We start from the raw sequence: 139,541 nt of genomic DNA, 5'->3' as shown, positions 1-139,541 counted from the left end.
GCGCACCGACAGGCAGGCAGGGTGGACATGGGTCAGTCTGGACGTGGGCGGGTTCGCCTTTCTCTTCTCTCAGAGGCCCTCCTGCCTCGTCCAGCCTCACTGCAGCACCCCCCCCCCCCCACCTAGACCCTGCTCCCCTCAGGATCCCACAGTCATTAGCACCTTGCGTGGGTGGCGTTAATCCAGTAAGGCTCCGTGGAGTAAAGGAAGGCTCATCCAAAGGAATGAGTGTCTAATTGTGAAAACCTAGGTCCAGAGGCACAATGACAGGAAGTTATTTGGGATGGGGGAAGGATTTCTCCCTGTCCCTACACTCAAACTGCTGGAGGACAAGCGCGATAACCGCTGTGTCTGAGGACAGGCCCACCCAGAAACGGCCTGTGGTCAGAGAACGGTCGCTCTGGGTTGGTGCCGACTGCGGCGGGCAGAGGGAGCTTCTGAGAACAACCACATCTTTGTGCGTGGCCGTTCCGTGGCCGCCCTGCCCAAGCCTATCCCCTATGGACTCAGAGTTTGTTCAGGGGACTGTGCCCCGCCAGCCCTCTCGGCGGGCCTGACTGGACAGCGGGGCACTCAGCACCTAACCAGGGCACCCGGCGCAGAGCAGGAATCGGACGCCCGAGAGCACAGGGGCTGCGTCTGAGAAGACAGAGAAAGGCCCCCAGGCCTCCCCGGAGGCCCGCGGGGCCGGAGCTCCTGCTCAGATGTCCTGGCGGCTCAGGGTCTGAGCGGGTGTCCGGTGGCGGAATGTGTGAGTGTGTCTGTGTGTAGGAGCTTGTGCACGCGGCCGTGTGGGTGAGTCTTTGTTTCCAGAACAGCCTCCTCGAACAAGGGCCCCCCCCCACCCCCGCCGGAGACTCTGACAAAGCCCATGCTGCTGGGGCCGGTCTTTTGGAGAAACGGGAGGCTCTGTGGGTGCCGGGAGGATCCTGGTGGCCCTGGAGATTTGCTCCGCTCTGCCGGTCTCCCGGGCCCCAGATCTCGCTGCATCTCAGAACGGCTTCAGGGCATATCGGGCTCCTGTGGCTCGGCCCCACTTTCGGATGCCCTCCCCTCGCCTCACCGGCCTAGTCTAGACCCAGAGACAGGGCTGCCGCATCCAGACTCCACCCACCACCCTGCAGACGCCCTGGGGAATCCCGTCGCTGCCCCTGGCCTGCCCCTGGGCCTCCCTCCAAGTGAGGTCAGGGTGCCGGTCCCGTTCTGGAGACCCAGGCAGAAGGCACAACCTGCCAGGAGCACAGAGCACCGAGGGTCACGTGCCCCTTCACCTGGCCGGCGTCCCAGCGCGGCGCGTGCGGAGGAAACTGCTCAGACAGTGTGTCCATGGTGGACTCCAGGAACGAGGGTCTGGAGAGACCTGAGCGGGTCATCCGCGCCCCTGTCTCCCCAGTTCCGGAGGAAGGCTAGGCATTGTTCCACGTCATGTTGCCTTAGGAGAGACCAACTTTCTCACCCGATTCCCTCCTCTGTAATCACAGTGAATCGTGACGCAAGCCTTCTCCGAGCTCTGCACCCTGCAGGGAGACAGCGGAGCCATTCTGGGCTTTCGGTTCTGTTCTCTGTTCTGCTAGAGCCTTGTGCTGGCTGCAGGCAACTCAGGTTTGTTGTCTCATCGTTCTCAGGTCAGAAGGCTGACATGGGTCTCACTGGGCTAAAGTCAAGTGCCTGTAAGGCTGGCTTCTCCTGGAGACTCTGGGAGAGACCATTTCCTTATTCTCCAGCTCCCAGAGGTGCCCACACTCCGGCTGGTGGCCCTTCCTCCTCCTTCCAAGCCAGCGACATTGCATGCATCAGACCTTCTTCCACCTTCTGACGGCAGCTGGGGAAGCCTCTGCACTTTCAAGGACACTTGGGACCAGTGGCGCCTTGAATGACCTGTGGCACTCTCCCATCCAGGGTCCTACCCACATCTGCCAAGTCCCCTCTGCCACAGAGGGCACCCTATCCACAGGTTTGGGGGCTCCGACCATGGACATCTTGGAGGGCACTCCTCCGAATCACAGAGAGCCCAGAGACACCCCCCACCCCCACCCCCGTCACCCCCCCGTCACCCCCCACCCCCACCCCCGTCACCCCCCCACCCCCACCCCCGTCACCCCCGTCACCCACCCCCGTCACCCCCGTCCCCACCCCCGTCACCCCCGTCACCCACCCCCGTCACCCCCGTCCCCACCCCCGTCCCCCCCGTCACCCACCCCCGTCACCCCCGTCCCCACCCCCGTCCCCCCCCGTCCCCACCCCCGTCACCCCCGTCACCCCCACCCCCGTCACCCCCGTCACCCCCGTCACCCCCGTCACCCCCCACCCCCACCCCCGTCACCCCCCACGTCACCCCCCACCCCCACCCCCGTCACCCCCACCCACGTCACCCCCACCCACGTCACCCCCACCCACGTCACCCCCCACCCACGTCACCCCCCACCCCCACCCACGTCACCCCCCACCCCCCACCCACGTCACCCCCCACCCCCACCCACGTCACCCCCCACCCCCACCCACGTCACCCCCCACCCCCACCCACGTCACCCCCCACCCCCACCCACGTCACCTGGTCACCTTGTGACCAGCCAGGAGTCCTCATTAGCCCTGGGTCCCTTCAATCATGAGCACGTGGTTGGTCCAGGGTCCTGGACCTGCACCTGCTCCCCACCAGAGCTGCCTTGGGCCCCCCACTGCTCAGTGTCTCCCTGGGTCATGGCCCCATCTGGGCTCCACAGTGACCCTTACTCCCTACAGCCCCTCTCTCAGAAACTCGGATGACCTTCCCCAAGGGGGGAAGTGAAGGAGGACTTCAGGGACCCCACACAGCATTTGGCCCCAAAGGGGGTCCACCCCCTGCTGCTGAGAGCCCTCTGTGTGCCCCACCACAGGTGCAAGGCTTTGGTCCTTTCCCTGCATGGGACAGTATTCAACACATCCCCAGGACCGCCCTGCCCATCAAACCACACACCACAACCAGGCAGCAGCCGAGGACATGAGGACAGTGTGACAGCAGGAGCTGCTGGGTCCTGTGAAGCCTCTGTTTGCCTATCTGTGATTGGGGGCAGGTCGTAACAGTATCAAGCCCACCAGGCTGCTGTCAGGATGAAATGGAATCACACGAGTGTTGGGTCTAGCTACAATACAAGTGCCCAGTACAAGTTAGCCGCCATCATCACCGTCCGTCATCGGCATGGCCACAAGAATGCCGTCGACCTCACGAGGGAACCTTGCAGAGAGCAGAAGCACCCGGTGAGGACGGACAGTGGAGATCTGAGTCCAGATCCGATTCTGCCACCAAGTGCTGGAGCTCCACTGAGCCACTTGTCCCTTCTGGACCATCCTTGCCCATCAAGCAGGGTGTTACTCCTTGCCAGTGTGGCAGGAGTCGGGCAAGAAGCAGACGTGCGGAGACCCCCAACAAGAGCACTTCCTGGCTCAGGGTAGGGCAAAGGCAGATGGAGGCATTCACCCCTCCTGGGTCTGCACCACCTGAAAGCCCTCTGGGCATCCTCTGTGGATGCTTGGAGTCGCTCATCACATGGCCCCGGGGAGACTGAGGCATGGCGCGGCAGAGTGCATGCCCCGGGTCTCTGTGCCCGATTCAGTCCTTACTCACCCCTACCTTGTACCAGGAAGATGTCCCCAGGCTGCAGAGAGGACAGGCTCAGAAGAGGAAGTCTCCACCCCATGCATGAAAGTGCTGGGTGTGAGGGCCGGGGTCCCAGCTGGCTCGTCCCTGTTCCTGAGCCCCAGACCTCTGTGTGCAGGAAGCCGTCAGGGCAGGGGCATCTGAGTCACACTGGAGGAAGTGAGACAGGGCATTTGGGGCAAACGGTGGTCCCCATGTGAAGTCCCAGAGGGTGAGAGATGTGGGCGCTCAGGACCTGATCTGCCTCCCAGAGGAGCCTCTTCTTGGGCTGGGGTGTAGGAAAGAAGCCCAGGTCCCCCGTGTTCACTGCAGCATCACTTATAAGAGCCAAGATATGGGAGCCGCCCAAGCGTCTGTCGAGAGTCGAATGGGCAAAGAAGATGAGTGTACACAGCGGAATATCAGTCAGCCGTCAAGAAGAACGAGCTCGCCGTTTTCAACCACACGGGTGGACCCAGAGGCTAGTGTGCGACGTGAAGTAAGTCCGACAGAGAAAGAGTCCACGTGATTTTACTTCTATGCAGACTCTACAAAGAACCAAACGCACAAACAGAAAGCAGACGCAGACCCGTAAGCGCAGAGAGCACAGCGACGGCTGCCCGAGGGAAGGGTTGGAGGGACGGGCACAGTGGGGGAAGGGCTGTGGGAGAGACCTGCTTCCCGTTACGGACAGACGCGTCACGGGGATGAAAGGCGCAGCAGAGGGAATCTGGTCAGTGGTGGTGTGACAGGGCCACGTGGGGACAGACAGATGGGCGCGACGCCTGCGGTGAGCACAGCTGGACAGGCTCAGGCGTCTCTGCCGCAGAAATCAGTGTAACATCGCGTGCCAATTCCTCTTCAGCAAAAGCAAATCAGTAATAAACTAACAAATAACCAAAGAACCCAATTTAGAAGAAGAAACAGCAGCAGCAGCCCCAGGTGTGGCCCTGGAGGGCGTGTCCCTCTGTGTCTTCTTCTGGGTGTTAGGGACGCCCACCGGGGTAGGAGCCAGTTACGGTCAAGAATCCCAACGTGGACTCACGGTGTTTGCCCATCCAGCAGGTGTTGCGAGTGCTCCCCGCCCCCTGTCAGCCCTGCGAGGGGCCCTGGGGGGGCCGTTTCCCCCCTCACTGGCTGAGTGAGTGCATGGACAGACAGCACGGCGTTGTAGGCCTTTAAAGAACGCAGTCTTGTTGACGTGCTTATTGCTCATTCATTCATTCATTCACACACCAGGTGTCTCCCGGGACCGCTGTTCTGGGCATGGTGAATACAGCAGTGAAGGAGACGCAGAACATCTGCCCTAGAGTTTCAGTCCCTTGATTACAACGAGTCAGGATAAGGGGAATTCTCCTGGCATCTCTTTTTCGTGGCAACCGCGGGTAGTAATCCATGCCTGATTTCGAAATGCAAACACCGAGACCAAATTCATTGCCGAATTACTCCTGGAGAATAACCAACCAGCCGTGGGTGGAGCTGAGTGGAACACTGGGTATAAATGCTTAGAAATAAATGAAAATATAGCCTCGTCCCCCCCCCGCCCACCTAACATGTCTGTGTTTCTAAAGACACTGAAATGTTTTGAATTATAAAATTTTGGTTTCATTGTTAAGCATGCGGTGGCTCTAGACTGCGTCTGGGTCTTTATTCTTGGAAAGTGATTTCAAAACATTATGCACAGGAGGAGGCTGGAATGAAGCTCACGGTGTCTCATTACAGCGCGTGAACAAAGAGGGAAGCCGGGCGGGCGGCAGGTGTCAGAGCAGGACGCTTCCGGTCTGCCCCTGGGCCCTGTCACTCCTCCCAGGGAAGGGAGCGTGCTCAGCCCTCCTCGGCCTGGGGGCCGCTTCTGGACGAAGCTGGAGCGTGGCTTGAGGATTCACTCTATCAGGAGAGGGAACTGGAGATTTCTAGACTTGGCGGGTGCGCGGGGCTCCAGGGTCAATGAGATCTGTCCCTGCGTCCAAGGCTAGAGCTCCATCCCCTCAGGTCCGTGACCTTGGACTCCCTATGGAACTACCAGAAAATGTCCTTTTCTACTGAAAGAGAAAAATACGACAATTCTGTAGGGAAACCTACTTACAAATAGAACAGTGTCGTGGTCCCAGACAGTGAACATGGACTCACTTTATGTCTGAAAGAAACCTCAGCAGAAGATCTCGACTTTTCCCCTAGATTCCCATTTTCTATTGTTACGAAATGAAGACAGTTTTATGCAGGATTTCTGGAACTGCCTGGAAATTTACAATCTCCATTGAACCCAGTCTCCTGATACATGGTCCAGAATCTTTTTCTTTCATGTCTCTCTCTCTCTCTTTTCTTTGAGAGTCTCGGGCGACTTCTGCCTGTCTTTCGTGCTCAGTGTGAGGCCAGGCATAGGCAGGAAGGTAAGTGGGCATTTCTGCCTGTGAGCCTCCAACTATGTCCCGGTGACCATGGTAGGCAGCAGATCCAAGCCGGCCACTCGCTCTCCACCAGCCCACGCGTGTGTCTGCACACGTGCGGAGGGGATTTTTGCTGTTACTTATTTTTATTAAAATGGGGTTGGGGCGCCCGGGTGGCCCCGTTGGTGAAACGTCTGCCTTCGACTCAAGTCATGATCTCAGGGTCCTGGGATCGAGCCCCGCATCGGGCTCTCTGCTCAGCGGGGAGCCTGCTTCTCCCTCTCCCTCTGCCTGCCGCTCCCCCTGCTTGTGATCTCTCTCTCTCCAATAAACAAAAGCTTTTAACAGATGGGTTAGTGTATCTATTTGCTGCAACAGATGTAACAAGGTACCACTACTCCAGAGGGGTGAACAGACTGTGTTTGCTCACGTCCCAGAGGCTGGGTGTCCAAGACCCCGGCATGGAGAGGGCTGGTTCCTCCCGAGGCCGCGCTCCTTCCCTTGGGGATGGCCGTCTTCTCTGTGCGTCCTTACCTGGTCTTCCCTCTGTGTGGGTCTGTGTCCTGATCTCTTTGCATAAAGACACATATCAGATTAGAGCCCGCCTTAAAGAGCGCATTGTGACTTAATTATGTCTTTAAAGGCCCTACCTTCAGATATAATCACATTCTCAGGTGCTGAGGGTTAGGGCTCTAACACAGAGACTCCGGGGGGACAATCCAGCCCACAATGGTTGAGTATTGGCACCACAGCTTGCCATCGGACCGAGCTGCACACCACACAAGCCTTGTCTGTCCCCGGCAATGCCCATCTCTGCCTGGGCCACCCTCCCCTCTAACCCTCCTCGAGCGCATGTCCCGAGGTCCTCTCTTTCTACAGGACAAGTTACCTGTAGTGGGATTCTGTCCTAAAGCATCCTTGCGTTTTCACCTGTGTGCTAGATCCGTCTCACCAAAACCGTGAGTCCGTGTCCCACACCGTCCGAGGGAACCCCGTCCCCACATCCTCACCAGACATGCATAAGCTGTTCTTTTTTCATTTTTAAACTCATATTAAGGAAAATCTCAAACATACACCAAAGTCCAGGGGAGAGAACAATAAACCAAAATACGCTCACGATCGTCGACTTTTTACGGATCATCTCTCGTCGAGCTCTGCCGTCTAGCTGGGAACAAATCCCAGACGGGGAGGCATGTTACCCGTCCGTGACCACATGCATTTCTAGTAGGCCGTGGCCTTCTAGGAACGTGACTCCTACGTGTCACCGGCATCTCAAGCCAGCACAGCCTCCCTCCTTCTGGCAGACGCAGGCCGGGCGCGGTCAGTCCGGGGCCAGCTTCCCTGTGCCAGCTTCGGCCTCCCTTCCTTTCTGTGACGTCACCTTGCATTTCCTTTCCTTGGATTTTCTGGGGGTTCTTTGTTTTCCTCTTACCAATACTGAGGCTCTCCTTGTAACAAAGCTGCGCTGAGATGCTCGCGGTCATGCTCAGGGAAGTTGGCTCCTGGGGGTTCTCCTCCCTGCTGCAAGGCACCCGCCTTCTCCCAGGAACCAGTGTGGGGCTTCACAGGGCGTCCATCGTTCCATGCTGGGGGGTTTACGGGGGCGTCCGTCCTTCAATGTTGGGGACAGGAGCCCCGGCGGGCGGAAGGATGCTCTTCTTACAGCCCGCTTGTCTGGCCTATGGCAAGGTTGCTTTTCTCACGGCTGCAAAGTCCTCTCCTAAGTTCCTCGGCAGCCAGCACTGGGTCCACTCCGTGCTGCCTGGGAGCAAGGCGGTGACGGCTCCCGCTGCCTCGGGTCCCTCCGTGATGTCCTCGTCCTGCTCGGGAACCCACCCCCGGTCTGCCCAGGGTCCCCAGGCACCGACCCACCCTGCTCCTTGCCTTCCCCCTGCACCCCTGGGCATTTTCCCACCTGTCTCTGCTCTGTGCCATGCACCCCCCCCTTCAGTACTTGACCTTATCAGTGGAGCCTCCTCTCTACAGCCCGAGCCCTGGCCCCCCGGCTGTGCTGCTGAAATGGCTTGCAGGGTCCAGCCCGAGGACAGACTGGCCGGTGCAGGAGTGTCTGGGCTGCTGCGCCCTGCGGGGAGAGCCACAGCCAGTCACCTGGGGATGGGCAGCCGCAGAGCCCACGCTGGAGGAGGGGCGGGGGAGGGGCCTGCCCGCAGCCCTCACAGCAGCCCTGCCTGGAGGGGGACCTGGACAGGATACCTCGTTGCCCCACAGACCCAGGAGGCCTGACCGGGCCCTCAACTCCATGTTGAGCTCCGACTATGGTAACCAAAAATAACTAACGGCTCGAGGCTTTGTTCCTCTCCAAACTCTGCCACTGGGTCTCAGGCCTCAGCAAGTCCTTTGACTTATCTTGGTTTGGATTTGCCTCTGAACGGGGCTGGACAGGGTGGAGGGGGTCAGGAGGGCATTCAGTTGTCCCGAGAGTCATTTACGACTCTCCGTCCGCAGAAGAGAAGGAAGCCCTTATCCTCCGAAGCCCTTATCCTCCAAATCCCCGAGTCCCCGCTTGGATCATCTCTCTCGTTCTGCACCTGTCTGGTGGGGCAGGGGAGGGAGGTCTGTAGAGGGTCACGCACAAAACCCCGGGTTATCTGACGAGTGACTGCCCCTCCCCCAGCACCAGAGGCCCACTCTGGGGCACAACAGACAGAACCCAAACTGAGGCGGGGCTCCAGCTCCCGGGCGTGAAGCCCCTCCCGCCATTGCCCAGTGCCCCGTCCCCATCATGGCGGAAGCCGGGTGGCAGCATCGCCTCCCCCGGGGCCACATGGAGATGTCCCTCTGGACACCGTGAGCGCTCATCACAGCTGTGACCCCCCAGCAACCGCACAGCCGTGCTCCCGGGCCCCTGAGTGCATGCTCAGCGCACACGCACACACCCACAGGCAACAGTGTGCACACACACGCCCGCGCACATGCACACACAGGCAGAAAGCTCCAGGCTCCACACGAGCAAAATAACTCAACAAAAAGTGTGAGGCACGTTTCCGAGGGGCCAGAATGCCCGCGCCCGCTAAGCCCCTGCCGCGGGACGGAGCCCGGAAGGCAGACGGGAGACTTACCGTCTCAGGGTGCCTGAGCTGGGTCTCTAGGAACTCAGCAAACCGGGACAGGAGATATTTTTAAAGACATTTTATTGCATTTTTTTAAAAAAGAGATACCTTTTCCTGCAAGGCCTCCAGTTTAATAAGTATCCAGGGCTTACCCTTAAATTCACCGGGGCTCAGCGCTAAGGACTTTATGACAGATTTGCCACTCGTCTGAGAAGTGGCCTGAATCCCAGCTGTTAAAACTGATAGATTTATCAAAGCTGCTCTCGTGGGCTTCCGGGCAGGAGGGGAACGCCAGGGAGCCGGGAGAAGAGCCAGGAGAGGCTTCGGGGAGAATTAGCGACTGAGACCATAACCGCCCTGCCTGAGAATGGGCCGTGCACGGGTTTAGAGGCGAAATCTTCGGGATGAAAGCCTGTCTAGTTCCGGGGAGATGCACAAAGCTGGGGCTCTGCCTCCACAGGCCGGGCTGCCCAGAGACTCACAGGCGCATGGACGTGGATGGGGCCCCCGGCCCACGGCCTCACACTGGCCTCAGGGAAGAGCAGTGTGAATTCTGGCTCCAGAATCACTCACGAAAGGGTGTCCCCAAGGGCCCTGAGCCCAGGCAGGCAGAGCGGCGTCTCTGATGGCCTGTTCACACTGCAAGGAGCCGGCCACACCGTTCATCCCCATGAACCAGGGACGGCTGTGTTTCCTTTCCTGGGGGTATGGGCATTCCACTAGGGGTAGTGCCGTGGCACCTGGCCTCCGTGGCTCTGTGACCAAGGGTGTCCTCCATGGCCACCCAGCACCTCGCCCTACTGCCAACACCCCCGGAAACCCATTCTCTTGGGGTGAAACCGTGGCATTCTTGGTATCGCTTGCTCCCCCCATCCCGCTCCGGCCCCCCCCCGTGGGAGGACCAGGGACCTGCGTCATACAAAGCCTTCAAGACTTCGAACACGGAGCTCCCCGAGCCCTCAGAAAATGGCAGGGACATCTGCGGAACCGCTGGGCCCTCTGGAGCCCCCAGAGCCCCACCCGAGCGGGACTCTCTTCTCTGAGGAGTGCGTGTTCACAGTCCTGGGACACAGTGTGCCTGATTCTGGGTTCCAGGCTCGGGAGGAGGGAGAGCAACCCCGGGAGGCAGAGGTGAGAAGACCGTGCTGGAGCCCGGGGTCTGCCTGCAGGGGGGAGGCCTGGTGTCTGCGGGGCACGCCGCGCTGGGCTCACGGAGCGCCTCTGTCCACTCCAGCCCCGCTGCCTCCCCAGGCTCCTGGGTCACGGCGAGTCTGGGACGTCGGCTGCGCTCCCTGTCCCATGGGGTCCAGCGGCTACTGCTGCTTGCCTGCACGGTGCGGCGGCCGCTCCCAGTCCAGCCCGACCCCCTGTCCACTGTGACGCAGACACCGTGTTAGGAAACTAAGGGGTCAAACCTGGTACATGTCAACATCCGTGGTGATCTACGGTCCCGCTCGGCGGACAGAGGCTCAAGGCTGGTCCCGCACCACCCAGATCCGTGGCCCCGAAGGTGTCCGGTCCAGTGGCGCACCAGCCCGGCCCACCTCCACCAGCCCTGGGCACTCCGACCCGACAGCAGCGTGGTTTTCGTACCGCTGTCCTGGGACACACCCACCGTGGGGTCCGGAGAACACGGAAGGGCCTGGTTACCCACAGGAGGAAACTTTGCTGTGAGTCTTCAGGAAGGCGGTCACATCGGGGACCCGCTGCCCTGGGCCACTCATGGGGTAGAGGGCGGGGATGGAGGGAAGCCGGGTGCAGACCCGAGCTTGGCTCCGGGCCGGGCTGCCTCCGAGCTCCGTGACCCTGCACTGTACTTCTTCACTCCGTGCTTGCCTTAGCTGGAGCAGGAGTCCGCTGAGGCCTGCAGAAGCAGGTGACGCAGTCAAGGACGACCCCACGGGACGCCGGTTGGCTCAGTCGGAACACGCCGCTCTTGATCTTGGAGTTGTGAGTCCAAGCCCCGTGCTGGAGATAGAAATTACTTAAAAACTCAAATCTTGGGATGTCTGGGTGGCTCAGTTGGTTAGCGGTTGCCTTCGGCTCAGGTCATGATCTCAGGGTCCTGGGATCGAGCCCCGCATCGGGCTCTCTGCTCAGCGGGGAGCCTGCTTCCCCCTCTCTCTCTGCCTGCCTCTCTGTCTGCCTGTGCTCACTCTCTCTGACAAATAAATAAAATCTTTAAAACAACAACAACAACAACAACAACTAAAATCTCTGGGGCACCCGGGTGGCTCAGTCGGTTAAGTGTCTGCTTTCAGCTCAGGTCATGATCCCGGGGTCCTGGGATCGAGTCAAGTCCCCCATCGGGCTCCGTGCTCAGCGGGGAATCTGCGTCTCCTTTCCCTTCTGCCCCTCCCCCAGCTCATGCTTGCACGTGCTCTCTCTCTCAAATAAATAAATAAAATGCTTAAAAAATAAAAATAAATAAAATCCAAAAGGAAAAAAAGAGAAGTGACTGCAGACGTGATAAGCCAGAGGGAGGGGGAAACAGGCAGGGGAGCCCCCAGGAGCCTCCAGCGGACACGGCTGGGCTGCCGCCTCGGAGCAAAGGGGATGCACGTTCACTCCAGACCGTCAGTGGTGGAGGGCGGCTGCATGTGGAGGAGGGAAGTCAGCTCCCAGGGGAACACTTTCTGGTGCCTGCAGGTCAGTGATTCCAAAGAGCTGTCCCTGTACTGGAGATTAGAAAGGAAGGAGGCGGGGGGCCCGCCAGACGGGGAAGGCCGCTGATGGGGTCAGGGGGAGCATGGACATGGCTTGCTTCGTGGGGGACTGTGCTCGACATCGAGGACTGATGGGGGATGGGGGCAGGGCTTGCACCCAGGGCCAGGCTTGGGTCCCTGCTTGCCCCACCCCCGGCCCTCTTCCACGTCCACCCTTGTGCTCAGGTAAGCAGGACTCACGTCCACATGGTCCGACGGCGCGCTGGTTGCCTGGGGATTACTGTGGCTGCCCGATTCAGCCTGTACCCGGAGCTGGGCAGCCCCTCAACCCACGCTGCTGGAAAAGCCACAAAACACTTGCTGACCGCTGGCTTGCTGGAGGGCCAGTTACAGGACGGGCCTCCGTTAAACTCCCAATGGGCACAGTGCATCCGAGACGCCCATCAGCCCCTGGACAGCCTTGCCCGGGGTTGCCGGGTGGGCCACAGGACGCTGGGGGTCTAGTTCCAGCTTCCCCGAATCCTCTGATCGCGAGTGGAAAACAAGAGAAAGGCCAAGAGAAGCAGACAGTTCACCACTCTGGGTCCTGCGTCCTCACTGGTAAAGGGGACAGGTCAGCCCCAGTCGCCTCCAGCACCCTCAGAGCCCTGCCGTTCGCTGGCTCTGGCTCCCTTTGCCATCGGGGGTCGATTCAGACCCGAGACGGTGTTATCCCACAGACGACGTTGAACCGAGCAGAAAGTCCGAAACGACGAGGCTGTAGGGTAGACGGGCTTGCCACTCCGCACGAGACCTGATGGTGGCTTGTCTGCATCTCCGAGTCCAGAGGAGGGACCTGGCCCGTTGGGGGATGAGCTGCCTGCGCTCCTGACCACCCCGCCCTCCACGGGTGCAGCTGGGAGAGAGAGCGGATGTGTCTCTTCGACACACAACTTGCCTCGGAGCCCGTCCGCCCGCTCCCGAAGGCTGAGACAACCACGGATCCACGTTGACGCACCTGCCGCGCCCTCTCTCCTGCATTGCCACACGCCTGGCGATAGTGTCAGTGGTCTAGCCCCACGGCCCGGGGCTGAGAACCCACGTGGGGTAAAGTCAGCATCGCTAACGGTGTGGGCCTGAATGAATCACTTTCCTGTCAGCACGTCGGGCTCCCCCAGCTTAAAATGACAATAATTGCAGGCCGTGCCAGATCAAAGCTGAGGAAGGGAATGCGGGTCAGACAGGCAGGGATCGTTCACAACACGCTACAAGGACAGCAGTGACACTTTGGGACAGTGAAACCACGTGTGGTCCCCGTCCCCCTCAGGTGCCCCTGACCCTCAGCTCCTCCTGATTCTCGGGTCAATAACAAGCAAGTCTGGGATCCAGGGGTGTTTCTCCCACTGGGTAGAGAAAACATCTGACTACAAGAGGAGTCTCGCCATGTCCCTTCCTCTGGAACATGGCCTCTCTGGGCCCCGGCAGTGAGGCAAGGCCGTGAGCCTCAGGGCGCACTCCAGGAAGGCACCCGTGGAAACAGGCAGGTAGGTGTGGGGGAGCCCGAGAACCTGGTCCCAGGAGCTCTGGCATTGGGCGGAAGCTTCCAGGCTCCAGGAATCCTGTGGACATTCATGTCCAACGTGGCGGTTGGGCAGCAAGGGGGAGGGATGGCCCCACAGAGCCGCCTGAGCCGACCCCTGGCTTCCCGTGGCCTCCAGGGTGAACAGCAGATGGGAAGTTCCTGGGAGCACAGTGAGAGGACCTCCCTCCCCAGAACGTTCTCAACAGAGACGCCCACCAGAGGACCGTGGCCAAGCCCCGGATGCTGAGCATCCCCAGCGATCGCCACGAGCTGGTAGTGAGGCCTGGACCGGAGTCTCCCTCGGGGGCCGCGAAGAACCAGCTCTTTGATTCCGGGGCCTCCAGAGCGGTGTGTCCGCAGAGCTGTCCTTTGTGCTGCCTTGTCCCAGCAGCCCTGGCAGGCGGAGACACGTACCGAACCTGGGGTCACCAGGGCTCCCGGAGCCTTCAGAGGGGCAGGGAAGCTGAAGACGCAGCTCACGGGAGAGTTAACAGCTATTTCCCTGAAGAGCCAGCTTGGAGGAAGGCAGCTGTAGACTCGAGATGGTGGGGGTACGGATGTTCATTGTGAAATTCAACTTTGAAAAACTGATAAGAGAATGTCGGGGTGTTGTTCATGGCACACACGATAGGTGGGGTGACCTAACCCCTTTCTCCTTTGCTTGCTTTTATTACGAAGCCTAGAAAACCCCACTGTTCGCTTTCTCAGCTTCCCTTGGAGCTTAGGGTGTCCACGGGGACGTAGCAGAAAACCCGGGGTTCTGGGAGAGCTGTGGGTTTCCCATAAGAAGGGATAGACGCGCTCAGCAGCACCCTCCTGTCCCTCCTTTCTCTGCCCGGGATTGTGGGCGGAAAATGACAGAAAGGCCAAGAGAAGCACAGGACACGGCCTGGACGGGGTCAGGCTCCAAAGACACACTATGCCTTGGCGAGGGAGAGGGGGGTGGTTTCCGCCATTGTAGTTCAGTGTCCTGTTACTTGCAGACAAACGCCTTCCCATCTGATCAAAACATTCCAACTGTGAAGACTGGAAATGCCATCCTGGATGGTCGAGGGCACCACGCTCTCACGGGCTGGGATGACGCCTGCGATAACGAGGCGTCCACACCCAGGAGGGCGTCGGGTCCAGGCCCCCGCATGCAGCTCCTGCGTGGTACCACCTGCTGCTCCAAGGGAGACGCAAGCAAACGTGCACGGAGTTTTCTTGGGCAGATGCCTCCCTCCCTCGCTCGCCAGCCCCCCACACTGGGCCAGACGTTTATCAAAAGCACCCAAGGGGCACCTGGGTGGCTCAGTGGGTTAAAGCCTCTGCCTTCGGCTCAGGTCATGATCTCAGGGTCCTGGGATCGAGCCCCGCATTGGGCTCTCTGCTCAGCGGGGAGCCTGCTTCCCCCTCTCTCTCTGCCTGCCTCTCCGCCTACCTGTGATCTCTGTCTGTCAAATAAATAAAATCTTTTTTTTTTAAAGCACCCCCAAAGCCCAGGACACTGGCCACAGCACGCATCGCAGTCGCCCTGTCCGTCGTCCTGTCCGTTGCCCCGGCCCCACCCTGGGAGCGCTCCGTATCCCACGGTCTTTCCGCCCCGGAAACCTGACACTAACGAACGCGGGACCCAGCTGAGCAGTTCCCGTGTGTGGTTAGCGGACCCAGCGGCAGAAGCGCTCTGAGCTCCTCTTAGGGACGAGTGAGTATCTCTCAGGCTGACAGAGGTCCCTACCCAGTGCGGTCACCGCCGGAGCCGTGGACTCCAACAGACACATCCGAGCGCTCACCCCCGGGGCCTGCGACCCTCACCCCATCGGGAGATAAGGTCGTGGCCGAGGCAGTTAGGTAAGCTGAGGTCACACCGGAGTGTGGAGGGCCCTAATCCATGGTGCTTAGTGCCCTATGGAGAACGGCCACGGGAAGGCGCAGACGCAGGGAGACGGCCGTGCGGGAACGGAGGCAGTGGCTGGAGGCGGCAGCCAGTCAGCCCCGGAGCACCAAGGACCATCTGCCTTGGCTGGAAGCTGGAAGAGGGGAGGAAGGACCCTCCCCTGGAGGGCCCAGAGAAAGCACATTCCCGCCGACACCTGGGTTTCAGACCTCCGCCTCCGGAGCGGCGAGACAAGTCATTTCCGTTGCGTTCAGTCTCCGAGTTTGCGGTCCTTTGCCTCAGCCGCCGGCGGGCAGTGCTGAGGGAGAACGCGCAGGGACCGCGTTACCCTAGGACGCCCGACGCTCAGCCCAGAAATTCAGCTCCGCACCTTTCGGGCTGGGGCCTGCGTCTCTGATTCCGCAGCCCGAGAGCCCCGAGTTATGGACTAGAAGCTTCCCAGCCCCGTGACGATCAGCCTCCGTGTACTGCCTGGAGGCTCCGGGGCACGCGCTCAGCCCCCGACAGCAGCCCCCGCCGGCCCCGCACGGTCACCTACGGTCCTCTCTCAGCTCAGACACCCCGCCGTGGCGGCCGCGGCTCCCGGAGGTCATCCCGAGTGGCCGGGTCTCTGCGTCTCCTCCTGTCTGTGTTTACCTGCCTGCTTGGCCCGATCACAGGGAGCCGGTAGGTGCGTCTGTGCCCAAGACGGAAAATTAATTAAATTTAAGGCTCCAGGTGATGTAAAATAAATTAGGTCTCTGTTTCATCAATTTAAGTCCCCAAACCTTGACAGTAAGTTTACTTCGGATGTGCTATCTCCCAGTAAAAGAACATACACCTTACGAAACGGAAACCGAGCGTGTGCAGAGACTACACCAACAGATTCAACTTTAGGAACTAGGTCACAAATGAGGTTTTTACCCTGTGCGCGGGAGAACTTAGTGCCGGTTGAATTATTCATGCAACGTGCACTCGCTGTTTGAAACCAGACAATTGAACACTGGTTTGGAAGGTCATTAACACCCAGGAAAAATGCAAATGGTTTCTCCATCTTTTTAATTGTCGTAGCCTGAGAATCACCACCACATGGAAATGGGATGAAAGCAGGTCCCCTCCCTGGGGGGGGGAGGCGGCTCCCACCTGCCAGACTCTTCTTGGATGTAGACCAGGGAAGGCTCCCGTGGGCGCCTGCTTCCCCACAGGGACCCGGGCTTGCTGGGCGAGGAAGAAGTGACGTGCTATTTAAAGCCTTCTTCTCATACGTGAATAATCAAGGGCCTTTTTTCCTTTTTTTTTTTTGGATAGGGTGGAATTGGGGGCGATGCTCAATTAGCCTAGAAAATATCCCCGCGCCTGGCCACCTGTGGAAGGGAGCAGCCCCAGGCGGCATCCGGGAGTCAGCCGGGACTCTGCCCAAACCTTCGTCTTAGAAGCAGCAGGGGTGTGGGGATTTGCCCGGAGATGCTCAGCCGCTTAATGATGGTCAGAACTAGAACCTGCTCCGGGCCCCAGCCCTGAGCCCTGCTCACTGCGCCTCTGTCCCCCAGGGGCGGATCTGAAGGGCTTCAGAGTGCAGCAGGAACAGAATGAGCAGGTGTCTAACCCTGAAGCCCGGTCTCGAGTTGGTTCTGAACACAGATCCCGGCCAGGTTCTACTTCCTGAATTCCCTTAGGTCGGCAAGGGGGTGTTGAGACTGCCCCAGGCTGGCCAGGTTATGGGGGGCATCTGGGGGGCGGGGGACTCCTTCATGGGGCACTGCCGGGCACCGCAGAGGGAAGGCGCTTCGGCTTCTGGGATGCCAGTGGGGAGGGGAGACGCGCACACACGGGGATGGGGCAAGGAAGTGGGGCGAGCTCACTGAGGCCTGGAGAGCACACACAGGGGGGCAAGGGGAGGTCTCGCCTTTGCCCATTCCTGGTTTGTTCACCAAAGGCTCATTCTGTCGGGAAGAGAGATGATGGAATCTCGGCGTGCATGGAAATGATCCCAGGGGCTTATGAAAAACACAGATTCCCCGACTCACGCCCGGGACTCGGAGTGGAGCTTCTGACTCTGGAGATGGTGATGAGGCCGACCGCCGGCCTTGCAACGTGAATGGAGAGAATTCCGCATGCTGTCCGGACCCTGGTTCCTGGGTGCAAACTTGTTGCCAAAACGGTGGGATGGTGCGAAGGTCTTAGAACGTGCCCGCCGGATCCCCGCAGACCGGCTGTGTCAGACAGGACGGTCCCCCAGGGGTGTCCCCGCTCCAGTCCCCAGAACCTGGGCATGAGTTCCTGGCATCGTCCGAGTGCTTCGTCCCCTGACATCACACACTGAGACCCCCCCGCAGTACGACGGTGTTGGGAGGTGGGGCCTTTGGGAGCCGACCAGCTCACGAGGGTGGGACCCCCAGGAGGAGCTCAGGGACCCCACAGAGCTCCCTCTCCCTCTCCCCGTGGGAGGACACAGAGAGGCGCTGCCGGAATGCCGGTCCCCTCCAGATGCCTGCTCTGCCGCACCTCGGTCTCGGACTTCCAGCCTCCGGGGCGGCGAAGACGAGACTGTGTGGTTTCTGCTCCATGGCCTGGGGTGTCCTGCCGCGGCGGCCCGAGCTTACGCGGCAGACGGGATGAAGCAGATGTAACAGTCTTGAGATGGGAGATGATCCCGATTCCCCGTGTGGTCCGCTGTGCTCGTGAGGATCTTTATAAAGGGACGCAAGGCGGGCAGAGCGGGAAGGGGCCGTTAGACACAAGCAGAGGGTAAGTGCTGGCTCTGGGCAGCGAGGGGGGGCCCCAAGCCTCCCAGCGAGTGAAGCCCAACGGGTCGGTTCGGTTCTATCGGCAAACCTGCAGAGCCCACGGGCTCCAGCCTGAGCTCACCCTGCTCTGCCCGTCCCTGAGAAGTCGTCTGGCTTCCCCCAGGGCACACCCGCCTCGCCGGCCCGCGCCGCCTCCTTGCACAGCGCGGGAAGAGAGGCTGCCGTGCGCGCTGCGTCGCACAATTCCTCGGCAGGCGGACCCAGTCCCCAAGCAGGACAGGTGCGCTTCCAAGGACGCTGAAGCCCCCATCTGAGGGTCACGGCTGGAGTGGAATCAATGACCTCAGGAGCCCCTTACAGCGGGGCTGCTCCCTGGGGACGGAACACAGGGTCACGGTGCTTCCTGGCTCGTGCTGCGAGGAGCTGGAGCCGTGCGGTGAGGGCCGGCCAGGGGAGGCACTGGTTGGCAATGGGCCGGCCTCCTGGGGCGTGGGGTCCCTGAACCCACCTGCCCTCCAACACGGACGCGGCCGCAGAGGGGCGCTGTCCCCACCCCCCAGGCAGTTTGGTGACCTCCGGGGCTCCCGTGAAGGAAGCCAGGAGAAGATGGGAGGAGGCCCCAGGGCCAAGCCTGTGCACAAGGGACACGGACACGAGACCTCGGCTGTCCTGACGCAGACGAGCGCCCACTGGACAGGGACGGACGCCACATACACGCGGGCTCCGGAGTCCCACAGCGAGTGCCCACAGCACGTCATTTACCCTCGGGGACAGTTTTATCTGTTTCTCAGATGGGTCCCAAGGCTGGTGTCACGGGTAGAAACCACAGCTGAGGGCCCACGTGGCCGAGGTGAGCTGCTGGCGGCGCCCTGAGGCCCGGCTCCCTGTCGGCGTCACCACAGGGGGAGCTCCTTTCCAGCCCCCGCAGGTTCGGGGCGCTCAGGACCCTCCTTCACGAGGGAAACTCACAAAAGCGTGGGTCTGTGCCTGTGCGCAGAGAAGCTGGGGAGAGGAAGGCAGGCGTGGCTCTGAGCTTGTCTGTCAAATACACACACACCCCCGGCTGGGGCGCCCTTCCCAGGTCAAGGGCTCTCTGTCCTCTTAGGACAGCAGACACGGAGGGCCAAGGAGAGGTGGGTTTGGGGACAGAGCCAGGGGATCTCCTCACGATCCCCAGATTCACGAGCCCCCAGCTGCCCCTCCTCCTAAAACCAGCCTGACTCTCCAGCCAATCCTCCCGATCGAGCTGTTAACTTTTCCCTGAGTACCTGGAGGGACCGGACGTGACCATCAGGCCCGTCTGATCTCAGCACGGGGTCACTTCTTAGGTGGAAAGGAGGAAGGGCAGCAGAAGGCGTGGGGCTGGGAGCTCAGGGGCAGAGCACCGGGGGCAGTGCTCTGTGGCCGCAGACGTCGTCACCATCGACCCCTTCTCATTCTGTCTCCGGCCGGCCTGACCAGCCGCAGTCTCAAGACCAGCGTCCCGGGGGAGGAGAGAGAAAGTGTTGGCGTGTCTGGAAACCGCCAGGCCACCATGGGGTGCCGTGCGTGTGCGCTTGGCCATCAAGCCACACAGTCCACTGGGAGGAGTCACCAGCTTCTCTGTGAAAAAACAACATGGAATGAAACCAAATAGGACAGCGGTGCCCGGGAGGACTTAGGTCATCGTCTGGCAAGTGACGCTGTTTGGGGAGCCCCTGGGAACACTGTGCCATACCCTCGGCCTCCAGCCTGTGGGAGTCAGAGTGTGACAGGTCCCGGGGAAGTTTCTAGAAAATACGTCATCATTTCTGTAAATAAACCTCCTGGCGTTAAAAACAAATCCAGAGCCTCTTGCTGACTGTGTAAGTGTGGAGAAGAAAACCCCTCGGGGGCGCAGTGAGACGGCTAAGCCAGCATCAGAAGCCGGGCCCGGCGTGCTCCCGACACCGGCTCAGCAACGTGCCCGCCCAGCAGGGTGGGAGCCCAGGCACCGCGTCCTTTCTCTTCAGCCCCCACGAGGCTCCCCGATGAGGACCGGCGTCAGAGTCAGAGCCACTCTGGAGAGAAATCTAGCGTTTGGGCCTCTGCCGGACACCACTGGGCGTTATGGCCCTTCCCCAGGGAGACCCCAGCAGGGACAAGCTCTCAGCCACGGATCGCCAGCCCCGGCTTGCTGGGGGCGACAGTGGCTGCCCGGTCTGGTCCTGCTTCCATGTAAAGACCTGGTCGAGCTTCCTTAATCCCACAAGGAGCCCGGGATCAGCCTCCTCCCCACCCCGGAGGATGACAATGCAGCAACACATGGACCTTCTCATCTCTCGGGCCGGGCTCCACACCCGTGCAGCCCCCATGCCGCTACCGGAGAAGTGTCCGTGGCTGACGACAGCAGGTGCGCTGGACAGAGGGGATATTCCGAAGGCTCATCCCTGCACCGGAGGCTTCGTGCCCCGGGGCGCTTCCATCACCGGGGCTGCTCGTTCCAGCGAAGGTTTCCAGGCCTCTTGCTCGAGCTAGCGAGGCAGATCTGGGGAAGGACCCAGGCGCGAGCACTCCAGTTCCTTCCTTTGGATCTGATCACAGCTCGAGCCTGAGTGATGGGGTTTCTGGGTCACTTGATGAGGCTCCTGCCCCAGACTGGAAACCCTGCTCGAGGGTCCTGCGGAGGCATTTTGCTGAGGGGAGTGGTCACTATCTATAGCAGTTCGCTGTAAGGAGACCACCCTCCACAATCAGGGGGGCCACGTTCAATCAGTGAAGGACTTAGGAGCAAAAATGGAAGTTTCCGGAAAGGAAGGACTCGTGTGGGAGCCTGCCCCAGCCAGCCGGCCCGGAGGACTTTACGTCTCCCCCTGCAGTCTCGAGAGCCCGCCCTATAGAGCCGGTCTCCTGTTGATCTGCTGACGAACGCTGGCTGGCCCAAGAGCCCATGGGGCCGCTGTGCCTTCGGAGGGATCATTCTGTATGAAGGTTCTAGACCAGTGCCCGAGACACAGCAGTCATTCCATAGATGGGACCGTGTTGCTGCTCTGTGCCAGGGATAGGACATCATGCTCTCTGTCCTTGGGGACTCTCCCCACGTGCCCCGTACTCTGTCCAGAGGCTCCGGGAAGGTGAGTGAACGTGCGTGGGGGACAGGGATGGGGGGATCAGGAAACAGTGGTGTAGGGGAGGAATGGGAGGCCCCGGCTGTCTGGGGCACAGGGCCAGGGGCCCACGGAGAGGGCAAGGACAGGGTCTGACCACCAGGCTGCCCCCAGCCCTCCTCCTGCCACCCATGCCCCTGTATCCCCACCTCACCCTGACCTGGGCTACCACTGCTCTGGCCATTTGTCCTCCTGTCGGCTCAGCTCCACGAATTTCCCAGTGCACTGTGGCTCTCTGTCCTGCCCCGGGTCCCAGCCACTGCCACCACGGAGGGCAGCTCTAGACCCACTGAGATGTGACCATCCCCAGAGCGGCCCTCACCCCAGGCTCTCACAGCCCTCCGCCCATAAAGGGACCTGGACGGAAGCACGAGGCACAGCCCACCTGCCACACGGCTCGGTTGGGGCCACAGCTCTCCCTCCCCAGGAAATCCCAAGTCTGGCGCCGGCGAGGAGGCACCAGAACCCCGTGTGCCGCTGGTGGGAACGCACCGGGCGCACCTGCTGTGGAAGGCGGTGGGGCGATGGCTCAGAACATTCCAGACAGAACCGCCCCATGACCCGGCAACCCCACGTCTGGGCGCACAGCCAAGAGAACGGAAATCGAAGTCCCAGGGACTCCCGTTTCCATGCGGCATCCCTGACAGCAGCCCAGGGCGGGCAGCAAGCCTCCCCCTCGCTGGGTGACTGGAAGTGCCCTGTGTGCACTGTTCCCACAGCGCGCTGTTCCCCAGCCTCCCGAGGAGGCCGTCCTGCCATAGGACACCACACGGTCGGACCTGGAGGACGCGACGCTCCGTGGGCTAAGCCAGTCACAGACGGAAATGTTCTAGGGCCCCCACCCCCCGGCACGAGGCACCCAGAGGGCTCGGATTCACAGATGGGGGCGCTGCGACAGGAGCTTCATGGGGACAGGCTCTCAGTCTGGGGAGACGTGAGCCGGGGGACAACCGAGCTGGCGGTCTGGACAGGCTCCGTTCCTAAACTTCCTTTCACGAGGGTTGGGATCGTGAATCTCGTTATTTGTTTCACAGTTTAAAAAAAGACCATGTTTGGGACGCCTGGGTGGCTCAGTGGGGTAAGCCGCTGCCTTCGGCTCAGGTCATGATCTCAGGGTCCCGCATCGGGCTCTCTGCTCAGCAGCGAGCCTGCTTCCCTCTCTCTCTCTCTCTGCCTGCCTCTCTGTCTACTTGTGATCTCTCTCTGTCAAATAAATAAATTAAATAAAAAATTTAAAAAAATTAAAAAAAAAAAACCACGTTCGAATAACGTGTGAAATCAAAGTGGAGATGAGACAGCCAGTCTCACCACTGAATATTTTCCTTGGAGCCTTATTCGAGAGAATATACACTTCTTAACATTTTGAAAAGAAGAGCCACTTTCCCAACAATATTAGCCACCCAGGACTTAAGTTTGCCCAAAGGCAAAAATGTCCTTTTCAGTCTTAGATTTTACCATTTTCAGCGCAGCCGGGGCCGCAGGGGACCTTGGGTTCTCACGAGTGATACGGAAAGGGACACGTTGGGAAGCTGGAAAGTGCCTGGTGGGCTCAGAGATCCAAAACGGAAAGTCACTTCCCAAACTCATTTCGTGCCAAAACCTGATCTGAATGGCTGTGGGCCTTCTTCTGCTAGCCCTGTCGAGTAGCGCGACTTTCCTCCCTCACTGCAGAAACAGCAACGTGTTTCCTTGCAGGGCGCTGTGGGCACCTACCGGGACACACAGGTCACACAGAGGACGTGCACCGTGTTACCTTTCCAAAATCAAAGAAGTTCTGATCTGAAACGCCTTAAGTGTCCACCTCAGAAAACTGTAGTAAAATTAATTCATGCTTCAAATACGCATTTAGCACAGCAGATCTCAAAATGTGGTCTGCGGATCCCTGGGGGTCCCCCGGCCCTTTCTGGGGGGTCCACACACGGCTTTGTCCATTGATACTGAGCCACTATCTACCCCAGCCCCAGGAGACACGGGCTCCGACGTGCAAGCATCCAGGTGCGGCCAAGGGCTGGTCCTCCCCAGAACCCCCACCCCGGCCCCGGCTGTGCCCGTGGGCACCGTGCCTTTCATGGCCTCACACTCTCAGTTTTGTAAAAGAAAAAAACAAGCCAGTTTCTCCGAAGGATGTCCGTGAAGAAATACAGGAAAGTGGTTTTATTAAACCTTGGCCCTTGAATAAGCATTTTTTCACCACCCTGGGTGAAGACAGGGACAGTGGGCACTCAGAAGCGTGGTGGCTGTCCAGGCGAGAAGCACTTGTCCACCGAGCTGTGAGCCACGCGAGCCTCTTGCGTGGAACTCCAAGTACCGGAAACAGCATGTGATGGACAGACCGTGGTTGTTCAGACTTGGGTATCTGACGGAAATTTTTTCAAAAATAAGTGAACGGAGTGGCCAGGGAAACAGGAACGGTTGCCAATGATCAAATTTGAGTTTTCAAGGGGAAAACAAAATTTTGGAAACCTTGTATGCAATGCCATGAGCCAGACAACTGCCCAGTACTTACCGACTTCTCTGATGACAAACGTGATTTTGCGGTATCATGTAATGAAATTGTCACCGTTTGGAAGAAGTGCCCAACCCAGACAACCAGTATTTTCCAAACGACCGGGATGGGTAAAAGATCCTTTCAAATTCAAGATGGCCCCAGGGATTTGGATGTATTGGAGTATGAAATGTTCTTCGATGTGGTTTCAGATTCCATGCTGCAATGAACCTTCCAGAAAATACCACTCATTGAATTTTGGTGTAGTATTAAGGAAACATGTCCACAATTATCTGACCAAAAACAAAACCTAGTAAAACACTCCTCCCTCTTCTAACTACCTATCTGTGAAAGGCTGGACTTTCTTCATAGATTTGAACCAAAGTCATGAACTGCACAGCAGAAATGAGAACCCAGCTACCTTCTATTAAGCCAGACATTAAAGTGTGTAAAAATGTAAAACACCACTTTGCTGACTCATTTTGTTTTATCTGGGGATACACGGTAAACGTTTATTGAAATATATTAAGCAAACACCAAGAAGGTTTTTATTTTCATTGCACGTGAATCAACAAATATGTTTACAGCCTTTATTCCAATTTCTTGTTTTAACCACAATTTTAAAAATTTTTATTAAAGATTCTATCTACTTATTTGAGAGAGAGTGAGAGAGCAGAGAGGGAAAGGAGAGGGAGAAGCAGACTCCCCGTGGAGCCGAGAGCCTGAGGCGGCGCCGGACTCGATCCCAGGACCCTGATCCCGACCTGAGCCAAAGGCAGAGGCTTCACGGACTGAGCCGCCCAGGCACTTCCTTTGTTTCAATTTCTAGTACGGTAAATAGCAAAGCTCTGATGCAAACAAAGAAAGGTCTTTCAGGCCCTCCATAATTTTTAAGAAGATAAAGGGGCTTCGAGCCCAAACCCCGAGAGCACCGGCTGGGTGCCGCCGTGGACCAGCCGCTCCGGCTGCACGGGGGCTGATGCCGCAGGAGGCAGGGGCCCCCCTAGCACAGCCCGGCAGTCCACCCGGGGACGCTTATAACCTCATGCAGCCACAAGTGCCAGGGAGGATGCAAGACAGGGCCAGGCCCTGTTGTAGACACATGGCCTCGCTCTGGGCTATCTGTATGGAAGGATGTTCCAGCTGGAGGGGCGAGAACCCCCTGGTGGTGGTGGGTAGCAGAATTAGCAGGGCGTGTGGGCTGGCAGAGGGAGGCCAGCGGCCTAACTTGGGGTGAGGGCGGGAGCCTGGGCAATCACAGGGGGCCCTGAAGGAGGGTTACCGGGTTGTGTCTCATTCTCAGCATTCCTGGAAACCGCTGGTGTAGATTCAAGAGCATCTGGTTGGCACTTACTGAGGTTTCTTCTGACTGCCAGGGACCAGCAGAGGTCGAAAGCGGGTCAGGAGGCTGCAGAAGAGGGAGAAGGACGTGGGTGCTGGCGGGACGGGCCCAGGCAGCAAGGTCCACCCCTGAGAGATGGGGGAGCCGGAACGGCCTCCTGGAGGCTTAGCCTGAGAAACTGACCAAGTCAGGGACCCAAGGTGAGGAGGAGCAGATGGGGGGGCATACCACGACAAGGGAGGCAGGACCCAACCACCCATTTGGACTGATAAATTTGAAAAGCCTCCTAGACCCGGGAGTGGAGGCGGCCAGGAGGCGGCCCAGCGTGTGTCATCTCAGAGCTGGACAGCGACCTGAATTATCATCCGGGCAGTGACACGGATCAAGGCACCTCCCTTGAGAGCTGCTGGGATGAGGGGTGTGTGTACGGGGAAGGGGGATTGTGCCCAGCATGGCAGCAGAGGAGACTTTACCTATAGAAGGACTATCAGACTCATGTTTCCTTTTTCTATGGGCTGCCACAGCTTTGGGAGTCTCCAAAAGTCCGAGCCCCTCTAGTGCCTGGGGCAGTTCATCCCCCTGGGGGGTTCATCCTGGGATGATCTAGGGAGCCCAAAGCCTGAAGGGGCCTCCCAGCAGGCCAGAGGGAGGCGCTAGGCTGAGCCCGTCCCCTGGGACATCAGGCGGCTGGAACCTCTTGGGGGCGAGGGCCTGCCTTGGGTCACCACGGGACAGAGCAGCTCCGGAGGCCGAGCCGTGGGCACTGTCGCTCCTGGAAACAGGCCTTGTTCATGTGGCCCCGTGGAGACGCAGGTGACGCTTCCTTCTCTGCACGCTTACTGCGGAGACCACGGCGACACTGTCATGTTTTCTGCCAGGCTCATGGAGTAGACAGGAATGAGCACAAGACTTCAATGGTAGGAACAATGAAGGAGTCATAATTTTAGATTATTTGCCCAAAAAGGGATGGATGTCCTTCCTAGGACTTGACTTAGAAGGCCCTACAGTGGAGAAAGGGGACCCCGAACGCTATGCGTGGAGCCATTTTGAAGTCCGTCTACACTCACATGGAGATCACAGAAACCCAAGGAAAGCAATGGGGCCTGACTTGAGTGTGGACGGAAAAAAAAGTTCTTTTGAAGAGGGCTGGTTGATTTGGACTTGGGAGGAGCTACGGTGATGGGCAGTGGAAGGGATCACTTGCGGAATTCCTTAAATAAAAATCTATTGACTTAAAAACAAAGACGGGTCCAATGAATCCCTGCCCTCTCTTCTCCTAGGTCCCTGTGCCCCTGAGCTCACACCCCCAGGGCCTATCAACTTCTGTTTCCTTCCCCCATGACCTTAGATCTGGTCTTCCCCGGGCCAACGTGCTGCCCCCAAACTCGGTTTTTTACAAGACGTGGGGGGGACGTCTGCTTCACCGGTTCCCTCCCTGCGCCACCGAGGATGAGAGGGTCGCGGAGCCCTAATCCTTCCTCACCTCTGACCTCTCCCGCCTTCCCGACCCCACCCCCCTGCCTCCCCTCCCCCCTGCCTCCCCTCCCCCCTGCCTCCCCTCCCCCCTGCCTCCCCTCCTCCCCCCTGCCTCCCCTCCTCCCCCCTGCCTCCCCTCCTCCCCCCTGCCTCCCCTCCCCCCTGCCTCCCCTCCCCCCTGCCTCCCCTCCCCCCTCTGCTGGGCTCCCTCCTTTAAAGGTAGGTGGGGGACGACTTGGGAGGCCGGGGCTGCGGCCTTCTTGAGGGCGTCGCCCGGCAGAAACGCGGGGAGACCCTCCTGGCGGAGTAGGGGAGCGTGGCGGCCGCCACCGCGGGTCTCCCTCCCCGGGGCGGGGCGCTGTCTGGGGCACCCGGAGCAGAGAGGCCGTGACCCTCCGCGGGGCGCCCACCCATAGCAACGGGAGCACCGTGGAGGCAACGACAGGCTTTGATTTAAGGGGGGGCGGAAGTGGGGGAGCCTTTCTGCAAACACAGCTGCTTAGGGAAGCGGGTCTGAGGAGACTCGCGGGGATGTAAGGGGGCGAGGATTAGGTGAGCGCGCCCAGGGTCCCCGGGGTCCTCCAAGGATGCGCGCGGGGTGGGTCAGAGGCGGCCGCCAGCTGGGGGTCACCGCGGGCAGGACGCCTGTGGGCGTTGGGGGTAGGGACGGGGGTGGGGGTAGGGACGGGGGTGGGGGTGGGGGTAGGGACGGGGGTGGGGGTGGGGACGGGGGTGGGGACGGGGGTGGGGACGGGGGTGGGGACGGGGGTGGGGACGGGGGTGGGGACGGGGGTGGGGGTGGGGACCCGCCGCTCCAGGCCGCGCCCCCGCCTCCAGCGCCACCCTTTCGCCGAGTCCGCCTGAGCGGCTTGGAAGTCGCTGCGGCGGCTCGCCCGCGCCCCCGCGCCCCCGCGCCCCCGCCCCGCGGAACCGCTGAGTCCGGGCCGTGCCCGCTTTGTCGCTAAGCGCTCATTGCGGCGACTCATTGGACCACGTCGGTGGGGCGATCGCAGGCCTCTGATCTGTGAGCTGCGGAGAGCTCGGCGGCTCGTTCGCAAATCCGCGCCCGGGGCCGCCCTCGTTGCGCCCGAGCCCGGGGCCCCGCGCTCCTGCTCCCGCCGCGCCCTCGCCTCCCCGCGGGCGCCCGCGCCTCGCCAGCCTCGAACTGGGGCGTTGGGGGGACCGGCTTGCGCCTCGACGGAAAAGCCCGAAGCTGAGAAGTCCGCCCCGGGGATCCGGCCTCTGACTCCCGAGCCCTCGCTGTCGAGCCAAGGGTCTCAACTGGGCTCGGGTCCCCTCCTCGCCCGAAGGCGGGAGCGCTGCTGGGGCGCGTCCCCAAGGGCCTCCTCTGAGTCCGGGGCGCGAGGGTAGCCCTCTCCGCCGCGGGGGCCGGGCCGGCGTCCGAGCCGCAGCAACACCCTCCCTCCCTCTCCGGGCGCCGCGGGGCACCTGGCAGTTCACAGGGAATCACCCCTAAAACCACGCCTGCCCGGGGCTTCGCCGGGGGGTCGGGGGGGGTGGGGAGAAAGGGACCCTGGAGCGAAAACTGCGCGGGGGCCTCCCGGGGGCCTCGCACTCGAAGCTCCAGCCGAGGAGCCCTCACCCCTCCTTACGCTGCAGCGGGTGCGGAGGGCGATGCGGGGGGAGGGAGAGGAGCCCCCGCCCTAGGCTGCCGTCTCTGGAAGGAGAGCCCGGGTCAGAAGCCGGCGACCAAAGGCCCGCGCCCCCGCCCTCCCCCGCGCGCGCACCGCCGGCGCCCGGCCCGCGTGCCCGCTGCGCCCGGCCCGCGCACTACGGGAGGCTGCGGCGCTGGGCGCCCTCACCCCCGCCGCGGAGACCACGGCCCCCGGGCGCGGAGTCCTGCACTGGCCGGCCGCCCGAGACCCCTCCAGGCCCTCCCGGGGTGCTGGGGTGCGCGCCCCCCCCACCCCCACCGGAGCGCGGCGGGCGCGGGTGGAAGGCCCGGGACCCCCGCGCAGACCCGAGGCGGCCCAGCCACCCGCGCCGGCCCTCGCGCCCGCGAGTGCGAGGCGTCCTGACTGCCGGAGAGGGAGCTCTCCTCGCGCCCGGGCCGCCGGCCGGCATCGCGCTTTCCTGCTCGCTCGGTTTTTGTTTTCCAGGAGTTGTTTCACCGCGGCCTGGAGATTCCCGCCCCGGCGGAAAGGCTGCGAGCCTGCCTTCCGCCCCGTCCCGCCCCTGGCGGACCTTTGCCTCCGCGGATCTCCCGAGTCCCAAATCCGTTCTGGTCGCTGGCTGCCGAGGCTGGCCCCTCCGGAGTGAGGTTCCCAACGCGTCCGCGCTTGGGTTCACATCGTGTTTTCGGGGCTGAGCTTTCTTCGTGGCTGCTTTGCTCAAGGAGCGGCTGGACTTGTATCTGCAAATAAGATAGAAAACCTGTCACCCGAAGTGTGTCGTTTGTTTGGGGAAACCCGCGCTGTGCCCTCCGAGCGCCTGTGCCAAGGCCGTTGCACCGAACCTTCTAGTCCGGGCAGGCCACCCCGGACCACTGGCCCCCAGGCGCCGGGCCCCACACGTCTGTAGCCAGAGTTAGCCCTGGCAGCGCCCACTGAGAGCGAAAGCAGGTAGTTAATTAGAACAGCTCTCATTTCCCGCTCCCGGTGCAAGGGGGAGGTGTAAATCCCGAGGAATTTAAGGGCATTAGCTGCATATGTGGGAAATCCTCGCGCATATCCCATTTCTCTCTCCCAGCCTGTGCTAATACTCCAAATGGCACAGTCTCTAGGCTTCGCCGGCATCACAGGGGCTGTTGTGTCTTAAGGGATTAACTGATATGAGACACACAAAACCCTGAAACTCCGTAACATAAAACACAACACAAAGAGGCTGCCAGCCTGCCAAGGAAAGGAATTTTTTATTTTATTTTTCTTTTTAGAGGAACTGAAGAAAGGGGAGAGTTTTGGAGGAGAAAGAGAACCCTTCTGTCCTGTGCCCTTACTTGCAAACATTGCTTTGTGGACTTTTTCTTAAGTGGAGGAGACTGGGATGAGGGAAGAGAGGCAGAGGACAGTGCGAGAGGGAGGTTTGGAGAGGGTCCCCAGCCCCACAGGAGCCAGCGGAGGGGCCCAGGGAAGGGCAGCTCCTAAGGGCAAGCACCCACTGTTCAGGGTGACCGGGGCCGTCCCAGCTTGCAGGGTCGGCAGGAGCCTTCGTGCTGGTAAAGGGCCACCAGTCCTCCCATGAGTGCTCTTCAGTACTGAGCCCAGGAATCTATCAGGGTGGGACCTACCCCCCAATACCATACGCTGAAGAATGTTCACCCATTAGATACTGATGCTAGAGAGGTGGCCCGCGTTGTTAAAGTCCCTGAAATTGATCAATGATTTAGTCACGTGGAGAGAATGTTTGATTTAAATCATGAGGTGGTTTTACCTTTTTATATCAAACTATAGAGTTCCATTTGATAAAGGGAAAAAGAAATCAACTTGAACACAGGTTTTGTTTGTGTGTTTAATCCCCCCTCCCCCAACTGAACCAGTGCTTAGCTCTACGTGAGCCCCCCCACCAAGCCAGGCGCTGTTCTGTCCGGATATCTGAGAGCGGTGATGTAGCTGTGTTCTTCCTGATGTGAAACCAGACTAATGAGCTATTTGTCTGGTGAGCTGTACGGGGAACGGCTGGGCTGGACCCAAGCACCCTAAGTTAAGCCTGAACTTGCCTGAAGTTCGGACAGTCTCCAGCTACTCAAATCACATCTCCAAAAACAGTATAGGGTCAGCAAGCGCCGGATGCTGCGCGAGCTTCTGGGAGACGACCTGTGGCTTTCAGGGAAAGAAAGAGAAGGAAAAAACCCTCGCCCTCCATGAGGGGAAGCAGGTGTCCCAGGAGTCCCTTCTGAAGCTCTTGTTTTCCTTCCCAAGGTCAAAAGGAAGACAGTGGAGAGTCTGTCTTGAAGTTCTTCCATTGTTTGTAAGTCACCAGAACATTGCGGATGGTGGCTGGTTTTCGCCACAACTCCACTATCCCATCACAGGGTTTCTTGTTTGGGGGCGTGTTTAGCTCAGGGGGTGTCGCGCCCCCAACTCCTTTGCCAAACCAATGTTTCCCATTTTCTTCACAGTAGAGCCGCTAGGTCGTGGGACGGTCTGTCTGACCACCCAGCCATGACTCTACTCTGCCCAGGCTGTTCTAGAAAAATGTCCACGCCAGACCCCAGAGCTGAGCTTGATCTGGAGTGCGAGTGGGCCCAACTTCTGGAAGGGTCTGGATTTGGCTGGGATTAAGGACAGCAGTGAAATAGGGTGAGAGAGTGGGAAAGCAGCTCCCAGGGTGCAAAGGGGTTCCCGAAGAATCCCAAGTCAGGTCACTTAAGCCAAGAGTCACCTGGGCTGGGAGAAAGTCAAGGGAGGGTGGGCATGGGGCCAAGACCGAGTCTGGGTGTGAGTCCTGGAGCACGGGTGTGGCCAGCCTACAGGGCCCCCTTGAGAAGCTTGTTTTCGAGAGAAACCAGGTTGAGGATGCTTCCTGTGTGGTGGCCTCTAGTTCTGGAAATCCCCCCCCCCCCACATCTCCCCAGCTCTTCCAGGCTAGCTCTCGAGCTAGGGTCGAAATGAGGACCTCTTCCTGTGGTCTGGACAGGAGAGAGGTCTCCGGCTTGGTGCCCCCTGACCGGAGTCACAGGGAGCTTCTGCTGTGCACAAACTGCTGCCTCCCCAGCTCTCCCCAAGACCCCGGACAGACAGTGCTGCTTGGTGGCCTGTTGCCCTCCCCAGCTGAGCCTCCCTGGGCACCCACCTGCCCACCAGGCTCTCCGGGACACCTGGCAGTGCCTCTGGGGACCTGTGTGACCCTTGCAGGCCTGGGACAGGGAGAGGGGTGTGGCCTGGAGGGGGGGGAGCCAGGAGCTGGGGCCCCTCTGCTAGCCACCAGCTTCAGGCTCTCCCAGGCTTGCCACTACCATGTTTAACTCCTTCCTTCCTGGGGTTAACGCGCTGAGGCCCCAGACCTCAGGCCCAGCCTCCACCATCCTGGGCCCCAAGTTCCCTGGTTGGGTTTGCAGGCCCGGGCTTTCCTTGGAAGTGAGCACAGACGTGCTCCCAACCCCGCTGCCCGTCCCCCATCCCTGCGGCCTTTGTCTGCAGCCCGGGGAGCAGCGGCAGCACCCGGGGTGGCTCTCTGTCAGGCCCTGCAGAGCCAGCTCCGGGCTGGGGGCACACGGCTCCCGGCCTGATTTGATCGGGGCGGAGGTCTCACTCTCTGGAATTGTTGGGCGTCTCTACCAGCCGAGGGGCTCTGACCCCCGCGAGCAAACGCCACTCTCGCTGCGTTCTTTTTCTCCCCGGGTGTCCCCACACCCACCTGGACAAGTGTGGGAAGTGAGGAGCTACCGGGAAAGTCACGCCCCTCCAGCTTTGTCTTAGAGAAAAAGACAGAACAGGGAGGCTGAACCAGCAGCCAGGCAGCGACCGTGCACAGGAGCGCTCCTGCCCTCCACAGCCCTGCCGGAGGCTTTATTGGCAATTGTGTTGCTGCTGTAAATCCACGAGTCTAGAAGCCGTCTTTCCTTCCGATACTCATCCAGCTCCCTCTTTGTGCAGACAGCCCGGGAAGTCTGGAGCTCGTTCCCCGAACGCGGGTGGTTTGCCGGGGCTCTCCGGCACCTGCCAGGCTGGGATGTTCCAGGTTCCTGGGTCTCGGCCTCACTTGACGCTAAGGGGAAGCAAACGTCCAGCGGTGGCTCGCCGGCTCCCGCACGGAGAAGCCGACCTTGAGTTCGGTGGCGGTGGCAGCGGCCGTTAGGGTCGGGCAGGAAGGGGAGCGCGGCTGAGCGGCTGCAGAGCTGGCTAGCATCTCGGGGACCACAGGAGAGAGCTGCGAATGCCCACTCCCCCGCAACCCCCAAAAAGCACAGCCAGGGCGGTGTCCCGGGTCTGCAGGGGGCGGGGGCTGGGCCTCAAGCGAGTTTCCCGAGCTTCCTGAAACAGCTTGTCGTGGTGCCCCTGCTGTGAGATTTGGAATTCCCTCAACTTGGGCAGCTTCCGCCCTGATTCTCCTGCCCTCCTGGCTGGCCCTTTCTATGGTGCTCACTCTCAAGGGGCACTCTTTGGGGGAATTAACGTCATGTTTGGGTTGGCTTTGGGTGGCCTGATACTTTAATTCTTTCTCTCCATAATTTTTTCTTTTTGCCCTCGTCTTCCTCCTGCCCCCCCCCGCCCGCCCCCAGCACGCAGGCCGGTAACTTGGAAATCGCCTTCTCCCTCGGACCCACCTGACCCTGCAGGCTGGAGACCTGGTGACCCCAGGCTGCTGCCAACAAACAGGCTCGGTTTGCCTGGAGATAACGTGCTGCTTGGCAGGGCTCCTGTTGCAGCCACGAATATGGGTCTGGGTTGCTGGAAAGAACACAGCAGAGGCCCACCGCCCACTGTGGGCTTACTTAAGGCTAAGGCGATCAGGGGCAAAGTTTCCCAAGAAACTAGAAAATATTTTCCAGGAGACAGCCTAATTGATTTTTTAATGGGATAGGTGGAGAAATTAACCTGGGGTGGTTTTACAGGAAGCAAAGCAGCCCTGGGCCTTCCCACCGCTCCCTCTGAGTTCTGGAGACCCAAAGTCATTCGGACATTCCCTAGCTGGTGATGATTTGGGTTCTCAGAGTTGCAGGAAGGTGTCCCAGAAAACCATAAACAGAAGTCAATAGGCCGTTCCCCCAAACCTCACCAGCTCCATTTTCCTAGGGACCCACCAACTGTGAGGTTTGATTTTTTGAGACCCAGGGAGGAACACTGGCCCGTACGAACCTGGCAAGGTAATTTGGCAAGGACCCCTCCAGTAGGAGGAAAACCTGGGAGTGGGCAGTAGATATGAGTCTCCCCAAGTGAGAATCGCTTTCAATTTCCCCATCTGCCTGCTGAGCCTAGCCACCTTCTGTCCCCTTTTGGTGGCCAGGGGACCCAGCCCAGCACCTCCTCCTCTGCCCCGTCTGGGTCCCCCTCTTAACTTCCCTGGGAGCAGAACCTTGTAATTGCTGTTCCTTGCATCCCCGTCCCGTCCCCCCCCCCCCCACACCGCCGGCCTGAACCCTGGAAGCTGTAGTGAGCAGACAGAGCTGGGTTGGGAGAGGAGAGAACGCGGGCGCAATGGCTGGAGAGCTGAGCCAGGCCAGGGGAAGGCTTCAACCCTCACGGTGGCTTGGCCATCACACTGCCGGGAGGGCTGCTTGCCCAGACCTTATCCGGCCTTGCCTGGCTGTGTCTCGCTGACACTCCCCGACCTTGAGCTGCTCCGCAGTAGGCCTCCGCTGCTGAGCACCCTGGAGCCGCCCGGCCAGCCAGAGCTGGGGTGCCCTGGCTCTCCCTCTTCTCCTCCTCCCCATCTGAGGGTGGTTTCTTGTGTCAGTGCTCCCAAACCCTTGGAGCAGTCCCTTCGGAGACTTCCGGAAGTTTGCCAATTTCCATAAAAATGCATTTTAAATGACAGGCAAGCTTAGGGGAACAAGGGTATTGGGTGGGTGTCTGCTGGTAGGGGAAGGAGAGAAGAGCAAATAGGAAGGAGCCTAAGGGAGGAAGGGGAGGAGAAGAGGAAACAGCAGTTCAAGTTGGATATCTGACAGCCACTGGAAAGGAAGTTTAGAAGGAGATGGGGGAAAGGGGAGGAGTGGGGAGAAGCAAACTGGGGCCCTCACCCTTCCACCCCCTTCCACATGGCCCCTGCGCTCCGGGGGAACTAGTTTAAAGGATTCTAGGACAAAGAAAATGTGGTGAATGGCCTCGTAGCCCCTCAGTGGGGGTAGAGGTGGGGGGGTTGGAGGGTTATCTGAGAAACGGGGGTGGGGTGGGGGAGGGGTCGCTCTGGGGTGTTTTCTCTCCGGAGGGATTTGAAGGTTTGGCCGAACCGTCAGCCTCTCCTTCCCCAGACAGAAGACGCGTTATCACCTACACGTTCCTTTATTTCTCTTTCCCCGCACGGAGCCCCCGTCTCGCTCCCGCGCGCCGTGGCACCTACACGCGTGTCGCACGAGGATCTGTGCTCCCGCTGGAATCCGCCGTATGCACGCGCCTCCCTGCTCACGCACACGCGCACACGCACACTTACAAGGAGCGTCCGCAGGAGGAGGGTCCCGCGCGCCAGCCCTGCGGTTAAGACAGGAATCTGCCAGGCTAGCAAAGTCAAGCGTAAGTGACAATTTCCCTCTCCACCGGCAAGGAAGGGAGACTGCGAAAGTCCCTTTGTACCTCGGCAGCTCATTTAATATTATTTATGCATTTTTGTGCAAGGAATTGTGGGATTTTTCCCCACGGTAAACAATATGGAAATGTCAAAAATCGCCGTCCTCCGGCGCGTGTCCACGGACGCACACCGGGGTGACCTGACGGGGCTGCGGCGGCGGCTCCTCGGGTCCCCGAGCCGAGGCGGCGGCGAGCGCGCGAGCGAGCGCAGGAAACGCGGTCGCGGGCTCGCCGGGGCCGGGGCTGCCGCACGCGGAGCCGGAGGACGCGGCCGCTTTAAGGGGGGGAGGGGCGGCGGCGGCTCCTGTCACCAGCGGCCCCGGCGCGTCACGTGGGCGCCCCGCGCCGCGGCCATTGGCCCGAGGCACGTGTCCAGGAGCGCGGCCCGCGACGTCACGCGAGGGCTCTGTTAAAAATAAGAACAAAAATCCAGAGTGAAAGTGTCTCAGGTCGCGCCAAGTGGCCTGCAGAGCGCCCGAGCCCGCGCGGAGGCCGAGGCGGCGAGGGCGCGCAGACCGCCCGGCCCGGCCCGCGCCTCCCGCCGCTCACCCATGCGCCTCGGGCCGCGGGGCTCGGCGGGGCTCGGCGGGGGCGCGGCCGCACGCCGGTGGGGCGCCCGGGCCCGCAGCGGGGCGGCGGCCGAGCGCAGCGCGGGCCCGCGGGCCTCCATGTGCGTGCTGGCGGCGGCGGCGGGCGCGCTGACCGCTCGCGCCCCGCACCCTCGAGGGCCGGCCGGGGCGCGCGGGCGGGGGCGGCCGGGAGGCGGCGGCGGCGGCGGCCCGAGCGGGCCGGGGCGGGCGTGAGCGCGGGGGAGCGCGCTGCCTGCATGCGCGCAGCTCCGGCCCCGGGTGGCCGCGGCGGCAGCGCGGGAGCCGGAGGCAGCCGGACGCGGAGCGGAGCGCGGGAGGAGCCCCGGGTCCCCGCCGGACCGTTGTGACTGCGTAGCGCCCGGGGAGGGGCGCGGCGACGACGAGGACCCGGCTCTTCGGAACCTCCCGGCGTCGGGGCGGGGGACACTGGTATTTCCGAACTCAGCTCGTGGATCGGAACGTGGCTCCCCTCCAAACGCGGCCGGTGCTTGTGGGACCCAGCCCTGGCCTCGGCCGCCGCGCACGCCCTCGGAAGCCTCGGCGGGGCAGGAGCGCGAGCCGGCCGCGAGGGTCTCGGTGCGCGCCACGGGCGGGCCGAGGGCTGATTGGCGGGGAGGGTCCCGGGAGAGCCAGTTTGGGATTTGCCGTGAACAGCATGGAGGAGAATGACCCGAAGCCCAGCGAAGCGGCGGCGGCGGCGGAGGGGCAGCGGCAGCCGGAATCCAGCCCCAGCGGCGGCTCGGGCGGCGGCGGCAGCCCGGGCGACGCGGACACTGGCCGCCGGCGGGCTCTGATGCTGCCCGCGGTCCTGCAGGCGCCGGGCAACCACCAGCACCCGCACCGCATCACCAACTTCTTCATCGACAACATCCTGCGGCCCGAGTTCGGCCGGAGGAAGGACACGGGGACGTGCTGTGCCGGCGCGGGAGGAGGACGAGGCGGTGGAGCCGGCGGGGAAGGCGGCGCGGAAGGAGGCGGCGGCGCGGGCGGCGCCGAGCCCCTCCTGGGGTCTGGCCGAGAGGCCCGGCAGAACGCGCCCAGTGCGCCCGCACCGCTGCCCGGCGGCGGCGGCGGCGACTCTCCCGGAGACGGGGAAGGCGGCTCCAAGGCGCTCTCGCTGCACGGCGGCGCCAAGAAAGGCGGCGACGCCGGGGCCCCCCTGGACGGGGCGCTCAAGGCCCGCGCCTTGGGCAGCGGCGACCTGTCGGTGAGCTCGGACTCGGACAGCTCGCAGGCCAGCGCCAACCTGGGCGCGCAGCCCATGCTTTGGCCGGCCTGGGTCTACTGCACGCGCTACTCGGACCGGCCTTCTTCAGGTGAGCCCGCCGTAGGGAGGCCCGCGGGGTTGCGGGGCGGCACTGGCGGGGGAACTTGCGCGGAGGAAGAAGACAACAGGACACCCCCACCCCCAACACACACAAAGACGCACAAACAGGGACATTGTGTGCGGCTGACGCTGGCCAGGGCCGTGGCCGAGGAGGAGAGGGAGCTGGACTGATTCGCAGGGAGGGTACAGATTGATTGGAAAAACAGAAGCGACAGGACCTTCCCTCTTGTCTTGCTTTTGGGGCCACTATCCGAAGTCCCTAATCTGCCGCTCCCCTGGCTGGAGTTTATTTGGAGACACCGCGGGTGGCTGGAAGACTGGCCCAGAAGCTAGCACTCTTTAACCCTTGCTCCGCTCTTCCGACTCAGTCCAGACCCAGGACCCATGCCGGGGTCCCCCACAGACCTAGACTCCTCCTACGACCCAGTTATCCCAGATGAAGCCAGGGAAGAAAGCGCTAGGTTCCAGGCACTTCCTTAGACCCCTGGGCCCGTGCTGAGGAGGGAGGAGCAGGGGATAGAGATAGGGAAGGGGTGGCAATAGAGGGGCCCTTCGCTCCGATTCCGCTGCCTGATTGCACCGTAGGGGAGCTCAGCACCCATGTCGTACACTGCTGGGAGGAGGGAGGCCTGCAGTCCCCAAAGAAAGGACCTTCTCCTGGAGGTTTGCTGGGGCAGCTCCCAGGGTGGAAAGAAGCCGATTTCTGCGGGAGGGGTGGAGGGGCCGGCGGGTGTGTGCATGGGTTCCGGGTGTATTTTTCATAGATCTGGATTTTTAAAAGCTAAATGCACATCCATGTAGAAATCATCGGTTACAGGAAATGGGGGTCCGCGGCTGCAAACCGCCATTAGGAACCGACTCCATTTGTCCCGGAGCTGGTAATTCAGACCCGACCCCGCTGCCCCCCCCAACCTTCAACTGTTTTGTGGGGTTTGTTTACCCAAATCCCAGCACAACTGAGTCTCCCCTTGGCCGCCTTCCCGCAGAAATGTGTATATTTCTGATGAAATCCACATTTCTCCAGCCAGATCTGAAATTTGCTCCATTGTTCTCGCCTCCCTCCTTTGTTAATATTTAATTAACATATAGACTCACAATGCGGCCAGCGAGGAGCCTCGGCGCGGCTTTGTGCGGTGGCAGAGTTCCGGCCGCGCCAGGCCCGGGTGGCCCGAGGGAGCCCCACAGCCCGGCCGGGCCGCAGTCGCTGCTCTTCCTGGACTTAAAAAACAAAACAAAACAAAACAAAAAACACCAAACAAAACAAAACAACAGCAACAACAAAAACAAGCAACAACAACAAAAAAGAAACCCATAAGGTAACATTTGTGTTTCTTGGCCTTTTAGAAAGAAGAGAGGCAGAGAGTTTTCTTTGCCGATGTTTGCTTCTGTTTCTCAAGTGTGTACGTTTTGAAAGAAAAAGAAAGAGAACTAAAAATTCTGATTTTAGGAAGATTAACTTTCCGCAAAATGGTGTGCATCGTTTTGCGGGCTGGTTCGTGTGTGCAGGAGGAGTCTGGAGGGTAGGGAGCGTGCTTCCCCGGGACAGTGGAGGCGCAGAACCGGCTCCCAGGGAGGACGAGGCCACGGTCGGGTCCGCGCGGGTGCGGGCCTCGCGGGGCCTCCCGGAGCCACCGCTAACCCTTCGCTCTCGATCAAAGCCCGCCCGCTGGCGCGGAACCCGCGCCCTTGGCGTGTGCGCGGCGGTAGCGGTGGGTGTGCGCGCGCGGGGCGGCTGTGTGCGCGGGGCCGCGGCTGTGAGTGTGGGTTTGCCCCCAAATCCAAAAGGCCAGAGTTTAAGCCGAACGGCCCTTGGAGCCCCCTCGCCGGCGCCCACAGCCCCTCTTCCCGAGTTTGCCTCCGGGAGAGCGCAGGGCTGGGTCCGCCGACCAGGAGTTCTCCGCGTCCACTGGGTCTCGGGACCAGCCGGACCCCGCGCCCCCTGCTTTCTTCACTCCGGGTTCAGGTCTGGTGCAGCCGGAGGCGTCCAGCGAGATCCCTCCGCCGCTGCTGTGCAGGGTGGCGCGGCTGTCCCCTGGCCCTGCAGGGTGGGCTCTGGGTCCTGGGCTGAGACCACGGGGGTTCTGGCAGCTTGAGGGAGCAGGCAGGGGTCCAGCCTCCCCGCTGCGGGCCGGCTGGGAAGGAGCTGGGGCTGGAGCTCCCCCAAAGTTGGTTCACTTCCCGGAGTAAGAAACCCACACGTGCGGCCCAGCCTCCCTCCCCTAACTGCCTTTGCCGGCTCTTCCCTCAAAGACACTCTTGTGGGGCTGAATTTCTTGATAACCAACAAAAAGAAAGCGCGTGGCCCTCCTTTCTGCTCCCCTCACTCAGGCCTTCTCAGGTGGCGGGGTCCTAGAAGCCTTACCACTGCTGTCCCACAGCAATCTCGAGTGGTGCAGGGCGTGTCCCGGCGGGAGGAGACCCGGGTGGGGGTCAGAATCCTCTGCACAGGGTCAGCTGGGTTCCTCCACGGCCTCCAGGGAGGCGGCTCCAGTCTGGGGGAACCGGGTCCCCTCTCCTGCCTGGGAGACTTGGTGGGAGGTGAAGGGGGAAGCTCTGAGCGGCTCAGTGATCCTTCCCCATCCCGGAAAGGGTCCGTGTGCTCCCTCCCCTCCAGGAAGGAAACACTGAACTTGGGCCTGCAATGCTGTTTAGGGGAGGCGGAAAGGGGGCTGGGGGGTGAGGGCAGAGCCAGGGCCTCTCCCCTGCTCTGGATGCACCTGCCCCCCGACTCCCACCACCCCTGGCACCTGGGGGTATCCCCTGTGGGCAGCCAGTGGGCATCCTGTCTCCATTCTCTCGGCTGCTGCCGCTGCTCTGGCTGCCCCTCCCCTCCCCCAACCTTTCCTCTGGCTGCCCCTGGGCCTCCCTCCCTTTACTCCAGGACAGAGAGGGATAGCAAAGGCCTTGCTAGGAAGTTTTGGGTGTTTTTCTTTCCTGCAGGAGTTTCCCTTTTATCTGGAGAACTTTCTTCTTTTTTTTAAATCTTAAGTAAACTCTGCCCATGTGTGGCTGGAACTCAGACCCCCAAGATCAAGCCTCCATGCTCCACCCACCCCAGCCAGCCTGGTGCCCTTGGAGACCTTTCCACTAAGCCTGCCCCTACTCACCCCCTTACACCCCATGATGTCCTGGGCCTGGCTTTCCAGGGGTGGGTCCTGGAGGCGGTGGGCGGGGACCGGAGTCTGCAGACAGGCCTGGAGCCCTCCTAACCCAGTTCTCTGTGCACCGTGCCGCCCAGGTCCCAGGTCCCGCAAACCAAAGAAGAAGAACCCCAACAAAGAGGACAAGCGGCCCCGCACGGCCTTCACAGCGGAGCAGCTGCAGCGGCTCAAGGCCGAGTTCCAGACCAACAGGTACCTGACCGAGCAGCGGCGCCAGAGCCTGGCCCAGGAGCTCAGCCTCAACGAGTCGCAGATCAAGATCTGGTTCCAGAACAAGCGGGCCAAGATCAAGAAGGCAACGGGCAGCAAGAACACGCTGGCTGTGCACCTCATGGCCCAGGGCCTGTACAACCACTCGACGACCGCCAAGGAGGGCAAGTCGGACAGCGAGTAGGGCGGGCGGGCGCCGGGGCCGGCCTCCGTCGGCGCTAAGCAATGCAATAATTTAAAATCGTAAAGGGCCAGTGTATAAAGATGATACCAGCATTAATAGTGAAGATGTCGTGTATTAGCTACGGTTCTGCAATATTCTATGTATATATAATTTACAGGTGTGTAAAATCCAAAATATCTGACTATAAAATATTTTTGAGTTTTCCAGTGTTTATGAGATTATGCTAATTTTATGATTTTTTTTTTTTTTTTTTTTGCGGAGGGGGCTGCTTAGGGTTTCATCTTTTCTAATCCCCTAGGTTCCATAGTGGGACTTGGGACACTTTTATTTTTTAATTTCAAAAGAAGAAAAAAATTAAAACAACTTGCTGAAGTCCAAAGATTTTTATTGCTGCATTTCACGGGACTGTGAACCGAATAAATAGCTCCTACTTGGTGTCTGAGTTCTGCCCCTTTGTCTGTGTGGGCTGGGTGAGGACAGCAGGCGGGTCTGCACCCCCGCCCAGCCGGAGGGACTCTGGGGTCCGGGAGCGGTGTGCAGCTTCCTGGCGGTGGGCAGGAGCACTCTGGGCTGGGCCACCAGGCCTTCCAGACCCCCAGCCTTGCCTGGCTGCTCTCCTCCCGCCTTCTCTCCTCTTCCTCTTCCCCCTCCTCCTCCTCCTCCCCCTCCTCCTCCTCATCAAGGCCTGGCCAGCACCTCCCTGTGCTTCAGTCCGCGTCTGTCTTGCTGTCCCCTGTCCAGCCAGCTCTCTCGCCTCTGGGCACCACTTCAGGGATCCCAGGCCCATAGGCCCAGCATATGGCCGGTGGTGGCGGAGCCGCCCCCTCATCCTGTCCCTCCAGGCCCCAGGACTCCTCTGCCGCCCATCAGCTCCCCCAGGCGCTCCATGGGCCCCAGAAATGGTGGAGGTCTGCTGCCTCCGGGCAGGGAGAGGGCTCTCCAGACGGAGCTGGTGTTTTCTTCCTTTCTTGTTTTTCTTCCCTTCCTTTTTTCCTTTTCCTTTTTTTTCTTTTTTTAAGTGGCTGCTTCTGCTTTGGAGAGCATTCTTTCAAGGTACATGTGTGTGTGTGTGTGCGTGTCTATGTACCGCGTGCACACAGGCACAGAAGTGTACGAGTCCACAGGTCCCCAGCATGTGGCTCCCTTGACTTTTAGAGGAACTCAGAATCCTCCAGGATCGAGAGGAAGGAGGAAAATGTGTAAATAATCATTTCTTATCACTTTTTGTCTTTTCTTGTTTTTTTTAATATACATTTTATTTTTTGAAGGTGTGGTACAGTGTAAATTAAATATATTCAATATATCCCCACCAAGTACATATATATAAACAAACACATTATCTATATATATAGCTCTGCACTGTCTTCTGTTTAGTGTATGGGAAAATGTCCGTCTGCAGCCGGTACGGCCCGGGCCGGGGGGGGGGGGGGGGGGGGGGGCGGTGCAGCGTGTTTCAGCGGCTGAACCAGACCCACAGCCGAACGCCCCCCTCCCAGGACTGAGGGTGAACGTCTCTCTTTGCCTTAAACCTCTTTATTTCACTGCGATAATAGTTTCACTTTGTACATACGAGTGCAAACCTTTTTAAAAAGGAAACTATAAAAAAAAGTTGTAATTTAAAATTCTGTGAATAACCATCTGCTGCTTAGGAAACTCAATGAAATGATATGCCTTTTTAGCAGGAAGCAAAGTTTTTTGGTTTTTATTTTTTTTATTTTTTTATGTTTAGTTTATAAAACATGTGCATTTTACAGTTCCAGCATCAAATCTTTATCATCTTGTGAGAAATGAATGTTTCTGTTTACAACTGTGGTCCTCAGCATTGTGAACACTCCCCTTGCATTTTTTGTGTGTTTAAATTCTTGAAAGTTACATTAAATAAAAAAAAAAAAACGCTTTATTGTAAAATATTGGATGTCCAAGTTGGCATGACTAGTTTTTCTAAGTGTGTTTCGAAGTCTGGCCCAACTGCTCTGGGCCTCCACCCCGTGGCTGGCGTGGCGGGCGCTCCCACCCTTTGCCGTGATTGCCTACCTTTACAGGCAGAGGTGCCAATTAAAAAAAAAAAAAGAAGACACTTCGAATATCTCCGTGTGTGAGCACAGAACAACCAAAGTAATTTAAGTACACTTCTTTGCCAGAAGGAAGTGTTCAAAAGTATGGTGCCGTTTCATTGCATAATTGTTGAAAATCCTACAAAATGCAACAGGTTTCTGTCTCCCCATTGTTCCTCCAGGAGGGAGAGAGATGTTGCTCCCGAGGGGGAGGCCTCTCCTTTTTCATGTTTTGTTGTTGCTTCTACGCCCCAAAGCAAAGGACTTGGACACATACAAAAGCTGAGGTGGGGGAAGGACAGACTGTGTCTGAGCCGACCAGACCAGAAGCATCCATCCGGGTAGTGTTCTGGGGAGAGTGATGACAGCCAGTGGGTCCTGCCGGGAGAGCTGAGCGCACAAGGTACGCCCAACCCACCTCTGTCCAAACTTCCTTGCCACGAAAAAGATGCTTCTCCCAGTGAAAGAAACTCAGAGACTAGCAGGGATCATTTGCTGCCAAAGGAGATCGGTGTTTTGGGTTCTACATCGGCTTCCCAAATGGAAGCTGGGCCTTTGGGGCAGGAGAGGGGCTCCTCCCAGGATTTGCAAAGATGCATCAAGCCAGAGAAAGCTGGGGTCTCTTAGGCTCTGGAGCCCTACCTGCCTGGTCTCAGGAGTGCCCCAGGGTCATCGCCAATGGGGTGTGATCAATCAGGCAATCCCAGTGTCTCCCCCCTTCCCCTACATAATTCTGAGGATTCTTTTGGGGACAACTTCTATTACCTGATTTGTTACCCTCTCTCTCTCTCTCTCTCTCTCTCTCTTTTTAAAGGCAGTACAGCAACATTAAACAATCATTCTTTTTAACCTATTCACAAATCATAGCATTATTGATTGATTGAAAACTACATTTTCTAAGGTACAGTTTTCTACTGGTACAGTTTTCTAAGGTAATGCGTTCCTTTTTTGTAAAGTAATGAGTTCCCCATCCTCAGAAGAGTGCATGCAAACATTGAGCCTACAGCAGCATAGGGAGTTTTTCTTTTCTTTTTCTTCTTTATTTTCTTTTTTGTCTCTGACAGGGGATTGGAGGGAATGAACTCCCAGACCCTCAAAAGGTTGTGATTCTGGTTTTGCTCCTATGTTTATTACATTTTTAAATTCAGTCTAAGTTTGAGGCTCATGAAGAGTTGCTGTTGCCTCAGCCAGCATCTCTCTCTCTCTCTCTCTCTCTCTCTCCCTCAGTGGCAAGTGGAGACCAGAGCCAGGCCTGCAGGGGAGGCAAGGCCCCTTTCTGAATCCAGAGCCGGATCCCTTCCTCCTGGACTCAGGGCTCCACTTAACGCACCTTGGATCTGGACCAGGACTGCAGCTCCCAGAGTTGGTGGAGCCTTGGGCTGGACCCCAGCCAGACTGTTGGACCTCCAGAAGGCCAGTTCCATAAATGTTCTTGAGGAAAGTGGGATTGTGCCAGCCAAAGGGCTGCCATGGCCCAGGCCTGCCTGTGTCCACGATCCTCCGAAGCCCAGCAAAATCTATGTGGAGCCTGCGAGCCTGGGTGGGGGAGTATAGATGCCTGTTGTCGCCCCCCCTTCTTAAGCAGCGGTTCCTGCGGGATGGGGGTGGGGGGGTGCAGGGGGCAGAGAGGCTTAGCAGGGCCCCTTGGGATTCAGAGGGCCTTCCTCTTCCCACTGCCAAAGTGGCCAGATGAGGGGGGCGTCCAACCCTCAGGCTGGAGTCAGAATCCGAGGGTCAACGCAGGCCCGAGGGCCACCTCCATGGGCTTTCTTCAGGGGAACTAGGAAGGAGCCGTGGAGGTGACATCCTGCGATCTCCAAGAGGACCCCGGCTTTGTTGTTGTTTGCTTTCCTTGAGTGAAAAGGTGCAGGCAACGGGGGCTTCCGGACACCCGGCGCAGGTGTTCGGGCGCGCGCTCCCCGCACACACCCAGACACGGGGTGCAAGCGCGTGCTGACTGGGAGGCCGCGCTCGCTTGCCCTCGCTCGGCGGCAAGTCGTTCCGTCTCCCGCTGATTCCACAGCCGACCTCCGCGGTCTCCGCCTGCCCCGACAGCTCCCCAAGCGACCGGGGACGTCCCGGCTCCGCCGAAACCCGCCGCCGCCCAGGAGCAGCCTCCGCGGCCGGGAGGCGCATAGCCACTGGCGACCAAGGGCCAGGGCGCGGCGCCCACTGCTCTCTGCAGGCCACACCCGCACCCGGGTCCCCCTTCCCGCGCTTCCCCCGTGCGCGGGGCGAGGCGAGGCCTCCTGCAGGCCTCCGGTAGGGGTGGCCTGGACCAGACGGAGGGTTGCGCCCCGGGACCCCGCGTGCTGGCAGGCGGTGGGGGAGGCCCCTCGCGGGCGGGGACGGGCTGCGCGTGGGTACGGGCGCCGGGAGCTCTGGCGGCGCGTGTCCCTGACCCTGGCAGGAGCGCCCCCCAGCCAGGCCGCTTGAGCCCTGGATACACAATTCATGTTGTTACTAATTTCAAATGCTTCATTGTATTTCTGCGGCCCGCCCACAGAAAATAAAAGGCCATTCTTGAAATCGCCTGAAATGTGATAATATTCATTAAAGTGGCTCCTAATTATGAGATTTAATCAAGCGTGGTCCTCTGCTGCTCGGCTCTGGCAGGTGAGGCTGACGATGGCCACGTTACTATTACTGTCGCTGTTAGTAGCCCGGTGCTCAGGTGCCAGAGTGCCCGCCACATCTTCAGTTTGGGGATTGGGGGAACCCCAGGATGGAGGAAGGGGGGGCAGAACGACTCCGGAGTCCCAGGGAACAGGTGTGGCCCAAGCTTACCGCCCTTGTCCGCCCAGTCCCAGGCCTGTGCGAGGCCTGAGCAACAACTCTGGGCGGAGGTAGGGGGTCCCCAGACTCCTGGGCCCTCCATCTCCCCAAGAGACGCCAGGGCCAGTTTTCTGGGAAGGGGAACCTTAGGTCCAGAGCCCGGGACACCTGCCCCCTCTATTGGCTGGCTCCCTTTCAGAACTGAGACCCGCGCTTTGCTCAGAGCAGAAACAAAGAGTAGCCAGACCTGCCTCCCGAGCTGCCTTTTCGGCCCCTCTGCCTGGAAGGCATCCCAGAGAGGCCCTGTCCCAGCCCCCCCAGACCGGGAGGGAAGAGCTGACGGCCCAGTGGGTTGTGCCGCGGCTCCTCCTGCACAGAGGGGGTCGGGGTGGGACGCACAGGCAGGAGGGACCCTGGCACAGTGGGGTGCTCCGTGGGGCCCAGGAATGGTGGGGATCACTGCATGCGCGGACCCTCTGGAAGCATGGGGCGGGCCGCTTCTCGTCCCCATCTGTCGGGCTGCGAAACTTGGCCGTGCGGCGGGAGCGCGCGCTGCCTGCGGAAGGAGCCGCCCCGGAGCCTTTCAGCCGGCGCCTTCGGGGTTCTCTCCTCCCGCCAAGTCCTTTGTCTGGAAGGGGACTGTCAGCCCCGCCGTGGTTTGCCTCCTCCTTCCCCCAACCTCTACCCCCTCCGCTCACTGCCCTTTCTTCCTTTCGCTTTTCTCTCCTCCTTGGATGGGTAATCACAGGCTCCAGCTGCCAAGCGCGCTGCAAGGAGTTGCTGCCGTTTCTGTGTCTGGGCCCCTCCCAGCAGCAGACCGGCGGCCGCTTCCCTCCAGCCCCGTGGACCCCGGCCCCTGCCCTCTGGCGTCACTTAGCGGCCAGGGGACGCTGCATTGGACTTTTCCCTTTGGGCCAAAACTTTGTCCTGAGGTTTTTGGTAGCTTTAGTCTCCCACTCCTAGCAACAGAATGTGAGCCCTGGAAGCTGGTATTTCTTCCAATTCAGGCAGGGGTGCGGGGGAGACAGGCAGAATTATGAAGCTCCAAGGCCGGTACCCTTTTTCTGTCACTACAAGTGAGGTGTCCCCAATAAACCGCTTGCGCTACAACTCAGGGGTCTCAGAGTATACCTTCCTGTGTGAAAGCGTCTGGGTGAAAGTTGGGAAAGTCTCGGTCCCTCGAATGTGTGATGACCAGGCCGGGTTCCAACGCCTGTTTGGGGAAAGGCTGAAGCCAGCCAAAGCAGTGGGCTGAGTTTGCTTCCACACTTGGGCTCGGTCAGCTCAGGTTTCAGGGTTTTTTTTTTTTTCCCTGCAAACCTGTAAGGTATCGGGCCAGCACACAAAGAAGTGCCCCCAGTGAAGGTAAACTATCCTAACTGCCCCCCAGCCCCGCTCAGTGGCGTTCCTCTCTCCAATAGCAAGAAAGCTGACCTAATGAGCTTCCCCGTAGAGTTTTTCATGAGGGAAAATGAGCCTAAAGCACCTGGCACGGAACAGGGCTCAGGGGCTCGGTAAGCGAGGGGTTGCCTCCCCACAGCCCTGGCGCCTGTTTCGGATAGAGCGCCTAGCCTTCCTGGCTCCCACCGCCCAAACTCGGCCTCTACAGAGTTTAAGGCAAGGAAAAGAGGAAATCGTGAGGAGGAGAGACAATCACTGCTGTGGCTCGGACACACGCACACGTCCTCACCGCGGGATGTCCCGCCACGTTTTTCTCGATTACAACATACGTAAGATGCTGAGCCTGGGGTTTCCACAGAGGCCCGGCCACGTCACACACCACTCCATTTCCGTTCCCATCCGTAGTCGCTGCACTTGGCAGCATCGCCCCATCGCCCTGAACCCGATGTGACTCCAGGCACAGGGCGCAGGCATCCTACTGGACAGCGAGACCGGAAGCCAAGCTATACCTCGCACGTGGGCCCCAGCCTGTGTCCATGCATTCTGCTGCGCCCCCGTGTCTCCCCCCTTCTTCCGAAAGCGAGTGGGCATCCCGATGGTCTGAGGAGCTGTTGGGTGTAGAGAGTGAAGGGTCTAGGTAACCCTTCTAAATTAATTGCTGTTCCTATAGCTAAAAGCATAACGGGCTTTGATTACATGCTAACCAGAATGGGACATAATCCTGAGTTAATTATGTGGAGATAATTTTATAATTATATCATTCAATTTAAGAAGCAATGTGTTGTTAACCTCCTAATTTTCACAAGACTGATGATTCAAAATAAAAATGGTCATAAATCTGGACATTCTGAAAGACCTATCGCCCCGTCTTTCCTAAACGGCCAAGTGAGTATCAGGCCAGCCCACCTGCTGTCGGGTTACCTGCACAGACGCCCCCCAGGAGAGCGGAGAGCGCTGGAGGCCTCAGACAAAGAAGGCCAGCGGCTCCCGGCTGACCCGCTCTCCAGCGCCAGGAGGCCCATCTGCGTTTCTATTCCGTCCAGCTTCTAAGTGGACGTAACACCCCAGGTCCCGCCGCAGACCCCCGCCCCGTGCCTGGTCGGGGACGCTCCAGCTGGGACCGTGCGGAGCCTGGGGCAGGGGCAGGAGCTGCGGGGAAGGTCAGCCCCAGCCACACCTGCCGGTGGTTCATTTCCTTCCCCAAACACTGGTGCCCTCCGAGGGGTGCCCCGGGCAGCCGAGGACGGGACTGGCTGTTCCCGGCTCCCCTCCTCCTCCCTCCCGTCCACCCCCCACCCTCCGCGGTTGGGGCGAAGCGCTGGTGGGGGGCGGCGAGGCCGTCTGAGCGGTGCCGCACTGGGATCCCCTGGAGCCCCGTTCTGCCCGCGGGCTGGCCCTTCCGAGCGGTTCCGGGGAATCTGCAAAGGGCCGGAGGGTCAGGATGTGGGTCTGGGGGAGAGTGAAATTGGTTCTTGCGAGCGCTCGAAGGTCAGCCCGCAGCCAGGCTCACTCCCTTCGGCACCGGGAGCCCCGCATCCCCTGGGGCCAGCTGCACGCTGCGGCGAAGGGGGCGGCCGGCCGGGGTGACCCCCTGGCGCGGAGGGCGGCGCCCCGTGGGCTCGGAGCCCCGAGGAGGAGCCGAACCCGCGCGTCCGAGGAGGGACGCACGGGCCGCGGGAGCCGCGAGCCGCACCCCCAGCCCAGCGCGGGCCTGACCATGGGCATCGGGGCGCAGCGCGGGGCCGGCCGGGGCTCCCGTTCCGCGCGGGGAGCAGCGTCGGGCTGGGGCGCCCAGGGCCGGCCCCTCGCCTTGCCCCCGAGGCTCGCGGCTCTCCCCTCCCCCGACAGGGGTATCTCATTCGCACCTTTTTTTCTCTAAATGCTTCCTGGTCTAACTTGAATACGCAATGAGGCGCCAGAGCTTTGTGGCGGAAATATAATTAAACTGGTGAAAGATGTAAAAGATGAAGAATGAGGATGACATCAGGCCGATTTCACACTTGGCAGTCGGATAGCTGGGCCCAAGCCGCGCTCTTGCCACGCAAGGCAGATCAAAGTGCCCTGCCCCGGCTAAAAAGGCAAAAGGAGACTTAAGTATGCTAATCCCCAGGACAAATATATTTTAATCTTGTTAGAATACAAGTTAATGCCGCAGCTCAGTGGCTGAACTTGGTCAGACGGTGCAGATCCATTTTTATTTTCGCTATGAATGAGGCAGACCTGGTGTATTCATAGGCAGTGGAAGTCAATGTGCAAAACGAACCCCTCTTTGGGTTGGGTCCCCTCACCTAGAGCTTGCTTTGCTGGGGGGGCGGGCGATCCGGGAGGCTCCCCGGCCGGGATGATCCCTGACACCATTCATCTCTCCCGGTGTCTCCCTCTCTCTGCACAGGATCCTGACGGCCGAGGAGGAAACTCAGCTCATTTGGCACAGAAGAAATAGGGAAACTCTGAAATTAATTAAAAGATTCTCCAAAGCAATCTGTTTCCCTTTAGGCCTGAGATTTGACAACCAGACCAATTCCTTTCTACCAGCCCCTCACTTTAATTTTTACAATGTCAATTTTCATTACTATTAATTATTTGCTGAGCTCCAACTGTATATTCAGGACTGCCCTGATTAGCGGAAAGCTCGCAGGTTCTTGAGAGTTTCAATTCCTATTAGATGTGAAGGTGTAAGCCGGGCTTGTATGCAGATGGAGGGTATTAGCTACAGAGAGAGGAGGGAAAACTCAGTCCGCCGCACTCCCGTGCAAATACAGACATTATGGTAAAACGGTACATGAAATCGCGGGTGTGTCTGTACGTCCGTGTGTGAGCGTGTGAGGGTGCGAGCCGGGGAGCGAGGCCACTTGCGGGGAGGTTGCAGGAGGCAAGCTGGCCCCAGAAATATTGCTGACGGCAGCCATCTAAAAGGTAATTTCTGTCTTGCTGCTCTAGTGTGTGTTAGAATTCTCTCCGCCTCAGGCATAAAACCTGACTCCCCCTCAAGCCAGCCACACATCCCTGCATTCCAGAGTCCTGCCTTTGCTGTCCTCAACTCCCACCGACCCAGGGTCCCCCCCCAGGAGGGGAGGGGAGGCATTGCGCCGTGGGGGAGGGGAGGCCCCCAGCCGCCCCCGCCCCTGCCCCCTCCGCCCCTGCCCCCTCCACCCCTGCCCCCTCCCAGGCGCCCCCGGTTTCCAGGACTTGGGAATGTCGTCTGCCCTAATCCTCTCAAGTCGAGTCCCTCAAGTTTCGAAGCGGCTGCCAAGGTGCGGTGCTCGCTGTACCCTCGCAGCGGGGTCCACGGAGGCTCCCCCAGCAGGGGAAGTCAGGCCCAGGAGCTCCGCGGCCGGCAGCCAGAGCCTCGGGGACAGCGGTCCTGGGATGCTCTGTGCTCTGCGCCTTTCAGGGTTTGTCTTAGGAGCCATTCCAGCCCTTCCTTTCTGCGTCTCGTGCCAGCAGCCTGGCTCGGCGATGTGCGGCCGGCTATGCCCTTCTGTCTTAAAGAAGAGCGCGGCCTAACGCGGGCGGGGTCCCCGCTCTGTGCCGTTTTCTAAGGCCAGGGATCGAGGAACCACACGCGGGGGCCTCAGACAGCATGAAGTTGTGGGGCTTCGTTCTGGGCACCAGAAGTCAGGAAGCAAGACACCAGCGGTGTGGGTTCCTTCTGGAGCTCCGAGGGTGACGCTGTCCCACACTGCATCCCCCCCCCCCCCGCCCCCAGGGCCCCTGGCTCTGGTTATCTCTGCTCTAGTCCCTCTGTCTTCACGGGCCTGCCCCTGTGGGGCTGTCTGCGTCCCCGCTCCTCCTTTCAAGACACCGGTTACAGTCAACCCAGGGCCCACCCATCCCTTGCTTCCGTCTGGGGGGTCTTTGTTTCCAAAGAAGGCCGCGTTCCCAGGTTCACGCGTGGACCTGGATCTGGGGGCACGTGACTGCAGCCGGGACGGCCACGGCTTGGTGTGCAGTGTAGACTGTCGCCAACGCCTCTGGCGTCAAGCCCCGTACCGTGGACTGTGTTCTCATCCCAGTTTCGGGGTGCAGCCGCTGCAAGTGAGATCTCCCTGGAGGCCGAGCCTGCCTGGGTCCTCGTGAGCCTTGTTGTCCACGTGGCGCAGCCTTTCAGCTTCCTCTGCTGGGCTGGGGCCTTGCTGACACCAGCCCGACTTAGCAGGGGCCTGGCCAGCCCGTGTCCGTGTGACCCAGTAAGACACCGTCCCTCCCATGACACGGTTCGTGGGAATGGGCTGCATCAGAGGCCGAGCAGAGGTCGCTAGGCTGTGACGACCCCCCACCCCGTGCCTTGTTTTCCTCACCTGAAACCAGAGAGAGGGTCCCACGTGGGCTCGCTGGCGGCTTAGCGCGAGGCGCAAGGGTTCGGGCCTGGCACCGGGTGGTCACACTCTGGGTAGGCGTCAGCTCTGATTAGGACCCAAGCCTCCTGCCCTTTTTGCCCAGGTGACCTAGAATGCTTGTGGTGTGCCAGTGTGGAATGATGACCTTCTGTGTGCTGCCTCGGTGTCTCTGTTTCAGGTAAGTCTCTCCCTGCCCCGCACCCTTCCTGGCCCTGCCGGCCACAGACGTGGAGGGGCACAAGCCCGGGGACCAGACAGACCTGTCTGTGAACTTAGGCGTCCCCGGCCACGTCCCTTGTATGCTCTGGGCCCTGCTTTCCTCAAAACAGAATTCTAGCCCCTCGGGGGGAGGTTGGCATTCTGCATGGAGGGGCTCCTGGTGCTCTGAGGCAGGAGCCGAGGCTGGCCCTCCGTGGCACTCCTCGCGCCCCCAGAACGCTTGTTACTGGCTGTCTCCCCAGCTTCCCGTGGGAGAGCGTCCCGTCCCCGCAGAGCACACCAGGGAAGTGTGGGCCGGTGCGTCTCGGGCCAGAGCAGGGCAGGCAGTGGAGCCGGTGCTTGGGCCCCTAAGCAGACGCTAGAGACGCTGGGCACAGGAGGCGCGCTCGGTAGAGACCCGCGTCCCACTCTTTCTCCCAGGCCCGCCAGCAAGTCCGTCCGCTGTCTGGGGCAGTCACGCCCTGGTCGGAGGCTCTGCCTGGCTTCCATCTCCCGGTTGCTTCGGGCCTGCCAAGCGCTGACCCTGACCGCCGAGGGCAGGAAGAACAGGCCCTCATTGCACGTTTCTGCGCGCTAGGAGCCAGCCGAGCTCGCCTCCGTGGGTGAGCCCTGTTACTAACGAGGTTCTAGCAGGGCCCAGGGAGAGTCCGTGACTCCTGGAAGGACCGCCCCAGGGCCTGGCAGATTTCCTTCTAGGCGGGCTTGGCTAATCCCAAGGAGTCCCTTGCCGGGACGGGTACTCAGCGTCAGGACAGACGTCAGGCAGGGAACTGGGGCAGAGACGTGGCGCTCCCCAAGCCGTCCATGCACACAGGTGTGCTCCCCAGCCTTCCTGGCCGTCAGGTGGGGACACCAGATTAGCCCTGACCGATGGTCTTGGGGCAAAGTGGCTCCCTGGGACCCTTGGGTCTGAGGCTACTGAAAGCAGGTGTGAGTCCCCATGTTCTTTCTCTCCTGCCTTCACAGCTCTGGACACCCAGGTGAGGCGGCGATGTCACGGAGCACAGAGGCCCACGTCGGCCTGGGTGCCTCCGTGGCTGTGTGGAGCCGAGCCGCCAAGCCACTCCGGACATGCAGCGGTGGACTCAGCCGACCATGAGATGCCCGGATTTGCCGGCAGGCCCTGGCCCCAGAGGGCTTCCCTGGACCCTGGACTCTGGGACCAGCCTGTCCTGAGGGAGGACAGATGGTGTCCGTGCCCCTGACCGTCCAGCTCTGTGTCCTCACTCTCCTCCTCTCCCCATCTGCACCGCCAGGCGTCTAGACCCAGATAGGAGGCAGCCTGAGGCTCACACGCTGCGCCCAAATCACCCCCATTGCCATACGCACTTAGTGCGTGACTCCGCGGGGACTCGCTGACCGGGGAGGGAAAGAACGGGGTTCCGGAGGCTATGGCATCTTGCATGGGGGGTCCGGTGTGCGTCTGCTGCTCCGAAAGAAGCGCTTGGATGTGCCACATGCCTTCCCACTGCCCGGGGCCGCCCTGTGACGGGATGGGATAGTTCGGTGTTCGCCGCGTTCTGGTAATCCGCTCGGGATGGTCAAAATTCAGGGCTGACGAGCTGAGGGCAGACCCCAGCAGGGGGCCGAGCAGGCCCAGCCAGGCAGGACAGGCTCCCCTGCCAGTGGGGGAGGGGGCAGAGACCCTGACTGAAGGAGCCAGATGAGCTGAGGGTCCCCAGAGTCCAGGGAGGGAGGCCCCAGGTGAGGCCTGTTTCCCCAGCTCCTCAGGTCCCCGGGTGAGCACAGCAGAAGGAGAGGACCAGCCCCTGCCCTGGGAAAGCTCCCGTTCCCCGGAAGCCGTCTCCGGAAGTTGACCTGAGAGGTGTGCGTGTGTGCAGGTGAGTGTGCGTCCGTGTGAGTCCCGCGCAGGACCGTGTGTGGTGTGTGCAGCCGTGTGTGTGCGTGTGAGCGCCCACGTGTGTGCACGTCCGCCCGTGCGTGCACGCTGAGTGTACACACAGGCATCTGTGCGCGTGCACGTGTGCGTTCGTGTGTGTGCACGCCTGTGTCAGGTGAGTAAGCTCTCTGTGAGGGCCGGTTTCTACCTGTTACTGTATTTGTCATCAAACATTATTGCTTTGGGACCCGAAGCCGAACCGTGATGTGGTCAACGGGAGGGCAGACCCTCTTCTCCCACGAGATTTCTGGAGACAAATCGGGCAACTGCTCTGCACACTGAGGTTAGATCCTCGGGGTCAGCCGGGTGTCAGGAGTGCGCTGCTCCTAGCTGGGACGGATCGGCGAGCCTCAGCCAGCAGGGCCGGGGCCGGGGGCATCAGGATTGCTAACGGGGACCCAGGCATCTTGAGAACACCTAGTGCCCACTTGCCAGGCTGGTGTCCCTGCCCAGAAGCCTGGAAGGGGGCACGTGTCGCTGTAGGAGAATCCGCAGACCCTCCCCCAACTGTGCCCACAGGGCGTCCAACTTGGGGGAGGAGAGAAGAAAGCAATCTAGAAATAATCCTGAAAAATAGGAAGACTTCCATTTTTCCTCCGACCCAGACTCGAATTGTCTTTCTGGGTCTGGTTGATTCCCGTCAGCAGGAGCCATTTTTAAGCATCCAAAACACAAGGGACGCAGCACAGGGGCCGCTGTCCTTTACTCTCCGCTCCCTGAGAAACTGCACAACGAGAAGACATAACGACGAATTAAGAAATGCTTTTAGCTGCAGTGATCACAACGGCATCTTCAGATACTGAGTCGTATAAACATGAAACACTTCATTTATCCAGCCTGTCAGAACTGCTTAACATAAAATGAATTAATAGTTGTGTCAGCTAGGACGCTCTCAATCACAAGGAACAGGAAGAGCGAACTCAGCCTGGTTCAGACAAGCCGCACAGTTCAGCCGGATGGCATCAGGTCAGGCTTGACCAAGGCTTGCCCACGTCACGAGGGCTGGTTTCCTTTGTCTTTCCCTTTGCCTGCCATGGTGCCAGCTTCATTCTAAACCGTCTTCCCTGCATGGTTACAAGTTGGCTTCCTACAGAAACATGGTCATGAGCTTCCTAGTTCACATCCAGAAGGACAGGAACAGCCAGCTCCAGGCCCCACCCTCAGAGAGAAGGGCCTTCCGGAAGGTTCCCAGGGAGCGTTTCTCCCCGCTTCACTGGCTTAAATTGGGTCGCGTGACTTCCCTGAGCCAATGATCAGGGGATGTGCTGATTGACCCAGCACTTGGGGCCCTCCCTGGGGTTGGGGGCGGGGCCAGTCTTTCCCCAGAAATCCCTGGGCCTGCGGGGAAGGAAGCATGTGGGGTGGTAAATGGGGCCCCGGGGAGGCGGCACCCACAGGCGAGCTCTGTAAACGGGCGTCGGCCCGTCCTGGGGAGTGCTTTCTCGCCCTGGCTCTGCTCCGACGCGGGCTGAGACCTGTTGGCCCCCCCCGGACATGTTAGTCTCCTCCTGACGCCGCTGGGGCTTCACTCCTCATCCCTTCCCCACCGGCTCGCCCCTCCCGCCGTGTCCATCGTGGGCCCACACTCCCCGTCCGTGCAAGGCCGGGGCCTCCTGCTGTGCGTGGTGACCGGGTGTGCATTTGGGCACTGCTGTCCTCTGTGCCACCGTGGCCCGACAGTGACTTTCAGGGTTTCCACTGTCTGTCCAGACACCGGGCCCTCCCGGAGCCGGGACCCCCGGAATCAGTGTCCATAAGACCCCGTTTTCATCCCAGAAGAGCAAAGCCCCTTTGCCATCTGGGCTCCAGGTGACTGCCTGCCCCACACCTGCCTCCGGGCACAGAAGTAACGAAGACGTGTCGGCACGTGAGGTTTTTCCAATCAGAGTTCTGTCCTCTGAGTTGGACGGAGCCTTCCTTGGCTTTAGGAAGCCCCAGCGCCTGCCTGGCCCCCGGCCGGCCTCTGTGCGAGCACACGTCCGGGTTCTTCCGGACTCCTCTCCTGCCTGCTCTCGTGCTGGCCCCGTGGCCCGGCCCACGCCGCCTTCGTGGGTGCTCTCTCCCCCCAGGGCCCCTCCCAGGGAGGCTTCCAGGCCACTCTCTGCTTGGGTCAAGGGTCAGGCTGGATGGAACCCCAAACAGGGACTCCGGGAGGGGTCTTCCTTGGGGGGATTCCTTGAGCTACCGGTCGCCCACCAGGTCCTCTGACCCAGAGAGGCTGCCTCAAGGTTGCGGGAGGAGGGACGAGCGTATGTGACGTCACGCCCAGCTGACATGTGTCCTGTCCACAGTGTCTCCATCTGTGGGACCCCGGGAGGAACGGAGGGCTGTTGTGTCTCTGCAGAAAGTGTTGGGTGACCTGTACAAAATTAATTTCTTGGCTGTCATGTGAGTTCCCAGGGGATGTATTCACACAGTTGCTGTGATGTGACAGCCTGGACGCAGGCCAGCGGGAGGACGGTCAGACCCGGGGGAGGGGAGGTGACGAGGGTGTCCCACACACCCCCACACCGTGCCACCACCCGCTGCCTCTGGGGAGGACCCGCCACGGGGTGGCCGGGAGCCGGACTCCGGGCTTGGAGCTCCAGTTGGCCACTGCCCAGCGGCATGAGTCCGAGAAAGTCCCTCAGGCTCTCTGTGCCTCAGTTTCCCTATCTCTGGTGCCTCTGGTGGCTGTCGGAGAGTCACCTGCACCCGCGGGCCAGAAACCTGGGCACTCTCGTTTGCCTTGCCTGCTCCAAGTCATCGGCTCCAAGAGCCTAGGTCCAGGCCTGCGACGAGGGTGGTCAGAGTCCCCAGTGCCTGGCACAAACTCCTGCCGGCAGCGGGAGGCCCTCCTCGTCCTCCTCTCCAGCCAGGCCTGTCCCCCTCGTCTGCTGCGATGATTCTCAACCTTTCCAGGTAAAAGCGTCTCTTCTTAGCATCCTCATGGTAGCTGTGGGTTTAGTACCTTCTGAGAAAAGAGACGGCACCCGAAAATCTCTGCGTTCGGCGACCCCATTAGCACCCACACGGATGTGAGGCACAATCTGTATACGTGTGCATGCGTGTGCACATGAGTGTGCGTGTTCAAAAATACGTGCACCCGTAAATGTATCCTTAACGTACACACCCACAAACATATGTTTATAAACATCGATACCCGCAAATATATGTATTTATATAAACATATACACCTACACGTCTGTACACGGACGCACGCGCCCGCAGATACGTACGCAGACGTGTACGGCCACAAACCCACAGGCGGCTGTAACAAAGAGACCCCAAACGTAGTGTATCTGCCGAGAACACGGAGGTTTCATTTCTCCGATGACACACTTCTGCGGGGAAGGGGACACGGAGGGTGAGACAACTCTGGTCCAGGGGATCATTGGGAAACCCGCGTCCCTCCCCGCTGTTGTCCAACAGGACTCTCCGTGACGATGAGAACATTCTGCGTGTGCCCGTCCAGCATGGTAGCCGCTGGCCCACGCGGCCACCGGGCACTCGCAGTGCGGCTGGTGCACTGAGAAGCCAAACTTGAGTTTTGTTTAACCTTAGCTCATTTAAATGAGCTGCCCACGGGGCTGGTGGCCACGGCGTGGGACAGCATGACTCCACCTCAGCTCTGAGGGGTCCCAGCCCAGAGACCCTGCTGGGAGGGGGCAGCCCGGAGAGAGCGCTGTGTCCGCTCGCACTGTCTTAGAGAATCAGTCCAGGGCCACTCCTCAAGGCAAGGAGCTCGGGGCAGGGGACTGACCGGGCAGCTGTGGCAGGAACGCGCCAAGTTACGGTACAGGGACGGGGGATACTGGCGATCGCTGTCTGAGCTGTGCCCCCTGAACCTGAGATGTGCTCTTTGTTCTGTGCGTAGCCTCTGGCCGTCCCTGCACACCCAGGAGTCCTTGACGAGAGGCGCCGCCCTCCTGGCTCGGCTCCTGGCCACCCCTTCCCCGTCGGACACCAGAGCCCGTCCCGAGCTCTGCGCCCCTCTGCCGGCCACTGATCTTTCTCTGATCCTCTTGGACAGGGCTCCCTGCCGCTCGGGGCCCAGCTGCTCTGGGGACTGGCCCCTGTAGCCCTTGGGACAGCCCACCCCAGCCCTGGACTCAGAGCGGCCTGGGAACCCCTACATCATTGTCAAAAGATCTGGATGGCTCTTGGCTCATTCCATCTCCCCAGCAGCCCTGAGAGCTCTGCCTGGGGAGCGAACTCTGCCTGGCATCCTCCCCCAAGTCCTCTTCCCTCGAACAAAGCCCAGGGTCCAGCCTTCCTGTCACACAGAGAGACGCCAGGACGCCTCCCGGCATTCTCCACTTTGTCTAATAGGAAATCTGCTCATTTCCAACTTCACGTCCGTCGGTATTTGCAGACTGTTTCTGGACAGTAGGAGCTGGAGGCCCGTGACCGCAGGGCGCTCTGCTCACGCCGGGACCCTGAGCAGCTGCTCCGAGTCCTCCTAACTCCAGGGTCTCAGGCCGAATGACAGATTCTGTGGTCGCCGTACACGTAGTGTGACTGTGTGACGCGCACTTTGTAGTTAGCTCCGTGACTACTCGCACCAGGATTGTGCCGTCGAGACCGTCCTCTGCCCGCATTACAGGCAGAGAAACCCAGGCTCAGAGGGCAGAGCCTGGATTTAAGGGCTGAGCAATTTCCTCCCAGAAGGAGAGTGCTGGTGGGCGGACCGTCAGGGGAGGGGGTCGCGGGCCGTCCTGGGTGGGACGCTCTGCTGGGGACCCGGCCCAGGTAGATGCTTCCCCAGGGCTGCAGCCTCGCTCACTCCTGGAGAGTGCCCAACAGCAGGGAAGGGGCCTGGCGGCCCCTGAGTCCCAGACACAGTGACTGGGCGTGAGTTTGTGCACGTGGAGGGAGCCCCAATGCCCATGGGACTGGCAGGGCTTGGGATGGGGGGAGACCTGCCCTAGGGAAGTCGGAAGGAACCCCTCCCTGGCTGCCAGGCTGGGTCCAGAGAGGGGTTGGAGAGCGTAGCGGCTGGAAGTCGGCGAGGAGCCTGCCTTCGTGGACGGCCTAAGGAGCCAGGGCAGGCCGTGGCGCGTGCTGTGGTTGGAAACATGTGGCCGGAGGCCTATCTGGGGCAGAGACAGGGTGGTTGGACAGTGGGCCAGAGAGAAGGGCTAGTGGCCTGCACTGGGCCCGGAGACCTCGGCAGGGAACCCCAGGACACGGAGGCTGAGGTTGGCGGGCCGCGCAGGGACGGCAGCCGGCAGAACAAGGTTGCCCCTGCCGAGCGGTACCTGCCCTTCTCCTTGGTCAGGGGAGAACCGGGCCCCGTCCAGACACCCCCATCCCTTCCCCCCAGCACAGGCTGGGGCCACCGAGCCTCAAGGCGACATCGCTTTGCTGCTAAGTGTCATTGGCTGTCCCCACCCTGGGTCAGCCGAGAAGGAGGGATCCTCAGGACAGGAAACAGTCTCCTGGGGGAGCCCCTCCCAGGGCCCCGGCCCCTGGCCTGCCCCTTGCTCCCAGGGATTGTCCTGAGCAACGCTGAGCGGGACGTCATGGTTCAGAAGCCACCAGAAGGCAAAGGGTGAATGGCAGCCATTCCCAGAGTCCGCCGGAGCCCGGAAGGGGCCGGGCCGGCCTGCATGCTTGGCTGCGTTTTCTGTGTGCCCGGCGACTTTAAAAGTGGGAAGAGCTGAGGCCCAGAGAGAAAAGGAGGAACATCTCAGGAAGTGCGGGCATCTGCCCCCACCAGCCTTTTACATTTCTAATCAGGGCAGGGCTTGGTGTGGGGACAATGAGGCCAAGAGGCTTGGCCGCAGGGCAGAGAGTCAGGGATGGGCCTGACTTTGGGTGCCAGCCTTCCCCAGGAGGAAGCGGGTCAGAGAGAAAGTCTTAGGGTGCAGCACGGAGGGGCCCCTGGGCATGGCTGGAATTCCTCCCCAGCGCGGGGATTGCTACAGGACAGCGTTCTCTTCCGTCCTGGCGTGAAGGCGTCATTCTCAGACATTTACCGTTACCTGGCAGTGTTTAGGGATACATGTCACTAACGGGCAAGGAGCTTTGGAGAAAAGCCCCCCTCGTGCCTAGCCGGTGGCTCAGCCCCAAGACCTATGAGGCTGGAGCTGTTTAAGCACCTGGGCTTGGGGCCGGGGTCCAGAACCTTCTCCCTTTACTGCCCGAGGTCCCTTCTGCATGAGGACGGTGCAGCGGGGCTCGGAGCTGGTCCCGGAGGCCAGCCGCCCCTCGGGCTGTTGCCATGGTTGGCTCCAGGCATCCTCGGGGGCGCAGGAAGTGCGGCGGCCCACTCTCGATGGGGCCCGAGAGAATGGGCTCATGGGGAAGACGGAAATTTTTCTAGAAGTGTGCAAACAGTCTCGTGAACCCGCAGAAACAAAAGGAAAAGAAGGGAAGACAAAGCTACAAAGGGCACAGAGAGAAGCCAGAAGGCCTGGAGATGAGGCCCGTGAGAGGAGCAGGGCAGGGGGGTAAGGGGCGGGGGGAGGTGTCATCTGGGCACCAGGGATGGGGACAACCCACCAGGGAGAGGAGAGTCTGCGGAGCCTCTGAGGGGCTCCTGAGGACAGGAGGGGGCAGCGAGGGTAGCGGAAGTGGGGCGGAAACACGCGGACAGGGGCCGTGGGGGAGGATGGGTGGGGACGAAGCAGGGCGTGACCGCACCGTCGGGTGGCCCCTCGCTTTCCCAGGGCAGCACAGACACGGAGCCAAGGGTGAGGGGATGGCCCGAGGTCACCCACCTGCTCTCCTGGGCCCGTTGCAAGCTCTTTCCTCTCAGCCTGCTGTTCATTACTTGCCCGTGTCCTCCCTCCCTCCCTCCCTCCTTCCATCCTCCCTCCCTCCCTCTCTCCCTCCCTCCCTCCCTCTCTCCCTCCCTCCATCCTCCCTCCCTCCCTCCCTCCCTCCCTCCCTCTCTCCCTCCCTCCTTCCCTGCCTTCCTCCTTGCTTTTTACTGAGGTCCAGCGGGCCTGTAACTTATGGGCACTCGGGTGTGGGGCACAATGCCCGGAAGCTCGTATCTCCGGGAACCGGGGTGCCGGGCAGCCTGGCGGCTGTGGCTGGCAACGCCTGGGCACACATCTAACCGCGGCTAAGAGGGGGCATCTCCAAAGTCCCCGTCACACACAGAGGATCTGGTAACTGTAAGGTGACGGATGTTTACTAGACCTGTGGGCTGGCTTCGCAGTATATTCAGCCTGCTCTGCAACCGCCGCCGCACCGGACCTCTGGGATCCAGAAACCTGGAGGGAGAAAGAATGATGTGGAGCGGGAGGGAAGCAGCAGCCAGCCAGGAAGCAGGAGGGGCAGAACTCAGGCTGCGGGGACTACAGGGGTGCAAGGCCAGGAGACAGCTGGGGGGGCAGCTGGAGGAGGCGCCGCTGCTGACGGAGGAGGAAGAGGAGCTGGAGGAAGAGGACGGGCAGTTAGAGGAGGAGCCTCTGGAGAAGGGGGAGAAGCAGCTGGAGGAGGAGCAGCCGGAGGAGGAGCAGCCGGAGGAGGAGAAGCTGGAGGAGGAGCAGCCGGAGGAGGAGAAGCTGGAGGAGGAGCAGCCGGAGGAGGAGAAGCTGGAGGAGGAGCAGCCAGAGGAGGAGAAGCTGGAGGAGGAGCAGCCGGAGGAGGAGAAGCTGGAGGAGGAGCAGCCAGAGGAGGAGAAGCTGGAGGAGGAGCAGCCGGAGGAGGAGAAGCTGGAGGAGGAGCAGCCGGAGGAGGAGAGCTGCTGGAGGAGCAGCCGGAGGAGGAGAAGCTGGAGGAGGGGAACTGCTGGAGGAGCAGCCGGAGGAGGAGCAGCCGGAGGAGGAGAGCTGCTGGAGGAGCGTCCAGTACCACCTTGGCTGTGGCAGGCCGGCGAGCTGGAGCAGGAACAGATGGAGAGGGGCGGATTCGGGGTGGGGGCCGTAAGGTGGGGAGGGATGGGGCAGAGATGTGGTCACCACCTCCGGCCAAATAGGAGAGAGGAAGACAGCCCTGGAGGGAGCACGGGTCCCTTCCTCCCATGAAATCTCTGCGGTGCCTCGGAGCATCTTTGGTGGGGAGCGATGACCCTGTGCGGGCACGCAGCAATCCGACCGCCATGGGGATGTGAAAACAAGTGAGAGGAGGGGGACACACAGGGGAGGTTACACCTTCGATTTATGGAAATGCTGAAAGAGTCCAATCGCGGGACATCTGGGGGGCTCAGTCTTTAAGTGACTGCCTTTGGCTCAGGTCATGATCCCAGGGTTCTGGGGTCGAGACCCGCATTGGGCTCCCCGCTCCCCTGAAATCCTGCTTGCCCCTCTGCCTCTGCTGCTCCCCCTGGGGAGCAGAAGATTTATTCTCTTTGTCAATAAATAAATAAAATCTTTTAAAAAAAGAGAGAATCCAATTGCCGACATTTTCATTTGGAGTATTTGTTGAAAAGAAAAAATAATCACGTACTGTTTTGTTCTTTTTGGTGGGTATTTCCAGAAACATATGAAACTTGTCTGTATTTTCAGGGGCTACTTACCCGCAGAGCACTTTATCTTGTACAGAATTTTGGCAACACAGGACCCGAAGACCCAATGACCACATCCTCCATTGTAATCAAAAGTTGAAGCAAGCAGTTAACCTATCTGTAAATAGTCATTTCTTTTAAATCTGAACTTGATTTGAAGGATTTCTTTAAGCAGTCTTATTACGAGTCTTATTGCTAATTTTTGAAAAGATTTTATTTATTTATTTGACAGAGAGAGAGAGAGAGACAGTGAGAAAGGGAACACAAGCAGGGGGAGTGGGAGAGGGAGAAGCAGGCTTCCTGCTAAGCAGGGAGCCTGATGCGGGGCTAGATCCCAGGAGCCTGGGATCAGGACCTGAGCCGAAAGCAGAGGCTTAACTGACTGAGCCACCCAGGCGCCCTCTTATTGCTAATTTTATAGTGTTACCCAAAATGAGCACTAGGGATTGAATTTTCAAGATTTTCTGTGATAAAATGAATCTTCGAATTGCCCCGATTGAGTGATTCTACACGTGTGGCCCAGGTTTGAATTTTATATTATCAGGAACTCTTTTCCTATTTCCTAAAATGCTTTTTTCAGTGTCTTACACCTGTCAAGGGTCTTCTTCACGGGCGGTAAAGGCGGTCCGGAGACCTTCGCGAGAGTCTCGGACGAGCTCCCCGGGACGCTAACGGGAGGCCGGGGAGGATGTCTGCCGTTGGGGTTCTGACCTGCTGTGTCGCCTTAGCCCAGACAGCGAGCCTCTCTGTGCCTCATTTTCCTGTCTGCACGAGTTGACCTCTTTCTGTTTGCTTTAGGGCAGGAGTTCTTCACGGGGGTTCTGTGAACTCGGGCAGAGAAAATGCATCCTGTTCTCACTAACCTGTGCCTACCAGCCATCGGCCAGCTCTTTTCTCCGTGAAACAGACCTAATGATGCCACGAGAGGAGTCAGCCTTGCCTGTGACCTGGTTGCCAATTCCTTTAAGTTTTTACTTTAATTCCCGTGAGTTCACGTACAGTGTCGTGTTAGTTTCGGGCGCCCCCCGGAGCGATGCCGCCCGTCCACACACGCCCCCACCCGCCCCGGGGCGCGTCACGTCAGGCACGCTCCTTCATCCCCAGCCCGTCCCCGTCCCCCGCCCCTCCCCTCTGGTGACCGGCACTGTGTTCTCTGTAGGGAAGGGTCTGGTTCTTGGTTTGTCCCTGTTTCTCTTTTTCCTGCTTCGCTCATTTGTTCTGTTTCTTAGACTCCGCCCGTGAGCGCGGTCATGCGGTGTCCTCCTGCGCCTTCTCGCCCTTAGCCTGATGCTCGGTCCCTCCCGTTGCCAGACACGTTCACGTCCTGCTGCTGTTGTTGCCGGTGAATGGCGAGGCCGTCTCTGCTTGTCGCTTCTTCAAAATCACTGATCAGACCTGCGACGGCATCTTCTTATCGAACGTATTAGCAAAGAAACACATCACAGTTAAAATATATTGGTAAGTATTTCAGTCTAATCGGGTTTCTGGTGATCGTCCACATCTACTTGATGCGTGTGTACGTATCCGTCAGAGGAGGGCATGGCCATGGGCTTCCCAAGGCTTCCGGAAGTCTCCCCGGCATTAAAAGAGGCTGAGAAACTCTGCTTTAGAGGGAGGTTGAGAGGCGAAATGCACGTTTACCAAAGGACCAGCAGCTCTCTGAGGGCAAGGAGGAGAGAAAAGGAAGTTCAAAGAACAGGGTCATGACGACGGAGAGTGACCTACGCGGCACACAGGAAGCGGAGGCTGACCCCGTGGTGTTACCCTAAAGTATTGTATTCGGGGCCGCCGGTCCCTCGGGATGGTTTTTGGGCCCCAGCTCCCGAGTCTGCTGTGTCCGTGGATGTGGACACCGTGACAGCCGCCACCGCCTGCCGAGCCTGCCCTCCGTGATGCTGCAGGTGGACGCGGTCGTCCCCATCCCCGAGCTCAGCCCCCCACGTCAGGGCCATGCCCTCTGCCTCCCGTTGACACACACTTTCCTGTCATGACCTTTAGGGGTGATGTCACCTGCAGACAGGCCGCGTCCGAGCCGCCTCAGCTGGGGTCCTGCGACTTCCCATCCAGCGCTCGCGCATGGGGCTCCGGGGCTCTGGAACAGTGAGCCCAGATGCCTGGTACTCCCGCCCTCGTGCCCTCACCTCGGAACCCAAGGTACCTCAGGGACTGTCCTGTCCAACCAGTCCATCTTGGGGGCCCCCCTTCACTGCATCAGAGGGGCCCCCTGCTGGGGCTGCGGTCAGGACACCAGGACCTTCGACCGTGGCGCTCCTGTCCCTCCAGACCCTGCTGTGTTCGTCTGCAGGTGGAGGAGGAATTATATTTTGACACAAGCTTGTGTGAAGGTGACGGGAAGGGGCGCCTGTGGAGGGACTGTAATGTCCTGCTCGTGGTGATCCCCAGCATGGCCAGCACGAGAGCAAGGGAGTGCCCCCGGGAGGTCCGGGCGACCCAGCAGGGGCTCCACGCCAGGGCTGGGGAACCCGCCAGCCGGGGCGTGCTGGAGGGCCGGGGCTGTCCTCGCGGAAGACAAGGCATCTTCCAATGGCGAGAAGACTTTCTGGACGCCTCACGCACAGGGCGCCAGTGCAAGAGGGCAGGCGCTGTCCTAGGCTCTTACGGCATCATGGTCCTATGGGTCCCAAGCTGCTGGAGGCCTTTGCGCGGCCCCGGAAAGCCCCTGGGGAGCGGCTCCCACCCGGCACCGGCCCGGTCTCCCGTCTGCTCAGACTCACAGCGCTTCCGTCTGCAACGTCCCCTCAAAGGCGGCTGTTCCGTACCGACCAAGGTTCAGCGACCGAAAGTCACCCCCACCCTGATGGCGCTAGCAGAAGACTGGACACAACCTACGTGACCCAACACGGGCGACGCGCTGGAGACTGGCCTCCCGCCGGGAGTGAGCACCCCCCGCCCCGACGAGTTACGTCGCAGGAGAATACCGAGCACCAGAAGAAAGTCCCAGCGCTTCGAGTGGAGGTTCTGGGCCAGAGAACGCCTGGTTGCACGTCTGACCCACACGCGTGCACACGCGTGCCCTCCCACACTCGCGTGCACTCTCGCACATATGATGCAAACCATGGTCTGGGTGATGGGACTTACGAGTCTTTGTTCTCTTTTTAAATCTTCGTTTTTCTAAACACAGTATTTCTTTTTTACTTATGAGAAAAAATGCGTGTGTGTGTGTGTGTGTGTGTGTGTGTGAGAGATTTTCCTTTTCGTCTGGTTTTAAAGGAGACTCGAGCCACAGAGACTCAGAGGCCACCTCTGTGGTCCTCCTGCTCGGGGCACTGGCCACCACCTGTCCAGCGCCCAGCGAGCCCTTGTTTGACCGGCACCTCCCAAGCGTTTGGAGGACCCAGGGTTCCTGCAGTGTGGCCCCTGGGGACCCCAACCTGCCCCGCGGCCTCCAGGCGGGGGGGGGGCAGAGGCACTGGGCGATCTTGAATGTGGTCTTCCCAGGAGGGCGGGAGAGGGATCAGCGGCGTCTGCTCAGTGGGCTCAAGGCAGAGTTGGTCAGGCCGGCAGACACACCAGGGGGCGGAAGGCCACGGGGTCCCTAGCTGAGCAGGGTCCCTTGGTCCCTAGCTGGGGTTGGAGACGCTCTCCCAGAGTCGGGCTTTCAGAGGGAGCACGACCAGGCTGCAAACCGGCCACAGTCACTGAATCCAACAGAAACGAAAACCCCAGAAGGGCCCAGGCGATTCCGTCTGCTCTCCTGCAGCCCTGGCACCGCAGGAGAGTTCTGTGCTTTCTGCTCGACTGCAAAGTAGCAAGCAGAGATGAAATCGTTCTAGGGTCTGAGTTTGTGTTCGGCTCTAAGTGACATGCCTGCCCAAACCTGCCCCGACAGGCGACCAGGCCCACGGGGGGACACCCGCCGCAGGCGCTGCCGGGCTGCGAACAACGACGGCCCCGGGGGACACGCAGACCCTGCGTTCTCGCCAGTCCGTCTGCAAATCCGACAGCGCCCCCCCCACCCCGGTCTGTCTCTGTCTCAGCGGGGATCACAGGTGACCTGGGAGTGTCAACACCCCTGCAAGGTGCCCGCCAGGGGCTTGGCGGAAAGACCACTCAGCTGCGCTGCCCACCGCCCCCTCCCAAGGTCTCTGCCTCTTCTGTCTCAAGGCAGGAGACCCCGGAGTTCTGTGGGAGCTCCTCACCCCGCTGGGTTCCTCCCCTCGCTCCCACCCCCAGCCCCCGAAGGGAGCACGGTTCCAGCCCCCACCTCTCATCAGCAGGTGCTCTGGGGAGGGTTTCTTCCGGACACCAGCCGGGGTCTTTTCTGGGTCTGCCTTTCCCACGACTGACCTCAAAAATGCTGGTGGCCCAGGAAGAGGTGGCCTTCTCGAGGACGAAGAGGAGGCCCCCCGTGCTTGTCCAGCGTGGCAGGCAGCCGCGTCCACACGGACGCCTCCGGCGAGGTCACCCCACAGCTCCCCTTCCCACGGAAAACCCCCAGCTTCCCCATCGGAACGTGGAGGGGCCCTGCCCACGCCCCTCTGCCTCTGGCGGTGGGCCTCACAGCACACAGGCGTCTGACGAAACGTGGGGGTCGGCAAGTGTCGTCGTGAAGGGGGACTGTTGCTGGGGGGGTGCAGGCCGCTCACCTCTGGCCCCAGGCCGGCAGCATGAAGTCTGTGTGAGCTTGCAGGGGGGTAGGAAGAGGGTTTGGGCGAGAAGTTTCTCTCGTTCGGGCCCACGGCTCACTCTGAGCGGAACATGAAGCAGGGATTCCGGGCCCAGCCTGAGCGCAGAGCCGCGCGCGGGGCTGCCATGGAGGAGACAAACAGAAGGAGCCGCGCTTTGTCTGAGGCGGAGGCTGCCCGTGGCCTTGGCTCCTCTGGGACGCGGGGCCAGGACCGCCAGGCTGGAGGGCGAGCTCGGGCTGCTCAGGGCGAGGCAGCCGGCCGGCGCGAGAGAAAGGGCTGCCCACCTGCACCCGCTGCCCCGGGGGCTCGGGTCATGCCATGGCAGTCCCCGGGGGAGCTATGGGGGTGTCCGGGCCAGGAGGGATCGGGTCCCCGTGTGGTTACTTCCCTCTGGCTTGGTGCATCAGGGAACACTTCCGTCTGTGGGAGTAAGTCGTCCCAGCTAGAGGAACAAAGGCTTTGATGGGTTTGACACTCGGTCACCAGGTAGAAGGAAAACCATTTCTTTAAAAAAAAAAAAAGTCTTCTTAAGGTTAGAACACCACCCCCGATGGGTGGAGAGTTGGAGTTTGTTCCAACGCCAGTGCAGCTCCGACCTGGACGTGGCTTCTGTCTCCTGCAGGAGCCTGCAGCGTCACTGGGCCTGGACACGGGGCCACCGGGCCTCACACGGGGCCACTGGGCCTGGACACAGGGCCACCGGGCCTCACACAGGGCCACTGGGCCTGGACACGGGGCCACCGGGCCTCACACGGGGCCACCGGGCCTCACACGGGGCCACCGGGCCTGGACACGGGGCCACCGGGCCTCACACGGGGCCACTGGGCCTGGTCACGGGGCCACTGGGCCTCACACGGGGCCACGGGACTTCTTGTGGCTTGTGGCAGGAAAACGGCCACACCACGGCCGCCATGCATGGCTGAGCCAGAGCCTGGACACTTTCAGTCTGGAAACTGGCCCAGGCTTCAGGATCCATGATGTATACAAAATGGAGCAAATTCACAGCATCTCCTGTTCCCCACTGGGGGTAGTACTAAAAAACCAAACCAAACAAAAAAGCCCCCCAAAACAAACAAACAAACAAAACAACCAAAAAAACCTCACGCAAGTGGCCCTTTAATCTTAGGGCATTAAAATTTAATCACCAGCTCTGATTGCATATAAAGGCATTTCAAGGGTGGTTTTCACCTGAAGGTCTAATAATCTAATAACGCTCACTGAACCTGCATTCGTCTCAGACTTCGCTGTTTTAATACCGTGTTGCTTTAAACAGGGCCCATTTTTAATGGGGGCCAAATAGACTATTTTTTGGTTCTCTGCTTTCTTCTACAAACCACAGGGCATGAAGATGCTTAATCAGCGCCCTTTGACGAAGAACAACAAAGCCATAAAGATCGTTCCTAGCAGACGATGAGAGTCACCGGATTGAAATCTTCTCTCTGTTGACAGTGGTATCCCCTCGAGGGTCACCGTCTCCCTTTCTCGGCTCCCATCAGAGACTGCGCTGCAGCGGAACTCCCACTGGCTCGGACAGCGGCTTTGAGGCCAAAACCTTAATATAAAATGTCAGTAGTACATTCTAACTCCTCGGGGGCCAACCTCGCTATTCATGAAGTTGGAAATCGGTATTAATATTTTAACTTATCAGTTACAGGATCTTTCCAAGTCGCAGCCGTGCTTAATTAGCTGACACAGGGCATCCGACCTTCCGTTATGTAACCTGCGTACCTTCCACACTGGCTTAGTAACATCCCCGAACCGAGGAGGAAGTTCCCGGAGCCTCTGTCTGCTCCAAAGGCAGACGTGCGCGGCTCGGGGGTGTGTCCCAGCTCAGCCAAGTGTGCCGCCGGCTGTCGCCCACGCTGGCGTTGGAGGGAACCGGCTGTTCTCTCGCCTGTTTAACTGCTCACCTCACTGTACGGGCCTCCACTTTGTGCCCTTATGTTTTGGGGGTCACAGTCTCGACCCGCGGCTGGCCACATCAAATCTGTGTTCCGTAATCATGAGCCACCTCGCAATACAATTCCTATACCTTTCCAGCAGAGTCTGCAAGCTTGTCGTTTTCCAGGAACTTCTTAACAGAGGGAGTGTGTTTTATAACTATCTTGTGACATAGACTATTTTCTATATCTGTTACAATTTAGCGTAATTTTTTCCTTCTTGAAAATCAAGATTAAGGAGCACAGGAATGATTTTTTTTTTTCCTTAAGGAATTACAGAAATTTCCAGACACGTTTTCCTCTGAGATATCCACCCGGGAGTGATCCCAGCTTCATGTGACTTCCCCGGGTCCAGACATCATTTCCACGTCCGGGGGTGGGTTTGCGCGCGTGCGTCCCTGTCTCCATCCTCCCACCCATCCCCCGAGCCCTCCGAGCGTCCGGAAATGTGGAGAACTCTACCCCTGACGGTTCAGATCCACCTCCCAAGCCAAACTAGATTTCTCAGGTAATGTCCTTACAGACAAACGAGCTCACAGGACATTCAATTGAATCACCATCTCCAAGAAGGGCAGGTCCTGGAAATGGACAAAACCAGTGGGCTGTTCCCCCTCAGCAAATACACACGTTCAGGGCCAGGGGCATTGGGTACTAAGGGAGAGGACACTGTCGTCTGTTGTGTCTTATCCTAGGTAACACAAGGGCAATGACTGTCTATGATTCCATACTTCAATTTCATTTATCTCCTTTGGTCTTTTATCTATCTAGTTTCTTGCTATAAATCTAGGCACCTAATCTGAGAATTTCGGGAAATGTATGAAGGGCAGTGAGTTACAGGCAGAAAATCATAACAAAATGTACACTTGTGTCTAACAGGTGTTGTGACAATTTACTCTCATTGCTAATTACAGTTTGGTATAAAACTATGTAATATGCTATTGGGTGGGCTTCGAGATTTAAGATTAGCTCCGAAATTTGTGTCAAATCTTAAAACAGGCCACAGCATCACATCAAAGAAGGGCTTCTCCTCCGATTCCATTATAACTTGAATTTTAAGAGCGACAGTTTAATAGTTTTTTATTTACATGCAGCCATTACATAGATGAATATATACCAGCCCAAGCCGAGAAGTAGGCAGAACAAATATAACCAGCTATTGACTCTGGTTTTTTAGGGCTTGTCTTAGTAAATCAAGTATTGATTTCTCCCATTTGGGACTTTGGCTCAATTCCACTTTCCACTCCTCAGTGGAATGGATTCACTGGTCTTGGCTTATTCTTAGCAAGTAGTGATCCACGTAACAGAATATAAACAGTGCATCGCAGCCAATTTAGTTTCTCTTTATGAGAACAGGTTCCCAGAGCCTTCCAGGGAGACCCAAAGAACCTGTCTCATAAAAGCAGGACTTGAAACCACGGCCCGAACGTGCCTGCTCTCCCCGTTATTTTAATGAGCATCACACCCCCACTTCTTTTCCTCCAGGAAATTTTCTGACCCAGAATTAGGTTGCTTTCCATTGATTCTGAGAAACTTTTGTGCCACACTTTGGGTGTTTGGGTGTTGCTTTTTTTTTTTTTTTTTCTAGGCTTTTTGCTTTGTTTTGGTTTGGGTCAACAAGCGTCATTAAGAAGGCTGAACCGCGGCTCAGAGGAACGCTAAAGCGAGCAACTACTCTGTTTCATTATCTCTCATTAGTGAAAGCAGCACAGCCTGACTGTGCCCTACAGGGAAACTCCCGCACGTTTGCAGCCATCAGAAATGTGGCGATTGTGCCTACCCCGCAAACGTATATTTAATCAGTAATTTAGCAAGCCACAATATTTACATGACCTTAACAAGTTTGAGCTGGGAAAAAATTTCTGGAAAGAACAAGTAGGTAAGTCAGGAGCTACTGAAAATCTTCGAAGACACAAGACTAGTTTTCCTGGGAGATAGGAAACAACTGAAAAGCCATATTCGGTGAGACCTTCAAGGATCGCTATTAGAGCCAAGATGCACGGTTCTCTCCGGTCAAAGCAAGCACTTCACCACCCGTGAGAACGTCCATGGGGGAAGGAAGACGGAGCCCTCGGGTTCACTTAGGTTGTCAGCCAGGTCTGTATCTGAGACTTTGTGACAATGACCAGTGAGAGTCTGGGAAGCCTGAGGTCACACTTGCACGGTCACGGATGTGCCAGCTCTGGGTGCACCTGCCCGCCACGGCCTCGGTTATGCTCTCATGAAGGAATCAGGCTCGTGGGCAGTGCACGTACCAAGGAAGCCCAGGTTTGGGAGGTGTTCGTGACTCAGAGCTATCTGAAATGCTGAATTAATCTTAAATAGACAGGTTTACGTAAAGATGTAGGGACCGTGTTGTAAATCACGACTTTGCTACCTGACTGAAAGATGGGGCTAATTATTCCAGAATCCCATTTCCATTCTCTATCAGTGCGGGTTCCCGGGCTCCGGTACGGAAATGTAGGGTCTGTCCTTGTTAACCTGCCACAGCCGCGTCCAAACATCACATGCCTTTCTGTTTCCCCCAATACACAAGTGACATGAATTTAAAATTCTGACTTCCAGTGAGAAGTGAGGGGAAAGAAGGAAAAAAGTGGAAACTGCTTCCCCTTAATTTTGGTAAATGTTCCTAAGTTTCAGAACTGCCCCTCGCCGAAGCCTCAACTGAGATTTCCAGGCAATGATGGACCACATGGCAAGAGAGTTTTTGCTCTTTGAGGGCAGAATTTATCTCCTCCTATCTGGAAAATTCTCACCGCCAACAACGAGCATTTCTTTTTTTAAAAAGAAGTGTGTGGAACACATCCTGACATTTTAAATAATTAAAGTCCGATTCCACTGCATGTAAATTTAAGAGAGACAGTGAAATACCCAAGAGCAATATGTTTACTAGGTTCTGCATAAAGTGTGATCAATGGGTGATTTCTCTAAGGTCTCCCCTCCCCTGTACCTCCACATCTACCGAAACACCCATGTCGGGAGAATAACAGGTTAGTTGGCAGGAAGATACACATGCTAACTGTTAGCCGAAAGTCTTTTAAAACACACACACGCGCTAGAGTTTGCAGCAAAACAAAACACGGTCATCGGTATCATCTTTGAAGAAGGCACAGTGTAGTCATAAATCGACTTTCTGAATCATCTGAATTCAGAAGGTATGCGTGAGAAAGACCACCGTCCTGCTCGCTGTAAAAATAGTCATTCTTTTTTACGCATTCAAATACATTTTGGAGATTAAAAAGTTTTTAAACTTAGGGTTTAAAGCTGGAGATTTGATTTTCATTCCTGATCTAAAATAAGCTTGTTCTTTTACTGATCGCCATACGGATCCCAGAAGACATAATCTGGAATTTGTAGCAATATACTTTCTTAATTTCCTGACCGACCAAGTATTTAAGAAATCAAATCAAGTTCTTATCAACGAGAACAGGATACTTGCAGGCGTGCACCAAATAAACAATACGCATATTCAGATCCTTACTTCATTTATGAAATGGCTTCGCTTTTTTCTTATTATCCAATTAAATGCTTTACTCCCAATTCTGTCTGTACCAAAATCCAGAAAGGTAATTTGTTTTATGCCCTCCTCCACCTCCCCTCTAGAGAACCAGGTTTGTTGTGATGCCAAACAACAGATTTTCCCCAAAAATGTCATGCATGAGACGACCTGGTATAAAGGAGAGACGCAGACTTTCTTTCCGTGAAGAAACATAAAGATAGGAACGTGGATGTTGACCTGTGCGCCGCGGTTCTCCTCCTCACCACCTGATGGGCCTGGCGCCCTAGAGTTCCGTCTGCTTAGCCGCGGGTTTGCACAGATCTGGGGAGAGAAAAAAAGTTACACAACATCACTCTCACATTTAATCACAGTGCGTGAGTCACTAACGTTCTGCAAAACCCCGCATTTTTACGGAAGCACATTTTAAAACCTTTTTTATCGTGGAAGTTTTCAAATACACACACCAGCAGAGAAAAGGGTCTAGTCTACTCCCTCGGACCCCAAGCCTGGTTTCGACACCTGTCAAAGCTGTGCTACTCTAGTCCCAACTTCCAGCCTTTTTTTCCTAGAATATTTAAAAACCCAAGTCCAGGGATCGTCCCACTTTGCCCGCGGCCTGGGGAGTATTTAAGGAATGCTTTCAATTGGGGCACAGCTCGCCTGGCTTTTATCCCAAAGAGCAGACAGGCAAGGAGGTGCTCTAACATACACTCCTTTCCCAACTGGAAGCAATTCGTGCCAATTCTCTTTAAAAAGACTACGGATTATTTTAACGACATCGTTTATTTAAAACAGGAATATACCGGCCTTTGAAAGTAATCGTTTGGCATGTTATCATCCAATACTATCTTTCGAGTTGGGAAGGCTGCACAGAAAGGTAAAAATGCTTTTCCTTTAAACGCAGGCTAAACATTTCAAGATACTTGGCGTCTTATTTCCTGTGTTGCCTTCAAATGATCATGTGACAGATTCGTCAGTCTAACGGTTTCAATGCTAAGATTTACTATGAAGGCAGAAGTGACGTGTGTCCAGAAGACATTTCTGTCTTTGCCTCGACACCGTCGCACTGGAGCTAATGACGACCGCACAAACCGCAGACTACCCATCCACCCATGACCTAGAGTGTTACGTTCTCTACTGTCAGTGGAATATAGCTACACTTTTCATCGTGACCCGATTCTCTTATTAAGATTTTAAAACATCATTTTGACTTCAAGACGTTAAAATGACAATCTGGCAAAGCCTGGGTCATGGGCCGCAAAATATTCCATCAGGAAAATCTCATGAGCTCACTTTTCTTCTTCTCCTTTTTTTTTATTTTTGCCTAGGAGAAAAAAAAAACCCAAGATTACGTATGGGGTAGCCCTCTTATTCTGTCTTACACCCAAGAACGGGGTGTATTTGGTGAACTTTTGTTTCATGCCGTGAATGAAGCTGCGGGGGTGTCCACTGCCCCACCCGCAATCAGATCGTCTTTCCCTGAGGTTTTCTTGACGGATTCAAAAGGTGGAACATAATGTTTGTGAAAATCCCACTGATGGGTTATTTTAAAATCCAAACGGTCACCTTGAATGTAACAGATGCTTTCTCCGTCCCCCCGTTCGTCTGTTTGTGGCCGGGCGTGCACTGCCGGTCCCGATACTTAACTTAAGGAATCCAGTGTTAAGTCAGTGGACGGGAGGGATCTCTCACGACTCACGCACACACCAAATCACCTCGGAGCCCTCTTTCAACACCTTACAATTTCCTGTCAGTTGACCTCACCAAAGCTGAAGTTTTAAAGTCTGTGGGTGTGTCCTCATCTGCGACCATGTCATTATTGAAAACTTAAAGTGAAATGACCTACGTGCAAGAGAAAAAAGCAAACGTCACAGGTAGACGCATGTAAGAAACGCACGCGCACACACACGTGCATAAAGTAACAAAAGGGACCAACTTGCCCATTAAACCTCTAGTTCTAGAAGCATCTGTTGAAGAGACGTTATCTCCCTAAAAACGGGCTGTAGACATTTTCGCAGACCTCAGTGGAGTGTCTTGGACACCGCAGACGCTGGGTAGCATGTTACTGGTTAAGGCACGTTCAGAGCCTCTGGTACACACGGACACACACACGCACACACACACACGGCCGTGTCTTCCAAACATCTTTAAAACGCAGAGCTCCATCACAGTAAAGTTGCAGGACAACAGAACGAGGTAAAGAATTACCTCGAGAAGCGGGGCACGGATGCTGAGCTCACACAGCCCACCTGCTACCCGTATAAACGTTCCGGGGCCGAGCGCCCCAGTTCCTCGACCGCGGGAGCGTCTCGCCTTCTACGCGGCCAAAATACACCGCTTCTCTGTTGCCGGGGTTACCACATGCCATTTTTCTCACTGGTGTATTGCTTTAGCCTTTTCTGGCAATAATTTTTAAATTTAAATAAAGTCCATCTTGCTTTATTATAAGTGTTAACTTACTTCCACAGTAGCGGACTCGGGGGCGTGGGGGGGCGAGCCTAGCCTCTTTTCAGGATTAACACACCTGCAGTTTTTAACCGATATCCGTAATATCCATAAATGGGTTTCACAGAGAAACCCAGCTTGGAGACCACGGCACCGTGGTGCAGTCAGAGACGGTTACCTCCGGGGTGGCTCGTGGCCTTCTCGGGAGTCCCGCGGCCCTGATGTTTCTGTTTCGAGCGTAAGGACGTCACCAGTTCTCAAACAATCAAACGCTATTGAGAATTAGTTGTCGAATGTTTTATGTTACACCAGCAGCCCTGCGTGTATCTCAGTTTCCCCTTATGCTCACGTTTTCTCGGGGTTCACGTTTACTTTTCTAATTGTAAATACGCAAAAGGAGTGAAAAGACGTTACTGAACTCAAGTCAAACTGCTGCATTTAGGAACAGAACCTTTCCCCCAGGATCTGACAACGAGGGTCAAGGGCTGCTGTGAAGACTTGGTGGAACTTTCTCAGGCCTGTAAGGTCTGAACAGGTGTTTATAGAGCAAATTTGCTGCATTTGCCACAGATGGTTATGACGAGTCCAAACCCTTTGTGAGGGAAAAAATGGGAAAACAGACATTTTCTGGCTTGGTCGTTGCATTTTTGCTTGTATCTTCAAGCATAAGATCTTATGCATAACGTCATAACAAGCATAACATAAACATCTCCAAATTGTTCGAAAACTTCAGAAATACATTCTTTGGGAAGTCGTGGCTATGCCCTCACCGACGTGGATTTCACAACACTGCAACGATACATAACTGAGCTCCACGGGTCAGCTCTCCCTCACCCGGCCAACCCCAGTCCCGGCCAACCCTGGCTGTGTCATGACATGTACTCTTCTTCAAACTCCCCACCAAACTGGATCTTATTATTATTTTTCAAACTGGATTTTAAGCAGAAAACAACCCTATTATGTACTCAGAGTAAGAAAACTTTTCCCTGTTAATGTGGATTTATAACTTTCTTCTTTAATAACTTTTGATGACATGAATATTTACCTACAAATGTGCAGTAAACAGTATTTTAACGATTTTGGCACTAAATCCGGTACCGGGGATGCAGGTGCGCTCTACTGTATTATCAGCAATTGCTCAATATCTCACGATTCTGCGATGGCGTAAAAGTACTTCCAAGACTTTAAATTACTGTCTTCACGTGCATCGTTCATTTTCTCCAAGATCTCTGAAAAGGCTGCCCGACTTGGCTACATTCTGGTGAGTGTTTTAAATAAGCATCACAGTGACACCCCCCTGGAAGGTTCGCAGGCCGCCAAACAGGTGGAAAGGCCAATGGTAGTAACATAGTTTCAACTTCGTATGAATCAAGTTCTGTTCATTTATCTAGCTTCTGAGTGTGTGTGTGTGTGTGTGAATATAACTCAAGTATTATTTTCTACCCTCTGCCAGAAAGAAAAATATTTTAAGAACAAGTGGATTTCCGGGAAATTAACTTGAAAACCAAATATCCAGCTCCCCTCACCGATCAACAAACAAAAACCTTTTCAAAATCTCCCACCGAATCAAGGTCCCACCTTCTGTCTGGAGGCAAGTCCTAAAGAGCTTCTCCTTCCTGATCCAGGACGGAGGAGCCCAGCTTTCTCGGAGTTTGGAAAGAGAAAGTGCTTTGGATCCGTCCAGTTCTGCTGAGCATGTGGTCCTTAACATCTGAAAGTCTAGCCTGAGCCCCTCAGACTTTGCTGACAAAGCAGAGGCAAGAAGTGTCAAGGAGGGAGCTGGAACCCCCGGAGCCCTGTGGTTTTGTTTGTTTGTTTTCTCCTACTCGGTGTCTTTCTGATTCGGTGCAGAGCCCTCGGTGGCAGGGAGAAAGAAAAAACATGGTGCAGCGCAGGGGGAGAGGGGGTGGGCGGCGAGGACACATGTACGTCAGACACAGTACCTGCCTTTCCACCGCACAGCTTGTCAGCGAGGCGATGTGCCTCCTGGGCGATAAGGGAGAGTATCTCGTCTTCATGCTCCTCTATTATGGCCTCGCACTGCAGAAACGGAATCACAGCACAGGTGGAGAGACACGCATGGGCGTCTCGTTAGAAGCACTTACCAACGCTTCCTTAGCTGAAAACAGAAAATCGGGTTGCCAAGGGGGCCCGTTTTTATTAGCCCCCTTGGTTGAAGACATCACCGCATTGGCTCGACCCCCTCTCCCCAGAATGTTAATCGCATCATTTTCCTGGGACTTAACCAACTGATTAGTGGCGTTGAAAGACGAGGGTAAGGGAGGAAACTATTTCTTTGGATCTGTTCCTCTCCCTTAAATTGGAGTGCGGGGTCTGGGAAGAAATGGGTCTCCAAGGTGGGGCGGGAAAGTCTTAGCTTTCTGTTTTTGTTTGTTTTAGAGCCCTTTAAAGAACACAGCTCCTTGGAAATGGTTAAACCCCGTTCCCTCAGAGTTAACAGAACAATCCACGTTGTGGTTTTAAAACGGAGTCTGAAGTGTGAAAACAATCGCTGAAAGCGATCAGAACAAACCCGGCCTCAATCCCACCGTGGGTAACATGCTTGACAGTTACTCGGGGAAGTTTCTTTTCCTACGGTTGAGAGATCCGTTCATAATCTCACTCTGCTTCGACCTCCAAACCTAACTTTTCAGAGAAGAGGGTGCCCAAACTTGCCCAGACATTAAAAAAAAAAAATCTTCATTCTAAGTGAAGTGTGTGTCTGTGTTAGAGACCCACAGGGCTACAGTTCCAGGAATTAGGAAGCTGCAGAAGGGCATTCACTCGAGACTTGCAAATCATTTTCCAAGTTCATTAAGCAAGACTTTAAAATTTTTCAATGGCCTTTAAAAATATTTAAATTCCACTATAATGTGTTGATTTAAAACCTGTGAAATGCAAGCACACTCACTCATTGCAAATTCTCTTCCACAGTACTTTTAACCTGGAATTATTGCCTCTACTTTTTAATTAAAATGAAATCTTCAAAAGTCAGCTAAAGCCCTTATTTCAGGGTTTCAGCATGCCTGACATTTTGGCCAATGTGTGAACTTAATACATTTTTTAAACAGGCTTTCCCATCAGTTTGTCTGATTCAACAGCATTAAGTAAAGTGAAATATATTGCAATATATTTTGCCTGGCACATTCTAGCAACCCAGAGGCCAGCCTTCATCTAAAATAAACAGTGTACTGGACGGAAGTTTGGCATTAAGCCAGCTATCATACCTAAGCCTTTGTTTAACTTAGTTTGTGCTAAAATACTTGAATTAACTCAGGAAAGAAATTCTCTCTCTTCTGTGAAGCCCGGGGGGGGGGGGGGGGGATGATGTACGTCAGTCTTGCTCTACCATTTGGCTGTAAATATTTGAAAGCGACATTCATTTTAATTTGGATTTTAACCTAGGAGCCGTGACCCCTGATTCTTTCTGTGGGAACCTGGAAGAGACCTGCCTCCAGGGGACCCGCGGGGACCCCTCCCCGAGCCCCACGGCACAGAAACACACAGACTGTGTCTCAAAGTCCCTGGGAGCTGCCCCAGCACTTTCTGGAAAATGTCTCCTGTCTCCAGAGCCCCGTTACGTGTCTCACATCCCTCAATGCCCGGTCAACACGGAAAAGGCAGGACCACAAAGCAAACACAACATTCGAATGCTCAGTGTCTCCAAACTCAACAACCCAAGCAAATAGCGAAAAAGAGAAACCAGAGAGGTTGGTGGAGCCCAGGGTTCACCTGCCCGGGAAGAAAGCTTACCGCGAATTTCAAAGGTCTGTAAGCATCAGAATAGAAATAGAATTTTTTAAATTCTTTGTACATTTTGTCTCCTTTCCTTGGGGCAAATCTCTTAAACGCCTTCTCCTTGGTCACTGGGTCTTCCTCCAGCTGGTACTCGTTCATCCGCTCGCACACGCCATCCAGCAGGTCGACCAGGAAAGCCTCCGAGCGGGCCAGGGGGACCTGCGAAGACAACACGGGCAGGGAAGCGGTCTCGTGCGCTCGGGGCGCGAGAGGGCTCGAGGGGAGGCCCATGGAGACATTCGCCTCCCCCGAGAACGCCGCCCTGCGTCCCCCTCGCAGCAGAACGTGCGCGCAGCTCTCCTCCTTACAGAATTTACCAAGTGAGCTTAAACGGTGCTTTTGAAAAAGGGCGGGTGTTTGCAAGTGGGCAGGAAAAACCCTACATTCAAACTATAAAGCCCACTTGTGCAGGTCATCCTCCTGGAAAGTCCCCGGGCACGCAGACCAAGGCACCGAGTACAGAAAATGGCTGTGATTATGTACTTGCAGGAGAGAGGGAGAGGGAGAGACAGGGAGGAAGAGAGAGAGAGAGATGCGGAACCTGGAGAGGACGAGAGGGGCCAGGGAGGGATGGAGACGCGGCGAGGCAGCGCGCCCCCCGCATCCCGGACCAGCCCCGCGGAGCCCAGAGGTGCGCCCCGGGGCGCGGGTGCCCGGCCGCCCCGCTGACGCCCGCGGGCGCCGGGGGAGGGGGGCGGGCAGGGCGGCCCCGGGCGCGGCCGCGGGCTCTGGGGACAGCTGGTGCTCGTCTCCGCGCCCCGCTCCCTCCGGAACCCGGCGAGGATTCAGAGGACCCCGTGGCCACCACCTCCGCCCCGCGCGGGGGTCAAAGAGCGCCCCGCGCCCTTGGAAACCGAGACAAAAACTCGGGGCCCGTCTAGACAGGTCAAGGTGCAGGATGCGGCGTCCCCGCGGCTCCTTCCGGAAGGGGGCGTGGACCCGCCAAGGGCGCCGCGGACGCGCCCCGGCCCGGCCTCTGCGGGCTTTCTCCCTCGCCACCCTCTGCTGATCAAAGTAGGAAGTTTGCAGGACGCCGTGCCGAAAGGGGCTGAATCGCAAATGAACTCGGTTTCGGCGACGTTGATCCATCCGGACACCATTGTCCCCCTTCAGACGCAGTGTGAACCCTTCCGGCGCCGGCGACCGCGCGGCTTTGCGGCGCGCGCTCGGGGCGCACAAAGGGTCCCCGCGCCTCCCGCCATCTGGCGCGGGTTCCCGGGCCAGCGCAGCCCGGCGCGGTGGCCCTGCCCGCCCGCGCCTTCCGACCGCCGCCCCCGGGGCCCCCGCTCCGGGGAGGAGTCGACTCCGTGAAAAACAGACCCGTGGACGGGAAAAAGCCAAGAAACACCCCCCGCTTCACTTCCCGCTGCCCCCACCGTGTGCGCGGTAACCGTGTCCCCGCCGGTCCCCCAAACTGGGCTGGACGTCCAGTCTTTCCAGGCCCACGCGCTCATTTTCCGCAGTTAAATCGTTTATTAAACTAGAATATACCAACACATGTGTTTGTTCCCTAAACCGTCAGTTTTTAGTCATGTGCTGCCCAAGCGAGCACGAAACCATCAGTTTTTAAAAACTCCCCAGCGTGTGTGTTTTAATGTCTCAGTCAAGGACCCTAAAGGAAGTGGCTTCAAGCGCCCTCCGAATACAAATCGCCTTTTATTTCCACTTTTAATGCTGCCCATCGAGCACTGTAAATTGTAAAAAAACGGTAATGCGTGGGTAAACAGGCAAACCGAAAATCCGTTTTATGAACTTACAGGAGCTACGGGTTGCATTTGTATTGGGTCTGCAAGTTATAAAACACAGAGGTAAATTCTTAATTACAGTTAATCAAGCAGATCATTAGCAGAATGATGAGGGCTTTTTCCTGCCAGGCAGCGGCCTTTCGGTGTACCTGCTATGTTTGAAACACTTCATGCCACTTTCTCCTCGTCAGCAAAGCAGCATTACTTTCTGGGGATGAGTGCACCCTGTTACCTAAAAAAATCTAGCTGTAACAGAGAAGTCTACTCTGGGTCCTCTCTCCACCCCCTCCTTCCCGGTCGTCCCCAGTCAGAAAAGAAATAGGGGAGAAGTGGTCATCTCAGGAGGGCAGGGGTCTGAGCCCGGAAGAGCTTGGGGAACCCTCATCGCTGTCCTCGTACATCCCAGTATTTCCACATTGACCTGAGACCGCTCTTGAAAATGTGTTGTTGTTGTTTTTAATTGCCCTAAGGTCCTGGGCGGTGTGCAGAAATCGCCCAGCATCTCGGATGTGAGCAGATCAGGGGTGAATGGGCACAAGGCCCCCACAACTTATTTTGAGAGGGTTTCTGTTTGTTTCCAGGGCTGAGACTTTTAAAAAAACAGTCCCCACATGAAAACTTAACACAAAACGGATTTTTTTTTTCAATTTGGGGAGTGTAAATTTCCATGTTCAAATATACGAGTGTGGTGCCTATTTTAACACAGATATGTTCGCAGCAAGAGATCAACACGTGAATTGTTGTTGTTTTGTGAGTCTGAAGGCGAACGGGCTTTTCATCGTGTCGTTAGCTGGCCCTGTGGAGTAAGCATTCTTGAAGAATAGAAAATACTTGCCAGCAGATAGCTCAGAAACGCTTCATCACAATCTCCACGAAAAACAAGAAAGGAAAAACCCCAACAGGAGATTACTGGAGGCTATTTCAGGAGACTTTAAAAAATAATAGTCTTTAAAATCTCAATCAAAGGACCCAATTTTATGAGAAAATGCTAAAGAAAAAGATGCTTTCCATGTTTGCTAAAACACACACGATTGGAGTTTGAAATGAGTCACTTAGCCGAACTGCCTTCGGGAAATTTAACGACTGTTCATAGAATAATTGGGCCTTTTTCTCCCCTCAAAGTGTTTTGATTATAAGAGGGCAGTAAGTATTGAGACAAGTGGAATAAAACGAAGTCTTTCTTTCTGTACTATGAAGGTTTTGAATAGTCCTTGTCAATAACGCAACTGCTATTGTAATCTTAGGGGAGGGTTGTCTCCACCCGCAAGAAAGGTCTCAGAGATACTAGCCTCATTACAATATGAATGGTGACGGCCGCCATCATTGTACGCGGAGAAAACCCGATTCTCTGGCAGTTTTCTTATCACTCTGACTTTTCCAACAGGGGCTCGTTGCTGTGAGTTATACATACAGAAGCGATCCGTTATGACTTCATTGCGTGTGAAGTAGATCCTAACTTTTGCCCTTCTGAAACCTGCCTACAACTCCAATCCCACTGAGTCGATGTCGTGTCTGTTTCTGTTTCCTTTCAGGCTTCCTCTGACCCTGGGCTTGCTCCTCCGGCAATGAAAGGGGGGCGGGGGGGGGGCGGGGTGGAAGGACGTACCCATGCTTGAGAGCAGGGGGGACAAGTAGCTGGAAGTTTTGGCTTTGGGTTCTGTAGAAAAGTGGAGAGAGGGGTTTGTGCACACACCTTCCTGACAGTGAGTTACACAGTGCCTCCCCTGTGCGTTCATTACTGTGCCTCCGCTCGTCTTGTAGGGAATTTCTTGCTTGATAGCCATCACACTTCGGCAGGAATACAGTTATGTTCCAGTGTACAATTGGGCGTGGAAACGTTCTTGTGGTAGCTGTGTCTTTTGCATAACAGCCTGGCAATCTCAAATAAATCTCACTTATCTTTTTCCTCAGATATGAAACCAGTACTTAACTGCTTAGTGACTGATAATTGAGTTCGTATGGTTGCAAAGATTCTCTTTCTAGAGGTTTAGTTTATGTAGAAATTTTAATTGCATCATAGCAAATATTGCGTCTGGCTTCATCACTAACTTTTCACCCATAAAAATATTGAAATCACTTCTGATATTAGTTAAAAGTCAATATTTAGAAGGGAAAATTCAAGCCTCCTTTGCTCTAGGCTACAACAGGGGAAGCATGAATTCAGAAACTTGTAAGATGATGAGCTATATAATTAGCTTTTATGTTAATTGACTGCTATGAGTTTGTTTATGACACTTCTTCATATAATATGCAAATAGCATTGACTGTTTAGTTTTATTAGACAATATAATTAGAGAGCTAAAAGAGCTCGTTTCGATGAGGAATAATACGGTCTGGAGAGTCTGCCTGTGTTCTGTGTATCAGAAGAAGTGAATTCCATCTGGACTTAATCAATAAGAGATTTTAAGTAGCCTTTGTTTAGGGAACTAAAGCCAGCCAACACATAATAGAATTAATATCAGTTTTTCCAGTTACCATCAATTCCATGTTAAAACAGGTGAATTTCTGCAATCAATAAAACGTTAGGGACAAAAATACAAAGATTTCAGCGCGATATGACACAAAGACACAGTACGTTTATGGAAATAACATCAGCATTGCGCCTGCTTTAATCTGAATAATAAAAGAGTCAGTCTTATCATTTAAGATAAAACATTTTGCAAGTGTTTCCTATTCTTCTGCTCGCACACCTGATGTTATGGCAAAGTATATGCTCAGGTTGTGAGGGAACAGAAATAAGGAAAAAGAACGTGATTTGGGGGGAATTTTCCTACCACTCAAAAAAAAATCATTTTTTTTTTCCAATCACTTTTTTCTTTTTTTTAAATTCTGGAGCCTGTTCCCAGCTTCACAGTGATAAATGGAGTCAGAAAAAAAAATTGCATCATGGTTCATCACTGATGAACTCTAGATGGGCCCCCTGAACTCAATCTGACTTTTCCCTAAAGTTCAAAAAACCTTTATTTTCATTATCAAATGCAAACGTGGCCCCCACGTTTCGCTTCCCCATTCTAAAGACTGTTCTGTTCATCTTCAAGAAAACCTTTAATTTTCACGCATTTTGGGTAAAATGGAAAAGATGCATTTGTCCACATGCAAATGTCACAATTTCCCCATCTTTTAAAAGAATCCCCGGGAGCGAGGGCTCTGGGCGCCCTTCCCTGGTGTGCTCCTGAGCCCTGCCCTCTGTTGACAGACCCCGGGAGGATTTGCAGATTAAAGGAAACAACATGGCTAGAAAAAGTGCACGAAAGGGCGGCGAGAGCAGGGTGGCGGCGTTCACGGACTGAGATGTGAGTCTGTCCATCCATTCAACACGTATTTACCAAACTCCGTTACGTGTCAGACAGATCATTCAGGTGGCTGGAAAGAGACTCCTCTGTGATTCCAGATAAAACTTGAGACCCTGGGAGAGCATGGGCCTGGGAGAGGTCGAGCAGATGCTGATGAAGAGTCATGTGGCTCCTCGTCTCTCGTTAATTCAGCATCTGTCTCCTTGCTTCACAGGCTCCTGCCTCGCCCCAAATCCCTGAACCTTTCACCGTCTCCTTGAATCGAGGGACGGCGTGCTTCTGACCAGCTCTGCGAAACCCTTTCCCCAAATGGGAAAGGTGAAAACTCGGAGTTCGTGGAACCTGTTGTGGCATTTCCCAGCTTGGGTGGCAAAGGGCAAGATTTCCTTAGAAGCTGCGGGCGGGCCCAGAGCAAGAGCGACGGACACCGGCACCCCAGAGCCCGTGTTGTTCCTTCCCCGCAGACGTGGGGATGCGCACACGCTGGTTTCCACGGACCAGAAACGCAGCGCTGTTTTCTTTAAAAACATTTTTAATAGCTAAAGTAACACATTCACTTGACGAGGGGAAAAAAAAAATCCAAAAGGAACAAAAGGGCAGAGTCGAAGTGAGACTGGGGACGCCTGGGTGGCTCAGTTGGTGAAGCGTCCGCCTTCGGCTCAGGTCATGATCCCGGGGTCCTGGGATCGAGCCCCGCATCGGGCTGGCTGCTCAGCGGGGGGCCTGCTTCCTCCTCTCTCCCCCTGCTTGTGTTCCCCTCCACCACCTGCCCCCCGCTGCTTTGTCAAATAAATAAATAAATAAATAAACAAAATATGAAAAAGGAAAAAAAAAGCCAGGCTGAGACCGCTACCCCAGTTCTCCACCAGCCAGAAACCTTCCGCGTGCACAGGTGTCCGTGTGTGTACACACGTGACCCGTTGGTGCCTGCACGTGACCGTGTGTGCACTTGGGAGCGTTCAGTCCTCTTCGCACACGGACTAGAGCAGACCGCACACACGGTTTGCTGTGCCCTTGCTCACCCGGTGACAGGGGGCTCAGCCACGCCCGTCCCTGTCGGGTCCCCGGGACGGAGGCACACTCACCGTGGAGACGTCAAACCGGAAAGCCAGGCCCATGGCGGGAGGAGTCAAAGATGCCGCCCCCCCCCCCCCCCCCCCCCGCCCCCGGAGCGCAGCTTCAACGGGACTGCTGACCGTCACGAACGGCGGCAAATCCCTGTAATATTTGTTAAAAATCCTTTTTTTTGATTAAGTCTTACCTTATTCTAACCCCAGACACTAATTTGGTGTGAGATAAGGGGAGCATTTCTGCCCCTCTATCCTGGGTGAGGGGCCGGATATTGAAGGGTCTGCTGTGGCGCAGACCCCGGGGTGATGCCTGTCACAGCAAGACCGTCGCTGTCCACGTCCCCCACCCCTGACTGCTGGACACAAGGACACTGAAGCTTGGAGACCTTGCAGCCAGCATCCCGTGTGCCAGGGGAGGGGACAGGCACGGAGAGGAGGACGGAGCCAGGGTCAGAGCCCAGGCACGGGGCATCGCCAGCCAGTCCTTGGGGGCAGGTTGTTTCCTAAATGCCTTCAGCCCTACTCACATGTCACATCCCACCGAGTGACCAGGAAGGGGCACTCTGGGGCTGAACTGTGTCCCGTAGGTTCCTATGTTGAAGCCGCAAGCCTCGGGACCTCAGAACGTGGCCTCATGTGGACACAGAGCCTTTACAGAGGTCAGGAAGGTAAACCGAGGCCACTAGGGCAGCCCTGACCCAGCAGGAGTGCGGTCCTTCTACGACGAGGAGTTCAGGACCCAGACATGCAGGGAGACCACCACGTGCGGCTGGGGAGGGGTGGTCTGGAGAGGAGCCAGCCACGCACCCCGGAACCACAGACTCCGCACTCTAGAGCCAGGACACACCAGGCTTCTGGAGTTTAAGCCCCACCCCCGTCCCGGCTCTCGGGTCCTCTGTGGTCGCAGCCGCAGCCGCAAATGCTGCGCAGACCGGAGGTCTCCAGCCTGATGCCGCCACAGCCCACGCCCCTCAAACCGAGCATTCACGGAGATGGCGGAGCCGCCAGCTGGGCTGAGCACGCCGAGGGGACGCTGGCCCAGCCCGGCCGCGGACGCGGGACAGCAGGAGCCGCACCCGGGTCCGCGCAGGCACGTGTGCTGGGAACCCATCTTCTCTGTTGGTCTCGCCGCCGTGCTGGGTGGGGAGAGGCCCCCAAACACCCCATCCTGGTCTGCTGGGCCCGGCCAGCTGCCGGCCTGCCCGTGTCCCCGGTCCTCGCGATAACACCGCTTGGGCTGCGTGGGACCAGGCCGAGGGACCGGCAGGAAAGTCCTTCTCGACCTTCTCGAGCCCAATTCATCAGTTCAAGTGCGATTGTTCCCTTCATTTTGCTGGACGCTGCTCGAGTTTGTGGTTGTCGCGGCTGACACCGTTTAAGGAGTGTGAACCGATGTCTGAGCTCTCCGTCCCGAAGGGAGGGGGGCGGAGATGCTGTCCTTCCCGTGTCCGAGAAGTGGGGCCCACGTGGCCTCCCCATCAGGGCAGAGCTCTGCGAGGCCCTCCTCGCCGCCCCCTTCCCTTCCCCTTCCTGTCTACTCGGAATCGAGAGTGGCCAGGAATGGCCATCTAGGCCCTTGGCTCTCAAAGCATGTCCTGGGTCAGCAGCATGGGTGTTCCAGAGCCCCGGCCTTGCCCAGACTGACTGCGTGCAGCTCTGCACGTGACCATGGCGCTCAGGTGGCCTCGGAGTGCCGGGAAGCTGGGGCCATGTGGCTCAGAGTCCTGAGGGTGAGAGGCGTGGTGGAGACAGGCCTGTAGCTGTCCACGCTGCTCGGTCACGGAAGAAGCCCGCCAGCGGTGCCCGGAGGACAGACCACGGGGTGAGAGCTCTGGCTGCAAGGCTTGTCTTTAGAAACACGGTGTGTGATGGCCTGAACAAGACGCCTCCGTCTGCAGCCCCGAATGGCCCGCGGAGGGCACCTTTAGGAGAGCCAGAGGCCCCCATCCTCCTGACGAGGCTCGAGAGCAGTGAGACGCCGTATTGCCCATTAGAGAGCACACTTTCAGACCAGAGATCTCCTATCGACCTCGGAGACGACAGAGAGATGTGAAGGATGATCAAGGGTGCAGCTCCTGGGCACCCGTCCCACGAAGAAGACCTTCTGTTGCAGCCCACGGCTGACCGTGCTCGGAGCCATCGTTTTTTTCCTCCTCTGTGGCATTCTTTTCCTCACGCGCATTTCTGACCTTCCCCCTGTTCTGCAGACCCGCAGTGGGCAGGTGCACAGGGCCGAGTGTGACTTGGCTGGAAGCCCCATGGAAATGCTCACCTTCTGCAGCAGAGCCCGTGGTGAGACGGGCTGGAGGGGAGAAGGCGGCGTTTGCTGCAGCAAATCCGGGTGCCTGGAGACGTCTTCGCCACTTCCCACGGAAGGTGCTGCCTCTCCTCCTTGCCTCGGCAGGGTCCCCGTCCTGGAGACGCTGGGTTCTGGCCAGCCGGTCCTGGGGAGGTCACTGTACCTTAGCTGCCGAGCGGGGAGGTCATTAGGAAAGTCTCGAAGCGTTTGAGGAGACCACCAGGCCTCGGGGCCCAAGGACATGGTCCCCGTGGGTCTTTGCTGTCCCAGCCATGCTGGGACAGTCTCCTCTGGCCTGGGAGGACCAGGTACAAATGTGAGAACTGATGGGGCCAAGCCCAGCCCGCGTCTATAGCAAGGAGACTATGAGAAGCCAACGTTGTTCCTATTAAAGAACAGGTTTTGTTGGGCTTGGTTTGGTTTTCCTCATTTGGGGACCCCGAGTCTTCATAAATCAACACGTTCACAAGCTACGTGTGTGAGAAGATGCTGCTTCGGCTGGAGGAACGGGACAGGCGCGTGGCCACCCAGCCGGTCCCCTTCCAGCTTCCGCCCCGCAGAAACGCCGCCGCAGGTCCCAGGTCTGCCCGCGCACACGGTGGCCCCGACTGCAGACCCGCTCTCGGGCGTCTCGGTCTGGCGTCCGCGTTCGCTGATGGCAGGGCGTTCCACGGAAACGTGGCATCCCGTGGAAACGTGGCAGCCAGCAGACAGCTCCTCGACCTCGGGCATCCTGGGACTCAGCAACATGAACGAGTAAGTCCGCTCGGTGCATCCTTATACGCCACGTTTCTACTGTTGGATTATCTTCTCGGGCCGTGGTCCTCAGCGTGGGTGACGACGTCATTCCTGATACACACTTTGCCGGTTTTGTTTGCGACTTGGCTCTCTCTGGCCAGCCCATGAAACCCACGTAGGCCCACCACAGAGGACATCTCTAAAAATAAACTATGAGCCAAACCACTGAATGTCTCCGATGGCTTCCCCAAGGAGAGCAGACACCACAGGCTGCCCCGGTCCCAAGGCTCCTTGGACACCCCAGGACTTTCCCCTCGTCATGGTGGGAGGACCCGGCGTGCAGACCCATCGTGGCAGCACAAGGCGCCACCACAACCTGGAGGCTGGTCTCAGCACCGTTCCGGCCGTGACCGCCGGCCTCTGTCCTCCTTCACAGCCCTCACGGCGCTCGCGGTCACCGTGGCCTCCGCCGATGTGTTCTGGAGTAGACAGACACGAGGTTATTTTGCTCCATTGGAACGGAATTATTTTTTCACTATTTAAAAATTATGAATCCCAAGAGATAGTATTAAATCCGTTCCTTGCTGATTCTCCGTGTATTTAGGTAAACATTATCTTGCTGTCAGTGACTCCCCACACGGCTCCCGAAGAGGAGAAATCCTGGTCCCCCGTTCTCCCAGGCCCCAGAGTCCTTGGTTGAGGGTGCGACCAGCCTTCCAGGGAGCTCGGCGGCTGGGCCCTGCGATGGTGGAGGCCGAGCACAGTTGCTGGGTTCTGTCCCCCGAGTGCCGTGCTGGGGACGGTGGCCAGGACACGTGGCCGGTTCTGACGGGCGGGCAAGGAGAAGGCGGGTCAAGGCCGCACCAACGGGGGAGAGAATCGCGGGGCTCACAGCGCCCACGGCGGCACTTGGTCACGTGGCCACTGCCTGTCCACCACCTGCTGCGTGCTAGCTCGCCCGAGACATGAGGGGACGGCGGCAAACAAAGTTCAGGTGTCCTTGTCCTCCCAGCCCGGGGCCACGGGTGGTCGGGGGCCCCCGTCTGAAGTCACGCAGGGACCTTATTGGCCTCGGGTGGAGCCCCCCTTGGTGCTGGGGCCCCCCAGGCCATCACGTTTTTGTGTGTAGCCTGTGGGCCAACACTGGTTTTTACATTTTGTAAGTGAAATCAGAAGAATCATATTTTGTGACACGTGAAAACGGCGTGAAGTTCAAATACTGGTGTCCCCAGTAAAGCTGTCGTGAGACGCAGCCACACCCATTCCCACACGTCCTGTCCACGGCTTTCAAAAACAGGGAGGCCCACAGATCCTAAACCATCTACCGTCTGGTTCTTTCCAGAAGCCGCTCGCAAGCCCCTCTTCCAGATGGTCCTGTCCCTGCTGTCCCCTCGCCCCTGCCCACATGACGTGGTCCTGTCTCCCCTGCCCCCACCCCAACATCGGTCTTCCTTTCCCGGATGCCGACAGCACTTCTCCCCTGGAGGATGGGGCAAGAGTTCTAAAAATGTGTCACGCACACACACGTGCACACACAGGCTCACACACACACACACGTGTGCTCACGTGCACACCCGGTAAGCACACGGCATCGCCCTGAACGGAGAGTAAAGCAGCTTTTACCCGGGCGTACGATGACGACGTCAGTGTGCAGCCCCGGGGGGGCCTCTTGGTCCCTGCCGGTGCGGCCTGGTCGGCAGCCCCCGAGGGAGGGCTCTTGCTTAAGGTCACAAGCCAGTCTCTCTGCTGAAGCCAGAAGACGGCCAGGTCTACCTGACGCTCTAGTCATTCCCTGAATGTCGGGGGCCGGAGGGAGCGAGCCCTCCCTGCCTCCACGGGGTGTTCCGGCGGGAAGGGACCTCCACGGCCCTCCCGAGGGCCAGACGCGCCATCTCCTCTGCGGTTCACACCCCCTACCCACCGCAGCACCGAGGAGGTGCCCCCAAAGTCACTGTTTCTATGAAAATTAGTGTCCCAGAACCCAGTCTCCCATCCTGGTGATCTTTGTCAAAGGCATCAAGGCCCCCCTTTGCTGCCGAAGCTTCCATGGCAAGAACCCTGCAAGCACCGCCAGGCCCACAGCCGCAGGGCCGGGGAGACCCGGCCTCCCTGCTGGGGGCTGCTCCGTGCCCACCGCCAGGCCTCGCCCCTTTCGTCCTGGGGGAGAACCAGTGGCAATCCTCTAAATTCATCCCCATTATCCCTCCATTCTTCGCCCGATTTGTGGATTCCAACAATTGTTATTCAGAGGAATAAGGAGCAATTAACAGGACTAGGGATTTATTAAGGATAAGTCATGCAGGCAGTTTTGACAGCTTGTTTGGAGTGTGACAGAATTACGAAATGCATTATGTACTTAGACTTTTGTGCAGCGTCTAAGACCAGGCTTGTGAAATTATTCATGCCAAATGGGCTGAACCAGCCTGGATGAGAACCATCTTAGGTACCGGAAATGAACTCAGACACCAGAGACCAGGGGGAAATGGCATCGGGCCGTATTCCCAGACGGGGTGGGGAGTGGTGGGGGAGGGGAGCGTGTCTCCTGCCGTCAGGGGAGGTCCAGGTTAGGGTCTGTTTCCCTGTGGGGGGTGGGGGAGGGGAGAGACTGGCCCAGCCACGTGGCCCCCGGCCAGCAGCTGCTTGGTGGACAGCCAGCCTGGGGAGGGGCTGCAGAGGGACGTCACCGCACCCTTCCAGCACCCCATCGCCCGAGACAGCCCGGCAGATGACGGGGGAGAGAGGATCAGCGCACTCAGCCTCACGGAATCAGAAGGACAGCAGGAAGGCCCCAGGTCATCAACTCTAAAGCCTGTTGTGGGTCAAACTGTGTCCCCCCCTCAAAGGACATGCTCCTGCCCAAACCCTTGGTGCCTGTGAACGCAGCCTTATTCGTCAGCAGGGCCATTGCAGGTATAATTAGCTCAGACGAGGTCATGGTCCCTTAGGATTGGTTCTATCCTGACATGACTGATGTCCCTGTAAGCCTTAGAGAAGACCCGGACTTCGAGAGGGGGGACCGCCATGTGCCCACGGAGGCAGAGACGGGGTGGGGCGGGGGTCGGGTACGGCCATGAGCAGAAGCCAGGGAGACGGGGAGTCTGTGCTTCCCGAGAGCTCCAGAAAGAACCAGGCCTGCCGACACCTCGGTTAGGACATCGGGCCTCCCGAGCAGTGAGGAATCCGGTTTCTGTTTCGGCCGCCCCGTCCATGCTGTTCTGTCACAGCAACCCCAGGAGACGTGCAAGTCCACTGGCAGGCACAAAAAACAGATGGGGGTGTCCAACGGCCAGCCCTCCGAGCTGCGGTGCCGCTGTGAATGTGCCCCGAGGCCATGCGCGGCCAGAGGAAGGATTTCCATCGCTCTGGGCCCCAGGGAGGACCTAGGGGGAAGGCTTGGGTGGGCTGGGAACCGCACGTCCTACCACACTTGGGTTTGTTCTGATGGAAAGACGCCTGCGTGGTCGGCACCAGCTAATCAGCCCTATTCTGTGTTAAGCGGCTACACTCTCGTTCCCTCCCATCACTGTACGCTGCCGGTAATGACTGTTGTTAATCTGTTGGGAGTTCTGAGTCATCTGTTTGACCTCTTCTCTCTGAGGACGGTCTAGCATTCAATCCCCATCCAGGCCCAAACGCTAAAGCTGCTGTTCTCACCCTTCGCCAGAACATTCTGGTTAATTGGAACACGGTACCTCTGCCCTGCCATGGTGACCGTGGCCAGCGTTCCAGGCCGTCCCGGGCAGTGGTGCTCACAGCAGAGTGTGTGTGCGAGCGCTGGACGCAGGGACTGGCCACAGGCTCGCCTCCGGGACCGGGCGCTGGCTGTGGGAAGCGGCCCTGCGGGGACACAGGACGCACCCGAGCACAGAGCTGCAGCCCCCGAGTCTCGTCTAGAAACGCCAGCCTCATCCAGAGACTCTCTCTGTCCGCACACACCGGTCCACGGACACGTATCCCCGAGTGAACGACTCAGGAGGTTAACACGTGACAAATTGTCTTTTTCCCTGACATTCTGTCCCTCTCCTGGAGTCTTCCCAAAAGAGTGCAAATCGTCCCCAAACACGTCACAGAACCAATAGAGAAGTGGCCCATCCCCGAGCAGACATCCACTCTTCTGTTCTTCCGTTTGGCAGACACGGAGAGCCCCGAAGCAGATCCTCTCCCGGCAGGTGCGGGGCGTGGGGTGACAGGAGTCCGGCCCCGGACAGAGACGCGGGACGGCGTAGCAACAACCGGAACGACAGGTGGGAAGTAGCGGGAGCTGCGAAGGAGCCACCGTCATCCGATGTTAGGACTGCGGGAGGGAAAGTCCGCGTTTCGGTCTCTGACAAATTCATCTTCATGAAGAGCTGACGAGGTGTCCCCGAGCCCCGGAGGGAGGGCCAGGGCTCGCTCCCTCATGGGGTCACCCGCCGGAAGAGGGAGCTGGACCACACACACACCACGTCCAAAGTCACGCTCTGCACGGAGGCAGCACTTAAACCCATCGGGAGAAAATTCAGAAAACTCGCCTCGGTTTTGCTGTCCTGGGTTCCGAGTGAAGGGCTGCGGTTTCTCGGAGGCGCGCAGTTTCGTTAGATTCCCCGCGAGCCTGGGTGTGTGTGTCCCTGACCCATTTCCTGTCGGCTTGAGTCTTACATCACGATTATTTCACAGCTCGACGGACGGGGTCAGGAGTTCTTGTCCCCCTCCCCAGGGTGCCCGCGTGTCCCTGGTCACGGGGTGTGGGTGGCCAGACGTGTCCCTTTTGGCGCACGGACAGCCTTGACTCTGGACGGCTGGGGTTTCTCACCTTGTCGGAGGCGGACTCACTCTCGGTCACACCAACAGTTTTCTGAACTGCAGGAGGACAGGCTCCCCAGGAGGCTGGCTGCCACGCCGCTGGGTCCCACAGCGCACAGACACATCCCTCCGTGGGACCATCAGTGGGGGGGGGCAGACACAGACCCCAAACAGGCGGGGCCTCTGTCCACTAGGCTGGAGGCGTCCTGATGCGTCCTCACTGGGGGTGTCCTAGCCTGCTCTGCCTGCCCTGGCCGGGGCCGCAGGCAACAGGAACGCACTTCCTGCGGTTCTGGAGGCTGGAGCCCAGGACGGAGGTGCCGGCGGGTTAGGTTCCCAGTGAGGACCGTCCTGCTGGCTGGCTCGCTGTTCTTACTCAGCCAACACAGAGTTGTGGAGCCTTCTTCTCTTCTCAGGACGACCCCAGCCCTATCCATCAGATCAAGGTCCTGCCCTCGTGGCCTCCTTGAACCTGACTCACTCCCTAATGCACTCACGTCCAACGTGCTCACGTGGGGGGCTGGCCTCCGACATACGGATGGGGGGCGCAGTTCAGTCCAGAGCGTGAGGAAATCAGTGAAACTGCACATTCGAGTTTATTTCATTTAACATTTCCTCATTCTTTAGAGGGATCTATATAACATGCTTACTTTAAACTGACAAAAAGACAGAAAAAATACTGAATGTGTGGACGTTTCTGGGAGTTTAGGTGAGCGTGGGGAAACCTGGCGGGGGTTCTCTGACTGCCGACCATCTGAGTGGACGGGAAGGTGGGTTACAAGGTCGTCTGCATGCCTCCAGCTCAGATCACCGCGTGTTACTCGGGTGATGTAAAATTTTTAATGAAAAAAAAAAATTAGAAATCCCAAAGTGGAGTCTTTAGGCATGAGTATCCCTGTTCCGACTTCTTCTCCCCCGATAGCCACTCGCAGCCCAGCAGATGCCCCCCGCCACGGTCGGCCCACTGCTGGGGGGGGCCCAGGAGCCCACAGAGACCCAGGCTTCGATGGGCACCGCCTGAGCCCTCCGTCAGAACGTCGAGCCCTCCTGATGCATCGGGACGGCTGACCAGGTGATCTGGTCACTGAGATCAAGTAGCCTCACAATATTAGAGTTGACCCTTAATTCCACATTTTCATACAGAAGGGAGAGCAGAGCTCTCCAGACGGGCCCAAACTGTAACAATTCAACATGACTAGAGAGGTTCCCTCACTCTGATGTTTCCGGAAAGTTCACAGAGAAAGACATGAGAAGGGTCCAAAGAGCCTAATTATTTCTCCACTCGACTTAGACAATGTGCAGGAGAATGAGACCCTCTTAATATAAAATTTAAAGTCTCTCAATCAGAGCTTTGACCATGCCAAGCTTCCCTTCATGGCTTTCCACTCCTCTTCCCAGTGTGGGACGGCCAAGGGGCTGGTCCCTGAGCCACACCGGCCAGGTCTCAGGCAGCTGGGTGTTGGTGGCCCCGGTCCCAGGTCACTGTCCCTTCTCTGTCCCACATTAAGCTCTGCTGGAGGGATGGGCTGTGGTCACCAGTGTGCGGGGCACATGGAAACTGGAGAGAAGGGACGTTCGGGTCGGGCACTGAATTAGACCGTCCACGCTGTGCCAGGCAGCCCCTCGTCTGGAGCCAAACTCCAAAGGGGAGCTTGTCTGTACTTCCTTCCAAAGGCGTCCTGAGGCTCCCATTTTTCTCCAAACATGTGGCATCTTGATCTCTTAAAAGGTGTCTCTGCTGTTAGAGACCAGGTTGTGGACCCAGACCGTCCACCTGTGTGGAGAACGCTGGCCCCGGCAGTGAGCTTGATGGCCTGGGAGGCCACTGGAGGGCGGTGGACACGCAGAGGACATGCTGGGCGGAGGGATGCCTGAGGCCCGAGGGGCTGATCTGCAGATCTCGCAGAGAAACCAGACTCAGCTGTTGATCGGAAATCTCGCGGCAGGACTGTTGGCTCGTGGTCTTGTTCTGTTTGTTTTCCACCTTGTGCCCGAGCCTCCGATTTCTCTCCCCTGCGGGACCTCACGCTTCGCCCCCGCCATGCTCTGGCCGTGCTTGCTGGCACCCCCATCCCTGCCTCTCTCTGTGTCCCTGCCGGCCTTCGGGGGGAACTGCAGTCCTCGACTGGGCTTACCTCAGCGCGAGATCGCCCCGTCCCCACTGAGAACACCTCTGAAGATCGTGTTTAAAGACAAGGTCACATTCTGAGGCTCCGGGTGGACGTGGATTTGGGGGCACCGTCGCCCCAGACCCGGGTACATCAACTCCTCAGTTTCCTACCGACACGTCCCCCTCTCCCGACGGGATCTGACCCCGGTCCAGGTCTAGGGCGGCAGCAAGGGCCCTGCGACCCTAAAACCATGATGCATGTCAAGCAGGGCCTTCTTTGTGCAGTTAGAGGCAGGACTTTCCCCAAACACTGGGGTTCCCCATCTGAGGAAAGAAAATACCTGGTCTTGGTAGAACGCGGCTTCTCCCCCTTGGCGCCGCTGGCATTTAAGACCAGTGACCACTCTGTCCTGGGGCCTCTCCTGTGCTTCCAAGACCTCCCATCGCACCCGGCTCTGCCCACTGGAGGCCAGGAGCACCTCCTACCCCAGGCCCTACGTGTCCGCGGGGGCTTGTAATGCCGCCGAGTCACTGCCCTGGGCTTCCTCGGAGTGGCATCTGGGCTGAACTCTAGGGTGCTTCGTCTTGGCACCTTGGCCGGTAAGCCCAGGCCAGTCCCACCCGCTGGGCCTCAGCGCACGCCTGCGGCGGGGAGGCGGGGAAAGGGGGGACAGGCCCCCGTGGCTCGCATGTCCTGCAACCTGTGGGACCCTTTCCTTGTTAGCAGACTACTTGTTGTAGATCAACTCTTTACAAGAGAAAAAACTGGGTCATAGCACGCCAAAATTCTTGAACATTAATCTCTGCCTTCTACACTCAGTGTTTGCTTTTTCAACTTGAAACTCGAGGAACAGCGTCCACATCGGACACTGGCCTCTGGTGCTGAATACTAAGCTAAATGACAGAATTTCTTTCCCTCAACGCTGTTTGACTCTAGCATGTGGGTCATTACGCTAGTCCTGGCATTTAAGTCTGGGAGGCTCAGAGAAAGCTGAGCAGGTCTGCACATTGTTGGAAAATAGGGCAGGGTCTGGTGCGGCCCCGCGAGGGCCTGCCCAGCACACGGCGGGGTCGGGGTGGTGACCGCCTTCCACCGGGCGGGTCATCCTGCCCGGCTCACCTCCCTGCGGGTCAGCGTACGGGCACCTCCTAGTCAGACGGAGGTGTGCCCGAAGACACACCGCCCATGCTCAGAGATGGGATAATTCCTTCTTGGTATTTCTGTTTCCCGAGAGCTGCTCCGCGGAGCGCCGGGTAGCTCTGGCGGCCTTTAGCCGCACACAGTCCAGCCGCAGGAAACCCCAGGAGGGGCGTCAGGCTCAGTGGAGACAGCTAAAGGGACAGAGTTCCAGGGAAACACCTCGGAAACGGGGAAGGGGGATTTTGCCTCGTCGGTTGCCTAGACGTCTAAGCCTTGAACACCAACAGCCAAGGAGGTCCAGAAGCATTAGAAAGGACCTCAGCCAAAAGGGTCCCCTCCTTGCTGTAAATTACCCTGACCCTCACTGCCCATTTTGCGCCAAGTGTGACAACCGAGCGAGCCAGGCTTCCAGATGCCAGTTTGAGCACATAAAATGGAATCTGTGTGAATACCAGCTCACAATAGCTGACTTAGATCGATGGCCAGTAGGACGCTCCATAAGGGAAAATGATACTGATGTTTGCTTGTTTATCACTTACAGGAGGCTCTGCACCCAGCATGGAGCCCAACGTGGGGCTCGAACTCATGACCCTGACTGAGATCAAGACCTGAGCTGAAATCAAGGGTAGGACGTGCAACCGGCTGAGCCACCCAGGCGCCCGAAACCGACAGTCAGAGAGGGAAAAAAACGGGGTTCTGCATGTTCGGCCTGATTTTTCAAGCCAGTTTCTTAATAGAGAAAGTTCAGTCTCTTGTGCTTGTCCGAGCGTGGTATCTGCAGACAGGCCCGAGGCTGTTTCTTTCCCAGGGTCGTTGTCTTTTTAGATTCTGTGAAAGCGATTCTTCACCACTTTGGAATGAGGACACCTTTCTACATCATCGCTTTATTTTATATCGCCTGCCGTCTCCTCCTGGAAATGTTGTCTGGAGTTGTTCTTCAATCAAACCCAACGGAGAAGACCTCGCATTGGGAACTCCCACGATACCCCTTCCCAAATGAGCCCACATGGCAAGAATGAGAAGCCTGCCACCTGGACGGGGTACCTGTCAGCCTGGCCGCAGGCCTGGGCTGTGGCTCGTCCCGCCCACGGGCATCTCTGGCCCCTGGGGAACGTTATGAACAAAGTTTGTCTCCCCAACCAGGCCCAAGAGTTCACCCCGTCAGTCTAGAGTCAGGGAACAAGACAGGCAACCGCGCCTCCCACGCACATGCTTTCCAAGTTGCTCACTTCCAGGTAAGATGACGGGACGTGTCTAAGGGGACTTCTCTCGCCACCGGAGAATCGGGGAGTTCACCAGGCAGAGCTCACCCATGTGCGGTGACCGGAATCTTCGCACACCCCAGGCAGGTGAGTGCGCAGCAGGTTTCCTGCGGCGTGGCCCGTCCGCGGTCACCCCGGCCCCCCGAGCCCCGGACCGGACCGAGGAGCGCAGGCTTCTCCCCAGCCCCCCCCCACCCCGGCCCCATCCAGGAAGGCTGGGAGCAGGGAACGGGCCAGAGTTCGGCAATTCCGAGCCCCTCGCCGTGTCGGCCGGTGGACAGCGAGCTGCTCTGCGCTCCGCGCTGGAGACGGCGGACGAGAGCAGGAGGGGAGACGGGGGCATCTGTGCCCCGCAGATTCCCAGAGTAAGTTAATGTTCCAGTTCACCCACCCCCACCCGTTTGGGCATAAGTGAGAGGCTGGAGGAGGCTGCAGGTCACCGGGCTACCGGCGGCCGGCGAGGCCTGGGACGAATGGGAACGGAGAGAAGACCCGTGCCCGCCCCCCCGGCGTCAGGGAGTCGCCAGGATTCCTACGGCTCCTCCCAGGGTCCTCGCCAGGTTCGACACCCCGGAGCCGTGCCATGCGACCTCAGGCCTGAATCCCACCCGCCCGCGGTGCCAGGCATGGGGAGACCTGAGCACCCGCCCGGGGAGCAGTCTCGGGGGCCGCATGCCCTGTCCCGGCGGAGGTCTGTGCGCGTGGGAGCTCCGGTGACCGTCCTCCACGCGCCCGCCAACGGGGCCAACGCTTGGCTGCTCGACTCCTGGTTGCTGCAGCGCCCACCAAGAGGATTAAAATAATCTCCTTCCCTTTTAATTTCGCATCATCCTCCGCCCCCCATCCTTGGGGACCAGGAGTGTTTGATCCCGGTTCGGGCCAGGAGGGCCGGGCGGGGTGGGCAGCCCTGGGGAGACGGCCCCCTGCTGGCCCCTCCCGGAACAGCAGCAGCGCCGGCAAACCGTGGGGTGGGAGAAAGGGGTCTTCGCCCCACTCTGGGGCCACAAACAGTCCCGGCGGCCGAAGGGGGGCCCTTCGGGTCCCAGCCAGGCCTGCCCACCCTCCTAGGTCACGAGACCGAGTCTCACGCTCTCTGCTCTGTGATAGGCAGCCCCGAGCTGACGCATTTGCGCTGTGGGTACACGCACGGGCACACCTCACACACGTGTGCACACACACAGCGACGCTTGCTCCCGTCCCCCGGGCTTGCGCTTCACCCCGGCCCCCCGGAGACCCGCCAGGCTGAGAAGGAAGCAGCTGTCTGCTGGGCCGTTTCCATCTTGGGCAGGGGGGGGGCAATGGCATCGACCCAGAGGCAGCCCCGGGACAGGTCCTGGGCCACTTGGAGGTGGGGGCGAGGAGGGGCTGCGTGAGACGGGCGGGGGCGAAGGAGGACCCAGCGGTCCCGCAGGGCACGGAAGGCCTCCAGCCACGTGGGGGCACGGGGTTCCCAGACTCCGGGCCGCTCGTGAGTGACAGAAACAGGGCGTAGGATCAGGAACCTGCAGCCCTTGCCCGGCGCTCGCGTCCGGAGGCAGCGGAGCCTGTCAGCTTTCCATGATGCGGTTGGGAAAGGCGGGTGGCGGAGGCGGCGGGGACTTTCTGGGTCGGAACTGTTCTCCGGAAGGGGCGAAGGGAGCTGGAGGCTACCCTGGCTAATGAGGAGCCATCTGGGCCACGGAGCAGCCCGGGACGTGGTGCGGCATGTGACAGGAGGGAGACAGCCTGGAGGAGGCTCCTCCCGCCCCAGGACGGACAGACAGACCCAGGAGCCTGCCCCAGTTCCCCAGGCAGATTCCACACCTGCGGGGCCATCCCGTAGTCATCCCATAGTAAGTGCGTGTTTTCTGCCGGCTGCGGGCCGCTCTCGGCAGCCCTTCCTGCCCCTGCCTCCAGGGAGGTCCGTGCTGCGGGGCCAAGACCCGGGCTCAACCTCCCTGGCCAGCGTGGGGCCCTGGGTGGGGAGAGCCTGAGCACCCAAGGGAGTTTTCCAAAGATGGGGAGAGGCCAGAGCCTCGGTTCACGGTCACAGGAACGACGAAGGTGCCCTGGGTCGAAGAAGGAACTTGGGTGTCACGGAACTCGTGGGAGTGAGACAAGAAGGTGTCCCCAGAGGACTTGAGAGCTGCCGATGCGCAGAGCACAGAGCCCGAGGACCGTGGCGCCGACGGGCTCCCAGACGGGCTCCCTGCTCGCAGCCAGGCCGCCGCCCTGCTCAGGGAGCCAGCGGGCTGGGCGCGGGGAGGCTGGCAGTGGCCCCAGCCCACCTCCCCCCACTGGGGGGCCGGACGGCTCGGCCTTCCTGGCAGCTGTGGTTCTTTCTGGGACAGAGGACTTGCCAATTGGACGCATTCCCGTGTGACTGGGGAGACGGGGGAGGGGAGGCCATCGCTCTGCGGCTCGTTCCGCTCCGACCAACGACCGGCGTGCCTGCAGCCTCCCCCCAGGCTTCCGGAGTGGTTCCCGGCACCCGGGCATGGAACCGTAGTAAGACGGGGCCGGGGGTGAGGGCGGTCGTCCCTTTTCTTCCTTCTACAGCAGCGGACCCTGCAGGCAGGTCCCAGCTGCAAGGGCAGCAGCCACAGTCACTTGCTGGGCCCTGAGTCACAGCTCAGGACTGTCCTCCTGAACCCAGCAGGGCTGCTGGGCTGTGGCCTCTGGACTCTCCCTTCTCCTGTGGGCAGCTCCCTGGGGGTCTGGGTGTGGAAGCATCTAAAAGCCTCCATCAAATTCCTGTTTTAAACAGGGAGGGAGTCTTATTCTCCGTGGAGCTCTGACTGCTGACATTTGCTAGAAGAACTGGCCGCAGGCAGAAACCCGGGCAGGGGTTAGAGTGCAGGCCGGGCTGGTCTCCCCGGCCGTGTTACCAGGTTAGCCGGTGGGGCTCGCCGGTGGTCCCGCTTGCCCCGGGAGGCCGTCTCTGAACTCGAGCTCTACGATGCTGGGTCTGCGGGAACCCCACTCACGCACACCGAGCCCCGGGATGCACGCCGTGTCACCAGCACAACGGCAAAATGGTCACTGCACCGTCTTTTCTCCTCCTGGACACACAGCTGTTTCCAGCCCGTCTTGCAGCTGGGTGAGAACGTGTGACATCCCAGCCACGGCGTGTGGGCAGAAGTAAGGAACCCCATTCTTCACGCGGTCTGCCCAGAAAACCTCCCCAAGTACTCCTCCTGCCCCGCCATCCTGCTGCACAACGAGGGACAGTGAGGGACAGTGAGCAGGACTCTGGGTGGGGCTGACTCCCTGCCCACCCGGCGTGAGCAAGGACTAGGTTCCCACTGTGGGACACTAAAGAACTATGTTGGCGAAACCTTGAGTAGTGGTGGTTCCTTTTTACAAAAGCACAGAACCCCAACTGTCCGGTCTCCAGGACTAGATTTCACTCCTCTCACTCCGTGTCATCTCGTACCGAACACACTAACGCCTGTCCGTTTCCCAGAACAACGTTGGGAGAGGGGAGACCTGCGTGCCAGGGGAGGTTCTGGGCCGCAAGGACGACAGGGAGAAGACAGAGCCAGACCAGACAGAGCTTCAAAGGCACCCAGTCCAACCCTGTCTTCCCGGGACTCTCACAACGTCCAGGCGACAAGTGCATGCCGACTGTGTTACTCATAGGCCAGTACGAGCCCCAGGAACGGGCACTGAACAAATCAGGAGAAAGCCACAGTGTAGCTTTATGTCAAGCACTTTGTAAAAAAGAAAACCACAAGTCTGTGTGCGTGTCTTTCCCACTAAGAACAATGCTACATTTTAGCATTAGAATTCTTGAAATAACATGGAATTCTTTTGATGTCTCAAAAAAAACCCACAAAAAACAAAAAACAAAAAACAACACCCAAAACCCATACTTTGTGTTTTTAATTACAGTGATAATGTGTTCAGTATGGAAAAACATTTAAAAGACAAGCAAAAAGAGAAGACGGTCACAGCAGTACCCGAAGAGAAGTGTGACCGCCTTTATGAAGTATATTCTGGAAGCTTTCTGCCCACAACGCACGTGTATACATAGGGTCGCCTGTACAAGCTGGTTCATAACCTCTGTTTTTGCACTGAAAACACCTTTCTGCTTTGGTTTTTGGGATTTGCTTTCTGTTCTGCTTTTTTATGGTTGGTGACCTACAGTTTCCTGAAGACGTTTTTACTCACGATTGTTATCAAAGTAACACTTACTAAAATGTTGTCTGTGGGCTGACAATGTCCACGGACCAACTGAGGGGTGACCCCCCAGATTCCCGCTTACTTGGGAGAGTTCCCGGCCCTGCAATCCAGCCGCACACCATGGCCTCCCCTTGCTGACCAGAAAATGCAAGGAAGAACCCCCGACCGGCCCTGCCCCCAGCTCCAGTCTCCCGCACCACCCCGGGGCTCTGGCCGGCTGCTTGTCCGCCCTCCGCCCCGACCCCCGTTCCCCGTTCCCTGGCACCAGGCGCTGAACAGCACAGAGCCGCCCTCCAGTCTCCCGTGGGCAGACCCCGCCCTGTTGCCCGTCCTGTGCTCAAGCAGGCTCCCTTGGGAGACCTGAGTCAGGGTCTCCACCAATGGAGACCCCCAGTGGGCAGGTTCCCTTGCCCAGAGAGGGGTTTAACTGTGGGTCTTGAGGACTCTCCTGACCCTGACCCAGGAGAGAAGTGCTTTGGGGATGGAGGTGGGGCTTCGGGACAAATTTCCCCTGTGTGTGTGTGTGTGTGTGTGTGTGTGCGTGTGTGTGTGTTTAAGATTTTATTTGAGAGAGAGAGCATGAGTGTGGGGGGTGGCGGGGGGCGGAGGGAGATGGAGAAGCAGTTTCCTTGTTGAGCAGGAAGCCCACCGTCGGACCCTAAGACCACGACCTGAGCCGAAGTCAGATGCTTAAGCAACTGAGCCTCCCAGGCACCCCCAACTTTTTTTTTTTTAGGCAGCAAAGCAAAGTGATAGTATGAGGCTCCCAAGCAGGCAGGGGACCCAAGAGGGTTGCCCCAAATTTCCCACGTGTTAAAAGAAGAACAGGATACAAAGCTTTCCCTTTCGTGCTCTGAGTGTTGTCATGAAGATTTCTTGTGTCCATGTGGTTGACCAAATCACCCGCTAGTGGTGGTTGAAGCCTGACCCAGCCCCTCCCCTCCGCAGGGGTCCATGTAGGACGGAGACTTCAACCCCGGGGTCACCTCTTAGCGTCAGCTCTCATCCTGGTCTCAGGACACTGCCCAGGTCTCCGGAGCTGTGTGCCGGGAATGGAAGACAAAGAACAAGTGTTATGTCTTCTGGCTATCCCCTGCGGTGTTGCCATGGTCCGGGTGTCCCTCCTTCCAGGTGAGAACTTGTCTACACCAAATTCGGCACGGGCTGAACTTGCACCTGGATGCTGATGCAGGATCGTCGCATGGGGACACAGCCACTGGGCTGCCACTGGGCTGGGGAGACATCAGCCCCACCCCCGCTGCCCAGCACCCTTGGCCTAGGAATCTTGTAGACCACCAGCTCCCAGCCGGGTCCGCCGTGGCGTCTGGTTTCAGACAAGTCCTGGCGGGTTCTGCAGAGGGAGTCAGGAATTCCTGCAGCACTGTTGGGGGGTTAATAATCTTCCCAGATGAAATATCTTTAGGCTACCGTCCCATGCTGAGAACAGCCATCTGCTATGGTGGCTTACAGTTTTTTGGACATGACCCACTTTCTGCATTGCATCTCATTACGTGGTGTCACAAGATACCATTTCCTCTGCTCTGATCACTCTGATACTTTGTATTTTGACATGCTGGTTTCCCCCCGCCACACCTGCAGGTGGCAGGCTATAGTCTGAAAATTCCCGAGGGGCTAAATTCCCCTCTGCCTCCTAGCCGGCCAATTACAAAGGCCCGTGCCTCTCATCTCAATAGCAAACAGGCCCACATACAGTTGTGCCGGTTGTGCACTGCACAACTCCATGATGCTGGGATAACCTCGCATTATGCGGGATATCAGAGGACGGGGTTGTTTTGTCGATAGCAAATGATGTGGAATCTAAGTTGACTTACCAGCAAGTTAAATTAATACCAATTTGCCAAAATTTAGGGAATCACTAAAGCTTTCTGAGCCTCAACCATATTTCTAAAATGAAGCTAATTAGGGGTGCCTGATTGGCTCAGTCAGAAGAGCATGCAACTCTCGATCTCAGGGTTGCGAGTTCAAGTCCCATGTTGGGTGTAGAAACTACTTAGGAAAAAAAAAAAAGAAAATGAAGCTAATTAAAGTGGTCTTATTTACCTTCCAGAGCTGTTAAAAGAATCTACCAAAAAGGCATTACTCCTAGTCTACACCACCATCGTTACTGATGGATGGGCTTTGCTATTTGAACTTCCAAACTTTAGAGAACCCGGCATATTCTCACTCAGTCGAGGCAAAGGAGGCCTTCATGTTCCGCATTTTCAGCTACTGCTCATACGTGAGACAGATACGTCCTGGGCCCCGCCAGGTAGGAACACAGGGACCCGGAGCTCCTGTGTCCAGTGGACGGAGTGTACGTCCTCACACTGCTGCTTCCGGACTCTGGGTCTCCAGCACGAGAGTAGAAATTCACTTACAGGGGCGCCTGGATGGCTCCGTGGGTTAAGCCTCTGCCTTCGGCTCGGGTCATGATCTCAGGGTCCTGGGATCGAGTCCCGCATCGGACTCTCTGCTCAGCGGGGAGCCTGCTTCCTCCCTTCTCTCTCTCTGCCTGCATCTCTGCCTGCTTGTGATCTCTCTCTCTGTCTGTCAAATAAATAAAATCTTATAAAAAAATTTAGAAACTCACTTATACTCCATTCCTGCAGGTCTGGCCGTTGTCCTTCGTAGGAGAGGAGACACACTTGCTTAAAAACAAACATTAAACGGCTCCGCCTCTGAATTGCTCTGGGCTGTGCTGCTCACCATGTTCCTACACCTGCTGCCATTCCGTGTTGAAGACGAGGAAGAGGGACCAGAACCTGATGCTGCCTGTCTCTCCCTGCAGGGATGTGGCTTTGTCACAAGGCAGCGGAGGTGTTGGGCAGGGACAGACCGCTCGCGTGCAGCACTGGGCACTGCGGGGAGGGCTCTGCCTATCCTGTGTCCCCGCTCGGCTGCAGAGACGTGGCCCGGCGAGACGGGGACAAGCATGTGCCTTTCCTTAGACAATGTCAAGAAAAACGTGGCTGTGGGTGAACTCAGTGTCTCCATTTAGAAGGAGGAGACAGGAGGATGTTCCCAGCAAAGCCTCGTCAGCCTTTGGGCCGTGGTAGACCGCGCGGGCTGTACGTCCATCTGTCGCGGAGGCCGTTTCTAACATTGGACACTGAAGACCTGAGAGCTACCGGGAAGGTCATGGCTGTTAGAGCAGAGGACACCGTTCCATAGACCCCTGTCGCACGTGCCATTCCCCCCGCAGCCTGCTGGTCCGTGCGGCAACTGTGTGTCACATCACAATGCGGAGAAATGGGGGCGTCCTCTCCCAGGCTCTGGCCGGGTGGAGAGCTGGCGGGGGCTCCCGCCTCCGTCCGAGAGCACCCACACTTCCACACTCAGATCTGTGAGCGTAACTCAAAGGAAACTTGGAGGCCCATGGAGGGACAGTGTGCCCCGAAGGGTGCCTCCAGCGGCCACATGCTCAGAAGGCCCCCGAGGCTTGGGAGCGGAAGGGGCAGAGCTCGGGGAAGCGGGGGTGGCCAAGAAAGGCGCGCTCTCCGGGAGTAGCTTGGGCCCAACTCTACCGGGGACTTCCTCGAAGCTGCGCCCGGTGTACCCGACAAGTGTTCTGAAGACTCCAGGAGGACTGACACCCCCATTCCTGGGGCTGGGGTAGCCCTTCTTGTCGGGAAAAACTGCGGCCGCGAGCAGGTCTTGCTGGAAGTCGGTACCTGCTATGCCCCCCCGACTCCCCTAACCCTGCCCCACCGGAGTCCTGCCCCGTCCTCCAGGGGATAGCTCTCGCAGCGTCCCTGCCTCCCAGCATCCTGCTGGTGGCCACATCGGCAGCCGAGTCTGGTAGTCTGTGGCTCTAGCGAGTGACCCCAGAGGCAGGCCAGCCCTGGCTCATGTGTGCATGGAGCTGAGGGAGGAAAGACAGAAGCAAGAGCTCAACACGAGGCCAGCTGGGAGCCAGCGAGGGACAGGGAGACGGCACAGCCCCCCCCCCCGAACATAGTGGGGCCAGCAGGGGGCCGGCCTGGCAAGCATGCAGGGACAGGGCAGCTGTGGCCGCAGCTCAGGGTTTCCCCCTCCCTGTCCTCAGATCTTCTCACTGAGTGAGACCCGGCCCAGGGCAGTTGGGGCCCCCGTGCCTCCTGTCCACACCGCCCTCCCCAGGCTGGACACAGAGTGAAGAGCCTGGCACAGACACGGGCCATCTCCCGCCTTTATCCTCCACGCTGTGCTCCGAAGACCCACTCATGTCACATTCCCCGTCCCCCTCGGAACCCAGACTCTCTCAGGGGGCGCTCCCGCCAGTGCTCCGAGGAAGGGGAGACTTTCCAAGGACCCTGGGGAGGATGTGCCTCGCTCCCTCGGCTCTGAGGACACAGCCCACACGTTAGTGTTTCCCTTTATCCTTGGAGAAACACAACGAGAAGGGGGGAGAAATGGCAGAAAAATGCAGGAAGGTGCGCGGCGTCGCCTCTCTGGCCAGCCACGTCCCCGTGGCCCAGGAGGGGCCCCGGGCATCCAAAGCCTATCCCGGCCTGGGCTCCCTCCTCCGGCTTCCTGCTAGGCACTTGCTTTGTTCTCTGCCGAATGCCACGCCGAGAAGGCACATCCTGCGTGCTCACAGCACAAGGACAGAGAAATGCCTCTGGAGCCACACGAGGCGAGAACCGTCTGGCCCCCATCCAAGACGGACGTTTGAAGGGCCTGACTTCACGCCGTGAGGCTCCCCGTCATTTCAAGTTTGGCCAAGCAGCCCGCCGCCGAAGGAAACACGCCACGGGGTTTGGGATCACAGCGGGGAGAGCTTTCTGAGTTGGAGGATGCGAGACGTCCTAGCAGCGTCCTGGGGAAGACCGTGGGGTTCTTTCAAGCGTGGGGGCTGTTGGGAGCTGCCCAGAGGCAGGAAAACTGAACTCCACCCCGACCCCAAAACCACACGGCTCCCGAACAGGGGTGCTTTAAAGAGCCGCCTTCTGGGGCGCAGCAGACACATCCTCATGCTGGCCAGGGGAGCCCCGCTGCGGGGGGGGGGGTAGCTCCAAGCAGAGCACGACCCCAAGGGCAGCATGACCCCAAGGGGAGCACGACCTAGGGCAGCATCCACTCCCTGAGCCAGGACTGTGAGGTCACCCTGGTTAAGCGAGGAACAGAGTGGAAGGATGGCTTTCGGACAGCCCAGCAGGCCGAGAGTTTGCGGCAACACTGAAAGCTTGTCTCAGCTCGACTGACTCAACGAGGAATTTGCGTGGTAGCAGGAGGAAGGGGAGAGGAGGCCTCTTTTCTCCAGGGGAACGTGAGTCCCCGTTGGGAGGGACTTGAGCCAGGACGCAGGGCGAGCCAGGAGGCAGGAGGGCCGGGTGTGCCCCCGCGAACCCCCGCGCGGCCTCCATCCAGCCTGTGCCCTGAGGATCTGCGCCGGCTTCGTGCCCTCCGCCTGCGACCCCCCGTCTCCCGCCTCCCTCCCTTCCACCCCCAAACTCTTGAACGACATGTGTCTTCCTTTCTCCGGGCCCCGGCGCACTAACGAAGCATCGGAAGACCACGTGCTGACCGAGGCTGATGTTAACACCCCATTCATTTTCGGGGCTGCGCGGAGCTGCGCACAGACGTCTTCCCGGCGCTGCCAGGCCGTGGGAGTCTGCTGCGGCGGGTGCCCGGGCCTGGGCCTGCTCCTCTCTCGTCCGCTCTGACCCCGCGGGGCCAGGGGATGCCTGTGGATAAGCAGCGGCAGCAGCCTGCCCAGTGGCCGTGATCCTTTCGGTGACACCATCTGAACTGTAGGGATCTGTCCTCGTCTCTGACTTCAAGACCCAACGAACCCAAGAAAGACCTGAGCTCCCAGCCTCGGACACAGCAGGTGTGCTGACTTGGAGGAGAGCGTCCCGTCCTCCTGACCGAGGCCAACATCCCACTGGGGCCCTCCATAAAGGCTGGCATGCAGGGCGACTCCCACAGACTCCTCGGCTGGACCTTGCCCTCCCCCCCTTCCTCTCTGATGGGCATGCAATCCCGGAAAAAGCAGATGGACCCCTTCAATTATTTGCCCTAAAATAGAGCACAGCCCATCGGACGAAAGAGCAAGGAATCCCAAACTGGTTTGTGTTTCGCTCAGAGTGAGGTGGGCGACTCCGGAGAAAACTTCTCCGACTGCGTTTTGCCCAGGATGGTGCTGCAGTCGGCTTCTGTGTTGGAGCATCGGGACCCTAGTGCCAGGCTGGGGATGAGACGAGCCTGCGCTCACGGGGGCCCCCACAACCCTCCCGGCTCCTCAGACCCACTGTCAGCGGTGCGGGGTGGGGGGGGGCCCTCTCTGAAGGTCTCCGCGGAGGAACCGCATCCTTCTTTCCCTTCAGACAAGGGCCCGTCCGCGTCTGTCCGGTCTGTCCCGGAGACGGGTCTGGCACTCCCACGCCACTAGCCACCTCTGTAGACCTCGGAGGGAGGGTGCTTCGTGTTCCAGCGGCTCTGGGCAGCCCCCGAAGCTGCCCTGGGCCCCTGCTGGCCTCGCCAAGAACCATGGAAGTGCTATTTTTATCCCGAGGAACAATAGTGCCGAAATGTCTTCCGACTCGACAAGACACAAAATTTAGGTGCTGGGAGAGAGACTTCAATTTCAAGCTTAAAGATTACTTTGGGTCCCGCAGGACTCAGAAGCAATTTAGAGCTGATACCCTGAACAAGAGGAAGGTTACAAGATTAAGACCAACTGCTGTTTGGATAAATGGTTGGTAATTGCCCACATCCGCAATTATACACTGGCTCGTGATTTCTTTTCCGCTACCTTTCTCCTCTCCTGCGTCCCGTCGGGATTTATCCGGAAGGCGCCCACCTTGGTCTTCTTCTGCTGGGCCTGGGTGATGTCGTACTCCACCTCGTCCATCAGGGCCCTGCACGCTGAACAAGGCACAAAGCGTCTGTCAGCTCTGGAAGGGGCAGAGGAAGGTTCTCGTCCTCTGACGCTTCTCCGCGTGCGGAGATGAACAGAGCTTTCCAAGAGACTCCTTCTCTTTGTGCACGCTTTTGTACAGTGTCTTTTTTTAAACCACATACTTTCACCTTTTCCTTTAAAATATGCTTTTTTAAAGAATAGAGAGACCCTTGCTCCTAGCCTGTCAGAGACCCCCGGGCCCCCCTGGGTCGCATTAATTACACTCAGGGAACCTCGGAGTGCATTATGGGAAAGGTTTGCCCCAACTGGGCCCTGCTCCCGATGACCCATTTTTGCGGAATATAAAATCTCAGGGAGCCTCCGAAACTTGCCTCTTACGGGCTATGTGGCTGGTTTTGTCCCTTCTTTCCAGGTTCCGCCCACCTACCCAGTTAAGAATTGTCACCGTTAACAAGTCAACGAAATGATGCCCCCAACGTTGTTTGCCCAACAGGAAACTGATTCTGGACTCGCCATCTTTGCCCCAACCATGGAGGAGGGATGTTGGGGGAACCTGGTCTTCTGCATGACCCCCCCACCCCCCGCCCCAAGCAAGGCCCCCACTGTTCAGGACCACGCTGGTGTAGAAGGAGGCACGCGCATGTTCTTGTGCAAGCATTCCGGTCCCTTTGTTAGAACCGCATGACCTTTAAATGCCCAGCGTGCGAATTCTGACGCCGGAGACCCCACGGCCTTAGCGCTGTTTCCTGATCATACGTCCGAGGAGGAAAGCTGAGGGCTCAGCCTGCCCCAATGAGAACAAAGACCCAGCAGAGTCCTGCGTGGGCAGGCTTCTCCTCGGGGACACCGCTGACGGTGTGCCGTGGCCCCGGAGAGAGACCGTCCGGAGGAGCCCGCCTTCCCCGTGGCCCGGCAGCAAGGGACCTGGGTGGGGAGCTGGTGCCGGGGTTTGGTCGGAAGGACCGATCTGTCGAGAAACACGTGATGGAGAATTCACCTCCGCTAAACCTGGGCTTTGTTTCCTTCATCCCCCTTTGCCCAGAACAAAGTGGAATTCATGTATCCTGGGTTCGGAGGGTCGTTTCCTTATTGGCTTATTACGAGACATTAGCCCGCGTGTACTGGTTTGTGAGGGTTAGCGTTGTTGCCCGCGGTGAACCTGTGTTAGATAAATTCCTAGCAAGGACTGTCTCAGTCTCCGGGCATCATCCGCCCCGAACAAAACAGCTCGTCTGTCCGAGGCCTTCGCCAGCAGGAGACGGAAGGTGCGTCAGCCTCTTGCCGCGGCGTCAGTCACCGCCTGGGCGGTCCCTGTGGCACTTTCTCCTCCCGGCACTGGTGTCCCTCCGTCCCCAGTGAAGGAACATGTAGCTACTCGCTTGGCCACAGAGAACACACCCTTCCCGTCCCTGTCCCTGACAGCTGGGCGTGGCTCTGGACCCTGTTCTGGGATCTTCTTGAAGGGAGAGGTAGCAGGTACCCGAGGCCCTGGTGCTGCCCCTCGCAGCCCACGGTGGGGACCACGACGAGCTCGGCCTCTGCTGCAGGGGACGGCCACGCCCTGTCCTCTAGGACACGACCGGACCACCACTGTCCCAGCCCACCCCACGCCCGGGCAAACTCCACTCGCCATCAGTTCCCTCATCCTAGGCCAAGGATTCCAGCGTCTGAAAAGCGTCAGACACGCACAAGGTCGGCCCCTTCCCCCACCCTCTGACAGAATCCAGACTCTCAGAATCCCCAACCTGCCCTGGAGATGCGCCTGGGATCCCAGATCCCCAAGGACTCTCTGTTCTGTGTGGCAGAACCACGTTTGACTCCAGCCTGATCTGGGCTGTTCTTGGCTCTTGGGAGTCCACAAGGCGGGAGCGGTCTGGCCCCCTGGGTGCCATCCGGTCACCTGTTAACACCTGATCCCTTCCCCCTCAGGATTCGGGGACACCAAGACAGGCCCCGTAAGGAGGGCTCGCGGAGAGGGACCCCTGGAGAGACCGCACTGATGGCGGGCCCCTGGTCATCCCCAAGCCTTGGTGGTCAGGGAGGCCCATGACTCGTGCCTCTCTCTCCTGTGGCCCCCGGCTGCCTGGAGTCCCAGACCCCCGGGGAGGGGAGGGTCCACGTCCACGGTCAAGCAGAGCGTCTCCGGGTCAAAGGGGGTCCCCACCTGCAGGGGAGTCTCTCGCTTCCAGGCTGGGCTGGGAGGGAAGGGGCCCTCCAGGTCTGCCGTCCCTGACCTCCCCACGGAGGGCCGGCTGGATGAGAAAAGATCATTTTAAATTCTGCCCCAGGTCACAGAACAAGTTAACAGAGTCACATCAGCGACCTGGGCCTCCAGATTTCCAGTCCGGTGTTAATTTAAATGTTAATCTGAAATCTTCACTTAAGTCACTGGAGTTTCGAGTTTATTAGAGCAGGCGGCGGGAGTGGGGCCTCGTGGGGGGGTTGGCGGGTCGCGTTGCCTGCCAGAGGGCGAGCCCTCCTCCCAGCTGGGCCCGCGACCTCTTCCGTCTGTCTGCCTCCTCCCTTCTCCCGCCCTTGCTCTCCTTCTCTTTCTTGGCATGAGGTCTGGAAACGGTGAGGAGGTGGTGAAGCCTGTCCCGGCAGGTTCGGGGGACCCCGTGGGGCTCAGGGGCTCGATCCGTCGGGGCGGCTCCCATCTCTCCAGCCCTGCTGTTCCCGAGCGACAGCACGCAGGTGGCCCGAGAGCCATGGGGGGTACGAGCATCACACACGGACCAGTGACTGCGGGGAACCAGGGCCGCCTTCCTCGGGCCCCTGGCTCTGCACCGGCCGCAGACGCTCCCGGCTCCACCGGCGTCTGAACACCTGCCGTCTTCCAGAACACGAGCAAAGTCCAAGGAAGGAGCAGCCCAGGCTGTCCGGGGAACTTACCGGGATGGGGTCCAGGAGGGGCATGGATGTGAGAAGGAGCCCCGACAGCACAGAGCCGCTCGCAGAGACCTCGCTGGGCACGGAGGGGGTGCCGGAGCCCAAGTAGAGCAGAGCCACCGGCAGGGACCGGCCCCCCAGCCGCCCATGCAGCCACAGACTCACCCGGGAAATGTCAGACGCAGACCCCGGGGCCCAGGCCTGGATCTTCCTGGGCCCTGGTCTGGGCGTGGCCTGGCTGTGTCCGCATCTGGGACAGGCACCCGCGTCCCGGGACGGCTACTCGAAGACCCACACTCTTCCGCCACCCCAAATACCTGCGTCCTGCTTGCTGGATCCCGCCTTCTTTAGGGGAGACGAAGCCCTGATGCCCGGAGAAGGTAACACCACCCCACACTCTGCCCATCAAGAAACGCTCGTTCCCTCCCAAGCAGAGGTCTCTCTTTTGTGCTGTGGGCACTAGACATCCCAAAGTTGCTGGGGTGTTGGACCATCCCAGGAGGGATTGGGAGAGACACAAGCTGAGAGACCCTAAGGCAAGCCACACCTGCGTTGGAACGATGACCTGGAGCTTGGCCATGGGCCTCCTTCGGGGCTGAGGGAGTGGGAGCAGCCAGGAGCCTCCGAGAGAGGGAGGGGTGTCCTCTGGGAGGGCGTGGGAAGCACCTGGGGCCTCTCTTCACTTCCTCCTACCCTGTCTTCCTCGCCGTCGCAGGTGGAACCGTGTCTCGGAGAAGGATATGTCCCCAGCTGAAGCCCCAGTATCCGTGAACGTGACTCAGCTGGAGGCGACCAGGCCAAGCTGGGCGCCTTGACCTCACATGATTGGTGTCCTTGTGAGAGGAGAGATGCAGAGACAGGTGGGGAAAGCCCCTGGGATGACAGAGGCAGGGTCTGTAAGCCAACAATCCAGACGTGGGGACAGGCGAGGAAGTCCCTCGTTTCGGAGGGAGCGTGGCCCGACCGACACTTGGATTTCAGGCCCTAGGCCACAGGAACCGCAGGTGTTCAGCCACCTGGCCACCCAGGGGAAAGCCACTGTTTGCCAGCACTGTGCCCGGTAACAGAGACAGAGCCGGGAGCGGACGGGCCTGCCAGGACTTGCCGTCCAGCTGGGGTGCTGGAACTGGGCAGGGAGGCTCATAGGATGCCCGCTGGCTCGGCTCTTGGAGCGACGCCCCGAGGACAGGTCAGGCTGGGACCCAGAGGGGCCGCTGTCCGCCACTGGGAGGAGCGAGCCGGAGAGGATGTTTGAGCGACGGAGTCTTCATTCTAAGAAGACGCCGTCTTTCTCCCATCGTCTGTAATCCACAGTATGTCCCAAGTGTGTGCTCTGCTTGCCGCAGAGCTGTGACGGTGTTTCAACGGCTGCGTGAGACACCCTCAGGCAGAGGTACCGAACGTCCCTCACTCTGCCCTCTCGCATGCTGGGTTGTCCCCAGCTGCCTTTGACACTGAACCTGGAGTGGTCCTGTCAGCTCGGCCCTTCAACACAGTATCTCCGTCCTGATTCCTTTCCCGGCCCTGAGCCAGGGTGCCAGACACCCGGGGAAGGTGACAGGAGCCACGTCCTGGCCACGGCCAGCCCTGGAGTTCCCATGCAAGAGGGGACTGCCACCAAGCTCCGGAGAGGGGCTCCCCCAGGCTCTGAGACCCTCCACTGCAGGTCGGGATGAGAGAAGACGGTCACCCACCCCATCGTGGGCTGCCGGCGCCCGAGGTCTGCGCCGGCCCGTGGAATGGCAGGGAGAGGTCGTGTAGAACTCCCCGGGGCCTGGCTCCCGGGGCTCTCCGGCGCTCACTCCTGGCACGCAGACCCCACCTGTGGCTGAGGCCAGGCCCGGTGGGAATGGAATCAGGCACTATGGCCCGGAGTGGGAGGGAGCTGCGTGAGTGCGCCTGGGGGTGGCCGGGGCGGGGGAGGACAGAGCCTCTTCAGCCTGAGAGAAGAAGCAGTGACTTTTAGGCCTCTGAGTGTGGCCTGGTCACACGGTCACAGGCTGACCTTTGTCAGAAGATGGGCAGTTCCCCCAGAAAGGGACCAGGGAGGCCTGAGAGATGAGTCAGGAGGACAGGGCCCGCGGGAGAGGGACCAGCACAGGCGGAAACAGCACAATGGAGAAGCGTGATATGAATTTGAGAAATAGTAGAACAAAAGCGCCCGTTCCTGTGGCCCATGACGAGGCTGCCTGGGCGGGCGGGGACCAGATCCGGCAGAGCCTTGCCGGCAGAGGTAAGGATGTGTGCCTTTATTCTAAGCCATAGTGGAACCACTGTGTCGTTCTGAGAAAGGTGAGACTTGATGTGATTTGTATTCTTCAAAAATCGTTCAGGCTGTCGTTAGAAGAGATGAGGGGACCAGGGTGTGTACGGGTAAGCCAGCTGATAGACTACTGCAGCCGTCTCAGCAGGAGATGACTGCAGCTGGGTACAGTTATGGTGGAGGAGATGCAGAAAGGTTGATGAATTTGAGAGCTCTTTAGGAGGCAAAATCAGTAGGTTTGGAGGGGATTGGATGTGTGGGTGGGGCAGACCCTGCTGGTTCCCTTCCAACCACCATTTCCGTTCCTTCTTCTGTATTAATAAACACCACTCATATTTGGTTCCTGGCGGTGCTTTGTGGCTGAAAACTCGTTCCTTCCTAGTTCATTCCAACCATAGTAATTCCACACGCGTCACTAGTTCTTGGTTTGGGATGCACATGTGTGGGAGGTCTGGCCAGTGAGACCCAAGGAGAAGGCTCTTCTCTCTTTGACGAAACAGAGATGTGTAGGAACCTCATCCCTGTGTCCGCACAGGAAGGAGCTGAGAATGCAGCCGTCACCCCGTGGAGCCAGCCCCTGGAGCCGAGCGTGCGGGACGATGGAAGAGCCTGGTGGCTGATGGCCTGCGCAGACCGCCCTGGGCCGCCTTCCCTCCGACTTCTTGGATGTGACACAGCCAACATCATCCTCATTGTTGAAGCCGCTTGGAGTCTGGTGAACGTTGCCGGCTTGCTTCGTAAGCCTGTCCCGTCTCCGAGGACGGTCAGAACGGCTACCACAGGTGGGGGCTGAGGCGATAGACATCCTTCCTTCACGGTTTTGGAGGCTGAAGTCCACGATCAAGGTGTCAGTAGGATGGGTTCTTCCGAGGTCTCTCTCCTGCGCTCGTCCATGTCTGTCTTCCCCTTTGTCTTCACGCGTCCTCCCTCCGTGTGTACCCACGTCTCCACAGAAAGTCCCTCTTATAAGACCGGCCATATTGGATTGTGACTTACTGATTCTAATCCGTCGGATGTTCGTTAAAACCTTAATTGTCATCAGGGTTATGGTCTCTACAGATCTCATTTTAACCCCATTATCTCTTTAAAGACCTTGTCTCCAACGGTTCCTTTCGGAGGTACGGGGGTGAGGACAGCGGCGTACGAATCTGGGGGACACCAACACGGCAATAAGGTCACAACCTTATTTCCATAAGTCAGGATGGCCACAGGTGGGCACTTGAACACTGGTAAGCTCAGCGTCTCCAAGTCATCCCGACCCTTGCTTCTCCCTCTCTGCGATGCTCTCGGCCTCCCCTGCGTGGTGGCGAGATGTGGTCTGCGGTTCCAAGCCTCCGGTCCTCAGACCGCTCTGCCTGGGGTCACAGACAAGAGTCCTCACTCGCTCACTTCCGCTGCAGGGAAAGTGTTCCCGGATGCTCCCAGCAGTCTTCCTCCCGCTCTCCCTGGCCAGAGCCATCCTAAGGCCTGACCCAACCCGGTTACTGGCACAGAAATGAAATGACTATGTTTAGCTTAAGCCGGTGGGGATGCGCATCTGTGTCCTGGGAAGCACTTGGCTATGCTGTAGCCGAACAAAATCAGGGATCTGTTGGCAAGGTCGCGCCCCGCCCGGAGACCCCAGGAAATGCCCTGCTCTGTAACGGTCTCCGTACTGGGCAGTGATTCAGGGAGGCAGGAGGTGGGGAGGGGCGCTGGAAGGAGGAGGCCCACCAGCTGGTGCAGAGACAAAGCCCGACCCGAGGCTCTCGCAAATACCACTGGCCGTTCGTCTCTCTTCTCCAGCACATCACCACGGCAACCCTTCCATGTGAGCGACTCCCCATCGAGTTTTAACCCAAATTATATTTTCCAGGCCTAAAATCAGAGTCACTGTGAGAAGGAGAACTCTTTTTAACGACTTTAGGATGCTCTGGATAGGAGGCAAAGCTGAGACATGAACGGCGCAAGAGAGAGATCAGAGACTATTTTACTCAGAACCCAACCTACAGGCATTTTCCAGCTGAAGGATTTTAAGAAAATGAAGCACCATTAGAATTTGTGATGGGTGGTGTTCGTTTTCCAGGGGATGTCCTAGTTTCGCCCTAATTCTGTTTACCTGCAGCCTCGCTCGGTCATCCTCGATGTCGGGGATGATGGCCGTTAGTCACCAAGGGAGGTGGTAATTAAGACCAGCAACGGCCGTTTGCTCCGGGAGAGAGGAGGACGAGCACAGCTGAAGGAGCAAAGCACGGGAGTCTGGTCGCCGTCAGACGCCGGAAATCCAGCCTCCAGAGCACCCACCGGAAATCACCCTCCCTGATTCAGGCCACTCTCCTTTGGTCGCTCTTAGGAATTCTTTATCGTTCCTTTCCTGAGTACCAAATGTTTCCTCTGTAAGACCTGATGATGTTAAGAAAAGTCTGGGAAATTGGTCACTTGGCTATTTTCACAAGGCCTAGAGCACAGCGGTTCAAGAAGGGCTCCCCGACCTTTGGGTCCCTGTTAAAGCCGGCACGATGTGACTAGGGGTCCCCAGGGACAGTGGGCTCTGGAGTTCTCTGCCGGGGAGCGGGAGAATTGCCTGCGAGGGACAATGGCTTCCACCTTGGGGCAGTTCACGCACCGTCACACTGACGCCCACGGGAGAGCGTCGACAGAAGGTACTGAAGTCATCATCCCCTCCGCTGATGGGGAAACTGAGTCTCAGAACGGGGAAGCGCTTTGCTTCCGGCCACACGAGGCTGCGGAGCCAAGACTCAAGAGCAGGTGCCACCCGGAATTCACCGTCATTTCCCCCAAACGCCCCCCGCGTGGAGACGCATCGATGCCGCTGGTGACGGGGGAGAGTGGCTTGCGGGGGGCCCTCCGCGGACACCAGGAGGCTTACATGGCCATGTCACCTCATGAGGGCTCTGGGAAGACCCTCTCCAGCATTCTCCCTTCTCACCGAAGAGGTCTGGTCGTGGGAAGAAGCTGAAATGCGGGATGCGGACTGAGTTCTACTACATGAACGGCGACACGACCCTGGCAGACGGCACCTCGCGGGCTGTGAGCCCCGCCCCTGGGGCCGAAGAGCGCTTCCGGCACGGGGCCCCCAGTCCTGCCAAGAGGAGCCTCGGCTACACGCCTCCCCTGAAAGACTCCCGCTTTTCCCAGCAAGAAAGCTGTTTCCCAGTGAAGTGTGAAAACACACCGGCGTCAGTGCCAGTAAGGCCGCCGCGCTCCTGCCCCGGGGGGTGCGGCTCTGGCTCCACCGTGGAAGCCCGGAACATTCTGGCAGCGAGCCCCACTGGGCAGAGCGGTCCTGGCTGTTACCACGCTGGCCCTCCCGGAGCCGGGCATCAACCGCTCTTGCAAGGCCCAGTGTGATTTCTTCGTGGACGCAGATGCCCTGTAGGGCACAGAGGGAATAGAGCCCCCGAGTCCCCGCAGTCTGAGCCCCTTTGTAGTGACTCGGGCTCTAAGGCTCCGCGCATCTCAGTGCGCCCTGGCAGGGACACACAGGCAAGGCCGGGAGCCGCCGTGTCCCGTGCCCGTGCGACCAGACCGCTCACCTTCCCGGCCAGCTCTGGCACGAGCATCGCTGAAGGGAATCCGAATCCACAGGCCCCAGCCACAGTGCGTGGCTGAGAAGCCAACTATGAGCCAACTCCCAGCATAGCCTCAAGCCTTCCTCAACCGGTACCAAGAAATCGGCCCACGTGGGAACCTCAGGGCAGAGGGAAGGAGGCAGGACGCGGGCGGCCACGGAGGGCTGGGGGCACGGACAAGCCCCCGGGCTGACTGTCTGGCTTCTCCAGCCAAGCCAGCTGCTCCCAAGACATTCCACTGAGATTGAGAACCTCACGGAACATTCCCACTATCAACATAACCGTTTTCCGAAAACAAAGCAAAACAGAAATCATGCAGGTTTCTTTTCTTTTCTTTTTAAGATCATCTATTCATGTGACAGAGAGAGGAAGCGGGCACAGTCAGGGGGAGTGGAAGAGGGAGAAGGAGAAGCAGGCGCCCCGCTGAGCAGGGAGCCCAACGTGGGGCTTGATCCCAGACCCTGGGATCCTGCCCAGAGCCGAAGGCAGATGCTCAACCAACTGAGCCACCCAGGCGCCCCACAGGGTTCTTTTTTAACCAGGACGAACAACTGTTCATGTGTCTCTACTCTTAAGATACTGTCTGTCTGCCTTTAGCGCAGATTCAAATTGGAGGAGAAAAGAACGACTTTAAAAGAAGGCATTTTGGGGCGCCTGGGTGGCTCAGTGGGTTAAAGCCTCTGCCTTCGGCTCAGGTCAGGATGTCAGGGTCCTGGGATCGAGCCCCACCTCGGGCTCTCTGCTCAGCGGGGAACCTGCTTCCTCCTCTCTCTCTCTGCCTGCTTGGGATCTCTCTCTGTGAAATAAATAAATACAATCTTAAAAAAAAAAGCAGGCATTTTGTGTCTTTTGTGTACCACACAGGCAAACCTGTGGAAAAGCAGTCTTACATTTCTCATCGAGTGCTGAGGACTCAGAGAAAAACCCACAAATCGTTGCCACCACCGCCAACATCACACTCAAAACCAGCCTCCGTCTTAATGAAGGGACGTGCCAACTAAACACAAACCAGCATCTCGTTCTCCTTAGGGAGGGTGTGAGCCAGGGCTGCAGGGGGACGGGCAGCACTGAGGAGTGGACAGCAGGGAGAACAGAGTCCTCGGTTGGTGAGGCCCTGGTTTAACCTCCAGAGAAAGGTCAGACCGAAGCATAGAGTCGTGGAAGGGACCGTGAAGGATATTTAAAGACAAGGAGGCGAGTTGTGTCTCCTGTCAGGTTACTGTCCCCCTTCTTACAGCCCTCTGCCTGTGCTGTTTGCTGTATAGGTCTGCGGGGCGTGCTAGCCCACACCTGGCCTCAGACATGTGATGTGCCAATGGACTGTGGTAGGAGAGCTAACGGTCAGTTCTGGGCCTGTGCGCCTAAGCCGTCATCTGTCTCCACTTGCCCTGGGGCACCAACACCCTTGCTGGCGAGCCACGCTTAGACCTGGCCCCTCTCGGGAGCCGCGGCAGGGGGGATGCCGCTCCCTGCTCCACGGCTCGGGGTGGTGCCGAGCCCCGCAACCTGGCCCGCGGACAGTGAGCACAAGTGTGAGCACCGTTCCGGGGCTGGGCCTGAGTTCTGGCTGGGACCCGACGAGCTCCACGCTCCCGCAGCCCCGGGGCTGCCGGGCACTCTGTGATGCATACACGGGGGCTGGGGTCATCTGTGACCGCTTCCCCCTGAGGTACATGGATTTCACCTGCCGTGTGAAAGGAGCGGAGAACCACATTTTTGAGAGGGAGGAAGCGCAAAACTCCACAAAGGAACAAATCAGCTGCCTCTGGGTTCCCTGTGCTGGGGGGGGTGGCAGGTGCCCCTTTGGGCCCAATCGCAGGTCGGCCCAATTGAAGGGACCCCCGGGGAGGCAGATCCCGCAGGCCCAGAACAAGGGGCCCTGTCCAGGCGAATAGGAAGCATAAGGAAGGGGCCAAGAAGTAGCCTGTTGCCGGGGCTTCCGGACAGGTGAGCCACGCCCCGAGATGGCTATGACCCCTGGGACACAGGCTGGTGGGGGGGGGGTGGCACTCAGGGGCCTGAGCCCTGTGAGGGCGCTGCGTCGCTCTCTGGGAATTCTTACTGATGGGTGAACGGGCCCCGCGTTCCTGTTTCTCACCGGGGCTTCGAACTGATACGGCGCATCTGTCACGGGGACCGAGCGACCCACAGCTGACCACTGGCTCAAAGCAGCGGTCGAAGCAGAAAGCCAGCCCCGGCACGAGGCCAGGCTGGGCACCTGCGCTCCGTAGAAGGGCACTTCTCTGAGGCAGAGGCCACGGCTCTGGGACGCCCGCAGCCCCGAGAGCTCGTTAGGGCCCCACAGCCCAGGACCCCGGCCAGGCCAGGCGCAGAGATGGCCCCCAGAGAGCTGAGATGGAACACTGGGGCCTCCCTGTGAGCAGGCGCTCTCACCCAGTTTTGCTCTTTTTCCTCTAAGAGTCATGTATTTGTTTGAGAGAGAGTGTGTGTGAGCAGGGGGAGGGACAGAGGGAGAGGGAGAGGGAGAGGGAGAACCTCGGGCAGACCCCCACTGAGTGCGGAGGCCCACGACCCTGAGACCATGACCTGAGCTGAAATCAAGAGTCGGAAGCTTCACTGACTGCCCCCCCAGGCGCCGCTCACCCGCGGTTCTGTCTGGGGCCCCGAGGCAGGGAGGCCTGTGGCTGCGAAGCCGTTGGGACTGAAACCGAGGGCCACACACGGTGGAGATGCCCCACGCCGGGGAGCCCGGTGGGTAAGCTGACCTCCCCGGGTGCAGACCAGACCGCGGGCAGTGCGGGAGGCTGAGCCTCGTCAAGGGCTTGTCAAGGGCGGGACAGAAGGGCCAGCATGCCGGGGGAGGGGGCGAGGGAGAGGCAGGGCCCCGGGGACAGGGAGCTCCTGTCATACCAGCCGCCCCGAGTATTTCTAATCAGAAAGGTCGGACAGAGACAGGGAGGTCCCCGGTCTCTTTGGAGAAGGCGGCCACACGGCGCGAAGCTCTGTCACCGCGCATAGCGGGGGCTGGAGGGGGGGCAGCTCTTTTCCCGGAAGGTCGCCTACGAGTCGCCCTTCTTCGGGGACACCGTCGGGACGGAGAGGATCTTTACCGTCACCCGATTCTGAATGAACTTGTTAAAGCATTTTTCGTGTAATGAAAACATTAGATCGATTCCTCGCGGTGATCGTTGTCATGAAATCAATCGCCCGTGACGGCCGCCACGCGGACGGCTGACACATGCGGCAGGTCTGCTCACAATGCGGGGGCCGCCCGCTGCCCTCCACGGAGCCGTGGGGCCCAGGGCAGGAAAGATAAAAATCTGCTCCGTCCGCCACCCCGAAGCCCCTGAGAAGGGGGACAGAGGTGACCGTCTCTGCGTCGCAGGCGTCCCGAGAACGGCAGGACAGCAACGCAGGTATTAAGAACTAACATAACATAACGTAGTAGGAAACGCGTTTGCGCAGCCGAGCCGTGCGTGAGGACGGGGTGGTGTGTCTATCTGGTCTGCCATGCTCGCGCCCAGCAGCCCTCACCGCTCGCTCCGACTTTGTCTCTCCTGCCAACGAGCCAAACACACCGAAGAAGGAGTCGGTGGAAGTAGGGGCAGAAGTAAATCGTGGAGCAGGCGCCCCGGGTGGGGCCTGAGGATAAGCGCCAGCCTTTGTGGGACTCCTCTCCCCTGGGACAGGCCCCCGGCAGCTGCCAACGTGCCCACCGGGAAGCAGGTGGGTTTTGGGAAGGCTCAAGCTGGGCCCAGGGGAGGTTTCCAGCTTCCCAGGAGGGCATGTGTTGCTCCGAGGGGAGCTGGTCTAGGGTGGCGAGAACGAGATATGATCATCTTAAGTCCAGGAGATTTCAGACCCTAAATATCCATCCAGGCACGCGTAGGCACGGCTCCTCACGTGCACACACTCCAAGGGCAGAATCCGGGAAGGAAGTGAGTTCACCGTGGGTTACTGTTGGGACAGAAGCACAGAGCACCTTGGGCCTGGCGCGCGGCAGGGTGGGTGTCTTAGGTGAGTCTGGGAACCCGGGGAGCTCTGGTCCCATAGAGACGGGAGACGAGGGTGTGAGGGTCTGGGGTCCCAATCTGACTGGGGAAAGGTGCATCTGGGGGAGCCGAGTGAGCTGGGAAGGCTGAGCCATCGGCGAGACATCAGCAAACGGCCAGGTACTCGCCGACGCACCTGGAAATGCAGACGAATCCCCCTAAAGAGTACTAGGGACGCAGAGAGTTCAGGGGCAATGTCTGATTATGGATTTATATATAAAAATAACAGGCCTGCCTGAGTGGCTCAGTCGTGAAGCGTCTGCTGCCTTCGGCTCAGGTCAGGATCCCCGGCCCCAGGCGATGACCCACGTCCGCAGCAGTTGGTTCTGCCCGTAGCCACTCTCGGCAGAAAGGACAAGGATGGAGGAAAGTGGCCGAGAGGCTGATTTCGCGCATTTTATTACTAATATTACTCCTAGAAGGAGGCAGGCAGGTTGCCTCCTTTGCCCCGCTGGGGAAAGCTTTCTGTATCCTAGTTGTTTCCACGGCGGAACTAGAATTGCTTCAGGGCACAGAGCAGCCTCGTCGCCTCAGCTGTCAGTGTTCAGGGCCGTTTGTGCGAGAGAGACAGGGTTCAGCCGGACGGAAGGGGTCGTCCCTTCCCAGGTCTCCCTCAATGAGTTTCCTTCACATGGAAGGAAACCCTGAAAGGGATTTTTTAAAGCAAAACAGAGCGAGCGAGAGAGCGAAAGAGAGAGAGAGAAGAGACAAAGCTACGGGAGGTCTTCCTGAGTGGAATCGGGGCAGTCTGGGGGAGCCGGGGGTGCCCACGGAGAGCCGCCTTCCGTCCCTCGTCGTGCCTCAGTTTCCCTCCAGCTCCCACAGCGACACCCAGCGTCTCTCGACAGACGCCCTCGCTCTCGCCCCGCTTCTCAGAGCTGCTGCCGCTGCCTGGGGACCCTGAGCCCCGCATGAGTAGGTCCAAGGCGCACCAACCAGCAAGGGATTGAGGGCACCCGATGTATGTCGCTCACGGCTTTATAGGTAGACTCGAAAACACCTCTGAAATATACTACGGGTCGTTTTAAGATAAAATCTACATAAACAGAAGGTCTAATACTTCCTTCCCTGCCCCGTGGGGCTCCCCACCTTCTCTCCGAGCACACGCGTCCGTCTGGAGACCCTGGACAGGACAGGCCGCCCACATTATCCTCTGTCCACACAGTGCTCTGGGGACAGCTTCGCTGGGAAAGAGGGATCTGTTGCTCAAAAGAGCCACGGTTCTAGACGGGTCCAAACACCTTTTTGAGAGCTCACTTATCCCTGCCTCCGCCTCTGGGAGTGAGACTCAGACCCGGAGTCTATCGTCTTTTCTACAGGCTCCTCCCAGGCTCGGCGACATGTTTGCGTTTGAGCAGGAACTTTCTGGAGAGGATGCGTTCGAGTAAAGACGTGATGTCAGGCACTGGGTCCAGACAAAGAAAGTCACACGGGTGCCCGCTGACTTGTGTGGGGTGGGCAGGGACCACGTCTGAGGCCGCTTGGGAAAGGGGAAATGGTGGGCGCTCTGAGCACAGCCCGTGCTACGGTCGCACTCACTCGGTCCCCAGCTCAGGTGGCCTCTCCAGCCTTCGCACACCGGCTTGTGGGCTCCCAGCCCCTCGCCGCCTCTGCCATCCCCAGGTCCCGGCCACACAGGGCACACAGGACTCCCTCATACCCCCGGAGCAGGCCAGGGAAGCCAGCACAGGCCAGTGTTGAGCTGGGACAGGCAGCAGCGGCCTCCATCCACCCAGAGACCCAGGGACCATGCAGGGGGCCAGGGAGCGTAAAGAAGAGCCAGACACAGCTCTGAGTCCAGAGTCGTCCAGAAGCCTCCAGGCTCCTGAGCCAGCGTGGAGGCCTCTTGGTTACAGAGCCCGTCCCCACCATGACGGGCAATCACAGGCCTGTCCTTCCCTGTTCCGTCCCCTGCCTCTCATGCCCGGCAGCTTGCGGGACGGAGTGAACGCCCCTTCTGCCCTTTGTCCTCCGACGACAAGGAAACCTAAACCCACCCGTGGATTCTAGAAGCCAGGGGCCAACGTTACAGCCGGGAAAGCGGTGAGGGCGTTTGCTGAAAGAAGTTGTAAGAGATCCCCCTAGTGCTTCAGGCTGGGTGTGCCGGCCTGGCCCCCTCAGCAGACCCCGCACCCCCGAGTGTCCCCCGAAAAGGAGGCTGAGAGGCGAAGGGCTGCCCCAGCCCCAGAGCCACAGCAGGCAGGAGCCCCGCGCCTGGGACTCGTTGGACCCCGGGGGCTTCTCGGCTGGGTGCCCGGGGCAGAGAAGAAGCTGTCCACGGCCACACTCACCTCCGCACAGCACGTCGGGGTCCTGAGCCCCCAGAGCCCGCGCCGGCCACGCCAGCAGGGCCAACAGGACCATGATCAGCGGCCCCGACCCCATGCTTCACAGCCGACCTCCTCTGAAGCTGACCTGAAGTTGGGCACCAGCAGGGAGAGGCCAGCGTCCCCTTGTCACCTGGAGACCAGTGCTGGCCCCCAGGTGCCACACCTGCACCTGCGCCCGGGCGCTGGCAGCTGGCCTCGGCTCAGCTGGTCCCCACCCCCGGGGCCCCATCCCTGCACACCGCCCCAGCCCCTCCCGTGTCCCTGAGCTCCATCCAAGTCAGTGGCCCCATGCTCAGTCCCCACACCCGCCCAGCTGCCCTCACGCCAGCCCTGCTGCAACAGCCGGTCCAGCTGTCCGGCGCGGGCGGCCCTGGGAGCTGCAGCAGGCTCTGGGCACACGCTCCCCAGCACACAGCCTCGCCCCTGCAGAAAGGAGGCCTTCGCGCTGGTCACCTGGCACCTCCGGGCCTTGCTCGCAGCCTGAGACAGAGGTGGAGGAAGGGTCCTCCTGGGCTCTGAGAAGCGCCTTGCCGTGGTCGGGTCCCCCACAGGCCTTCTGTCCGATCCTGGGGGCCTCTTTGCCCCCTTCCCCTCCCCACTCTCCGATGTCCCCCCTTCCTTAGGCCCTGTTCCTTCCCACCCTATGTGCCCGCCCCAGAGCCAGGTGCAGGGAAAGGGGGGCACTCAGCGTCACACTTGCATTTTAACCGGACACTGCTTTGGTCAGTCGGCAGGAGGCTGTTATTCAAATGAGTCTCATGGAAATCCCAGTATGGAAAGCAGCGAGGTACCATCCCCTTCCCGTTCCTGGGTCTCCACCCACACTGTCTGCTCTCCAGGGGCAACTCTTCCCCGCCAGCGGCAGGCCGTAGGGTAGGGTTAGGTGGAGAAAGAGGGTGAGTATTTCTGGGCCAGTGCTTTCCCCCAACTCACCTGACCTCCGTTTTCCGGGAGCAGCAGCGGTCTGGCTCTGTCTGGTGAGCTGTGAATGCTCGTCCCCTCGCTGCTGCGACAGAGCTCGCTCGCTGGAGATGAGCAGGGCGCGTTTGCGGGGAGAAGGAGGAGAGATGGAAGAAAGAAAGGGGAAAGAAGAAAGAGAAAAGGAGGAAGGGAAGGAGGGAGGGAAGGAAGGAGGGAGGGATGTCTCGGGGCTACTTGTAACCACCGCCCCAGCCCCGACTGGCTGTTCTTCCAAGTGCCTTGGTACCGTTTAGTGGAGAAGTGCATTTGGGGGACTCCCTGCTTTTGCTACGGGGGTGTCACGGTTCCCAGGCTCTCTCAGTGGGGGATGAGGAAATGTGTGATGGACCAACAGCCACAGACATCCTCCATCTCGATGCCTGAATTGAGGCAGTTCCCCCAAGCCCAACCCAGCACACCTTGGACTCTTGCTGACCTCCCTTCCTGACAAGATGACGTCCCTTTGCCAGCAGGACAGAAGTTGCCATTTCCTCCACTGTTCCTTGGCTCATTTCCCCTGTGTGCAGCCCTAAGCCGCCACGGTGAGCAACTTGTTCCTGCGCCCTGGCTTGCGTGTCGGGGGCTAGGACTCCAGTTGTCGTCGGGGCAGCAGGGCACTCAGCTCCGAGGCTCCAGTCCCAGTCCCCTGGCGATCGGGGTGGCCACTGGATGAAGTCCCTGGCGCTGAGCTGTAGGCAGAAGGAGCTGGGAGGGACTTCTGAAAAGCTCTTTAAAACTGGGAATGATGTGACGTGAAGTAGGGTCTGGGAGCAAACGGTCAAGAGAGAATTCTCAAGACGTCTTCAGTGCAAACAGCGTGGTCTTATTAGAGCAGGGGACAGGACCCGCCAGCACAAAGAGCCGCACTGGGGCTGTGAACAGGGGCCAATTACATACTCGCAAGTCGGGAGGGGGTTAGGGACCGTGTAAGTCTCCAAGGAAGTTGGAGGCAAGGTTTCGAGGACCTCGAGGGGCTAGCTGTTGTTAGGAAAGGGTCATTCACTGCTGTCCAGTAAAACCTAGTCGTGAGACCCTTCGGATGTGTACGGGTGCCCGTGTGCTTGGAGGATGATTGCTAACACGCGTGAGGGGGCGCAGAGATAAAGGAAGTTTCTAAAGGGATTTTTACAGGATCCTGGAGGTCAGGCTAATGTCAAGCTAAGGTTGCCTTCTGCCTCTTGCAAAGTATTAATTTGGAGGCAGTTGACTTCCTGGAGGACGGTCACTCTACCTGTCCCAAGGACTTGTGTGTGGGCTGCGAGCTGTAAGGAGATTTAATTTTCTCTACGTTTCTTTTGCCTTTGTTTTCACATCAGGAAGGCAGCTGCGATGGGTCCTTCTTGCCTTTCCTTTGTTCTTTCTGCTTCCTCCCTGGAACGTGGATCTGATGGCTGGAACTCCTGCAGGTGTCCCAGACCCTGAGGCAGGCTTGAGGCTGGAGAGCAGAGAGCGTCGCAGAGCGAGCGTCCAGAAGCCTGGTCCTGAGGGCTCTGTGCCGTTTCCATACCAGCCCCTGTCAACTCTTGGCCTTCTTCTCATATAAGGGAAAAAGTAAATCCCTCCAGGTTTAAGCCTTTGTTCTTGTTGGTATAGGTTGCTGGAAGCTGAATGAAATTCCTAACGGGTAGAAGCGGAGAGGTGACGGTTTCCCTCCTGTCAGAGTCTACTAGTCTGTAGTGCGGAAGCGGGAACCCCAGTGAACCCCAGCCTCTTGGCTCAGCAGTTTGGGGGGTCACCGCATTCCAGAGGAACCGACTGGACAAGACCGTGCAGTTGTTGGAGGCGAGACCCAAGGACCTTGCAGAAGAGCCAGTAGGAAGAGGACAACAGAGCCTGGGGACGGGTCCCATGTCACCCCCGTGAGACAGAGGAAGCCGGGGGCAGTGAGTGAGAGTCCTCTAGACCCCATGCAGTCTGGCTTTCCTTCCTCAGCTCCGGGGGTCTCCGGACCCTTAACAAGCACCCAGTTTTTTCGTATCTGCGGGACCGCTATCCACCTGTTGCGCAGTCTAGAGACCCAGAGGTCTTTTCTAACAGCCCCGCTCCCTGGACCCCGTCCTGATTCATGATTAATCCTCTTGATTTTGTCCCTAAATACTTCAGGAATGAGTCTACTTCTCTCCACCTGCGCCACCTGCCCCTGCCCCATGCGTAGCCGCAGCAGGTCCCTGCGCCCCTCGGCCCGTCCCTCTGTACTTCCTGCGCCGCCAGACGGGACTCTCAGGACATGATGCAGGTGGTGTTTCCAGGGACCGGGCTTCCAGAAAGCGGGCCAGAGAACAGCGCACACCACGCAAGCTCCCTGTGGATTAAGAAACAAAACCATAAAAGCACTAGAAGACATTGAGAGAGAGAGTTTGTCTGTCATTGCAGCGCGGGACGGGGCTTTGTAACTAGTACCAGAACAGGAGGAGGAAAATCCGAAACACCAAGGAAAGAGAACCCTCCCATAATCATTTCTTCTTAAGTAATGTCTATGCCCAACGTGGGACTCGAACCCACGGCCCCGAGATCGAGAGTCACACACTTCACAGACAGCCGGCCAGGAGCCGCTGCTCCTAGGATTATTTACAAAGTAAAATGAACTCACAAGCAGAGCACGGAGGGTTTTTCGGCAGCGACAGGCTGCTGGGGGACTGTCGAGGCGGAGGCCGGTCAGTACACAGGGGTGCAAGCCTGTAGTGCGAACCCTAACGCGAACCGCCGACTCTGCGTGGTGAGGACGTGTCGCTGTGGCCTCCCCAACTGTCACACATGCAGCAACGGGGGGGTGTTGATAATGGGACAGCCCATGGGGGGCAGAGGGTACGTGGGAAGTCACTAATTCGGCTCAAAATCTGCCCTAAAAAATAAAGACCGCTCAAAACAAAACACGTCAAAATCTAACCTGCTTGAAAACCGAGTAAGGATTTGAGAGGAAAGACGAGCAAAATCGAAGAGCTGGTCTTGCCGCAGGTCGTCCTCCTATGCCGTGAACGTGTGTGGCCTCCGCGGAGGGCCATCTGGTGGCGTCCAAATAGTCCCTCACGGGACAGATACGCGTATGGGGTGACCCCGGGACCCCACTTCGAGAATCTGCACCACACGTACCCTTGCACGGGGACAGAATGGTTTGGGGTCACACGCGGCAGCCCCACCGTGAGAGCCGTGGTCGGGAATAATCTACCCGAAGGCGGGAAACAGCACAGCTCGGTGCGGGAGCCGCTGTCGGGAAAAGGAAGGAATCTTTCCGTGCGCCGCTGTGCACAGAGCGTATTTCTAAGTTAACCAAAAAGGTTCCAAACCATGTGTATAATGTCGCGTGCTACGGAAGGGGAGCAGACCTTGTCGCCCCTGATTAGGCCTCCTCGGCATAAAGATTATTTTAGGTCGATTATTTTTAAGAAACTGCAGATTCAGGAAAATCTCTTCACTCCCCCCTCCGCTGCCTGGGCGTACCCTGGGGAGGGGACCCGGACCGGGAAGGAGCCCAACGCCAGAGATCCCTCTCCCCCGGGGAGCCTGCCTGCATCAGAGGACAACCTGCGTCCCACACGTCAAGTCTGCCTGGCCTCCCGCCCTCGTGGCCCGGCCCCACCGCTTCCTCCTGCTCGGTGCCAGTTCAGCCTCAGTCAACCACCCGGCTGCCCTTTGGGCCTCATATTTGGGGGCTCCTCTGTGTTCAAAATTTTTCTCCTGCTGATCTGTCAACTTGATTACTGATTATTTTTAGACAACGAACTCAAAGAGGAAGAAGGAACGTTTTCTTCCCCTTCACCTCGGAGCTCTCCTCGAGGCGCCTTCACGGTTTGCTTCCTTCCACTGTGGCTGGAACCAAACACAGCCCGGCGAGCGGCCAGGCTGCGGGCACCGGGAGGGCCTCTCCGGAGGGACCGCGCGCTCTGCAGCAGCCTCGGGGTGTGACACCACTGGCTCTTCCAGAAGACCTACGGCAGAGCCTGTTGTCGCCAGTGGAAGAAGTCAGAAGAGCGAAAAGAGCGCGCACGGTGGCCCCGCAGGAATAAGGCGCTGTGCACGGAACCCTGCGGGGCAGGTCGCACCCGGGAGAAAGAGGGCTTCCTGTGACCCTGCCGGGGCAACCTGCTGCAGAGAAGAGGGTCTGCTCCAGCCGCCCTGCGGGTGTCACGTGGCGGGAAGAGGAAGTGCGGGGGTCTCCCTCTGATGGTCACCTTGCGGGAAGCGGAAGCTACTGCTGCCGCGGGGAAGCCGCAGGACAGGGAGCGCTGGAGGTTTCTGAGGCACAGTTTGCTGCCCAGCAGCAAGGGGGGATTCACAGCCCCTACCCCCATCCTCCTTACCCTCCCTTGCCTCCCCACCCCACTCCCCTGCACCCCTCCCCATACTTCCTTCCATCCGCCTCCCCCCACCAAGGCGGGTGAGCAATGCTGGAGAAGCCAGCGGGTGCCGGGAGAGACCCCACAGCTGCCCGGCCTCCTTCCCCCGTCCCAAAGCTGCCGGGAGCCCGAGATACTTTTTTTTTTTTAAGATTGTATTTATTCATCTGGTAGAGAGAGAGAGAGGGAGCACAAGCAGGGGAGAGGCAGAGGCAGAGGGAGAAACAGGCTCCCCACTGAGCAGGGAGGCCAACCTGGGATTCAATCCCAGGACCCTGAGATCATGACCTGAGCCCAGGGCAGACGCTTCACCCACTGAGCCCCTCAGGCACCCCGAGCCTGACTCTTGAGTCAAAACCAGCTTAAGTGCCCTTTCCATTTAAAATGGAGATAAAAAAAAGCTTTGTGCAGTGGCAGTATCGTAGCCAATGAGGTTTATCCGAGGCGCGATTATTGCTAATTAAAATGGAGATAAAAATGGAAAATAAAACAGCAATTTCCATTTAAAATCAGTGTATTCCGGGGCGCCGGCTGGCTCAGTCAGTTAGGCGTCCGACTCTTGGTTTCCGCTCAGGTCATGATCTCAGGGTCTTGAGATCGAGCCCTGCATCGGACTCTGGGCTCAGCAGGGAATCTGCCGGACAGTCTCTCCCTTTCTCTCTCTCTCTCTCCCCCGCTGCACTCTCTCTCTCTCTCTTTCAAATAAATAAACAAATACATCTTTAAAACCATAAATAAATCAATGTATTCCATTTTAACCAGAAGCAACCGATGTGTGTTAATGTAGAATTTCACATGGAAAGGTTTTGTGGCAAGGTAGTGCTGAGTCGGCCCTCGAGGCAAGAAAGGATGAATAAGAGAAAAAGCCAATAACCTCGCCCCTCCGAGGTTTTAAGCATCATCTCATTTACTGGGAGAGGTGTTTTTCTTTCATTGAATTGTTTTGTCTCTTTTACTTAGACTGGAAACCTCCTGGGCACGCCGCTGTGACCCCTGCCCTTCAGCATAAGTGACAATAACGACTCACGTTAAGGAACGAACACATACGTCATGAACATCTGAGCCGCAGCCCAGATGTCCCAGAGGAAGGAAGTGGTGCTGTGACCCCTCAGCTCCCAGCTTGGGGTTCCTTCCTGGTGTAGACAGGAAGTGAGCCCTTCTTGGGGTGTCCTCAGACACCCGGGGCCGGGGACCCGTCCTCTACACCCTGCACGTGCTCGAACTTCTGTCTCTAAAAAGCGTTGTCCTTTCTGGTGGCAGGGACCCCCGGGGCAATTAACCCAGCAGCCGAGCAAAGTGGGCGCCCCCTCCTTTAGGCACAGAGACTGGCCCGAAAATACTTTTCCCTAAGCCGCAGCAGCGGAACTCTGGAGAGAGGAAGGGAAAGGAGCTGAGCTTCTGAGAACCTCCTCGCTCCGACCATCATTCTCCCTGCTCACCGTCCTCTCCTGGACGTATCTGCCTAAGACACAGAATCAGAGTCTGTGTTTTCTGCTGTGGGAGACTTTCCGGACTTGGGCTCCCAGCAGCAGGCTGACGCCCCAGCGGGTGCGCTGTATGGGAGCTGGGACAGGGAGCCGCGAGGACACCCGGACATGCAGACCCCACTGGGAACCGTGGCCCTGGGACGAAGCCAGGGGTTCCACGGAGGCCTGGGCCACGTGGCTCCCCCCTCGAGCTGCTTGTCATCCCCAGGGCCCTGAGCTAGGCACGGCAGAGAGCAAACCGATCCAAACTCAGTGATTTCAGGAGAGTTTACTAACACGCCTGGCAGCTTGAAGAAACGTGGAAGGACAGTGCTGTCCCTGGGGCCCTCGCCAGCTCTGAGCCCAGGACGACCGAGCTTGGAGAGGACAGTTGCAACAAAGCCTGACTTCATGAAACGCGACCTTCAGTAGAGGGACGCGCGCACCCCATGCCGACCCGCTAGGAGTGTGATCCAGCCTGGGACCACCGTGCTGGCCCCGGGGGGGCTTGGAGCCCACAGACGCCCCAGGGGGTGGGCCTCCCGGGGCTCAGGGAGGGCTGGGGAGGGACAGAGGAGAGGTCCTGCAAGAGGCCCAAGGTTACACCTTTCCGGACCCTCTCAAAACAGCCCACTGAACGTCTGGATGTCTCTGGTCCCTCCTCACCCCGCGGTCCCCCCTCCTCCCTGTCTGGATTACAGTTAGCTCAGGGCCCCTACCGCACCGCATCCTCCAGACTGGATCCAAGTTCCCCCAAAGACACAGCATAATTGCAACTCGGACCCAGCCCCCGAGTGGCAGCCACCCTGCCCGAGGGTAAAATGCCGCCGGCGTGAAAGTCCGGCCCCTGGCCTCTCTCTATGCCTTTGGGCTTATGGTCCCTCTCGTGTTTTTTCAGGCCTGTGCACCCCATTTACAGGTGTCCCCTCAGGCTGGTCCTCCCTTCCCAGACCTTTCCTTACTCGTCCAAAGCTCCTGGCCCTTCCAGACTGGATTCAAGTGTCACTGCCTCCAGGAAGCCCTTCCTGAACACTGGCCTGCCCTCCAGTCTGAGTTGGGCCGCTGTGGGGCCCGGGGTCTGTCAGAGCGCCCCCTTCTGTCCGTGCTGTGACGGCGCCGGCCAATCCGTCTGCTTGCAGGAGCCCCCCGGGGTCTGGGCGGTGAACACTGACACTGGTACAGACGGATGGACCTGAGCAGCTCACTGTGTCTGCAGGGCTCCCTCTTTCCAACGACAAAAAGGAGGATATTATTAAACGAGAATTTCCAGCTTGAACATTTCATCACTTGTCCTTGAACTGAAAGCCACGGGAAAGAGCACTTGGCCCGAGAGGCCGCTGTTCTCGTTGGCCGCCCCCGGTGGGTGTCGCCCTGACTGCGACCTTGGGAGCCCCGTTCTGGCCAAACCCTGGGCCCCTCAAGTCTCCAGCTCTCGGGAACCTCCCAGCAGCAGGGCTCGGCTCCCGCTGTCCTGGGGGTTTGGGAACACGGGTGTCTGCTCGCCGGGGGCACCGGACGGCTGCTCGAACAGGCTCGTGCTGGGGAAGTAATGTGCCAACAGATCACGAGCGATACCGCGCTCACATTTTATATGTGTCCCGGCCCCCGCTGAAATACTCAGGGCCACATGGGTGGGGTGGGGTGGGGAGGGTCCCTCCCAGAAACAGGCTGTGTCCGGGTGGGTGCGGTGGGGAGCCCGGCTGGGGTGTGAAGGTGCGGGAGGGAGGCTGCCTGGCAGGACGGCACCAGCCTGCCTCTCCCTTCGGTGGCCAGCCTCGCCTCGTGTGCTCACTCTGAATTGTTTGGGGGGGGGGGGTGTTCAAAGCAGCACGTGAAGAGGGTTTAAAATGCCAACTGCTCCCCTAATAGAAACCAGAAGAGGGCCGCTACCCTCACACCAGGAGCTGCGCTTCCCAGGTCCGTTCGCCCTGGGCTCTGCCGGCACGGGGATGCCCCCCCCCGCCCCGTGTCACCCCCACGCAGTAGTCCCAGAGGCTTCCCAGCGAGTCCCCTCTCCACTGCAGACCCCGTGCACTGCGACCTCACCGGGCTGTGGGTGCTGAGCTGCCCCGGGCCCTCGGAGCATCCAGCCTGTGCAGTTCCGGGCCCAGGCCCTCCTGGGGTCTGCTGGAAACCGCTCACCAAGGAGCTTCGGCCCCACAGGCCAATCTGTCCTGGGAAAGCCTCTCCCTGCTCAGGACCTTGGGGGTGTGGGGCTGAACAACCTTCCACGACCCTCCCCGCCCCTGGCCTGGGGGGGGAGATGGATCTTCGGGGTCCGCTTGGGGGGAGGGGTGCATGCAGGCCCTCAACGGACAGGACATTGTCATCCTTGAGATTTTGTCTTTGGAACCTGAGGACTGACAACTGTCTCAGTGCCTGTGCACGCCAAACACATGGCTTTTATGGTTGAGAACACGAAGGGCCCAGGCGGCCCAGTGGCCTGTGCAGAGCTGCCGGGTCGGCCCAGCACCACGGCCGGAGCTCAGGGAAAGCACCACGACCACCGCGGCCGGGCCTGGGAAGCATCCTGCCAGCCCGCGACCGGCCCAGGAGCCAGCCTGGCCTGCGCAGCCCTTGGGGCCTTCCTTGACCTCGCTGGCCCCGGAGCAGGGCCCAGCCGGTGCCGTGTCTGCCTTCGGCTCAGGTCCTGATCTCAGGATCCTGCGATGGAGCCCGGAGGTGGGTTCCCTGCTCGGGGGGGGGGGGGGGGGGGGGGGGGGGGGGGGGGGACTGCTTCCGCCTCTCTGCTTCCCTCTGTGGGCGGCAGCTGCGGGAGGCCGCCAGGAGCAGCCCAGCATTTGGCATTGTTTTCCCTCAGGAACGTTCCTCCCAAGCTGTAAAAAACGAACTGAGGCCGATCGGGAGAACTGGTTCCGGGCTCACCTCCTGGCTGCACCTAACCCATATTCGGTCCCGCTTGTGTCTGGTCCCACCGCAGACCGGCTGTTTGCACACGTTTCACTTCGCAGCTCAGCTCCCAGCGCTGCGCCGCTTCCCTCCCCACCGCCAGGCAGGCAGACAGAGAGGGAGAAGCAGGCTCCCTGCGGAGCAGAGAGCCCAATGCGGGGCTCGATCCCAGGACCCTGGGATCATGACCTGAACCGAAGGCAGAGGCTTTAACCCACTGAGCCACCCAGGCGCCCTGACCGGGGTACATTTGAAGAACTCTCTAGTCCATATTGTGTGGCCTGCACGTTTGGGGTGGGAAGGGAAGCCCAGGGGTCTGTATTCTGCAAAGTTTCCGACAGCAAGTTGAGTCCCCGTCCCCAGCTCCCCCACCCCTTCCCCCGGAACCAGAAATGTCCCCCTTCAGACTTGCAAAGCTGTCTGCGGATGTCTGTGTTCACTCACTGTTCTGGTAACCTGGACAGCCACGGGCACGCCACGGCCCCCTGTTTAGAGCCCCAGGGCTCTCCAGCAAGTCACGAGCTGAGCCTCGGGTGGGGTCCTGGAGGCCAGGAGTAACACACACTGCTTGCCAGGCTTCCCTTGAGAAGGGCAGGAAGTACGCTGGAAAAGACTGCTCATGGGTGGGAATCAAAGTCAATAGTTCCCATAGTCCGATTCGTGGCGCACTAGTGATAAGGTGACGTCTCCTGATCCCAGGAACTCTCACAGATCGGAATTTATTTCTTCCAAAACTAACGCTTTTTCTCGTTAGATGTTAGGATTTTGTACGTTTCCTCCCCTTGGAGGTTGTTCACGGAATATTTGTTTTTGAGAGGAGTTTAGGGGCGCCTGCGTGGCTCAGTCGGTGCCGCGACTGCCTTCGGCTCAGAGTCTGATCTCAGGGTCCTGCGATGGAGCCCTGAGTTGGGTTCTCTGCTCAGCGGGGAGCCTGCTTCCCTCTCTCCCTCTCCTACTACCCCTGTTTGTGCTCTCTCTCTCGTCCTTTCTCTCTCTCAAATAAATAAATAAAATTAAAAAAAGAAAAAAAAGCTTGAGGGGCTCCTGGGTGGCTCAGTCGGGGAAGCGTCTGCCTTTGGCTCAGGTCTTGATCCCAGGACCCGAGTTCCACGTTGGGCTCCCTGCTCAGTGTGGAGTCTGGTTCCCTCTCCCCACCCCCTACTCCCGTTCTCTTTCTCTCTCTCTCTCTCAATAAATAAATATATAAATGTCTTTAAAAAAAAATGTCGGGGGAGCCTGGGTGGTTCAGTCATTAAGCGTCTGCCTTCAGCTCAGGTCATGATCCCAGGGTCCTGGGATCGAGCCCCGCATCCCGCTCTCTGCTCAGCGGGGAGCCTGCTTCTCCTTCTCTCTTTGCCTGCCTCTCTGCCTGCTTGGGATCTCTACCAAATAAATAAGATCTTAAAAAAAAAAAAAAGTATCCCAGCTCATTTGCCACCAGAAGCATGGACAGGCTTGTTGGCTGTTTCTCTGCCTTCAAACCACTGCCGTGAGTTGTAGGGCATGTCTTTGTAGAAGAAGTTCTCAGAACACTTGACATCAGTGACATCAGGTTAAAATGAACACCCGGGATGCCTTCAAAGGGGAGGTGGGGGGGCGGGAGGAGGGGGGTAAGCGGCTGACTCGGGTGGTCACCACTTGGAACCCCCCTCACCTGGCCATGCCCCCCTCTGCCCCGGCCACTCCCACAGTCTGAGCCCATTTCCTTGTTTGCAGGGAGGCTGGGACCCTTGGAGCACCTTATGCCTAGTTCCCAAATTGTACAGAACCTAGCAGGAGAGACAGGAGACAGTTTCCAGAAATAAATTCTATACATTGCAACAGTGGTTGCCAAAAGGCGTTGGAGGAAAACATAGTCAAGAATGCAGGCTTGAGGTTTGAGACTCGGTTTTCTGGCTCCAACGCGAGCTCCCGAAGCTGAGAGCCACGGGGGAGATCCCTGGGTGCCTGCTGCTGTTACACCGAAAGCCATTTCATTTGTTTCAGAGTGTTTTAATCAGATTTTAAAGACGCCTCACCGCCGGAAGATGAAAGGGATGTTTGCCGGAGTAATTTTTCATGGCTCTGCTCTTTTTGTCCAACTAGATCAATAAACGAACTGCTGCCCAGGAAAACGACGGTGTTTTGTATCTGTGGGAGCGTCAAAAGGCAAGAAGATGCTGGATTCTTCTACAGTCGCAAGCAGTGTTTTGCACGTCGAAATATGTACACACTCATTCATCTTCAAAGCCCCGAAACGATGGCTTCTGAGGAGATCACAGCCTTACGACATCCGTCATCCCCAGGAGGTGGGAGGTGCTCTTTCTGCTGCACGAAGCGGCCACGTTCCTGCGATGGGCTCCTCTGTCAGGACCCCTCCTTCAGTGCAAACTCTGCCCGAGAGGCTACGTGCCCCCCCGCCCCATCCACGAGCCCCCCACTTGGGGGGAGACGGGTTGCTCCGCGGTCCCACACGCGGGGCTCTTCGGAACCGAGCGGTGGACCCGCGAACGCCCAGCAGCCCTGAGCAGCCGGGTCAGCCCGGTCTCGGGGTCCCACTGACTTCACTGGTGGCCGCGTCTGACCGGAAGGGCTCCTCATGCCCGGAAGACACAGAAACAGGGTGACACGCAGACTTGTGTTAATTCTCGGGTCCCCAAAGCTCATCTCTGTGTCATTTTAACTCTCATTGTTGGACCCAGAGCTGCCGAGAAGAGCAGCCTTGACAGACTAAGCGGTGCCGTTGGGAAGCCGGGGTCCAACAGGCACATCTTTCCAAACGGCAGCTCACTCGCCGGTTCGTAGACGTTCGCTGTGAGCCGCACGTTGCATTGTCGAAGACGCCTAAATGGTTTGCTCTGCTCCTGCAGGTCAGCCCTGACGCTCTCCCAGCAGGAAATTTACTGCCCCCCCCCCAAAAAAAAAATCCTTCTTACTGGAAAGAAAAAAGATGATATGCACCTTCCGCCAAATACTGGAAGATGAGTATCAGATGAGCCACAGTTCAGCTAGAAAGGGACCCACAACGAGGGCTCCTTTTTGCTCTACCGTCTCCCTGCGTGACTCCTGGAAACTGCGTGTAAAAATAAAGGAGAATATAAAGTTAGTAGGAGTTCGTATTTCAAAGTAGCTTGAAGATACTGGTTTGGTGCATTAAAAAAAGTAGAAGAAGAAGATTATGAAAAAATGTGTCCATTTGGTTATTTTATTCTTGTAAATATCCTGTTTTTAAGTAACCTCCATACCCAATGTGGGGCTCCCACTTTCAGCCCACACTCCAAAACGGGTCCTTTCTTGGGGTGCTGCCCATGCAGTGCTGGCCACCACCAGCAGAGGTGACGTGACGGTCACCAAGAGGGGTATTCGAGGGGTGTCGGGAGCCTCCCGAGATACTGTCAGGACGTCTGAGAAAAGCTAGCCATGTTCTTCGTCACTGTTTTCTTCCTAAACATGTCTGACGACCCCTCGTGTACACACATCTGCATCCTCTGAGCCGAATCTTCTGTAAGCCGCCGCACCACCTCAACATAAGGCATTGGTTGTGGGTTAAGAGGGACAAAATCCTGTATAAAGAATATTTATATCTTCGGGGCGCCTGGGTGGCTCAGTGGGTTAAGCCACTGCCTTCGGCTCAGGTCATGATCTCAGGGTCCTGGGATGGAGCCCCGCATCGGGCTCCCTGCTCCACGGGGAGCCTGCTTCCTCCTCTCTCTCTGCCTGCCTCTCTGCCTACTTGTGATCTCTCTCTGTCAAATAAATAAATAAAATCTTAAAAAAAAAAAAAAGAATATATCTTCGTTGTCTTGAAAGTGTGGCGTGGGAATGGAAAATTCAAAGGTCAGAAATTCTACTTTGTTTTTCTTATTTTTCAAGAAATCAAGAGGCCAACAACATACAGATTGATAGAAATACATTTTCCTTGTCTCTTTTGCACATTATCCTAAATAGGAGAAGACGTCAAGCTGACAGAACTTCATGATGTTTTCGTTCTAAATGTGAATGGCCTTAGTCTGCCTCCTGATAGAGATACCACCTTAGAGGTAAAAGGACTCACAGACAAATCATGAAAGAGGTCATTATGAAGGACCGTGGACACTGGAAAGCAGGTTTAACCTGAGGAGCAATCAAATAGAAAGGGACCCCCATGGAGACGTTATGATCCACCAGTCGAATTATGACACACAAAAAATGTATTAATCACGAGAACTGCATGGGAGATGATACATTGATCCCATCTTACTTTTTCTTTTTAAGATTTTATTTATTTCTTTGACAGAGAGAGAGATCACAAGTAGGCAGAGAGACAGGCAGAGTGAGAGAGGAGGAGGAAGCAGGCTCCCTGCCAAGCAGGGAGCCCGATGTGGGGCTCGATCCCAGGACCCTGGGATCATGACCTGAGCAGAAGGCAGAGGCTTAACCCACTGAGCCACCCAGGCACCCGTCGGGCCTCATTTCTTAGTCCTGCAATCCGTTCCATGGCTGACTCTGTGTCCTCAGGCCTCCAGGCACCATCCTGTCCCAGGGCCTTTGCACGGGCTCTTCCTTCCACCCGCAGCCTTCCCCAGATATCCTGCGACCAGGCCCTTGCCTCCTCCAAGTTTCTGTTCCGGGGTCCCATTCCCAGGAGGGCCCACCTTGGCTGCCGGAGTTAGCTGCAGCCCCACCGTCCGTCTTCTGGAGAAGGGAAGGGTGTCAACAGCCTTCCCTTACCGTTCAGGGCACCTTCACCACCTGGCAGATGATTTAGCTAATTTATCACATTTTGCTTATTTCCTGTTTCTCCCAGTAAGACTAGAACTCCATGAAGGCAAGGATCCTTGCCTTTTCTTCCTTGACATATTCCAGCTGGAGTAGAGCAGCGTCTGCCAGACACGTAAGGACTCTAATAGAAGTCGACTCAAGGAAGGGATGCGTGGGCTCCTGTTGTACAGACTTTCCACGGATTAGAACTGACGAGTGACGAGCTTTACAGTGTATCTGTAAGGGGAGAGGAGCTTGGGACACAGTTCAGGGGTCTTAACCGGACCCCTCCTCCCCACCCACCCCCCCCGCCCACAGGCGTGGGGTGGCACCGTGATTCTCAAAGTGTGGGCCTGAGGAACCTGTGGCAGAATGGCTCGTTGTGCTTAGTAAACATACAGCCTCCTGGACCCCACCCCAGACTCCCAGCGGAGGTGTCTGACGGCCGGGGAGTCTGTGTTTTAAATCAGCCTCCGCTCCCACCCTCACCCTGAGGGTCGCACTGGTACCACGGAGAACGCTTGAGTCAGACGGGGATTCAGATCCCTTACCGGGCATGAACCAGAGGTGTGGGTGTCATTATTACCTGAGAGCTGCCAGATTAGCTCAGTGTCTACACTCTGCTGGCCGTAGCGGGGCGGGGGTGCTGGGGGGAGTGACGGTCCCCGTGTTCCTGTGAGTGGTGGCGATGGTGGTGGTGTCCGTCCGCTGAGGGCCGGAGCCTACCCAAGGCCAAGGACCGTCTCGGTGCGTTAACTCGCCCCGTCCTGTCTACAGCCCCAGACGCTCTCGTCTTCCACCTCACACACCAGCACAGGGAGACGCAGAGGAAGGGCAGGGCTGGTGAGAGGCCCCACAGTTGTGGCTGGTCTGGTTTTCTGACTCTCCTAGCTCACTGCCTTCAGTGTGATCCTAACTGCTATTACTTTAAAACAGAATTTTTTTTGAAAATCTCGTTTTTCTCATCTATAATACAAAAGAAAATTGACAACGAGGTCAAATCAAATCAAGTAGGAATTCTTTGAAGAGGATCGGTTTTTATAAATCTCCACTTAACGCACAGAAGGAGGCTTGGGATTGCCTGACCCTTCCTCCTGTCCTCAGTGATGGTCTAGGTGCAGCGGAGAGGATGAGTCCCACACTATCTCGCTGGGCCTTCGGGGCCCAGGGAGGGACCCTGCGGCCAGACCAGCTGTGGCTTTCTGGGGGACTGTGGGCTGCTTCAGCTTCCTGCCATTTGGTGCACGGGCACCAGGCTTCAAGCCTCAAAACAGACCCTACCTGGGTGCACCTTGGGACCACCTGGGAGCCCAGCCCCTGGGGCATAGCTGCGGAAATGCCTCAAGGGGCAGCTCGCCCTTGGACTGCGCACTTCCTGCCTCACTCAGCGCTCCTGACCCCACCCCTGGGCCCTTGCACTTTGCCCAGAGCCCCCTTAAAAGCGCTTATTGCGATTCCAATAACCGCCTCCCTTCCGCTCTCCCTTGAAGACGTCATCGTGGTTTCATAAAGTAGGGCGCAGGCCCGTGGGCCACGGGCCATGTCGACAGCATGGACTGTGGAGCGTGGGTCCCAGCCAGGCCAAGAAGCAGGCTTCCCTGGCACTGCCCAGTAACCATCTGTGTCTATCATTCTGCAGCACAGCTTCTGAGATAATGGGATTTATTCTGCAGTATTGACTCTACTGTCTGGAGCCTCTGTGTGTCGAGGAGCCCGGCCAGGGGTGTCCACTGCAGCCCTCAGCTCTCCGAGGGTCCTTTGTGCTCCCAACGGGCGCTTCCGGAGAAAAGAGCCGAGGAAGCGGACCCACAGGCCACCTCCCACCGGAGGAGGACGAAGGCCACCGCTGACCGCCCCCAGCCGCCAAATCACAGGCCACCAGCAAAAGAGAAAGAACGAGGGCGCCTGGGCGGCTCAGGAGGTGGGAGGACCTGACTCCTGATTTCAGCTCAGGTCATGATTCTCAGGGTCCTGGGAGCGAGTCCACCCACCCCCACTGGGGAGTCTTGCTTCTCTCCCTCTGCTCCCCCTCTTGAGCTCTCTTTCTTTCTCTCCTTCTCAGATAAATAAATCTTAAAGAAAAAGAGAAAGATTGAAACAACCTGTGTGTGTGTCTAGTTGTTCATGTAAGAAAAAAGAATAAGAAAACATGCATGATCTGCTCATTTGTGCAAAAATGAAATTCAGGAAGGAGGCGTTGGAGCCGAAAGAGCCGGGTTCCCTGCCGGGGCGGTGGGAGCAGAGCGTCAGGGCGGGAGGGACACCTCCAGGAGCATGCCCTTCCCCTAGCGTTGGCAGCAGAACTAAATGAATGTTTCCTGTAAGCCAATCAGTCGATAAGGACCTAAGAAGAACTCCAATGAGAACAGAAACAAATGAACCTAACTGTATCACAAAGACCTAACACCACGACCTGGAAGGGGGTGGACCAGAAAAGAACTCCTAATTGAGGGAACCAGTAATCTGACTACAGACTCTCAGGCTGGGCTCCAGTAACTAGATAGCCCTGACCGGGGCTGCTTCAACAAACGACACTCCTTTCTCACAGCCCCGGAGGCTGGAAGTTTCTTCTAAGGACATTGGTCCCATGATGGGGGCTCCAGCTCGCGACTTCATCTAAATCTAATCAGCTCCTGAAGGCCCACAGCCAATACTGTCACGTCGGGGCTTAGGGTTTCCACGTAGGAGTTGGGAGGGGTGGACGGACCGTTGGCTCCGTCACAGACCCCGAAGCTAAAGGCGAAAGGGTACCAGATCCAACTAGAAGGGTTTTCCAGTGCACAAATCTGTGACAATTTGAACATAAGAAAGAATGCTAAAAATAGGTGATAACCTCCAGTTAGAATGGCCAAAATTAGCAAGACAGGAAACAGCGTGTGTTGGAGAGGATGTGGAGAAAGGGGAACCCTCTTACACTGTTGGTGGGAAGGCAAGTTAGTGCAGCCACTCTGGAGAACAGTGTGGAGATTCCTGAAGAAATTAAAAATAGAGCTTCCCTATGACCCTGCAATTGCACTACTGGGTATTTACCCCAAAGATGCTGATGTAGTGAAAAGAAGGGCCATCTGTACCCCAATGTTTATTGCAGCAATGGCCACGGTCACCAAACTGTGGAAAGAACCAAGATGCCCTTCAATGGATGAATGGATAAGGAAGATGTGGTCCATATACACGATGGAGTATTACGCCTCCAT

General features: G+C 58.1%; 2 protein-coding genes and 1 pseudogene across 3 annotated transcripts; 2 read left to right on the top strand and 1 right to left on the bottom strand.

Annotated features, from left to right (window-relative positions):
* Positions 1-35,313: 35,313 nt before the first annotated feature.
* Positions 35,314-41,896, top strand: EN2 (engrailed homeobox 2). Its single transcript, XM_046020095.1, has 2 exons — positions 35,314-36,420; positions 39,670-41,896. Exons 1-2 carry the CDS (start codon positions 35,760-35,762, stop codon positions 39,984-39,986), a joined length of 978 nt encoding a protein of 325 aa, XP_045876051.1. The 5' UTR covers positions 35,314-35,759; the 3' UTR covers positions 39,987-41,896.
* Positions 41,897-66,633: 24,737 nt separating this feature from the next.
* CNPY1 (canopy FGF signaling regulator 1) lies at positions 66,634-122,003 on the bottom strand. 2 transcript variants are annotated; one of them, XM_046020069.1, is made up of 5 exons: positions 121,920-122,003; positions 106,784-106,896; positions 77,399-77,602; positions 75,589-75,685; positions 66,634-71,521 (listed from the first exon to the last, which is right to left on the bottom strand). In XM_046020069.1, exons 1-5 carry the CDS (start codon positions 121,990-121,992, stop codon positions 71,484-71,486), a joined length of 525 nt encoding a protein of 174 aa, XP_045876025.1. In that variant the 5' UTR covers positions 121,993-122,003; the 3' UTR covers positions 66,634-71,483. The 2 variants fall into 2 exon arrangements, with proteins under 2 accessions (XP_045876025.1, XP_045876026.1); XM_046020070.1 differs by lacking the exons at positions 106,784-106,896; positions 121,920-122,003 and adding an exon at positions 77,985-78,093.
* Positions 122,004-127,651: 5,648 nt separating this feature from the next.
* LOC123952333 lies at positions 127,652-127,783 on the top strand (annotated as a pseudogene).
* The last annotated feature ends 11,758 nt before the right edge of the window (positions 127,784-139,541 follow it).

This window comes from Meles meles, chromosome 10 (genome assembly GCF_922984935.1).
Source record: "Meles meles chromosome 10, mMelMel3.1 paternal haplotype, whole genome shotgun sequence".
Lineage (NCBI taxonomy): Eukaryota > Metazoa > Chordata > Mammalia > Carnivora > Mustelidae > Meles > Meles meles.
The sequence above is the reverse complement of the archived record's forward strand: the minus strand, read 5'-3'. Positions and strand labels throughout refer to the sequence as shown.

Bases quoted from the DNA above. Each gene is read 5' to 3' on its own strand.
- EN2 (XM_046020095.1), top strand. From the start codon at position 35,760: ATGGAGGAGAATGACCCGAAGCCCAGCGAAGCGGCGGCGGCGGCGGAG. The intron at 36,421-39,669 runs GTGAGCCCGCCG...CGTGCCGCCCAG, and splicing joins CTCGGACCGGCCTTCTTCAG to GTCCCAGGTCCCGCAAACCA.
- CNPY1 (XM_046020069.1), bottom strand. From the start codon at position 121,992: ATGGTCCTGTTGGCCCTGCTGGCGTGGCCGGCGCGGGCTCTGGGGGCT. The intron at 106,897-121,919 runs GTGAGTGTGGCC...TGCCTTGTTCAG, and splicing joins CCCCGACGTGCTGTGCGGAG to CGTGCAGGGCCCTGATGGAC. The intron at 75,686-77,398 runs GTAAGCTTTCTT...CCGTTTCTGCAG, and splicing joins ACAGACCTTTGAAATTCGCG to TGCGAGGCCATAATAGAGGA.